Genomic DNA, 144,179 nt, shown 5'->3' on the forward strand with positions numbered 1-144,179 from the left:
ACTCCCTAGGAATTTAGTATCTATCGACTAAATTTTTAACTTAGGGGCGTCTAGGTGGACGCTACTTCAAGGGCACAGCTATATATTACGTTTTCCTCTTCCTCCTCCTTGTCCTGAGAAGGGCTAGGTGGCGCTTTGGACGAGCTAGTCCCAGCTCCAAAGGCCGTCCTACGTTGCATTTCTTGAAATTCTTCTATGGAAATGCCAGGAACCCAGACGAATAACGCTCGTCTGAGGAACTACTCTACTATAACTTGTGCTACCCTCACCACTCTCATAACTCCTAGACGGACGTCCTGATACTCGTCTATTTCTCTCTCTGTACTACTAGACAAAGACATAGCTAAAATAAAGATCAAGATGAAACCCTAAAAAGGAAGAGGAAATACCTAATAGAACTAGGATGAGTGCTAGACGAGATCTTGGATGAGATGGCAGAAGGGAGTTTATGAGAAAGGTAAGGGGCAAGAAAGAGAATGTGCCTATTGATAGGGCCTAGAAGTAGGGTCAGCGAAGCGACACCATCCATTAAGAAGATGACACGTGGCACTCACTTGGGAAAATGTAATCAACGTAACTACTCAATGAATTAAATCGTGACACGTGGCTACATAAAGGGAATTAAATCCCCACAATATCCTTGGACGACACCCTGGACAAAGGGGTAACTGATGGGATAGCAAAAATTACTATCAATGGTTCGTCCAGAGGAGTCGTCCATGATCACCAGTTAGCCAAATGGCCAGACCATCTCTGATTCATCCAGATATGTCGTCCCTGAGTATTGATCAATTGAATAAACCTTAGGCAATCAGGTCGGAAGAGTCGTCCATGTGCAAAGCTCATGGACGACCACACAACATCAATCTATACACAAAGAGTCGTCCATGGGCAAAGCACATGGACAACCATGTAACACTCAGCAAAATTCTGGAGTTCTGGAGCGGTTAATCAACCCGTGTTCATCACCAGCAATTTCTCCTAAGTATGTAACTTCCATCAGCGGTTACTACTTCTATTGGGGAAGTTATTTCCGTAATTTCGGACTTCCACGAATCTTGGGGAAGTTACTAAACCAAATAACTGCCCCAAGGTTCCTTATATAAGGGCTGGTTTGAATCAGGCAAAGATATGAGACCATTCTGACATTACTCCAATACAGTTAGAATTCCACTTGTGGGGAAGATACTAACTTAGCCATCGGAGGGTCTTAGGCCGGTCCACCCCGGTCTCCTTTGATATTGTTTCTTTTTCAGGCCTTCGCTACCACCTTCAGCCTATCGAAATTGAATTGTCCAGCCTACTGATTCTGTTTAGCATCACTACTTATGAAAATAATAATCTATAGTTATCGGTGTCAAGGGCGTTTTTTGTGCGTAGCCACGTGTCTTTCACTGAAGGTGTGACTTTGCTAGGCCCGAATTTGTTTTGGGGAGTTCAACCCAGAACTCGACATTGGGCCACATAGACCAATGGCTTCCAGTGTATTTTTAAGCCTACAAAATAAATAAAGCCCAAAGTCTTAGAATCATGATAATGGTTGAAATAAATAAATAATATGCTTAGCATGATAGCTTTGATTAGATGGTGAGTTGAAACGTTATTATTATGTATATTAAGTGATGTCCAATGTTAGAAAATAATTACTTAGGTGTCAAATGTCCAATAATAAGATGAGTCCAATAGTCCATATCTAGTTGCAGTTAAGGTATGTCTGGCAATGGTCCACGTCCTAATAAGGTATACATCCAACAATGGTTTATGTCCAAGTAATATACATCCAATAATGGTTTATGTCCAAGTAATATATGTCCATTGGTGGTATATGTTCGAATAATATGTTCAACTGTGGTAGATCAATTTATTAATATATATGTTCATTAATGAAGTATTAATGTGATCATGTTTCATTAAATAATGAGATAATATTAAAGTAACTTGCATCCAACAATACAATAATAATGAATTAACATGTACTTAATAATGTAATCTTGAAAATAGAGAAATATTGACTTATCTTGTGTGTTTCTGACTCCAGCCGTATAGTATCACTTTGTTCTTTATATGATTTGTGGCTTTAGCCATATAACAATAATGAACTGATGACATTCTAGCAGTATAATAATATTAGTTGAGTGGTATAATGATAATGAATAAAATATGCTTAATAATATAAGTTTGAAGGTAAAATGTAATGACATATCTTCATAGTTTGGGGCTCCAGTCGTAGAACAATAGTGGACTTAGAAATTTCAGTAGCCTTCATAGTTTGTGGCTCCAGTCGTAGAACAGCAGTGGACTTATGACATTTCAGCAGCATGATAAAATGTGTCCAGCTGTACAATATGATATTATGAGTCCTCTCATGGTGATTTCATGATTGAAGGGGAAAAATGGGTGCAACTAGAGGAAGAGAGGTATGTCTAGCCGTGTGCATAGGTTGGTTAAGTTTATCCCCTTTCATCATGCGCTTAAATGACTTTCCTCATGTAATACTCTCTTAGTTTTTACTCAAATATGAGTGATGTTGCCTTCCATGAGAATGACTTTTAGTATTATATGTTTTTGCCTTTCATAAGAAGGGCTTTTAGCATTATGAATATATGTCTCCCATGAGAAATGACTGTTACTAATAAGTTCTTGGAAGAGTGTTTGATATATTTTAAGATGAGTGGAGATGGTAAGAAATATATATATATTTTGAGAAATATATATATTTTGTGATATATGATGTTTGTAATATGTATAGGAATTATCTGTAGATACTTTGTTAGACATGGATCTTGTATATGTATACTTTGTGAGACGTGGAGTTTAAAGATATATGAGAAGTATGTATGAGTATTTTGTAAGGAATGTGTTTGTAAAATATATGGAAGTGTGAGATAGATAATATGAAAGTTAAATGTAGTAAGTACATGAGATTATAGCTGCTGTTGGAGTGATTTTTGTGTTATGTCATAGGTTATGTTGCTTTCTAAGAATGGGTATTTTGTATGAGAAATAAAAAATGAAATGGAGATGTGGTTTTGGGTAGCAAAATGATGAAGTTTTAGAATATTTAAGTATAGGAGAGATGGATAGTAATGGATAATGGTGTGTTGTAATATGTGTTGTGTTGTTATCTATGAAGAGAGATTTTGTGAGAGATGAAGAAAGATATAGAGATCTTTTAGAGATATGATAGCAAAATGAATAGAGTTTCAGAAAATTGAAGATGAGAGAGGGATGGATCCTCCCCTTAGTGTGTAACTTGGTCCTCTTTATATAGAGCCAAGTATGTAACTAGATTAGAATTAGTTGAAGGGAAATTTAGCAAATAAGGAAAAGTCTTTGACTAAGTAAGTGGTTTCATTAGTGAGATTTTGATTTTTAGCCAGAAGAAGCAGAGTTAGAGACTTAATGGTGCTGTCACAGTTGTTAGTTGTCAAATGATGCCATATGAATAACATCTTTTGCTTGAAGGGAAAATATTTGACATTAAATTCATGGTTTGGCTAAAAATGGTAAGATAATCTTTATGAGATCTTTCTATTTCTTGTACCATAGCTGGAGCCACTGCAGAATGTGCTAGAGCTGTTTTAGCTTCTACAGAAGCTGTTTCAGCTTCTGTTGCAGCTGTTTGCAGCTTCTGCTGAAGCTGTTTGCAGATTCTGCTGGAGCTGCTGTTGGTATTTTCAGCTAAGTTTTTTCTTTTGGAAAATTATATGCTTAGTCCACGTATAATTTTGGTAAGTAATAGACTAGTTGGTTGATATTTGATGAAGTTTTAGAGATGTAATTATGGAGAGTAAGGAGAGCATTGAATGCTAGATATGAGATATTAATATATATTTAGCCATGTGCTTGGAATTGATTTAGATGATAATAATATAATTTATATGAAATACTATAATCACATTTTTAAACTTATATTATATGATGAACATTAATTTGTATGCATAGAGGATGAAGAGTTTTATCATTTTAAGTGTTATATGATATGAGAGGCTTATCAAATGTTACCTATTGCACACTGACCTATCAAAGTTCAGGGAATTGGGGAAGACATGCCAAGCAACATGCTTTCCTTTATCAACTTTGAACCACTAGAACTTTATTGAACATACTTCTTGGCCTTCCAAATCACGACTCCCAAAATTCCCCTGATGAGACTCATGAGCTTGGATCATAAGCCAAAAAATGAGATGATGTGCTATGAGCTTAAACCATGGGCTTTGACGCCTTTTTGTGTAAATATGGGCTCTTTTAGGCTTTAGAAGAGATTTTCCCAAAATCCATAATAGTGTTGACGTGGTGTGGGTTGCCAATGAAATGAAGCCATGTGTGTGAAAAATTTGTTCTCAACAATTGGTTACTAATAACTCATAAAAGTCCAACGGCTATATTATTAATTATTGACTAATGACTACTTTTCTCATAATTGTCCAATAGCTATTTTACTCATAAATTCCCAACGGTTATAAAATAAATAAGAATAAAAGTGTTTAAAACACACACTAACACTAATAAAGCTCACCATTAACACCACTTTTTCATTTACTAATAACCACTCACCATATCAACAATTTGTAAAATTTTTTATAAAAAAAGTTTGTATCTCTGATATTACTCATTTAAACAGTCCTAAATTTTAGATAGTTATCCATATCTCTTAAAATTAGTCACTTCCATCTCTACTTATTCTTCTAAACGTCAAGTTAGTTACTAAAATCAAACATAAATAAATGCCTCTCTTCCTTTATTTAATCTTTAAAAAAAGCCCATTCTTTTTTCTCTTAGACGGAGGAGTAGTTCTTTTCTACAAGGATAGTTCTTTTAGTGCTTTTTTTTAATCGTTTTATTGCTTATATGATTTTTAGTTCCTTCTTTCTCTTTTATTTTTTCTGGAAAAATTTGACACTATAACCAAAAAAAAAAAAATCCTCATCACCTGCATTAAGCGCATGTGGTGAGGATAGTATATGTAAAGTGTGTTACGTGGCACAAATAATAGAATTTTTTTTTTTTTTTAATTTTATAAAAGAAACTAAAATGATTTTGGGCAAAGTTAATAAACTAAAATGATGCACTTCAAACTTAGAGGATTAAAATAATTTTTGGGTAAAATTAGCGGTTGTAAATTGTATTTTTGCATACTTTTTTTTGTCCTTCATTTTTCTCAACCTTACCTAGTCAAATCTCTCTCTCTTTCCAACACCAAAGCACTCAATGTCTCAGCCAACCCTTTCAATCAGTCCCTAAATCTCTCAAACCCTTACTCTCTCACGCTACCTCCTTAAGACACTCTCTCACTTGTTGATGATGTCACCGTGTAGCTCAAAAATTGTTCTTTATTCATTTTTCTTTCCAATTTTTTTATTTAAATTAGAACCATGTTATTCATATATTTGTTGAATTACTTGAGGATTTGTTGAATTTTTTGTAGTTGTATAATTTATTTCCATGTAGTTAGGGTTTTAGAATAATTTGATTGAAAGCTCGAAAATGTGTTAAAAACACAAGAGCTTGTTTAGACCCCAAATTAAAAATTATAGCTAGATTGCTTTTACTCTAACTTATCTAAGTGCGGAAATAAGAGTAAATGAAGCGCAGTCAACCAATACTACTTTAGTGCATAAACATGAACAACAAATAATAAAAGTAAAGCACAAGAGTAAGAGAAGAGAGATGTAAATACAAGATAACACAATGATGTGTTATCGAAGAGGAAACCGAAGAACTCGGTGAAAAACCTCTCCGCCGCCCTCCAAGTGGTAAATCAATTTACAAGATAATAAGTTGGGATACACGAATAGCAAGAGACCCTCCAAGCATAATCTACCCAATGTACCAAGCCCACTAAGCTCCTACTCCAACAAGGCTTCTCGAAACCGTGTTTTGTCTAGCTTTCTGGATCCCGCAATACGCCCGATTGCATCTGCCAAGCCTCATCGGCTTCTTTTGGCAAATCCCCAAAGCTTCGCAAGCTTCAAAACACTCTCTACACTCTAAAAAAGTATAGGTTGTGTTTGGGTACAAATCTCCTCTCAAGGTATGACAATGGGAGAGGGAAGGAGAAGAGGCTAGAATGATTTCTCACTAAGAATGAGTAGCTCTCTCTCTCTAAGAGATGAGTGTATGTTTTAGAAAACCTATCTAGGGTTTTTCTCTCTGAATTTCCTTCTTACAATTTGTGGGTAATGAGGGTATATATAGTATGGATGAAGGGTAAAAAAGTCACACTTAAAAATCCTCTAAGTAGAATGTTTCGTGACTGTCTCGCGGGAAGGCCTTACCCATGAGATACTCATGAAAACAACAGCCTGGTATGACTCTTTAGCTTCTAGTCATGTACTTCTCACGTGACTCTTTCACGGATTAACTTCCAGCAAGACACTCGCGAAATCCACTAATTCTTCATTTTATGCTTGATTCTTCACCAACTTAATACTAAACCCAATACAATAAAATCCCACAAAATACAATGAAAAAAATTAAAGCAAATACAACACTTTTTGTCATGGAATAAAGTCAACATAAAACATAATTGTAAATCACAACTTTACATTGATGATTTCTTTTCCTTTGTCTATCTTAATGGTTTATGGGGCATTAAGATTTGGAAATTCAATCTTCCCATGTTTTGTGCAAACAATTTTTAAAGTTTATGAAAAACAATTCTTATTTGTTAATTTCTCAAACTATATAAATTGAAATTACACCCCAATGGTGTAAATTGTGGTTTATTCTTCTTTCTAGTTTTACAGATTCACTAACGATAAAATTCTACAAATCAACTAAGAATTTAAAACTTCTTTTTTCCTATGGGTTTTGGAAACTCACCCCACTTTATTAATATCAATGTTCACATATTCAAAAAATAAAAGCCTTTAAGCACACACATTTCATGTGTAACTTTTTTTTTTCTTTTCTTTTTTAAATTTACCTTACCTTTCAAGTCTTTGAGTTTCAAACAATATCAATGTCTAAAGATGATTTGATTTTATCTTGATGTGCACTTCCTTTCTCTGTTACTTTCATTAATCTTGTTTTGGATTTTATTGTAGCTATATGATTATTGGTTTTGTTATTTTAAGCAATATAGAATTGCAGTTTTCATATAACTCTTAGGTGAATCAAAAAATTAATTAAGTTTTAACATACATTGAATAAGAGATTATTAAAAAAATAGAGACTAGCAATTAATATATTACATATTTTACCAGTTGTTACGTTTCTAGGAAAATTGTTTGGTTTTTGAAAACTTGAGGAAATATTTGAACAAGTTTTAGAGTGCAAATATGTTGAGAAATTGATGTAACACTATAGTTCATGCGGTTATCTTCTATCACAATCAACAAAAATATTGAAAGAAAAGTGTATAGACTTTAAAGTTTAAATCATGATTTTAAAAACCAAAATGGTCAAATTAAGAACCGAAAAAGGTTCTGGTTTAAACTATGAGTTTGTTAAGTTATTATAGTTTTTAGATGCCTTTGTAATAAATTTTCCCATTGACTGTATTACATTTTTTGTGTTTGAATTCCTTTGCCATTTTGAGAAACAAGGGGCCAATAATATTATTTCTCAAACGGATAACTCAATTGCTAATATCATATTGATACCCCATATATTGAAGATTTTATATTTTTTGTAGGAAAATTTTATATTAATGTATATGTATATGCATATGTTTATGTTCCATAGGATCTCTTAAGTGGTAAATGAAAGTAAGCATGATAAGTTGGAGTAGATTAAGAATCTTCTTAAAATATAACAACAACAAATTTAGATATGAATAAAATAAAAGGATAACTCAATTTAATATCATATCATATTATTTCGCAAAAGGATAACTCAATTTCCTTATCAAGTTGTTCTTTTCATTTAGTCTATTATTAGGAAATGAAATATCCCTGCAATTTTCTATTTTAACTCTCTGCTACTATGGATAGATCCTTATAATACCCCCAGTATTGAGGGTTTTATATTTTTGGTTTTTCATTTATTTATATTTATGTCCATGTATATGTACATATTTATGTTAGTGGTAAATGAAAGTAAGCGTGATATGTTAGAATAGAATAAGAATCTTCTTAGGGAAAAATGCTCATACACCCCCTAAACTTTGGATTAGTGGCCAAAACACCCCCTCAACTTTTTGGGTATGGAGGATGATGGAATCAAGAGAGAGATTGGAGGCAAGCAACTTGAGGGGAAACAAGGAGACATGTATAAAGAAAAAGAATGGGCAATCAAGACAATCATCTACTTCTGGAGCTAAAGGGCAATCAACACATCCTTTAAAGATATTGACGGGGCCATTATACTTTTTTTCTTCAATATTGTTGGAAAAGTATAATTATTGATTCATTAGGTGTTATTTTTTATAAACAATATATAATTTATAAACACTCAATATTTCAATTCATTGCAGATTTGGACAATTCATTTTTTGGTGGTTATGCCATGAAATTAGTACATTACAAATTTGAATTATTCTAATGCCAGGAATTTGTTTCCTCTTTTTTTTTCTATGGGGATGTAAAAAATTACAAGTTAATTTATTTTTTTGTTATATAAAGAAATTGAAGAGCTTACTATTTCTTTACTCTATTATTCAAATATTACAAATCAAACACCATTGAAATACTCAATTATTCAGATATTACAAATCAAACACCATTGAAGAGTTTGGGTGTTTTATGACAGGAAAAGAGGTTAGATGGCATATAGGTTCATGGGTAATCAAAGCTCAATGTCTTTAATATAGATTAATACTAGTTGAGACTACTAGTCAAATGCATGGTTCAAGAAACCCAACCAATGGTTTTCATTTTTTATTTATTTATTATATTTATGTCCATGTATATGTATATATTTATGTTTATGTTTATGTTCCTTACATTCATAACTTTTTATAATTTCTTAAGTGGTCAATGAAAGTAAGCGTGATATGTTGGAATAGATTTAAGAATCTTTTTGGGAAAAAAATGCTCATACACCCCCTAAACTTTGGATTAGTGGAAAAACACCCTCTCAACTTTTTTGGTATGGAGGATGATGGAATCAATAGAGAGATTGGGGGCGAGCAATTCAAGGGGAAACAAGGAGACATGTATAAAGAAAAAATAATGGGCAATCAAGACAATCATCTACTTCTAGAGCTAAAGGGCAATCAACACATCCTTTAAAAATATTGATGGGGCCCTTTTACTTTTTGTTTTTCAATATTGCCGGAAAAGTGTAATTATTGATTCATTGAGTATTTTTTTTTTAATAAACAATATATAATTTATAGACACTCAATATTTCAATTCATTGCAGATTTGGACAATTCATTTTTTGGTAGCTATGCTATGATATTAGTACATTAAAAATTTGAATTACTCTAATGCCAGGAATTTGTTTCTTTTTATTTTTTTTTTTTCTATGGGGATGTAAAAAATTGCAATTTATTTTATTTTATTTTTATATAAAGAAATTGAAGAGCTTACGTATTTCTTTACCCTATTATTCGAATATTACAAATTAAACACCATTAAAATACTCGCTTATTCAGACATTACAAATCAAACACCATTGAAGAGTTTGGGTGTTTTATGACAGGAAAGGAGGTTAGATGGCATATAGGTTCATGGGTGATCAAAGCTCAATGTCTGTAATGTAGATCTATACTGGTTGAGACTACTAGCCAAATGTGTGGTTCAAGAAACCCTACCAATGGTTTTCTTTTTTAATATTTATGTCCATGTCCATGTATATGTATATATTTATGTTTATATTTATGTTCCTTACATTCATAACTTTTTAGGATTTCTGAAGTGGTAAATGAAAGTAAGTGAAAGTTCAAATAGCGTATAAAACTCCAATGAACGTTTAGACCCTCAAACACAAAATTACCAACACAAGATTATAATTAAACAATATATGTGCGAAATATGAAATATAAGCTATATCCAAAGAAAAAAAAATGCTCTTAAAGACCTCTTACGAAAATCTAAACTCCACAAATTAGAAATAATCTCCACTATATAAAACATGAATTATAAAATAAAGGTAACTAAAATTCTATAAGTCTTCAAGTAATACTGAAGTCGCCTACAACTTCTACGCTCTACCTTGCACCTTACAAAGCAATCCAAAGGTTTTATATTCCCAACTACACTTTTATCTGAAAACAGTAATTGATGGGGTGAGCCACACATCCTGTAAGTAATTATATAGAATATACAATGGAATAGAGTCAAGCAAAGCACGTGTATTTTGATTTTTCAAAAGCTCATTCAATGATATCAAAAATAATGATTCCAAAACATATAATGAATCACTTAATACATATGTAATCACATCTTAAAATCATTAGAAAAAACATACATATAATTGATCAAAGCACAGTCACATATACACATCACATATTCTCACATACAATCCTGTGAGTGGATATCAACATCTAACCCTTGTTGGTGAGGGATCAACGCATATTCTCACATACAATCCTGTGAGTGGATTTACACATTTATCTGATCAATTCTAAAATCATTCATTTTGAGTCACATATCACAAAACAAAATATATACAAAATAGAATAATTTTCTTAATATTAACAATTATTCCAAATATAAAGGCATATCGAATATCACAATATCGAATTGAACATAAATCAAAAGATGCATGACTCTCTTCGGGAATGAATAAGAACTGAAGAGTTTATATAAATATTTTTACAATTCTTGAGTAAGTTTGAAACCCCAATTTGCTAAAAGAAACATCTTAAATACCATTTGAAAAATAAGAATATGACTTTCAAATCACTTGGTTTTAAACAAACTTAAAAAACAAGAACCTTTTTAGAAAACTTACTTTGAAACTCAATTATTTTCGGAAAATAGTTTAGTTTAGAAATCATCTTTTAAATGAGATTTGGACATTCAAAACGTTATTTAAAATTCGAAGTTTCTCTTTAAAACATTTTCTAAAAGTCGAAGTTTCTCTTTCAATGATGTAAAAATAATACTTTCGATAAACTTTAGAAAACGTAAGGTTTAAAAACATAACTTTTGAAAACCTTTAACTTCTAAGAACCTAAAGAATAAAACTTGTGCATATTATGCATAATTACTTATAGCACTTGAATCACTCTGAAAGTCCAGCCGAAACAACCTCCAAAAAGCCTCAAAACACTCTTAAATAAGACTTATATTCAATCATAGAAATTACTTAATATCCTCCACAAAATATAAAACTTGTTGAATTATACAAATTGACTCACTAGGAAAAATACGTTGCTGAACTGATAACACTTTAACACTAAATTTAAGTTTCTCTAACCAATAATATTCTAAACAATAATGTTTCCTTGCATTTATCAAAACTCAGAAGCAGCAGCTAATACTTTAGGATTTAATATATGTCCTAAACGAAAAGTAAACCTCAACATGAATTTGGCTCTATAGCCGTGACTTTGTTCTAGAATATACACATAGTGGGCAACTAGGATCTAATATCTATAACCCCAAAGAAAAATGTCAAAGCCATCCTAATATATGTAACCAATGAAAAACATTAAAGCCATCCTAATATATATATATAATAACCCCAATCATTAAAGCCATATTCATGATTAAGATTTGATATTCCATGATTTTGTTCTAAAAACTAACCATAGGCAACCTAGTGAAATCGTGTCCTGACTACTAGCAATTTAATCTAATATATATCATCTCTTGTTAGACCCAAAGCCCTCAAATTCAACGGGTAACCAATATAATTTACAACACTACCATAAACATAAGAGTATAACCAGCAGATCTTTATTTCAATAACGCTAATATACAAACATCTTTCCACCGTAATCGAATTGGCATGACTTAATCTTACCATGTTGCCAAAACCATAAATATATCTCAAGATTTATAAACAGTATAGTAATATTGAGATGGAGTTCTCACCTTGATTTCGTAGCCAAACCTTATGCCCTTAAACAATTTTACCTCCTTCTTCTGTCATGCTACCTCTCTCTCTCTCTCCCTCTCAAATTTTCTTTGGCATCCACTTTTACTAAGAAACCCTTCTAATGAAAACCCTAATTTATCTTTTCCTCACCTTATATGTTAACGCATCAGAGATGTGGGCTTGGTGGGGTAGTGGGCTGAAGTTCAAAACCCACTTGAACTTATCTCTTTAGTCTCCAAGAAGCCCATAAAACATCTTCCTCTTTTATTTATTTATTATTTTAATTGCCTCACTAAATTGTATGCACTAAAACTTTAATTTCCTCACCTATTTGTAGCACCACAAAATTTTCTACTGCCATCTTACTGTGCACACACATATAGTACCTCAACTCTATATTAAAAAGATGACAAGGTACGGTGATAGTCATAAAAACAAAATTGGGGTATTACACTTAAGCCCTCCAACAGGGTTATACCAAACATTGTCTTCTCTAGCTTACCGGATCTCACAATACACCCATTGCATCAACCAAATGAATTGGTCCTCTCTGAATTGCTTCCCAAGCACCAAAACACATCCTCACTGATATGGGTATGGTGAAATAAGGATTTGGCAAATGTACCTCTCAAGGATATGTCAATGGAGATGGTGAGAGTAGAGGAATTTGGAGAATCAAATGATAAAGATTGTGGATGAGTCAATCTTGTTTTTCTTTAGGGTTTCTCTCTTAAAATTCTCTCTAGAAGCTCTCTACATTTTGTGGGTATAAGGGTATTTATAATAGTGTGTATGAGGAATGCGAAAACTCAGTTTTCATCAAACAAGGCATTCTGGCGACTTAACCTCGCGACTGGAATGAGTCGCGAGTCTGAGTTGCAAGCTAACTGCTTGGCCAAACTGAAAGTTTTGTCCTGTAATGCTCCAGCTGTCGTGACCTTTCAGCTCCCCTGCATGCTTCACTCGTGTGCCATTATGGTGACTTGCCAGTCGTGAGATCCAGTCACGAGACTCTTTTGAATTGCACACATCTTGAGTTTTCTTCACACTCTCTCACACACTACCCTTACATAAATCCCACCTAAATACAAGGTATCTATTTGCTAAATTATAACCAAATTTGGCACGAATAAAGCCAACACATGATCGAATAAATTCTACCTTACAGTAAGCGTGATATGTTGGAATAGATTAAGAATCTTCTTAGGGAAAAATGCTCATATACCTCCTAAACTTTGGATTAGTGGCCAAAACACCCCTTCAACTTTTTTGGTATGGAGGATGGTGGAATCAATAGAGAGATTGGGGGTAAGAAACTTGAGGGGAAACAAGGAGACATGTATAAAGAAAAAGAATAGACAATCAAGACAACCATCTACTTCTAGAGCTAAAAGGCAATCAACGCATCCTTTAAAGATATTGATGGGGCCATTATACTTTTTGTTTTTCAATATTGTTGGAAAAGTGTAATTAGTGATTCATTGGGTGTTATTTTTTTATAAACAATATATAACTTATAAACACTCAATATTTCAATTCATTGCAGATTTAGACAATTCATTTTTTGGTGGTTATGCTATGATATTAGTACATTACAAATTTGAATTACTCTAATGTCAGGAATTTGTTTCCTCTTTTTTCTATGGGGATGTAAAAAATTACAAGTTAATTTATTTAATTTTTATATAAATAAATTGAAGAGCTTACATATTTCTTTACTCTATTATTCAGATATTACAAATCAAACACCATTAAAATATTCCATTATTCAGATATTACAAATCAAACACCATTGAAGAGTTTGGGTGTTTTATGACAGGAAAGGAGGCTAGATGACATATAGGTTCATGGATGATCAAAGCTCAATGTCATTAATGTAGATCTATATTGGTTGAGACTACTAGTCAAATGCGTGGTTCAAGAAACCCAACCAATGGTATTGACGAAATCATTTGTTAATTGAGAAAATAATATGTTCATTAACTGAAGAGAGTGGTGAGAAGGAGCAAATTCGGAGACAGTTCCTCACAACAATGAAATCACCTACTGTGGGGATCAGGTAGTCCTAAAATTCACTAAGTATGTCTCTTGCGTGGAAAGTTACGATCACAATCTTTCTAGGATTAAAATAGGCGATTAAGTAAAAGGAATACACTCTTTTTTTTCTTAGTAAAGGGGGGATATCTTATTATGGTGTGATCACCATTTTATATATATACCATCAAAATGAATATCCCGATTACAAATTATGACCCTATTTACCGACTGATAACTCTGAACGGTTTTAGACCCCTTAAAACAGCCAGATTAACCTAGTTAATTAGCCAAGTGATTAACTTAGTCAATTTAAGCAATTTTAGGTTATCACAAACATACAATCATATCAAAAGTATAAAGCAGCAGAAATATAAAAGACACAATGATATGATGACCCAGGAAACCACAGGGTAAAAACTTGGGGAGGATTTGACCTAGCTATCCTCAAGGTAAACCTGAATCCACTATGTGAAAGAATCTAAGTTCATACAAAAGGACTTACAAGCTCCCCGCTTGACTTCCTAATGCTACCTACCAGTAGAACTTACTGACACAACCACATGCAAGTTCCGAATCCACGGACTCCTTCTTTCTTGGATTCTCCAATTAGCTACAAGCACCCATGCTTGATAATCTCTAAGCTTCTATGGTAGCAACCGAGTTGATCATCAAGATGTTAAAGTAATCTCTACCTTGAAAACCCTAAGTTTTGTGTAAAGGAAAGCTCCTCTAGATCTCACAAGAGATTTACACTAAACAGTAAAGTATGAGCAACAACTCAACTAGAGCAACTCTAAAAATGTGGCTAGGGTTTTTCTTTATATACCTAGGGTAAAAACAAAAAACCCAAAACGTTTAATGAGTTAGGGCTGAGCTAGAATATTCTACAGAAAAACATTCTGCCCGAGATTCGATTGATCGAGTCTTTCCTTCAATCGATTGAGCCAGACCGAAATGCACCAATGCATCTGCAGCCACTCGATTCCAACTTTACATGAAAGATCCAACTTTGAGCAAGCCTAAACAAGACTAAACAACCTGTTTTGATCCTGGTTTGCCAACAATACAAATTAGAGTTCTAAATACATAAAATCCTAAATCTTTAGAACCTAAGAAACTCTTTTTACAAACTCAACTTGAGCCTTGTTGTCTCTTAAATCATAATCCTTTTCTGACTTGACATGGCAACAGTAAACACGAGCAATTCTTTACAACCGAATTAATACACTACACCACAATAGACCAAGCTATAAGCTTGCAAATTGAGCGTTTAACATACATTGACACTTCAAGTAAAGATGACTTCCAACATTAACACTTAAACCTAAACAAAATTCTTTGATGCTTTTTAGCATCGTTCTTCAACCTTCAGTTGGGGTCGAATAGTCCATTAATAAAACTTTTGCTTCTAGGCATGAATTCAATATCTGCATATTTAAGAAAGAAGTAAGGATATATCAGTTATAGTCATTATAAAATCTGCATATTTATGTCATGAAAATCTGTATGTAATAGAAGATTAAGCAAATCATAAACCAATAACGGAACATTTATACTCCATAGTATAATTTCTGACAGACCAGCAAACTCAAGGAATGTTGAAATTAGTAGAAATGCATCAAATTAAACTTGAATTGTTGTCAAGAAATTGCAAACCCATCTAAAATCCTATCAAACCCATTTAGAACACTAGCCATATCCCTCTCACGCAAGTCATCAAACAGTTGTACATAGCATAATCAAAAGCATTGCATTTCGAGTACATGTTCACTAGAGCAATGGCCACATAAACATCAATTGCAAAACTAGTTTTGAAATGGGCATTTCACAACAAGCTTCAACAATCATACAAATAACAGAAGAAGTAATTGATGAGGCCTTTGCAAACAAGCTCACATTAATCCCAAACCCCCAAAAATTAAACCAAAACAAGAAATTTCACATAAACCCCAACCCCAAAAATTAAACTAAACCAAGAAATTTTGACAGAAACTTGCACATATTACCTTTGGAAAACAGAGAGTACTTGCATTAGAAAGAAAAAAATTAGTGTGGGTCCCTTCTAAAACTCATGTTTTTCATGTGAAAAGCTATTACAAGGATTTGAGAGGCAGAGGAAGTTAAAAAGTTATTTTCCCTAGGCAGAGCATTTGGAATGCTTGTGTACCGCCAAGAATGTCTTCTTCTCGTGGTGTGTAACAATAGGGAAGAACTTGATTCCGGATAATTTAGGGAAATGATGGATAATTACAATGGACTGGTGCTTTATGTGTAAAGGACATGAAGAATGTGGCTCATCTCTTCCTTCACTACATGGTGGCTAAAGAACTGTCGTCATTGGTTTTTTGCTTGTCTGTGTTTCTTGTGTTATCCCTTGTGCTGCGATGGAGCTTCTATCATGTTGGAAAGGGATGATTTGGAAACGTTTGTGCTTAATAACGTTTCTTTGGAGGAAAGAAATGCTCATTGTTTTGAATGGAAAGAAAAAAACTTGATTAAATGAAAGTTCTTATTTTATAACCCTTAATGACTGAACTTCAACCTCCACCACCTTCTCTCTCTCTCTCTCTTAGTAGTAGTCCAACACAGAAGCACTCAATGTCTCAACCAACCCTTTCAATCAGTCCCTAAATATCTAAAAGCCTCTCTCTCATACTGCCCCTTTAAGATCTTCTCTCACTTGTTGACGATGTCACCATGTAGTCTATAGGTTGTTCCTTATTCATTTTTCTTTCCATTTTTTTTCCCCTTAAATTAGATCACATTATCTTTTGAACCATGTTATTCATTTATTTGTTGAATTACTGGAGGATTTTTTTAAATTTTTTTTGTAGTTGTATAATTTATTTCTATGTACCACCGCAAACTCTTGGTGCGATGATCACTCTATAAGTATAAGTGCTTATGGAGTGTAGGGGGCAAGGGTCGGGGTTCAGGTCTCCAAGAGGGAACTTCACATACATATATACTTAGATTAGGCTAAAGTAGAATTTCTATCTTGTAAAAAAAAAAAAAATTATTTCCATGTAAACATATTACCTTTGGAAAACAGAGAGTACTTGCATTAGAAAGAAAAAAATTAGTGTGGGTCCCTTCTAAAACTCATGTTTTTCATGTGAAAAGCTATTACAAGGATTTGAGAGGCAGAGGAAGTTAAAAAGTTATTTTCCCTAGGCAGAGCATTTGGAATGCTTGTGTACCGCCAAGAATGTCTTCTTCTCGTGGTGTGTAACAATAGGGAAGAACTTGATTCCGGATAATTTAGGGAAATGATGGATAATTACAATGGACTGGTGCTTTATGTGTAAAGGACATGAAGAATGTGGCTCATCTCTTCCTTCACTACATGGTGGCTAAAGAACTGTCGTCATTGGTTTTTTGCTTGTCTGGTGTTTCTTGTGTTATCCCTTGTGCTGCGATGGAGCTTCTATCATGTTGGAAAGGGATGATTTGGAAACGTTTGTGCTTAATAACGTTTCTTTGGAGGAAAGAAATGCTCATTGTTTTGAATGGAAAGAAAAAAACTTGATTAAATGAAAGTTCTTATTTTATAACCCTTAATGACTGAACTTCAACCTCCACCACCTTCTCTCTCTCTCTCTCTTAGTAGTAGTCCAACACAGAAGCACTCAATGTCTCAACCAACCCTTTCAATCAGTCCCTAAATATCTAAAAGCCTCTCTCTCATACTGCCCCTTTAAGATCTTCTCTCACTTGTTGACGATGTCACCATGTAGTCTATAGGTTGTTCCTTATTCATTTTTCTTTCCATTTTTTTTCCCCTTAAATTAGATCACATTATCTTTTGAACCATGTTATTCATTTATTTGTTGAATTACTGGAGGATTTTTTTAAATTTTTTTTGTAGTTGTATAATTTATTTCTATGTACCACCGCAAACTCTTGGTGCGATGATCACTCTATAAGTATAAGTGCTTATGGAGTGTAGGGGGCAAGGGTCGGGGTTCAGGTCTCCAAGAGGGAACTTCACATACATATATACTTAGATTAGGCTAAAGTAGAATTTCTATCTTGTAAAAAAAAAAAAAATTATTTCCATGTAATTAGGGTTTTAGAATAATTTGAAGATTTCTTTTCCTTTGTCTATCTTAGTGGTTTATGGGGCATTATGATTTGGATATTCAATCTTGCCATGCTTTGTGCAAACAATTTTTAAAGTTCAATTATTTATGAAAAAAAAAATTTATTTGTTAATTTCTCAAAATATACAAGTTGAAATTACATCCCAATGGTGTAAATTGTGGTTTATTTTTCTTTTTAGTTTTGTAGATTCACTAACCATATATTCTTCAAATAAAAAAATAAAAAAAAAATTAAAATCTTCTTTTTCCTCTAGGTGTTGGAAACTCAGCCCACTTTATTAATATCAATATTCAGCTAAGTATAATATGTGTCTTATGTTTTTAAAGGTGAAGCATTAGGGCCTTGGATTAAAACCATGCACCTGTATCTCGTTCTCCTCTAAGTTTGTTAAGTTATTATAGTTGTTCGATGCCTTTTTAATAAAATTTCCCATTGACCGTATTGCATTTTTTGTGTTTCAAATCGATTCCTTTGTCATTTTGAGAAACGAGAGGTGAAGAATATATTTTCTCAATCTCTTTTATTATTGACAGAGTTATTTTGTTGCAAATAATGTATTACTGACGTGGTGAATAGGTTTCAATAATGGTCAAAATTCATTGAAAAAGGTAAATGGTCACATTGATGATGTATTGTTGACGAAAAACCAATTATTTTACGATGGCTTTTAGTTGTTGAAAAACTACATTAACGACGACTATAGTTCATCACAAAAGTTATTTTCGACGACAAACCAAGTACTTATGACAGCTTTTATTCGTCAAAACAAGGGCATTAACAATGGCCTTAGTTCGTTGTAGAAAGTATTTGGTCGTTTGACTTCCTCGTATGAAGTTACATTGTCGACTACAAACCAAGTAATTATGACGGCTTTTATTTGTCAAAAAAAGGTATTAATAACGGCCTTAGTTCGTCGTAGAAAGTATTTGGTCGTTTGACTTCCTCGTATGAAGTTACATTGTCGACGACAAACCAAGTAATTACGACGGCTTTTATTCGTCAAAAAATGGTATTAATAACAACCTTAGTTCGTCACAGAAAGAATTTGGTCATATGACTTCCTTATATAAAGTTGTATTGTCGATGACAAATGAAATTACTACGACGGCATTTTGTCTTCGAAACTATGCATTAACGACGGCCGAAGGTCGTCACAAAAGGTATCTGGTCGTCCAACTTCCTCGTATGAAGTTGAATCTACGACGGCAATTATCAAGTACTTGCGATGGAGTTGTGCTATCGAAAATGAGTGTTAGCAACGGTCTCGTCGGTAATATAGTATTACCGACAAGGCTTTTTCCGACGACTGTCGACGGCCTTTTACCGTCGGCAATACTAATTTGCGACGGCTTTTTGTGTTGTTGCGTCGAACTCTGGCCATCGCTAATAGCAATCTTTTTTGTAGTGACAATTAATGATTTATCAAATCAAGCATTCATATGTAATTTGTTGGTGGAATTGAGTGTAAACACTTTATAGATTTCATATATTGGCTTTTGAAATTTTAGTAAATTTTTATTTTTATGTTTTGAGTAAAAAGTTACATATGTTTATAAGTTGAAAAATATAAATATTTATGTATATGTTTATGAAACTTTAGATTAAAATTTGGATTAAAAAATAGTTTTTAGTTTTTGCATTTGTACCATTTTAAGATTTTTGAAAATGTATATGAAAATAAATAGTTTTTTTAAGAATTCATTAGGAGAGAGAGAGAGACTAAACTAACAACCTAGCAAATATATAGAACTCCATAATAAAATTAGCGGCTTCTTTTAAACCTAAACTATCAATGTGTCCAATCTAAGTGATTAAACAAGTTTCACACTGCAAACATACAGAAGTATAAGACAAAACAAATAACTAGCAATAGAAAAAAGTGGAAAAATGAACCAAACTGAAGCTAAACACCAAGAAGTGTTTAGGAAGAGGATAAGTTGAGCACTCATGCAAAAAAAAACCTCTCCTTGACCATATAATTGGGAAATCTCCACTCGATGAATAGTTGTAGTACAAGTTAGACTGTGAACACTCCAAACTCATATCTCCCTATGTACTTGTGCCCTTTAAACTCTAGCTAACAACTGACTTCATCGAACTCTTTCTCCACCTAAATTTCAAGAGACACCATTGTTGAGCCACCGACAAAAAGCCACCAATATGATTGGATTTGAAATGACCCCTTAATTTTCCAAACTTTCAACACATATCTCACAACAATTAGCTATAGATGATGGAGGTGAAGGTAAGAAAATTCGTCTCAAGGTATAACAATGGTGCTAGAAATGGAGATAATAGGATTAGAGTATTTTAAGCTCTTAGGCAAAAACTCTCTCTTTCTCTACAAGATGGTTAGAATGAAATGAAGTTTCTCATAGGAGATTAAATTCGGTAAGGATGTGGGGTAAAACTTCATCTTGTTACATATTTAAGAATAAGCACAACCATACCCAATCAATTCCAATACCCATATATAAATCCAACCAAATTGGGAGTTTATTGAGTTGTTATTATGTGTGGTAAGATGTATTGAATTTTAAATAAAATGTTAATGTGACAATCACTTATTGGATGTTGTAAAATATCGGTTTTACACCCCATTCTTAAGAAATTCAGACTCTTCTCATAGTGTATATATTTAGATCCAAATCTTTAGCCACATCCAACATGCACAAGACGTGTGTTAGAGTATTGGAAAAGGCTGAAAAAGCAAATCGGGATAAAACAGGACATTCTGTCTGCATGTTGTTTGCGACCAAAAAGGTCACAAAGAGGTAATGGCAACCCTATCCAAACAACCTCCTGGTTGGCATGTGTCACTCGTGGGCTGGGTAGGTCACAAAATGATGCTAGACACATTGCTTAATCAAACTCAAGTACTTTCTAATTTCTACCCCAATTTCAATAAAGCACATAAAAAAACATATTAAAATGAGATAAGAAGCATATAAAATTTTGTCACTGAATAAAGCCAACAAATATGAACTTGACAATATTTGAACAAGCTCTTACGTGAGGATATGTTGTAAAATTGATGGACTACTTTATTTCAGGTGATTAGCTTCAAATCACAATCAATGAAAATATTGAATGAAATTGGTATAGGCTTCAAACACTTGAGAACATACCTTTGTGTACCAATACATTTGAAAAAATGATTTAATAATTTAATTTTTTTGGTTAGCTTCAAATTTGAGTTACAAGAATACATAAAGAAAAGGATGTGAACTTTGACCATGTAAGCAAATAGTTGAAGGGACCATTGTTATTGGATACGCTGAAAGAATTGATAAAACGTTTGATATTTTTTTTGTTAGCTCCAAATCACGGTTAAGGAAACTAGTCATAAGAATTAGGGAAAAACAAAATGAGATCAAATACCTTCAATTTGTTTATTATATTTTGAGTTGTAAAACTTCAGTGGTTTGTTGTATCTTGTATATTCAATCTGGAATTGATTTATGAGATTAAATTCAATAAAGATGTGGTGTAAAACCTAAGTTTTACCCCTCCAATCTCAACTTGTCACATCATAATATTATGTATTAAAGAATAGACACAACCACATCAATCAATTCTAATACCCATTTAAAAGTCCAACTTAATAGTGAGTTTATTGAGATATTATTATGTGTGATATGATATATTGAGTTTTAAGTAAAAGTTGATGGGACAATTTCTTATTAGATGGTGTAACACGTGGATTTTACACCTCATCCTTACCAAATGCAGACTCTTTATTTATAAATCTAGACAAAGGAGAAGTTGCGTGTAAACAAGGTAATGAAGTCAAATGTTGGTGTAAGAATTTCAATATATTCTTATGTTTATATTTGAAGAATAAAAGTGCATACTTGGGGCCTAGGGAGGAATGGATTCGAGTTACGGATTAATAGCATATTGTAATTATCTCTTAGAAAAAAAAATATTTGAAGAATAAATTACATATGTTTACAGAAGGGTGGCTGAGCAGATATGTGGTGCCATTGGGAGAGTGAACAAAGTAACAAATGAGGTAGAGGTTGAAGGGGAGGGTTTTATAAGAATAAGAGTCACCATTGATATTTCTAAGCCTTTGTGCCTTGGACGTGTGATATCCCTCAATAATGGTAAGGAACTATGGGTGTCATTCAAATACGAATGACTCCCAAATATATGTTATTGGTGTGGTTGTCTTACACATGATGACCGGGATTGTGAATAGTGGATTGAAAGTAAGGGAAGCTTGCCAAGCGAATCCCAATAGTATGGACCCTAGATATATGTAGTACCCTTTATTCCGTCAAGAAAGAATGTGATTAAGGTCCCTAGATTTTACACCTGAAAGAGCAAAGAGCCTTCAACTACAGCACTAGCACCGGCAAAGAAGCCACCAGTGGTGGTGGTTCGCACAGGAAAGCCCTCACCGGAGATTATTAGGCCGGAAAAGGAAAGTACAGCCAATTTGTAGCAAGAACAAAATTTGCCGGATTTTTAGTAGGATATTCTGCAGCATTCAATCCCAATCTCCACGAATTACTCTTGAGAATTGGAATTTAAATACAACGGGTCTTGGGGAGAGAAAATCATCAAATGAGATATTTGAGGAGAGAGTTGAGGAGATAGATAAGCAATTGAGCAAATTTGACCCAAATACAGATATTGCATACAAAAATATAGCAAGTACGTGTAAGGAAAATCTGTTGGGAGTCCTTGTCAATTACTAATACACCACCTCTAGTCACTTAACACTCACGTGCACACCCGCCTCACTCTTCACTTCCTACATCACGTGTGCCACTATCAGTTTTACCCGATAGAAACAATAGAGCAATAGCAAAGGAAGCCAGGGGGGGAATGTGCAGAATAACGGTGAAAATGATTTGTATATAGTTAGTTAGGCATAGCTTGAAACTATAAGGGAAAGTAGACATCTCGAGTTTTAGAAAATTGAGATCCATTTCATAAATCTCGAGTTTCTAAAACTCAAGTTCTATGCAAAAAAAAAAAATTTAGTTTTATCGCCCCTATAGTGGCGTTTTTAAGTCTTATAGTGACGTTTTAAAACCCTATAGCGGCGTTTTCCTGCAAAATTTTTTCATTAGTGTTCAATACCAGGTTTAGGGAGTCCTATAGTGGCGTTATTATGCCCTATACTGACGTTTTAAAGCCCTATAGTGGCGTTTTTCTGCTAAATTTTTTTATAACTCCATTTTTAAGCTCTATAGTGACGTTTTTAAGCCCTATAGCGGCGTTTTCCGAACTCAAGTTTTTAAAACTCGATTTTCACTTGGATTTTTTTTACAAATCAGGCCTCAAAAACTTGATTTTTATCTTGGAACTCGAGTTTTAGACACTCAAGATGCTAGTTTTCAAAATTCTTTTGCAATGTGACAACTAACTAAATTTTTTAATATTTATTGTTATTTAGAAAAAAAATTCAGGAAGCCACATGGAAAAGAATTTGCAAAACATACATTGGGGCAGATACCATTATGGAGGATTCTGTGGGAGAGAAGCAAAGTGTTGAAAGCATTGAAAGTCAATTTGAATTACTGAAAAAAAAAAAAAAAGAAAGGTTTCCCAGGTGGGCAAAAAAAAAAAAAAAAGAAAGGTTTCCCAGGTGGGCAAAAAAAAAAAAAAAAAAATGATATTGGCGGAGGCTGGTTTCCTGCCCTGCTAGAAGTAATGAGTATTATATGTTGCAATTGTCAGGGGCTTAGGAACCAACGAACAAAAAATCAACTTGTAGAGATGGTGTGGGCAAAAGATCCCTCAGTTGTGTTTATAGCCGAAACATGGATGGATGAAGCATGGCTAGTGTTAGTGTAGGAAGATTTGAAGTTTAAAAATAAATTTGTGGCTCCCAAAAGAAATAAAGTAGGGGGGTTGGTGATCTTTTGGAAGAGGGATTTCGATTTAACAATTGAGACTTTTCCAAGAATCACATAGATAGTACAATTAACAAAAGCAAAGATGAGGAATTATGGCGAAATATTGGACACACAAAAAAGGCATGAAGCATGGTGAAGGTTGAGGAGTTTGAAATCAAGAGGAAAGGCTCTATGAATTGGTGCTAGAGACTTCAATGAAATCACAAAGCAATTAGAAAAAATAAGGAGTAGGACACGACCACATGGACAAATGCAGGCTTTTTGTGATGCGTTCCGTGAGTGTGGATTTACAGATTTGGGTTTTGTTGGACCTATGTTCACTTGGCACAAACATTTTGAGGACTATACAATGTGGGAACGTTTGGACCAAGCAATAGCAACAAATTATTGGTTCTCTATGTTTTTGGATATGAAGGTGTACCATTTGGATGATACTTCCTCTAATCACAAAGCATTGTGGATTCTGCTCGAGGGAATGGAATGCAAATAGTAGAAACCTTTCAGGTTTGAGCAAATGTGGATGGCAGAATAGGGGTGTGGTGACACTATAGAAGTGGTTTGGAAGAAAATATTGAGGACTTAGGTAGCAATAGATTGCTCAAGAAGATTGAAAATTGTGGGGAAGCACTTACAAAGTGGAGTAAGACCAGTTTTGGGAGTGTGAGACGTGACTTGAAGAAGAAATGAAAGCTTCTATTCAAAGTCGAATTGTCAGCTAGCAGAGGAGGAGATGCGCACCGAGTGAAATTGCTAGAAAAGGATATAAATACTCTCTTAGATCGGGAAGTAAAGATGTGGTCTCAACACTCAAAAATTCGATGGCTCAAGGATGGAGACAAAAATACCTGGTATTTCCATAGCAAAGCCTCCCAAAGAAGACGCGGAAACTACATCAAGGGATTATTTGATAATGAAGGCAGATGGTGTACATAGTCGAGTAGAGTGGTTGATACGGTGGTGGGATTTAATCAAAATCTATTTACCTTTTCAAATTCAACCAGCTTTGAAGAAATTTTGGAGCGGATTCCTCGTGTGGTAACTGAAGACATGAATTTGGAGTTGATGGGGGGAATTTACAACACAAGAGGTTAAGATTGTTCTGAAACAAATGACACCTTTAAAATCACCCGAACCTGATGGTATGCCCTCAATCTTTTATCAAAATTATTGGTCTTTGGTTGGGAGTGATGTTACTGAGGCTATTTTGTTGTACTTAAATACAGGCACCATACCACCTGCACTTTGTCATTTTTTTATCACCTTGATTCCCAAAGTTAAAAATCTAGAATATATCTCACAATGTTGAGCTATTTCTCTTAGCAATGTTCTATACAAGGTTTTCTCTAAGGTTTTGGCAAACAGGTTGAAAAAGGTGTTACCCAATATTATGTCAAAACATTAGAGTGCTTTTATGACTGATCGCTTGATTTGAGATAATATAATGGTGGCTTTTGAAATCTTACACTATATGAGAAACCATAGTGCAAGGAATACAGGTTATATGGCGCTTAAGTTGGATATGAGCAAAGCTTATGATAGGGTTAAATGGTTGTACATGGAGAAACTGATGAAAAAAATGGGTTTTGATGATGCTTGGGTGAAATTAATAATGGGATGTATATCCATGGCCACATATTTTGTGATGATCAATGGGAGCCACATGGTAATATCACACCAACTAGAGGTCTTTGCCAAGGTGACCCACTTTTCCCATATTTATTTCTCCTATGCACCGAGGGCTTTCATGGTTTGTTAAAAATGGCCGAAGATGTGGGAGATATATGAGGAGTTTCTATTTGTCCTAATGGCCCCAAACTAACCCATCTCCTTTTTACAGATGATAGTCTTGTTTTTTACAAGGCACAAGAAAATGAATGTCAGAAACTATTGGAAATACTGGCTACTTATGAGAGAGCATCTGGTCAACAAATCAACAAGGATAAGACCACTTCTTTTTCTTTTTCTTTTTTTAATAAATCAACATCCCAAGCTATGCAAGAATCAATCAAAGAAGCTCTATGCGTACTAGTGGTTCAACAGTATGAGAAATATTTGGGGTTGCCATCTTTCATCAGTGGAAAGAAGAAGGAGAGTTTTGACAATATAAAGCAAAGGATGTGGAAAAAACTATAGGGTTGGGAAGGACAATTGCTATCACAAGTAGGCAGAGAAATGTTGATAAAAGCCGTGGCTCAAGCACTCCCTACCTATACTATGTCATGCTTCAAATTGCCTTTTGGTTTGTGTCACGAAATTGAGGCTTTCATCAAGAACTTTTTTTGGGGGACAAAGGGGAGAGGGCCGAAAGGTCCATTAGATCAAATGGGACGAACTTCGTAAACCAAAGGCACATGGCAAAATGAGGTTTAAGGATCTATCAAGGTTCAATGATGCACTATTAGCAAAGCAAGCATGATGTCTCTTACATGATACAACATCGCTTTTTTATCGGGTTTTTAAAGCAAAGTTTTTTCCAAATGGTACAATAATGGAGGTTGCAAATCCAAGTTCGGCTTCACATGCATGGTGAAGCATCCTTAGAGGAAGAGAAGTCATTAAAAGAAGGGCGATATGGCGGATAGGAGATGGGAAATTAGTTGCAATCTGGGGGGATAGGTGGCTGCCAGTGAAGCATTCTCCATTGATTGTCTCTCCACGGATTGAATCATTGGCTGGAGCAAAGGTGTGCACCTTCACTGATCCGAACCACGAGTACTGGAATAATGAGGTGATCGATTCTACAATGCTAAACTTTGAAGCGGAGATCATTAAAAAAATACCTCTGTGCGACATAGACCAACTTGATACACTCACATGGCCTTACAATCCAAAAGGTGAGTACACGGTGAAGTCTGGATATCAGTTTTTGCAGATGGTATATCGGAACTTACAACTCGGCCAATCGGACAGTTCATGGCTAAAACCACTGTGGCAAGCAATCTGGGGTCTCCCCATTCCTAGTAAGGTCAGGAATTTAGTTTGGAGAGCAGCAAAAAATTCCTTACCTACAAAGAAGAACCTGGTTAGAAGACAGATTATCAAGGAAGACTATTGTGACCTCTGCCGAGAGCACCAAGAAGATGTGAAGCATGATCTATACAGTTTCCCGAAGCTGGATGAACCCTGGAACAAAACACCCCTTTGGAACCATACCAATCTAAAACAAGTTATATCATTTATCGAATTGTTGAAAACTGTTTTTGCAGAAAACCGTGAGCTAGCATTGTTCTCAATAGTGATGTGGGCATTGTGGACTCATTGAAATAATCTCAACTGTTAAACCAAGCTTGGGTCAACCTGCTTGAGTTCCTCTACCACAACTCCTTAACGATTAAGCCTATGAGATGACCACCAACATGCCGGCAACCACCAGGTAACTCTCAGTACAAGAAAAATGTTGAAGGAGCCCTCTTTCAATCAGACAACAGCGCTGGTCATGGGGTGATAATTTGGGACGAGCTTGGACAGGTAATGGTTTCCCTCTTAGAATGCATTCCCTTGCCATATACAGCAATAGAGGTTGAAGAGTTGGCAGCATGAATAGGGCTTGAACTTTGGCCCTCTTCCAATATAAAAAAGTTATATTGGAAAGCGACTCCCAGGTACTCATCACAACACTCGGAGACAACTCGCACTCGTTAGCTAACTTTGGCCACATTGTAAAAGATATTCAGATTCTTTCCTCCCATTTTTTATTGATCAAATACACTCATGTGCATAGGCACTATAATACTGTAGCTCACTCACTTACGAGACGAGTAAAGTCTTTATCTCAATTTCAAGTCTAGATGGAAGATGTATCACCAGACATCACTATTGTTTTACAGGTTGATTATATTGGCCTTCATTAATGGAAATCACTGTCTTGTTTCTTAAAAAATAAAAATTAAAAAAAATTGACCAAGTGTTTGAGCAACAAAAAATCCTTTTTTCAGCTAAATGACCTGACAGATCTAATTAAATTATAAATTTATAACACATCAAACTTTGAAATGAATTGAAGATCAAAATTCAAGATGATCAAGCCACTCAGATTCAAGGACAAAGTATTGCCCAGTCAAATTTATTTTGGCACTGTTGCAGCTTTCTAGTTTCTACTCATACAAACTCATAGCACATTCTTGCTCATAGAATGAAATTGGGAAAATTAGACTAAACCCACATGTGGGTAGGTTTTAATAGTGTTTGTCCGTGTTATAGACTTTATCACTTTACCTACCTGAGATATCTTTCATCACATCTCCAACTCTATGAAACGTACCTTAGCTATTCACCATTAAAAAATTGGAGTAAATATGTCATTTTGTTGTCTTTTTATGTTTCTCTCTTAAAAAAACGTAAAAAATATAGAAAAACAATATCAAAAAATTGGGGTTCAGCAAAAATCAAGACTCAGCCATTTCCTATTCCTTTTCCTTCTCCACCCATCAAACCCTCCTCCTCCATGCACTTTCCAAAACCAGAAACCACCTCCATTTCTATCTCCATTGCGGATTTTGGCCTTTTTTTATATATATATTAAAAAAAAAAATCTTATTACCACTTTCTCTCACTCTGTTTGATTGTATTTGTGGAGAGGACGAAGAGAAACACACGAATACATAGAGGATAAAAAGCATAGCTATATTAGAAATATTTAAAGAAAGAGAAGGGAAAGATTAGAAGTTTTTGTATAGTGTTCCACTAGTTAATGCTCTTAATCTTAAACCAACTAAATGTCTACCCGCATATTAGTGCTAGTGGGCTCAACTTGGAAATCTTTTAATCATAGTCCAAATCTCCAATTGATAATCAAATCTAAGGGCTGTGGTAGAATCTTGAGTTTGGAAGCCATGAGTTTTATTGAAAGTTCACTTGGTGTGTAAAACACTAGTGAATGTTTAGACCCCAAATTTCAAAAATACCAATACAAGCTTATATTCAAATAATATATGTGCAGAATGATAAATTGAAGCTATACCCAAATAAACAAACTACTATAAGCCATAATTTAATCACAACACAGCAGTGATTAAAAGCAAAGAGTAAGGATTAGAGAGATGCAAATACAAGATAACACCGGCACGTGTTATCAAAGAGGAAACTGAAGAACTCAACAAAAAAAACTCTCCACCGCACTCCAAGCGGTAAAATGGTCCACTAGAAAATTAGTTGGGATACATGAATAGTAATAGACCCTCCAAGTCTAATCTACCCAATGCACCCAAGCCCCCTAAGCTTCTTGCTCCAATACAGTTAAGCCTAACCTTATCTTCTCTAACTTACCGAATCCCGCAATAAGCTCATTGCATCAACCAAATGAATTGGTCCTCTCTTAACTACTTCCCAAGCACCAAATTACATTCTCACTGATGTGAATATGGTGAGGTAAGGATTTGGCTAATGAACCTATCAAGGGTATGACAATGGAGAGGGTGAGAGTAGAGGAATTTGAGAATCAAAGGTATGAGATTGCGAATGAATCAATCTTATTGTTTTCTAGGGTTTATCTTTCAAAATTCTCTTTAGAAACTCTCTACATTTTGTGAGTATAAGAGTATTTATAATAGGGTATGAGAAGGAATGTGAAAAGTCATTTTTTGCATAACAGGGTGTTCTGGCGAGTTACTTGCGACTGGGATGAGTTAAAAGTTCCAGTCATTAGAAAATAGAATGGCCAAACTGTACTTTTGTCCTATATTGGTCCAGCTGTCTTGACCCTTCAACTTCTTGCATGCTCCACACGTGTGCCTGATTCTGGTGGGTGGTCAGTCATGAGTCAGTCGCGAGCTCCAGTCGCGAGTTGCCTCTTTGATGCACACTTTTGATCAATTCTTCACATTCTCTTACACATAACCCTTACATAATTCCCACCTAAATATAGGGTTTTTAAATGCTGAACTACAATAAAATTTGGCATGAAATAAAGCCAACACGTGGTTGAATAAATTCAACCTTACAATTATAAATTGGAGTATGAACCTTGTTAACCTTTGAGACCTATTTCTCCGTTTTTTTCTTCTAGTTCTTGCACATATAATTGGTGTTTGGACCTTTCTTGTGTAGATAATTGAGTTTTGCATCTGGGTTTGATGAGAAAGCAAAAGCAAAGAGCTAATGAAAGAATAATTTGGGGTGAATTTGGTGGTGTTGTAAAGAGATAATTCATTTTACAAACTGGCTATGAAAGAAGAAGTTTATGTAGGAGATGGGGATGGGAAGTACACAAATGATGCACCAACAATTATTGTGTAAAATAACAAATTGGAGGATGAACCTTGTTGATCTTTGAGACCTATTTCTCCATTTTTTTTCTTCTAGTTCTTGCACATATTACTGGTGTTTAGACCTTTCTTGTGTAGATAATTGAGTTTTGCATTTGGGTTTGATGAGAAAGCAAAAGCAAAGAGCTAATGAAAGAATAATTTGGGGCAAATTTGGTGGTGTTGTAAAGAGATAATTCATTTTACAAACTGGCTATGAAAGAAGAAGTTTATGTAGGAGATGGGGATGGGAAGTACACAAATGATGCACCAACAATTATTGTATAAAATAATAAAGACCTAGCAACACAAATATACTAGAAAAGGAAAACTGTCTAGAAGCTAAAAATTACTCATATAAATACTGAGCATTCTTTTGCTTCCAAATACACCACATAAGTCCATGAGAAATTACATTCCAAATGCCATGTTGCAATGTTTGCTAAAAAGCTAATAAATCAGTAACACCACTTCACATTGCCCATTAAATTCTGAAGAGACCGAAAACCAACTAAAGTGCACTTGCGAACTCACAATGATAATTGTAGTGGACAAAAATATGGTACTATTGACTTTCTTACAATAAACTTGTTATATGAAGGAGCTCCGCTGAAAACAAGTACATCATGAGATATTAGGAGGGTGTCCTCAATAGAAGGCACCTGAAAGGGTTAGAGTGTATAGCTACTAGGATCAAAGAGTGAGTACTTAATAGGATCAAATAATGTGTACTAGGAATGTCAAAGGAAGTCCTTGGTCTAATGCACCTCGGCTAAGTCAGGGAGAGTACCTAGGAAGGTTTGAGAGAGTGCTCCAAAATGTCTCATCAACCAAAGGGAGTTCTTGGCCAAATACATCTTACCTAAGTCAAAAGTGCTTTGGAAAGTCTCCTCAACCAAAGAGAGTCCTCAGTTGGTCCTAACCAATCCTTTAGGCTTGGGTTCTTGGAGGGATAAAGATAGAATCACTCTAGCTTTAGAGCCTGTTCCTTTACTTTTTTCTTTTTCTTTTATAGTGAAGATCTTTGCATGGCTGGCCATGTGGCCAATTTAGGTTTACTATACAACACATGTGTCACAATGTATGGCTTTTTAGTATTACATGTGCCCAATTTTAATTAGTTAAAATATGGTTAAAGGAAGATTGTAGTTGCATTCACTTTTTTCAAAAATGGGAACCTCCACAATATAACTGTAGTGGGTAAAAATATGGCACTGTTGACTTTCCTATAGTTAATTTGTTATATGAAGAAGGCTCTACTGAAACTAAGTACATCATGAGACATTAGGAGGGGTGTCCTCAATAGAAGGTACTTGAAAGGGTTAGAGTGTATACCTACTAGGATTAAAGAGTGTGTACTTAATAGGATCAAAGAATGTGTACCTAGGAATGTCAAAAGAAGTCCTTGGTCTAATGCACCTCGGCCAAGTCATAGGGAGTACTTGGGATGGTCTGAGAGAGTGCACCAGCGAAATACACCTTAGCCAAGTCAGAGGGAGTACCTAGGAAGGTCTAAGAAAGGGCTCCAAAAAGTCTCTTCGACTAAAAGTCCTTGGCCAAATGCATCGCAGCCAAGTTAGAGAGAGTATCTAGAAGGATCTGAGAAAATGCTCCAGAAAGTCTCCTCAACCAAAGTGAGTCCTGGGTTGGTCTTGACATGTCTCCTATGCTTGAGTTCTTGGAGGGATGGAACAAGAATCACTTTAGCTTCAGAGCCATTTCCTTTACTTTTTTTTTTCTTCTCCTTTCTTGCATATATTTGCCTCCATTTCTGTGTGTTTTGAAAAATTACCTTTTATGGCTTTATATAGTAGTAAAATGGAGGTGTGGGGCAACTCCTAGACGATGTAAGATTCATTTCACACCATTTTTAATGCAAAAAGCTTTCCTTACATAGTTTATAGAACCCTAGTTGCATGCACATGCTTGGGGTATGCGTCCACATACCCTAAGCATGCATATGCACGTCTTGAGTGTGTGTGTGTGTGCATAAACGTGTATGCATGCACACACTCAGGGTTTTCAGCAAACTTTCTTTTCCAAAAATAGTTTTATTCTTCCAAAAATGATTTTATATTTTTCATAACTATTTCCTCAAGTCAATTTTCACGAGATTAAGCCCTAAACCAACCTTGGGCCTTAAAGTATTGCCGTTATTGGGGAACGGGGGCCCGAGTTACAAGGGGTACAAAATGAGGTGTCTACACCAACTTGCAATTATATTTTCCATCCTAAGAAAAAGGTCAGCAAAGAACATCCTCTAATATCACCCGAGTCAAAGGGACTTTTTTAATTAATTCAGCCTCATGTGGGACAAAAATTTCATCAATCATGGATCATCCCACTGTCATGTATGGGGATCAATTAAAACATCCACTATAGCCTCCTCCATTGTATCAACAATTGGGGAAGTTAGTGTAGTGGGATGTTTAATTGGCAACCATTGACGCTGCTTGATTTTAATTTTCCTCTCATCTCCAACCTGCCACCTTAAGCCCCTCTGAATCACATCTTTACATTTAAGTATACTTCTCCACGCATAGGAACCGGATCTCAAGTCTTTGGCCTCCATAATTGTGTAGTCAGGAAAGAACTTGGCCTTAAAAACTCTATAGAAAAAGGATGCTTTGTTTTGCAACAGCCTCCATGCCTGTTTGGTCAGTAGAGAGTTATTAATCATGGCCCAATCACGAAAGCTCTTACCCTTAAATGCCTTAGACTTAGTCAACTCATCCCACTTAAGCCAATGTATTTTTCTTCAGTCACCATGTTGCCCCCACCAAAATCTATTGATTAGGCCTACAATTTCATGACATAAGCCAATAGGGAGTTTAAAGCACCCCATAACGTATGTTGAAATTGCTTGGATTACAAATTTAAGTAATACTTCTCTACCAGCTTGTGATAATATACGCAATTAATGCCACTGAGAATATTAATTAAGCTTTTTGCGCTAACCTAAGAAATAACTATTATTGATACCAGTTATCAAAAAACAATTTGTTGAAACTGTATTTCAAATGCCCTTGATGTTTTGTGAGAAAATAAATTTTCAAAAAATTCTAAAGATCAAATCTTTTTTTCCTAACCTTGACACCATAAAATCCCAAAAATATGCCCAAAAACTGCACAAATCTCTCATGAAGAATTCCAAAAAATTAATCCCTCATTAGTTCCAATTTCTCTTAGATATTCCTCAACAATATTCTTTGTTTACTAATTATTATACTCTAGTTGTTTCAATAATTATCATGCTTTGTAGTTATTTTGTTAACATTTATTATTTACATTTTTTTTTTTTTTGAGAAGAAAGATAGTGCATTTTATTTAAGGTAAGTTGTCAATGTTAGCCTGTAATACAGAGGTAACGTCTTGTGGTATATCTTCCATCCAGACATGAAATTGAGAGTTGTAAATTGCTCTCCTCGCAAGCAAGTGAGTTACAATATTACAATTAGGAGTGTTCATGATGTGGTGCAGTGCAATTTTAGGCCATTTTTAGCACCACACTTTGCAATGCAGTTTAGCTAAACTATAACTACACTGCATTTTATTTTTGCGGTCACATTTGCGATGTAGTTTAAAGTTTAGCCAAAATCATAACCAAACCGCACCTCATTTTTACGGTCACATGTACGGTGTGGTATATAAGATACGATTTGAACAGCGTAAAGTTGGTATATTTTTCAAATTTTGGGCTTTTCCTACCTAACCCAAAACTAATTTTTCTCTTTGTTTTGGGCCAAGTTTTAAACTATTGAACTAATTTTTTCTTATTTTGGGCTCGCTTTCCTAGTCAACCTTGCTAGGGTTATTAAGCTTTTTTTTTTTTTTTGAAAACTAGGTTATTGAACTATTAATAATATATTTAATATTAAAAAATAAATAAATATATTAATATATAAAGAGGGTGCAGTGTAGAACCTTGCTAGGGTTATTAAGCTTTTTTTTTTTTTTGAAAACTAGGTTATTGAACTATTAATAATATATTTAATACTAAAAAATAAATAAATATATTAATATATAAAGAGGGTGCAGTGTAGTACAATTTGTGCGGTTTTCTTATTATAAAACCACAATACGCGTGCGGTAAGGCTTTTTGTTTTTTTTAGTATCATAATTTTTCATTCATTCCAATTTGAGGTTTACACATTTTTTTCATTAATAATACGCATTTTGACTAATACAATCAGGAGTGTAATGAGGCTAACTTCAAAAAATAAACACGGAAAAATCATATTTGTTCATTGTTTGAAGTTAGGCTAGTCTATACTACTATTTAAAGTGTTTTCCCTGTTTGGGATCCTCAATTTTGATACCTAAAATAACCTCAAATATACTAGTTTACAAAGCTTAAATAATAGTGTTATATGTAAAATTGCTAATTTAAATAGCTAAATTTTAAAAAAGCAGTTTACAAACTACTTGGTCCTAAATTTTATTTCCAACTTTCTAATACTCCTATATCTTATTGTTAAGCAATTTACCAACTACTAGCCTAAATCCACTCACAAATCACAGCCACTGGCGACCCAAATTGTCAACCCTCAACTTTTCCTTACACCAATGACCTGCAAATTATGCCTCTATGAACTGCCCACCTAACATCTAACCCGAATCTATGCCAGTATGACCCACGAATTCGCCGAGTCTACAACCCAAACCTAGACCCACAACACCACCGTGCCGCTCAACCCAAAAACCATTGTTGGTAATTGTTCCTCTGACATCAATTAGCTATCGATCTCCTTCTTACAATCTCAAGTAATGGTGATGACGTTGCATGTTAAAAAGGAGGAAGATAGATAAGAAAATTTTAAAAATTAAGTTAGATTTTTTCAATCCGTTGGATCATTTTTTTTTTTTTACTCGTGTCATTCATATATTTTAAAATTGGAGGAAACAAGAGAATTATAAATGGAAAGGGGAGCTTCTCCCAAATTAATTAAACTAGTCACTAACCCGTGCGATGCACGGGATAGCTATTGAGTGTGACTTATTATTTCATATGAATGTTTTACAAATATAACTTTTGTAACCTCTTTGGTCACATATTAAGATTCCAATCTTAAAAATTTGATATGAAACATCAAACTACTAACTTTATTTTTGTTTTAGCATTAATGTTTTCTTGGAAAATATCAATCAACAAGAAATTAAAAATAAAAATTAGTATTCAATAATCCAATAAATGTTGCGATGTAAATTTTTTTATTTTTATGAAAATACCAAGCATTTTAACACACACACGGGAAGAGAGGAAGGGACCTTAAAGTAACTTACAGTAGTGTATATTCAAAATGACTTAACTCTTGGATACACAGCATTATAGTCATATATCCAATAGTCATATATATTACTTATATATAACTATTATTAAGCCAAATGAAATAGTTTAATGAATTTTATTTATTACAATATTTCAAAAAAGAAAATCATAATAAAGTGATCAGAATGGTTATTGAGGAAAAAATAATTCACATTTTGGGTTTTCTTGTAAATAAACAAATATATTAGTATATTTATAATTTTATAAATCATGAAACTTCTCCACTCCATAGTCCAGCAACCTACCCACATGATACCACATTCCAATGCTTTTGCCTTTTTATATTCCAAAGTCTCATTTAGTCATCTCACTATACCAGTTTGAAAACTCTACAGATTTACAAAGTACGGATGCAAGCCTTCAAGAACCAAGAGGAATGCTTCTTCATCCATCCCAACCCATGGCTGAATTCTTTCTTCTACTTTTTTTTTCCCCCTCACAAATCATTTAGTAGCAAATCTGAAGTTTTATGTTTGATCATTGATGTGAGGAAAAATAAACACAAAACATGTAACCTCTTTGGTCACATATTAAGATTCCAATCTTAAAAATTTGATATGAAACATCAAACTACTAACTTTATTTTTGTTTTAGCATTAATGTTTTCTTGGAAAATATCAATCAACAAGAAATTAAAAATTAAAATTAGTATTCAATAATCCAATAAATGTTGCGATGTAAATTTTTTTATTTTTATGAAAATACCAAGCATTTTAACACACACACGGGAAGAGAGGAAGGGACCTTAAAGTAACTTACAGTAGTGTATATTCAAAATGACTTAACTCTTGGATACACAGCATTATAGTCATATATCCAATAGTCATATATATTACTTATATATAACTATTATTAAGCCAAATGAAATAGTTTAATGAATTTTATTTATTACAATATTTCAAAAAAGAAAATCATAATAAAGTGATCAAAATGGTTATTGAGGAAAAAATAATTCACATTTTGGGTTTTCTTGTAAATAAACAAATATATTAGTATATTTATAATTTTATAAATCATGAAACTTCTCCACTCCATAGTCCAGCAACCTACCCACATGATACCACATTCCAATGCTTTTGCCTTTTTATATTCCAAAGTCTCATTTAGTCATCTCACTATACCAGTTTGAAAACTCTACAGATTTACAAAGTACGGATGCAAGCCTTCAAGAAACAAGAGGAATGCTTCTTCATCCATCCCAACCCATGGCTGAATTCTTTCTTCTACTTTTTTTTTCCCCCTCACAAATCATTTAGTAGCAAATCTGAAGTTTTATGTTTGATCATTGATGTGAGGAAAAATAAACACAAAACAAAATTAAGAACATTGATTTGAAAACACGAAGTGTCTCGCTACTGCCACTATGGCATCAAGGTAGAGTTGAGTAAGAAGGAGACGATAGAGTTTGTGGAGCAAAGGAGTTGGACTTTCTTTTTAAAAAAAATTGGAGGAAGCTGATGTAGAGAATCTCATTTGAAGGAAGAGAAGGGTAGAGAAGAGAGAGTAGAGAAGATTTTCAAAACTGAGGAAAAAATTTCAGGTTTTAGCTCTTTTTTTTTTTTTTTTTGGGTATGGTAGGTTTTGATTCCTAGAGATCTCTGTTGGTTTGTGAGTCTGGTGGGTATGGTGTCTTTGCTGTGGGTCTGAAGAAGGAGATCTGCCTTGGGTCTGAACGTTGGGGGAGCTGGTAGAGGAGGAGCATTGGGTTGGGGGAGCTGGTAAAAGGAGCTTAAGGACTGCATTTTGGAGAAAGAGAAGGCAGAGCGTATATTGGGGTCGGGTTTTTTTTTATTATTATTATTTTTTTTTAATATTGTGTTGATGTGGAAAATTGTGAGAGTTTCAGAAAAACTCCAACTAACTCAACTAGTAAAATCTCTTATAGTTGAAATAAGAGATCTAGGCTTTTAAGTGGAGTTGTGGTGTGCCTTTGTATTAGAATATCTTTCCCTCTCCCTTGTGTGTGTGTGTTTGTTTCTCAAAAAGTAAAAATAAAAAAAAAATAAAAAAATAAGAGATCTTAAATTCAATCCACGCCTACACCAAAAACCGATTGGCGTCTTAATCTGATAATAAAGAACTATCATCAGGAGCAGATATCATAGGTTGAAATTCTCTAAAAAAATATCTTATTATTTTCCTAAACACCCATGGAAATTTTCTTGAAAATTTTTTCCCAAAGATAACGGAATTTTTCACTTTGAAATTGTTTTCCTAAAGTCCCATGGAATTTTCCCCGATATCTGTTGTCCAAAAATCATGGGATTTTTAACTTAGAAGATTTCCATAAAAATTGTTTTTCCAAATACCACGGGGTCTTCCACCTAGAAATTGTTTTACTAAAAACCTACGGACTTTTCCTCAAAAACTGTTTTCCTAAACCCTGGGATTTTCAAATCTAAACATCTCTTTCCAATTACCCATGGAGATTGTATTGGAAAAATCATTTTCCAATACTCAAGGGATTTCCAATTCTTGAAAGATTTTTTTTTTTTTCCAAAATCCATTAATTTTCCTTTTGAAAAACATATTCCATAAACTCCATGGAATTTTAACTCTTGAGAAATGGTTTTATTGCATTTTCCTACCCTTTAGAAAGTATTTTTCCAAAAACCATGGAGATTTCACTCTTTGAAAATAAAGTCCCTTTTTTCAAAGAAAAATATCCATAAAAATTTCATTTCTTTCCCCCAAAAAAGAAATCCAGAATCTTTTTCTTTTTTTTTTTGACAAATCCAAAAACTACAATGATATATATATTCTTTGAATGAACTTTTGTTCTGAAAAATTCCAAAAACATGTTTTCAAACTTGAAATTCAATGTTCAAAAAAGAAAAGAAAAAAAAGAAGTAATTTGTCCATGGTCTAAATCATCAAATAAGACCATGAACTCCAAATCAAGCCAAACCAGTCCCCCTCTCCCAAATTTAGCATTGTGTTTTATGTTGTTTTGCATGAGGAAATACATAGAAGATTAATTTGCCTTTATTAAGTTTGCTATACGCCTATACCAAACGCACAAGGTTAAAAGTATTTAATTCAAGTTTTCTCTTTCCTAAGTAGTCTTGAATAAAGCATGTATACATCACTTGATATTGCAATTTTTTCCCCTCTCAAAATCCAAATTCCCAAATTTCTAATAAGTTACTCTTCAAATAGACATGGTGAAATATATGAATAATTCAAATGAGGCATCATTGTGAAATGAACGTTGTAGAGTGCATGACATCTTCCCTACATAAGCTTCTAAATTCATGTCGTCTAATTCGGGGATTTTTTTTTTTTTTTTTTTTTTTAAAATCATCAAATAAGACCATGAACTCCAAATCAAGCCAAACCAGTCCCCCTCTCCCAAATTTAGCATTGTGTTTTATGTTGTTTTGCATGAGGAAATACATAGAAGATTAATTTGCCTTTATTAAGTTTGCTATACGCCTATACCAAACGCACAAGGTTAAAAGTATTTAATTCAAGTTTTCTCTTTCCTAAGTAGTCTTGAATAAAGCATGTATACATCACTTGATATTGCAATTTTTTCCCCTCTCAAAATCCAAATTCCCAAATTTCTAATAAGTTACTCTTCAAATAGACATGGTGAAATATATGAATAATTCAAATGAGGCATCATTGTGAAATGAACGTTGTAGAGTGCATGACATCTTCCCTACATAAGCTTCTAAATTCATGTCGTCTAATTCGGGGATTTTTTTTTTTTTTTTTTTTTTTTCAGTTTAAGCTTTGTGGAGTAACTCTTAAGACTATTTTAGCTAAATTACGAGATAAAATCAACTCGACAGAGGTGACCAATCACACTGTTAAAAGTCAATGATCGGTGGCAATTCCCTTAAATGAGTAAAAGATAAAAAGACATACATGCACACAAATCCGCCCAAGTGTCGTACACGAGTCATGCACACAGTCACCAAGGCTCCAAAAGTAGGGGTTGGCCCCGAAATCTGGTGTCGACACTGTCAAGAAAAAATGTAAAAGGCCAAGATTTCCAAGGTCATGCCTGACATGGAAATAAGGGCAGCTAATGCCTAAGGACAGAGAAATGGGATAGCATGATTTCGCTGGACCCTGCTCCTTAGCTTGACCTTAGGTGCTGCCAAAGCCAAGCTGAGGAGGCTATAGTCCAAGCTAATCTGAGCACTATTTCGAGAGGAGTCCTAAGAATTAAGGAGTTGGACTTTTGGGATCCTAACTCTGAGAATTTCACAATAGTTAGTACCCCAATCACCTCAAATGAAAAATACTGCGAAATCTGATTGATCACCAGGAACAAATCACTACCACACGATGAAAGCCTCGAATTGATAGTATTTTAAGCTATGTACAACCAAAAATGTGCCAATGAATTATCAATTTGCTATTATCTGACAACATAAATTCCTTCTGCATGTGAATTGGCGTCTGCATATTCACAGCCTTAAAACATAGGTAACAAGGATCCTGGTTTAAATATGTAAAATGTACAGATAGGTCGCAAAATCTTTGTTATTGTAATATCTTCATTTTTCTTTATACGAGTAGATCAGAATGTTTAACGATGCCCAAATTATCTTCCTTTCATTGCAATTTGCAATTAACAAGAGGAAATAAGAAAAGGTTTTAAACTGAATTAAAAATCTCCCTCAACTTGCTAAAAGTGAAGCAACCCCTACAAAAAATAATAATAATAATAAAACAAAACAGAAAGGTAAATATCATAATGGACTCTTTCATCGGATTGAAAATTTCTTTTTAAAATGATGTCATGAATTATAAATTGAAAAATGTTAAGTATTACTCTCTCCATCCCAAATTGAAAAATGTTAAGTACTACCTCTCCATCCCAACAAGCGGCTAAAGACCTGTCGGACCTATAGTTACAGCTTTTAGCCCACATCTAAAAATGCAGCTATAGGGTAAATTGACCTATAGCCATGTTTTTAAGAGCTACAACCACATTTTTTGTAGTGTAAATTATAGTTCTCTTTGAAAAATCAATAAATAAATGTTCTTAACTGTCCTATGCATTATTTAAAAATTTATTACCCCACTTTTACTAGAGTTTAAATTTAAAAAGACAATAGTTTTGAAATTTTGTAATCTTTTTTATTTAGAATGCAATGCATTATCCTTATCACACACACACACACACACACACACAAAAGAAGAAGAAGAAGAAGAAGAAGAAGAAGAAGAAGAAGTTAAATTTTTTAAACATAACTAACAATATGGGACAAAGGGAGTATATATTTTATGAGTTCGGTTAAATGATGTTCTCTTAAAAAGTTAAATTTTTTAAACATAAGTAACAATATGGGACAAAGGGAGTATATATTTTATGAGTTCGGTTAATGAGTGTATCAAGAGATTAGTTGAGGTTGATTTTTTTTTATTGCAATTAAAGTCAATTAAAGAAGTATTTTAATTATTTATTTTTGTTACTTCCCAATGCGGTGGGCCATTGTAATACTGCTTAACAAATGCATGAATGTATTTGTCAATAAAAGTCATATTTTATTAGAGCACTAACATCAGGTGTGCTAAATACCAATTGTTTTACATTTAGCACACCAAACAACAAACTCCATGCTTCATGAGATGTGCCAAATCCCAAATTTTTTTACAACATGCTACGTACAGTACCTAAGAGCATCCGTAGCAGATGTTCTAAAAATTATGTCATTTTACCACATCAAAGGCTTACTTTATTATTTTACCACATCATTTTACAACATCCCATTTATCAGATGTTTTATAATTCAATTCTATACATTAAAATAATATTTACTACACATTAAAATAATATTTATTACAACTCATCAACACAATCTACACATTAAAAGAAAAAAAAATTTGCCACATGCATTCCGTACCGTGGCAAATTTGCCACGGTACTGTTCAATGTTGCAAAAAAAATAACATATGCCACATCTACTAAATAGGCTAAAATTGGGTTTGGTGTGGGATATGTGCCAAATATTTAGCATTTGGCACATATCCCACATCTAGTGTGGATGCTCTATAGCACTATAGCATGTTGTAAAAAATTTATTCTTTTTTTATTCTCTCTTCTCTCTATCCTCACTCTCTTTCCCACTCAAATATTCTCCCATAACATTCTCTCTCTTCCCCTCCCAAAGCATTCTGTCTATCTCAGTCGAACCTCCATGGCCATAGCCTATTTGCTCCATAGCAAATTTCTCAAATCTAAACCTTTCTACCTCCCTCAACTCCCTTGTCTCAGCAGTGGCTGGCATGATGGTATGATTTGGTCTCCCTCTCTCTCGCTCTCTCTTTCTGACGTTTATGGGTGTTTTGTGGTTGTGAGTGTGGGTGTTTGGGTTGATTTTGATTTTGATTATGTGGATTTAGTTGTTGCTAGTGGGCATGGATTTGGTTGTCGGCTTTGATTATACACACTTGATTTTGTGAAAACCAAAGCTTCCCTTCAATATTTCAATGGGTTAGTGCCTTAGTGGTGGTGGGTATGGTAGCTAGCTGGTGAGATTTTTTTTTTTTTTTTTTTTCGGGATAAATGATAGAAGTTATTTTACGTTATTTTAATGAGTTATGTCTTAAAATAAGAGATGAGATATAAGGTGTATTGTCAAATGCTATGCTAAACTAATAAATTCGTTTTTTAATATGTGAAAATAATATATTTTTAAAATAACTGATACTAATGCTCTTATGAAAAATTTAAAACTAATGTGATAATTGTTTTTTGATGTGACAATGAATGTTAATGACGGGCTTTAATAATATACTAGCCTCTGAGCGTGTGCTCAGAGACTCTTCTATTTTTTGAGTAAAGGTTAATTTAGAGCATTTATTATAATTTGGGATTACTACATTTTTCAATGACAAAAAAAAAAACTTAGGGGTGTGATTGAAAAATGTAGTAATCCCAAATTATAATAAATACTCTAAATTAACCCTTACTCAAAAAATAGAAGAGCCTCTGAGCACACGCGTGAGTGCGTGCTCAGAGGCTAGTTTTTATATAAAGAATTTGAATTTCAAAACATATACATGTGTTGCATTTTTTTTTTTTAATAAAATTTTGGACGTGGTATTTAAAATTTTATGAATTTGTTTTTAACTTTAGTTTTTTTAGCTATAGTTATCCAAAAGTTTTGTTAAATATTTGAAAGTAGGGCTTTTTTTGGGATAAATTTGAATGTGGTTTTTTTTTTTTGATAGAAGTTGAACGTGGGTTTGATTCGTTTGAATGTGGTATTTGAAATTTTTTGGATTTCTTTTGGATATGATTGACTTCTACTTTTTAGTATATTTTTTTTTTCAAAAAAAAAAAAAAACATGAGATGAGATTAAGGGAAACCGGGTATTGAAAAAAAAATTTAAGTTTTTTTTTTTATGCAAAGAAAAAAAAAGTTAAGTCTTGATAAAGGAAGGAAAAAAAAAACTGAAGAAAGAAAAGTGTAAACGTGCTTGGAGTAAACATAGGAGTTAAATATTGTCTATTTGTAGGCAATATTTTAGTGCAAGTTAGACATATATTTTACCAAATTATTCTTTAATTTTATCTCTACTTAAACCTAGAGAAATAGGAGTATTTTGAAACCAAAAAAAAAAAAAAATCCGATCCAAACAGGTGCAACCCCTTAAATAGTAGTATAAAAAAATCAATATTTTTTTTTTCTTTTTGGTTATTAGTCACACATTAGCTTGTAAAACTCTTGTAATAAAATTTGTTATATCTTTAACATTATTCTTATGAATTATAATGTGTGTTTTGTGACCTAGTTAGGCGCATATCCAAAGAATATAATTGACAAGAGCTTCGTGAAAGGTGACAACATACTTTTTATAGCTTCGAAAGGATTCTTTAAAAAGATAATATGTGTATGCGCGTAAGTGAAAATGAAGAGCAAGTGCAGGCAGTTAAGATCCTTCGTTTGCACGTTGGAATGTGGGAAAAAAAAATTTATTGCAGATGAATGAAACATCTTTTTGGTTATAAATATATATATATATATATATATAAATAAAAGTAAAAAGTGTACCGTAAAGTACATGTCATGTGTTGTTAATTATATATATGTATATATATATAAATAAAAGTAAAAAGTGTACCGTAAAGTACATGTCATGTGTTGTTAATTATATATATGTATATATATATATATAAAAGTAAAAAGTGTACCGTAAAGTACATGTCATGGGTTGTTAATTATATATATATATATATATAAAAGTAAAAAGTGTACCGTAAAGTACATGTCATGGGTTGTTAATCTATATTATTTTTTTGAGATTATATTATTTGAAAGTGGTTTAAAATAATAATCGAGACATCAATCAATTTTTGTTAAAAAAGTTTCAATTTATAACATTTGTTCCTGATGATAATACTTTATCATCAAATCAAGACACCAATTAGTTTTTTGTGTAGATGGCGATTGAACCTCAGATATTTTATACAATTTACAACCATCGAAAACTTTATCAATTAAATTAACTGGAATCCACAATAAAATTCTTCTTATTAAAAAAAATTTACAAACAAATACAAATGATATATATTATTCGTCTAGAAAGAGCAAAACCATGTGACTCTAACAATAGGACATGCCCCCATTTTGCGGATTTTGTGTAATCTCCACCACATTGACAGGTTCCAATATATGTTGCAGATGATCTGTTCGAAACTTCAAATGGGGGACCGCAATTACCAAGTTAACACCAGCAATTAATACAGTTTTTTTTTTTCTTTTCATTTCTTTTTTTTCTTTTTTTCTTTTTTTCTTTTTTTGGAAATTAAAGATTTGAAGGGAAGTTTGGTTTATCGGAAGGGGTAGGAATGCCGCTGTCTACTCTAAATCTTTTGGTTATTATTATTATTACTACTATTATTATTTTGCACTGCATGGTTATAGTTTGTCTAGCATCATTTTCATCCAAAAGTTTACAAATTCTTATTGATTAATCAGTGTTATTGATAGGTAAGATTGCTTCATGGAGGTTGCTTCAGACTGTCTTTAAAATGGTAAGGGTGTACGTATCTTTTTTTTATTTATTGACAAAACTTATTGTAATTATTTTTGTAAAAAGAAGTTTTTCAAAGTTAAAATTGATAAAATATTACCTAAAATCAATTATGTCACAAGAACATTAAATGGATTACTCATATTATCATTTAAAAACTAGATGTTAATAAAAACTAAATATAATAAAATAAATAAAAAGTATTGATTTTAAATATAAAAAATTAAATAGATAAAAAAAATCCCACTTAAAATTGTTAATTTGCTATTGGCTCTGGTCATAATAACAGTTACAAAATACCAAAATGTCATCAAACTTGTAGTTGAGAGTTACGGATTAATTGAACAACTGGTTTTTAAAGAGATTCTTTGTAGATTTTCCTCTCATTTGTGAATTCAAGACCATGAATTTTCTTCTTTTTAGATTTTTTTTTTTTAATCTTTTTGCTTATTTTGAGTATCTTTGCAATCATCTCTAATTGATTTACAGCCTTAAGATAAGGTTTTCAAACTCGGACCAGACCAAATAATCTAACAAAGTTTCGGGTTAACTATGAACCGGTCATGAGAACGGTCAAATTAAACTATCCTAGTCTTAATCATTTAAACTTTGGAACTCAGTTTTATATGCGCTTATTTTGGGATCCGCTTATTTTGGGTTCATTTGGGATCCGCTTATTTTGCTGAAACTGAAAACTTTTTGTTGAAAGTATTGTAGATAAAAGTAAAAGTTAACTGAAATAGTATAGTGAGGCCCATGAATAATACTAAAAAGTGTAATGAGACCTATGAATAGTAGCAAAAATAAGCTGAATAGTAAAATAAGTTGGCAAAAATAATTTTTGCCAAACGGACACTAAAAGTGTTTTTAGATACTACATATTTTGCTTAAATTAAAAAATTATTGTTAAAAGCACTGGAAAAAAATATAAAAGTTGAAATAATATAGTGGGGCTCATATATAGTGCCAAAAAGTGCAATGGGATCCATGAATAATAGCAAAAATAAGCTGAATAGTAAAATAATTTTAATTTTTAATCTCCACCCAAACGCACACCAAAACCACTACAATATAAGTTCTTTTAGGGCCATAATTTTTGGGTCACAATTTTAATGTGATTTACATGAATCTATTATTTTTTCCTATCATTCATGCTCAACTTCATAAGGATTAATATTGTAGTAAAAATTATGGCAAAAGAATTGTGTCCATAAATTTTCTTCTACAAGATGGGCTCTGGAGACCGCTAGCACATGAAGTTTAAGTTTTTTTTTGTTTTTTTTGGTATCACATGGAATATACTTTGTTCAAGTAATTAAATTTAAAACTTAAAAAGGAATATATAAATATCCAAACCTTAATTACACGTAATTTGCAGGTGGCCTCCACCATCTATGACACAATTGTACTTGGGTGTATTTTTGAGTCACAATATTCCATGAATTTGTCCTTTATACATATATATAACAAAAACATATGCGATCCTCTTCGCTCAGAATGTTCTTGAAAGCCTATAAAATAAAAAGCATGCGATCTCCCATTTTTCTGTAGGTATCAATGCATGTGCACACACGTATATATACACTCATATCTAAGATTTTTTTTTTTTTTTTTTTTTTGGGAAAGGCATACTCAGATCATTAATCCTCTTCTTTCTCATCCATGCATGATACAACAACTGTTACTGCTTAATTTATCATATCACAAACCCTAATTCTTCAGATTGTAAATTAATCAGATCAGTGCAAATTCTTTCTATAAATACTTAGTACTAACAAACACTACTCATCTCAACATACCTAAACACAAAGCAAAGGCCATAATGGCAGCACATTTGATCACAATCGCCACCTTTCTCCTCTTCATTCTACTAACAGCTTCCATGTTTAATTTCAACCAAACTCTAGCAAAAGAGAGAAACCATAACTCAATGGTCCTTGGTATGGCTCAGTATTCTAGGAGTTCCCTTCCTCCAATACCACGAGCCTCTAGGATTAGGAATTCATCAAAGAAACCTTCTAAAATTTTAGACATGATGGAACCATTGAGGGAGATTACAAATGGGTATTTACTCCCTCTTAATTTGGGGTCACCTCCACAAGTCATTCAAGTATACATGGATACTGGGAGTGACCTCACTTGGGTTCCTTGTGGGAATATATCTTTTGATTGTATGGAGTGTGATGAATATAGGAACAATAAGTTGACTACTGCAGCTTTCTCTCCCTCTTTTTCTTCTTCATCTTCTAGGGACCTTTGTGGTAGCTCCTTCTGCAATGACATCCATAGCTCTGATAGTGACTATGACACATGTACTATGGCTGGATGCTCATTGGCTACACTTCTCAAATCCACATGTCCTAGACCATGCCCTTTATTTGCTTATACCTATGGGGATGGTGGGGTTGTCACTGGGGCACTAACTAGGGATACACTTATGGTTCATGGAAATAGCCCTAGTGCCACTAGGGAAATTCCAAAGTTTTGTTTTGGGTGCGTTGGGTCCTCATATAAAGAACCCATTGGGATTGCAGGGTTTGGTAGAGGTACACTTTCTTTGCCTTCACAACTAGGGTTCCTAAAAATAGGCTTCTCTCATTGTTTTTTGTCCTTCAAGTTTGCAAATAACCCAAATATATCCAGCCCATTGGTTGTAGGAGATGCTGCTATATCTTCTAAAGACTATTTGCAATTCACACCAATGTTGAGGAGTCCCATTTATCCCAATTTCTACTATATTGGTCTAGAGGCCATAACCATAGGCAATGTTGTCAGTGCAATCAAAGTGCCCTTAAACTTAAGAGAATTTGATTCACGAGGTAATGGGGCTATGTTGATAGATTCGGGAACCACTTATACTCAACTTCCTGAGCCATTGTATTCACAAATTCTTTCATTTCTCCAGTCAGCCATAACCTATCCTAGAGCCAAGGATGTAGAGATGAGATCAGGATTTGATCTTTGTTATAAAGTCCCATGCAAAAATAATAATACCTTTATCGATGATCTTCCTCTAATAACTTTCCATTTCCTAAACAATGTGAGCCTTGCTTTGCCTCAAGGAAATCATTTCTATGCCATGGGAGCCCCAAGCGAGTCCACGGTGGTGAAATGCTTATTGTTCCAAAGCATGGATAATGAGGATGATAATATTTACGGCCCAGCTGGAGTATTTGGGAGCTTCCAACAGCAAAATGTGGAGGTTGTGTATGACTTGGAGCAAGAGAGAGTTGGCTTTCAACCTAGGGACTGTGCTGTAGCTGCGGCTGCTCAAGGACAGCACAAAATGTAGTTAATGGTGGTTCTCTTTTGTTGAAGTTGATGGTGGTTCTTCTTCATATGTATTCGTGATTTTCAACGGGCACAATGAGGCATGGCAGTTTTCCTAGGCATTATTGATTTGATTGTCTTTTCACTACTTTTCTTTCCTTGTTTGATCTTTCCTTGTTTGATGATGATTGGAGTACTTTGATTCGTTGTGTGGCTTTTATTGATCAAGAAATGAGATTAATATATTCTTGTTGATTGGCAACAAAGAACAAAATTGAACTGGCCCAACATTAATTAAAAGCTATATTTTTATTTTCTGTCATTAATCGGTGAAATGGGAAGCCCGGCCATATGGGCATGCACTGACGCACATTGCTCCGAATCACTGATGGATATACCTTATTATCATGTTGCAGTCATGGAAATGCATGTGGTGATCACATCATAATATAAAAATCCTCATGTATTTTATTCCACATTTCCACGTTGAAAGAAATTGTTTGCTTCAAGATACAATTAAGTTGTTTGGGTTGCAGCTCTTGCAAAATGTACATCTATTCCAAGAGTTGCAAAAGCATTGCCATCAAGTATGTCAAATGCTAAATTTTTAGTATTTGGCATAACAAATTAACTTGGACAACATGCATCTAAAGCACCTCATCAAAATCCTTGCTTCATGAGATGTGTTAAAATCCTTGTTGCATGCTACAGTGATGTTCTATCTTTGAGACGGTACAGTAAAATGTTCTAAAAAATTTATTCATTTTTTATTCCTCTCTCTCTCTCTCTCTTTTGTCTTCTCTTCTCTCTCTCTCACCTTTTTCTTCTCTCTCTCTTCTCTATCTTCATCTCTCTCACCTATCTTCTTTGTCTTCTCTCTCTTGCAACCCACTGCCATAGCAACAATATCATAGACCCACCACCACAATAACAAATCAAAGACCCACCTTCAACAACACCTCCGCCAATCACCACCAATCATGCAAACAAAATCACCAATGAAACCCACCAAGCACCGCCAAAGTCAAAGCTATCACCAGCTAAACCCACCTTCAAGCCCACACAATCAAGCACCACCGTCAACCATCAAATCCACCAAGCCCAATCACCAGCCAAACCCACCAATCATTGGCCACCATTAAAACCCATCCACCATTATCAATTAGGGGCTGTTTGGATTTCATGTTTCCATCACCCATCAATCTGTTTTCATCATCCATAACTCAAAATTGGTAGGTCCCACGGCAGAAGGGTGTGTTTAGATTTATTTTCAATTTTTGTTTCTATCACTCAATTCTCTAATTTTTTAGTAATGAGTTATGGAAACTGAATTTCAAGTTATGGAAACTGAGTTTTCATGGTAGTTTGGTAAATACACACACATTTGAGGGACCCACAATCAAACCTTTTGCTCTCTCCAACACATTGTCTTCTTTTTTTCTTTTTGTTTTTCTTTTTTTTCTTTCACGCTAGGTTTGAGCTTGTATATTCTAAATTTGTGTCGCTGGTTAAGAGTGATTCTGTGATTCATACATTGCTTCCTTTGTCACCGAAAGGAGTAGTTTATGATGTGAATGGGAATTGTGTTGATGCCATGGAGGATGAGTTCTAGGTTTGGTTTCTTTTTTCTTTTTCTTTTTCTTTTTTTTTCTTTTTTCCATTCTTTTTCACTGGGTTTCTAGGCTTGGGTTCTCTTCTTTTTTCTTTTCTCTTTTTTCTTTTTTACTTCTTTTTCTTTCTTTCTTTCTTCACTACTATGGTGGCCATTCTTTTGCTTTGAATTCTGAATTTATATCAAACCTAACTGGTGGCCTAATCACCCAGATAAGTGGAGGCTTCAATGAGGTGGATGAAGAGATGGTAGGGAAAGATGTTGGTGTTCTCAATGTCCGGAGGCAGGCCGTGGATGGAGCTGGAGAAAGGGATTTCAAGGACGAATGGAGGAGTTTGCAAGGAGTGTGGACCTAAGGTTCTTGATGTTGAGAAGGGTGTTGAAAAAGGTTATTATGTAGTTCTTTCTTTGGGTTTACATGGGTTGTATGGTTTGAGGAGGGGGGGGGGGGGGGTAGGATGGAAAATGGTAGGAGTAGGGTGGGTCAGACGATGAGGCCCACGTTTTGGGTTTTGTAATTGAAAACCATGAACAGGTTAAGGTGCCAAACAAGGTAGGTGATTTTTGGGATATTTTGAGTGATAGGGTAATAAGTAAGGACAAATATCACTGATAAGTGAGGAGTTATAAATTTTTTTTGATCCAAACAGCCCCTTAGCCATTCACCACCATAACAAATCCAAAAAACCCAACCGATCAATCACCATCATCATTCAATCATGAACCCACAGCTAGATTTCAACCCAAGGAGAAAGACGAGAGAGTGAGAGAGGGTGGGTTTAGCTCTTGGATGTAGAAGGTTTTTTGTGGGTGTATGGTTGTTGCTGAGAGAGAGAGAAGAGAGAGAGAAGAGAGAAGAGAGAGAGAGAGAGAGAGAAGAGAGAGAGAGAGAGATGAGTAAAAATAGAAGTGAAAAATAAGAGATGTGATGTATATATAATAAGTTGTAAAATGATGTTTATAATAAATAAAGTAACTTTTTAACGTGTCAAATGCTAAATTTTGTAAAAGAACAAATGCTAGTAGTCTAAGAGTTACAACATTTATTTGGCAATGTTTATGACGAAGAGGAGCGGCACAACTCCTAACTAGTAGGGTTGCGAGTCTTGTGACATTTCATGAAGAAGTTGATTTGCATTTATAAATAAGACACGGCATTTATAAATAAGACACTACATATTATTCTTGGGTCATTCTAAACCTCTATCTTTTCAAACAATATTATCATATGTGATCACTACCCACATAGGATGACCACTGGCCCTTATCTGGGACCAATAGGGCACAACTCTATCACATAATATTGTAAGCATTAAAAACATGACATCATTAATAAGAACATACGAGTAGAAGGTTAAGACTTCTAACAAGTCATTAAACCAAAGGAAAGCTAAAAAATGAAAAATAACTCTTAAACCATCTTAATTTCATTCCTAAGCTGTTACCCTTGAAGTTGGTTTGTTGACCATTAAATAAATCTAGAAATCCCAATACAAATAGAATTCTCATATGAAAAAAAAAAAAATATATATATATATATATATTTAAAAGACTAATTTAATGGCTATAATTGACCACCTCTTTTGACCCCTTAAACCTCAACATTAAATACAAATTTGTAGCCCTGTGAATCACCTTTCTAACTTTGTTTTCTCCCACCCATCATTTAAGCTAAACATCATGTGTTAAAACAAGAAGATTTGCACAAGCTTAATCCAAAATTGATGTGGATTTGATGCGACAATCCTTTGATTGCTTGCTTCCTTTGTGGGCTTAAATTGAATTGAGTTGACCTTCTTCAATCTCACGAAAGATCATGTCAAAATTCAATCTATTATACGAGAAATTATTAGGTCTACTAAGAGGACTGCTGAAGTGGTCTTCTCAGTCCTTCTAACCAATAAAATGCTACTATTTATGCAAATGTGACATCACCTAATGGGTTTTAATTTTTAATTCTTGTGCTGATTAAAAATCTGACTCACATATTTGCATAAGTGGTATTATTTCATTGGTTAAGAGGACCACTTCAGCATTCCTCCTAGTAGACTTAATAATTTCTCCCATTATACCCCCCTCTTAAATTAATCTGCTTATGCTATTCTTGTGCAATTTACGTGCTAACTCATGTAGTTTTGATAAAGCTTGTTAGAATTGCATTCAAACTCCTTAAAAAGACATATCCATACATTAAAACTCATTTTAAGTATTCTTTCAACAACAAAAAAAATAAAAAAATAAAAAATATCATTTTAGGTACAAAATTAATTATTGAACATTATTCAAACCCATATATAAAATGTATGAATTAACATAAAATATGTATAATGATACTCATTATCAAGAAAAAGTATACTGATACTCTATAATAATAATAATAATAATATAAATATATGTAAAATTAAGCTATCACTCTTACATGAGCTTTGCATGCATGAGGACAACGTTTGGGATTTGAAACATGTTATCTTGGATGGGTATGTTACATGTATGCGCCTAAATATGTTGAATTAGATTGTTTGAGTATGTGTTATACATATGTGTATTAAGTTCCATATCAAATGTTTACTAATGTATATATTGAATTTATAAATAACTAGTATGTAATCCCGTGCTACCGCACGGGATTGGTTAATTGTAATAATGCTATTGGCTAATTTTTTTGTTTTTGTTTTGTTAGGTTTATCACACAAATGATAGAATTAAATCAAACAATGAAAAATATATATTGCATTTTATTATTTAAGTAATGCTATTGGTCTTCTTTTTTTTTTTTTCTTTTTTTTTGGTTTATTATACATAGGATAGCATTAGATAAAACAATGAATAAAAAAAAGAGAATATTGCATTTTATTATTTAAAATATATAAAGGGACATTAATGGAACTTTCTTCAAAAGTTTCTAATAAAATTGGACATGAATAGCGTATTAGAATTAGAAGTGTGTTGCAATTCACAATTTTTGGTGGAGATGCCATCAAATAGCACTTTTTCCCTATAGACATGTCTAACACATTGTCCTTGAATTTATTTTGAGTACGTTTCAAGCCGAAGTCAATATTGTTATCTCTTTTAACACTTCAAATTGCCATTGATCAGTTTCACAAAATTAAAATTTACATAACATTTTACCTTCTTGTTTTTTCAACGTCCGAAGGTTAAATGTTTCTATTAAAATACAAAAGTTCACCTAACTAAAAATCATATACACATATCTTTCATCAATTGTTAATAGCTCTACAATCTATTTATGCACCAAAAGCAATGACTAACTTGAAAGAAGAGAAAGATTACATGTTAGCATAAACTATCACTTCCAAAAGCATCATTAATCAAAGATTAAAATGAAACTATAATTCAAAATAATTCCAGCAGTTGCCTCTGTCCCAAATTGTAAGCTTCAATCTTCTCCCACCAATTGTGAGCAACTTAATCTCAAAATCTACACCTGAAAATGATTAAAACAATAATCTTGCAAAATTGTAATGATAAGATGTTTATCTTGGTAGATTCAGTTTCCACATTGAGCATTATGAATGAAGGTAACTTAACACCAACATTTAAAAATCAAATTGGACACATTACACAAAATTAAACTACAATTAGAAATTAATTTGATTTGATTTGAATTCTAAAATTGAAATTCAACTTAATATAATATATATGATTATATTTTTGTCTACTTTTAACAAATTAACAAAATCTTAATCTAGGCACACTAAAAACTATTAAAAAATAAGAACTGATCATTGAGCTTGGAATCTTCTTGGAGGCGCCAATAAAGTGCTAATGTATGAGAGTGTGAAGCAAGGAAGAGTGGGATTAAATATTGTGTTTGAACCCGGCCTTGCTCTGAGAAATCCGTAAGGAGAATGAGAGGGTAGTGTGTGGATCTAATTGGTAGAGGTTGAGAGAGGAGGAGATATGGGATGACGATATGAAATTTGGAGGAGATGATGTTTTACTTTTATAGTCTTTCTTATTGGACTCCTTGGTTCTGGTTGTGGGATTAGAAGAGCTCCATACTCTATTGAAATTACCCATAAAAGTGTGCAGGTGAGATGTTTTCACTTAGGCCAATGAGTATTGTAGGGTTAGGATTTGTGGCCCAAGCCCAAAACAATGAATTTGTAGAGAGTGGGTGAAAGAGCTAGGTTGATTATGGAATCGACAACAATTAATCACAACCTTCAAGCACAAACCAACATGAATTTACACCTAAAGAATAGGTGTCCGAAGAGGTATATTATTGATTATGTGGTGAATACAGATCTTAGAGTTACAATTAAGTTCTTTCGGTTTTCTTCTCTCCTGTTCTCCCCCATTTCCTCAAGGGCTTCTTTCTTTTATATAACCTCCCTTCTCCTCATCTCCATCGTCCACTTGTACCTCATTCGTGAGTCTATTTGAGTATATGTCATGTCAAGCATCTCCTTTAGCTCTGTGTGAGTGGCGGTAGGTGAGGATACACTGTTCAAGGGTCTTCTCCACATAAATGCGGCCAGAAAAATTGCTGCAGAGCATTAAATACTGTGGTAGAAGTTTTCTCTTTTGATATTTCTTCATCCTTATCGTCTCCAAGTATACTCAGAGCTTATCTTGATCAGGAGGAGTCCTCGGAAGATCATTTTGACCTTTTATACGTTCAATTGATCCATACTATTCACGTCCGAGGAATAAAATCTCCTTGGACGGAAGGCGGTCTCCTCGGATGGCCACCATCCTTCTTTCTGGGGATCCTTCTTCCAGGTGGGCCTTGTCCTTACCATCTCCTTCTCTTCGGACGCACAGTAATCCTCGCATGGGCTCTCGGCCCACTATGTTAGATTGGGCCTTTTTCCCCCCACAAGTATTATCATTGTGGTTTTTTTGGCTTCCGTGTTAAACGTTAATGCATCATTTATTTGGGCACAAAAATTAGAAAATTTAGATAAGATACATGACACAAAATTGGAGTCAAATTTATAATCTAATTAGATTTTTTTTTTTTTTTTTTTTTAGTTTTGGTTAGGATAAGTGGCGCAAAATTGAGAATCCAATTGAAATCTAATTGGATTTTCTCTCTGCTTCACTTATATAAATTATTTTTTTTTTTTAGGATAAGTGACGCAAAATTAAAAATCCAATTAAAATCTAATTGAATTTTCTCTCTGCTTCACTTATTATTATATATTATATATATAGATACATAGATATATAGATTATTTATAGAACGAAATTGGAAATTAACCATAAAAACCCAACTATGTAGTTAATAGTCACTAATTTCAAACTATATTTTTTACTAACATTTCGAGTCTAAGAGACTCGATTTAGGAACTATAAATCGAGTCTTAAAGGGTCGATTTTCATGTCTTGATCGGGTCTGAGTTGGCACTTTTTCCACGTGGCGTCCACATGAAATCGAGTTTCAAATACTCGATTTATAAGCCCATATATAATATCACCCCAACACAGCAAAGAAACAAATCAGAAATCAAGCAAAAAAAAAAAAAAGCTGAAGAAGAAAGCCCCAGGCAGGCGACCCAGGGCAGGCAGCGGGACCAGGCCTCGCGCAAGCCCCAGCGGCGCGACCCAGGCGGCGCGCGAGCCTGGGTCGCGAGGCCTGGCCGAGCGAGCCCCAGGCTCGCGCGCCGCCTGGGTCGCGCGAGGCAGGCGGCGCGCAAGCCTGAGTCGCGCGGCCTGGGCTCGCGTGAGGCCTGGCCGCGCGAGCCTGCCGCCTGGGTCGCGCGAGGCCTGGCCGCGCGAGCCAGGCCGCGCGGCCTCTTTCTCTCTCTCTCTGATCTGATCTTTCTCTTTCTCTCTGATCTGATCTCTCTCTGATCTGGTCTTTCTCTCCCTCTCTGATCTGATCTGGTGAGGTGTCTTTCTCTTTCTCTCTGATCTGATCTCTCCCTGATCTGGTCTTTCTCTCCCTCTCTGATCTGATCTGGTGAGGTGAGGCGCGTCTGAGACTTGAAATTTTTTGAAATTTTTTTGGTTTAGAAATCGAGTCTTTTGAGACTCGATTTCCACGTGGTTGCCACGTAAAAAAAAATGCCACATCAACCCATGAAAATCGGGTCTCAAAAACTCGATTTATAGGCCGAAAATCGACTCTCTTATGCTCGAGATGCTATTATGTTATATACTTTCCGAACCGGGCCAACTAACTATAAAGTTTGATTTTTATGCTTAGTTACCCAGATTCCCCATAGATACATAGATATATAGATTATAAGTAACCTCAATTGCCATATGACTAGTCAAAAAAGTATTTTCAATTAGTTAGATAGTTTTTTTTTAAAAAAATTAAATAACAGAAAATCAATATGATTTTGGAACAATTAATAGAAATCTTGTAACAAAGTAAATTTTTTAATAAAATTACAAAACTGAATTACATTTTAGGTAAAATTTTAAGGTACAATCTTATAATAAAGTTTTCATTTTTTTTTTTTTTTGTCATTTTGAGTCTCAGACATACGATTGCCACGTGCAAGAATACACAGAGAAATTAATTTAATACACGTCGGAATTAATTAATTTAATTTAATACACACAAAAAAAAAAAAAAAAAAAATCAATCGCTGTCGTGTACTTAACTTTTGCGTTGCGTTGAGTCTTTCGTAGAAACAGAGAGATAGAGAAAGAGGGAGGGTTTATATCTTTTGTCTTGATAATTCTGTCAAGCCCCTCCTTCATTTTCTTCTTTTTCTTTTGTCGAATTACGATTTTTCTTCTCTTATAAATTGTTGATCTTGATCCATCAATCGATCACTGTGATGGCTACCACCGGCAACAAGAATATCAATGCTAAGTTGGTGAGATTTTTTTTCTTCTTTAATTTAAGATCAGTTTGACTGTGCAAATTCTGATGTGGGTTTGATTTGATTTTGAAGAATTTTCGCTTCCGGATGATTTTTTATGCAAATTCTGATGTGGGTTTAAAAAAAAAAAAAAAAAAAAAAAAAATCAATCGCTGTCGTGTACTTAACTTTTGCGTTGCGTTGAGTCTTTCGTAGAAACAGAGAGATAGAGAAAGAGAGAGGGTTTATATCTTTTGTCTTGATAATTCTGTCAAGCCCCTCCTTCATTTTCTTCTTTTTCTTTTGTCGAATTACGATTTTTCTTCTCTTATAAATTGTTGATCTTGATCCATCAATCGATCACTGTGATGGCTACCACCGGCAACAAGAATATCAATGCTAAGTTGGTGAGATTTTTTTTCTTCTTTAATTTAAGATCAGTTTGACTGTGCAAATTCTGATGTGGGTTTGATTTGATTTTGAAGAATTTTCGCTTCCGGATGATTTTTTATGCAAATTCTGATGTGGGTTTTGCTTATTTTTCAAGAATTTTCATTTTTTGCTTGGTTGTTTGATAATTTTGATGCAATTTCTAATACGGGTCAATGATTTTATTTTGGGCTGTTCGCAATTTTGATGCAATTTTTTTGATGTTGGTTTGCTTTGATTCTCAAGGATTTTGATTGGGTTGTGCTGTGCATATGCAAATTCTGATGTGAGTCTTAGCTCTGAAGGATTTTGTCTGTGTTGAGCTTAATTTTTGGTGCAATCTTGTTATTTTTTCAGTTCTTGGATTTGCTTATGCTTTTCATTCAAACCTCCAGATGAGGGGTATGAAGCTTTTTTTCTTTATTTGGTATATTCTTTGAACAAATTGTGATTAGTTCTGTAGAATCTTATGATGCTTGTCTCTTTTACATGCAAATGCTGATGTTTGGTTTGATTTTGTTATCAATTATAACTTCAAACTTCGTACCGAAAAGTTTCCTTCTTTTTGTTTGAATTGTTAATAACTCTTTTGTTTTGGTGTGATATTGTCAAGCATGAGTTGTATGGCACGAGTTGCACGATCGGTCCACTTTGTTTCTATGAACAGCAAGGTCATTTTTCAATATGTATGGAATTTTTTGATTAGGGCAATTAGCATTGGGTGTAATGTATATTAGGACACTTTTTTCTTTGATTGGTAAGCTATACACACCTTGCGGATCTTGAGCCATGATCTTATCCTCCATCCTATTATTGTGAGACGTGGAAGTGACATTTAAAGTAGTGCTCATTGGCTTGTCTGTTTGTTAGTGCACTAGAATATATGAAATTTAGAATCTTTAAGTCAAGAAGTTTGTTGAAATGCAAAGGTTTTTTTTTTTTTTTTTCTTTGTTGTATAGGTATGTTCTCATATGAAGATGGGGTTATAGTTATGAATAAAATTGTTAAGATTTTTCATTTCTTTCTTTTGCAATTTCTTTGAGATGATACTGAGTTGCATATGGGTAATTTTGGTGTTTGCTTCAGGTGCTTCTTGGTGATGTTGGAGCTGGAAAGTCTAGTTTAGTGTTGCGCTTTGTTAAAGGGCAATTTATTGAATTTCAGGTTGGATGCTATCTAAATATTGGGGTTTATAACATTTTCTATTGAAAATTTTCTTTTTTGATCCTGGTGGTTGACTCTTTTTCATTTACCGTTTTTAGGAATCAACCATAGGTGCTGCCTTTTTCTCACAAACATTGGCTGTAAATGATGCAACTGTAAAATTTGAGATTTGGGATACAGCAGGTCAAGAGAGATATCATAGTTTAGCTCCTATGTACTACCGAGGAGCTGCTGCTGCAATAATTGTGTATGATATTACAAACCAAGTAAGTTAATTATGACAATATGGATGGCATCTTTCCTTTGGTTGTAAAACATTGTTCTGCCGCTGCAGTTGTCTTTTGTTGTGATAATTATTCTGTAATTGTACTGGCCAATGCATTCTAGTTCAACCCTTCATAAGTGTAAGGCAGAGGTTGAGGTTGTGAGTTCAAGACCCACTAGTGCATGTGTACCATACCAATAAAAAAAAAGAGTTATGTAATTGTAATGAGTTATAATGAGAAGACTGATGTGTTATGTGTTCAAGGTTATGTAAAAATGTGAAAAAAATTCTCAACTATATCTATATGTAAGTAAGGCATATATAGAAGAAGAAATTTGATCGATTGTTGACCAAGCATTGTTATATATATTAAGGATAAATTATAAGTGAACCCCTTGTGGTTTGATCATTTCACAATTTAGTCCATAAAGTTTCAATTACTACGTTTGAACCCTTAAGCAGAAACAGCAATAACTAAGTCTTTGTTCCAAAAACTTTGGGGTTGGCTATATATTCTCAAACAAACTAATCAAGGTCAGTCACATTTACTCTTTCTGCCTTTCAATCCTATCCTAAATTATACTCTTTTTTCACTCTTCCTCTACCTCCTTTTTTGATCCATTGACTTGATTCTACTCATTCATTGGTGCATTAATTTCTCTTCTCTGCACATGACTAAACCATCTCAGGTGAGTCTCTCATCTTTTCATCTTTAGGCAAATTTCTTCATTTCAAACCCTATCTTTCGTAATATTTCCATTTATCCATTTTAACATTCTCACTTCAAGTATACTCATTTTATAAACATGTTACTTCTTAATAGCCCAATATTCAGTATCATTAAAGCATAGCTGTTTTTCTAACAGTTTTATAAAAGTTTTCATTTAACTTAATAGGCGTCTACAATTACACAATACTCCTCACGTGCTTATCCACCTCACCACCCTGCTCTGATGCTATGATTCACATCATTTTCATTCTATTCATCCTTAAGAATTATTAATCCATGAAAGCACTCACTCATCTACTTTTTCTTAATATACCTTCTATGTTCTTTGTTGTAGTCCTACATATTTGAAAACCTGTAGATTCTAAAGCTTCTCTCCAAATTCTAACATTCAATATGAACTAAATTAGCCTATGAAAGGTGCTGAGAACTGAGAAGGCCTCACTTTGAAACTGGATCACAATTTTTGAATATCATGGTCTTCAACCTTGTTTCTACTCAAACTCTTTGCTAGTCACACAAGGATTTTCTCTGTTTATTATTGTGTGCTTTCATATTTTTATATTATTTTTTCTCCTTGTATGACACTATCTATTGCTCATATTTACACCTGAAATTTGTGAGCTTTTTGGATGGTTATAGAAGTTGGAGAATTATGTGTGCTTAATTATGTTAATGATGCATACTGTAGCCTCTTGTATCACCAAAAAAAAAAAAAAAAGATGTTGACTGTAGCCTTGTTTATTGTAATTCAATCTAAGCGAAGTTCCAACATTGGTTTCTTCTTTTGTAGGCTTCATTTGAGCGAGCGAAAAAATGGGTCCAAGAACTTCAAGCACAGGGTAGTGTTTTACATCCTATGTTGTCTGTAGACAAACATGCTTTTATGTGTATATGCTTCTTTCTCTATTGGCTATTGTAAATAGTCTTCTTCATATCATTTAATGATCCTACTTATGCTATGCCATTCATTGATTGAACACAAACTTGTATTGACTGCAATGGAAGAAATTAACTTGTATTACTAAATGGTTTTTGTGACTATTTCTTTCAGAATTATTAAATAATTTTATTTTACTTTTTGTGGGCACAAGGAAATCCAAATATGGTCATGGCACTGGCTGGCAACAAAGCAGATTTGCTAGATGCAAAAAAGGTGGAAGCAGAGGCAAGTACATTAGTTTTGCTTCTAGTAATGTGCTTCTTAGTTTTTAATTTCCCCTGTTGTAAATCATTGAATCTGGGATGACTACAACAGCTCACGAGATAATGAAATTCCAAAAATTTAAAGACTTTTAGATTTTGCAGAGTTTAAAATATATGTCTAGATCTCAGAATATTTTGTGATTTTGAGAGTTGTCTTTGTAGAGAATATGACAAATGATTTGCTTCATTATTCCACAAGACGACAGTTGACATGCATGTTGGAAAATTTTTGCTTTAAGTAATTTTTTTTGCGCAAGTCTCACTCCAATTCTCTGCTCAGAATGAAAAGTTAACAGAAACAAGAGGAGAAAGGTGGATCAGACTAACAGTATTAAGATTACTGTCAGACTTCGATTTCTAGCATGGCAGAAAAAGATGGAGTGAGAAACCAAAGAACATTTCTTGTGAACTAAAGTCATGACCATCCACCCTCTTTTAATATTACAACATGGATGTTACTTATGGGTTTCATTTTTCTCTTTTCTCTTTTTGTCTTGCCATCTTTGTGTGACTCTGTATTTTCCCATCTTTTTTTTTTTTTCGGGGGTGGTGGTTTGGGTTGGGTTGGTTTGGATCATTTAGGTTGCTTTCAACTTATCTCACATGCATGTTGGACAATTTTTTAATTTGTATTAATTTATGCTACTTTTTGCAATTTTCAGTCCCCTCAGAAAAATGGAGATGTGGGTTTCAGCTTCCTTTCTTTTTGTGGGTGTCTGTTGCATCCTTTTGTTTGGCATCCAAAATTTAATGTTGAACCAGCCTCTCAAAACAGTGCATATGCCAAAACTTTGTTTTAATCTATTTTCTTTGTCCCATCCCCCAAACCCCCAAATTATTAATGAAAAATATTGGATATGCCTTTAAACTCAATTAAGACTGTCTTCCTTTTGTTTCATTATATTTCTATCATCCCATCCCTGAAACCCCCAAATTATTTATGAAAAATATCAGATATGCCTTTAAACTCAATTAAGACTGCATTTAATGCAATCGAGAATGTCAATTTTTTTGGATGTTACAAATAGCTGATATTCCCATGTTCTGATCAAACCTGTTAAGTGGCTACACATGCTCCATGTGGGAAAGAAAAAAGAGAAAAAAAAAAATTAAAGGTAAACATATAATGAAATGGATATGTTATATCTATACCATACATCTTCTGAGGGCTGATTTGTAATGTAGTCACCTCCTTGGAGTTTTATATTATACATTATTGAAGTGAGTTACATTCAGTAATTCTACTCTAGATCTCAGTCTGGAACCTGGCTCTTGTTTACAAATTATTTTAGTTTGTCCAAACTTCAGTCTGCATGTTTTATGTTAAGGGTTTGTGTGTTGCTTATGTGATTGTCACTTTTGTTACAGGAAGCTCAAGCATATGCTCAGGAGCATGGCCTTTTCTTCATGGAAACCTCTGCAAAAACTGCGGCCAATGTTAATGAAGTCTTCTATGAGATAGGTATGCTTCTAGGGGATAATACTTAAAGGCGCCTTGCCAGTTGAAACACAAGTTTGAAACTGAAATATAATATAAAAGTATTAAGTTGGTCATTTAGATTGGGAAATCAGAAGAATATTTAAAGGCCTTGAGTTAAAAACTAGTTTAAATTGTACTCACGCAACAATAAATCTTGTATTTTGCCTCTAATTTTGTGAGACCTGTTTCTGCATTTAGGCTTTGCTGGATGCATTTGCTAAAGTTATTCTGAAGAAAGTTTCTTCAAGTTGTTGACCTGTTAATGTGAGAATAATGCTGAAAACTTATGAATGACCAACATAATCATTTAGGGTGTTTTCCAAAGCCAACTACATCTTTCACACCTACCGAAACAAAATTGCTAGCGCTGAGTGTTTGTACTGTAATTTCTGTCTGAAACTATAGTTGATTATTTCATTTTTCTGTACAGCTAAAAGACTACCTCGAGTGCAGCCGGCGCAGAACTCATCAGGAATGGTTCTTATGGATAGACCTGCAGAAAGGATTGCAAGTACATCTTGTTGCTCTTAAAAGACCCGGGGCACTTTTGCGCATTGCCTGCGCAGCCTTTGTGATGCACAGTTGAAATCAATGTTCTTTGGCTGTGGGGGCAACTCATTCTGAACTGTACATGCATGTTTGTTGATGCTGTATTTACTGGCAGTAAATGATTGTGGATATTGTGTTATGTAACTAAATGGTGTGTTATGCTTTAGTTTCAGTTGCAAATTAACAGGGTTCAGTTGCCAGTAATACTTTTTTTATTTTTTTGTTTTAAAAAAAAAAATGATTCAGTAAAACATTTCCATTGAGAAGCAAACATGATTATAAGCTTCCAATACATGTGACAGGTCTACATGTAAAGGTAATAAATGCTGTTACCGGGAAAAATAACCTTGAGGTATATAACAATGTTAAGCAGCCAATGAAAGAGTGCCTGTTACCTTGAGAAGCAAGCATTGTTGTTCAATTTAAATATTTGGGATAGTTTCACTAGTAAATATAATTGATGAGTTTGACCTACCTTAAAATGTATAATAACGTTCATGTATTAGTGAACATAGCTTTTATGGGGGTAACATCTACGTGCATACTTGGGTCTTGAACACAGAATCTCATCCTTCAGGTGTTAGTTCACATAGCTCTATGATTCTTCATTTTTACAAATTTTTGCTTTCTGTTTGAGGGCTCATAAATTTTGCGAAACTCATTTGAGAGTTGCATACTAATTTAAAATCAGTATTCTCATCCCTCTCTTTGCCTCCATTTTATTTTCTCCCCCTTTTTCTTTACCATTGTAAACCAGGTGGCCTATGGTTTGTGAGGGTGAAGTTTGATTTTAAACCAGTGTGAAGCACGGATTATTTAAAAAAACAAAAAAAACAAAAAAAAAAACAAAAAAACAAAAAACAAAACAAAACAAAATAAGAGCAAAATTAAATAAATATTTTAATAAGATAATTAAGGTTTGGATGTTTCTAAGGCAAAAATTCAAATAGTATTTATTTTATACTGAAATTGTGTCTTAAAGAAAGACAATTTCAGTTCACATATGAATTTGGATATCAAACATCCATAGGCAAAAATTCAGTCTTATTCATGTTATTTAAAAATTGTGTCTTCCAAACACAATTTCAATTATAGTTGTTAGTTTGGATATCAGATATTTAAACATTTAAAACACAATTACTTTATAACATGAATTATATTGAATTTTTGCATTAGAAATATCCAAACCTTCAAATTTTAGATATCTAATATCTAAACTAATATGCAGAACAAAAATAGTGCTTTTAAGACACAATTTCTTTATAACATGAATTTTATTGAATTTTTACCTTAAAGATTTAGGATTTGGATGTTTGATATCCAAGCCGATATATAGAACTGAAAGTGTTTATAAGACATGTCTTCTATATAACATGAATTCTAATGAATTTTTGTCTTAAAATTATCAAAACCTTAAAGGCTTGGATGTCTTATATCCAAACCCGATAAGTAGAACCAAAATTGTGTTTTTAAGACAGAATTTCTAAATAAAATGAAACAGTAAATCATATGAATAAGATTAAACTTTTACGTTAGAAATATCCAAAATTCCCAACCTTAATAGATATCCGTTCATCTTTATTCTTAAAATTCAAGTCACAAGTAACTTCAAATCTTCATATTAGTTTTGAATTTGGTCAAACCTCACATACAAAATTCCTCCATTGCCTCTGTTAAAGGCATATTTCATTTTTGTAGATCTACAAAAGAAATAGTCATTACTGTGTAAAAAACATTTCCCAAAGAAAACCATTTTGTAAATTTGTGATTTCACGTATTAAAATTCTTTGTTCTTGCATGATATGAATTGCACACTAACTATCACAATGCAACACCATGTTGTCTTGCTTCAAACAAACTCATCAACCAGTCCTCTAAGTCAGTTGCTTCCTTTATTGCCTCTATTTTTATCATATGCTCAGTGCAACCGTGTAAACCCCGCATTTCATTAACTTAAAATTTTTGGAACTTTTGAATTTTTTGATAACTGGTCAGAAAGGAACTTTTGAATTGAATGCTCTAATATTTGAATATTTGATTAGTTTATAATATTTAATTTTTTATTGTTTTTGTTTAATGAGAGAATCAATTTGACTTCAAAAGGTTTGGTCGTAAAAAATTATAATCAATGATTGTTATTTTGTATTTTAGAGAGTGGAGAGTCGGAGACTCATCTTGGAGGCTTGGTATTAAGAGATTAAAACCTGTTTGGTTTCATAAAAAGTTACCAAAATTGAATTTTAGCTCTGATAAGTTTCCTGTTTCATCTAGTCATCTCCATTGGTTATAAATATTAGGCCATCTATTAATTACCTACATCATATACATCTGGCTTGCAATCAGGCATTTAAAATATATGTTGATAATATCCACACTCATGGGACTATATATGTGATTTGCATGCTACATGTCTAACCATGATCAATTTGGTTATTTGTACAGGGGGCAGTTTGGGTCCAGTGCATTGAACCCGTTGGTATGGTGTCATATGTCCAAAAATGGACACATGTCATAATCCCAACAAGTCCAATTTCACAGTTTCACTGGACACTGGACCCAATTTAGACCCATTTGTATATGGTATGGTTATGTCAATTTGATATCTCATATGACTTTCAATTTTTACCCAAAATAAGAAAATCAATTGTTGTTGGAAAGCTTATGAGATGTAAATCGCAGCTATGCAATTTTTTGTTTCTACAATTAACCAATTTATTTCATGAAAATGCGGCACAAAGTTTCAAGTTGAAAAACTAGAGTTTGATTTATCTCTCAACCCATACCACCAATGGCCATCAAATTTTAAAGGCATGTTTCCGAGGCTAATTTAATCAAATGGGTACGTGCCACAAAATCGGTGCCAATTCAAGCATGATTCCTTGTCATTTTTTTAACTTAAAAAAAAAATGAAAAACCATTAAGAGACATACATAGAAGAAAAGGGAAATGAAGAACGTAGAAAGCAATAATTCTTTATTTTATGTGTACAATCTCAATTGGCCAAACTATTTTACTTCCTACTCATGTGAGACATTTCAGAAATCACATAAACTAATAGTGTGGTGAATTGAACCTAAAACTTCTAGATTTATGTCATGCTCCAAACTAATAAGTCCACCACCCAGGTACACGCATAAAGATTCTTTATTCACATGCCTTCGTTAATCAAGCTCACAAATAAATAGGATATATGTAAGTGTTCAACGTTGTATTTTACTACCTCTCATGAACAAAATATTAATGTGAGAATCACACGGTGGTATTTTATTCAAGAACACACAATATCCACAACTTAATGCACTCACAGAGAGAGAGAGAGAGAGAGAGAGAGAGAGAGAGAGAGAGAGAGAGAGAGAGAGAGAGAGAGAGAGAGAGAGAGAGATTTACTTGTGTGTTGTTCTGAAGGCCACTCAAAATGATTGTCTAACAACAAAGTGTAGTATCCTATATTCCTATTTGTAGACACATAGAACCTCGTCATGAAATTTTGGGGTCGTCCAGCAGTTGGCTTTTGCTAAAGGTTATAATCATTTACCAAGAGTCACACCAATTCATCGAGAATTAAACCAATGCATGAAGAGTCACAACTCCTCATTATGAATTGGATTGAGCTCACTGTGGGCATGCTCATATTGGATTCAACTTAGCACAATATTTTTAACAGCTATATTCTCCCAATTTCAAAGTTTTCAAACTGTCATTGGATGGTTCTATTCTCCAAGATTCATTGTCTTTCATTCTTATAGCCTAAGGAAAATTTTAAAAAAATTTAAAACTTTTGTTTTCAATATTTTTTCTTTCTCATCATTTTTTCATTGAATTTAAAGTTTTAAGATAGTAGGTTATTGAGTTTTGAGGTGGGGATTCCAAGTTTCATTGTCTTTCATTTTTTTTTTTTTTTTTTGGTGGGTGGACCATGGTTGTCAAAATCACAATTTAGATCTATGATCCTACAATCTCACATGCTCAAAACGATTTAGATCGTTCAAGGATTGTTCACATTTAAGGATCGGTGGTAGGATCATTCAAGATCATTAGGATTGTATGATCCTATGGTCCCACACAATCTTGGTTTCTGGCAATTTTCTTAAGCCTAAAAGAAACTCAAATGAAAAAACAACATCTCAATAAGGTTTACGAGAAGAAAGAGAGAGAGTTTTTACAAAATCTACCCAAAAAATACTCACACATTTGCGAGATAGAGGGATGAAAATCAAAAAGTGAAAGAGGTAGCATAAATCTTTATTCTACATAGCCATTAATGCTTCATAGTTCATAGAATTGTAGTGAAGACTTTGAGTTGAAATGAAGGAGAAGAAACCACCGGGCCTGCTGGCCTAGTGGTACCCGGTCTCCTAATGGCCTATCAACTCAGGGGTTCAATCCCCTGCATCAATACTTACCTAGCAAAAAAAAAAAAAAAAAAGAAGAAATGAAGGAGGAGAAAAGGAATTACGAGAGAGAGAGAGAGAGAGAGAGAGAGAGAGAGAGAGAGAGAGAGAGAGAGAGAGAGAGAGAGAGAGAGATAAAAGAAGAAATTAGAAAGTAGAGAGAGAACGATAAGAGAGATAAAAGAAGAAATTAGAAAGTGGAGAAAGGGAAAAATTATTAAGTACTCCCAAAGTACAGAGAAATTGGGCTCATTCCTCTCACATTTGTGGTAAACTCTATTATGAATTTAATAAATAGACCACATTATGAATGTGAGAGGAAAAAATAGCATTCTCTGTACTCCAAGAGTACCTAAGAATTACTTAGGAAATATGGGGAATTGGGGTTTAAGATGGAGCTTGGAGTGCCACATTTTGGGTTTTAAATTTTAATGGTTTTTTCTTTTTTCTTTTTTTTTTTACCCCTTGAAATGATGATGCTAGGGCATTAGTAAATTTGACTATTCAACCTTTCCTAATATTTTGAATTTCAAATAAAACCCTTTTTTTTCTTCTAATGCCATTGATGGTCCGATTAGTATTTTTTTTAATTGAAGTTTTCTGGTTTTTTATTTTTTAAGCAAATTGAAATTGATGGTCCGGTTTGATAATAACTTCTTGTACTTGGTTCCTAATAAATATTTATTGAATATTTAGGATAAATTATGCTTAAATTTAAATATATTTGTTTCGTTAGCATAAATGTAATGATATATGGTCTACAAATTATCTCATATTGACACAAATCTTCTTCTTTTTATGAATGTATGATTTATATGATTATTTGACATACAAAGTCACTACAATGTGAGTGAGTTCCAGTTAGCTCAACTGGTAAAGTCTAGTTTCTTAAAAAAAAAAAAAACTGGTAAAGTCTCTAATGGTTGAATAAGAGATCTAGAGTTCAATCCTCACCTACACCAAAAATCGATTGGTGTTTTAGTTTGATGATAAAGAGCTATCATTAGGAGCGGATGCCATAGATTGAAACTCTAAAAAAAAAAATGGTCACTACAATGTTTTTTGCATTTTTTCCTTAAAAAATGCAAGATCTTACGATCCATGATCTTACCTACTTCCCACAATCCCACATAGAATCCCAATTTTGACAACCTTGGGAGGACCGACCTTTGTTTTCAAGATTTCTTCTATTTCTCAAAATTTAAAAGATGGAGTAAGGGATGACCTTTCCTATCATGCTCTTATCACTTATCTGTAATAGTCGTAGCCGTTATTAGCTGTGGTAGGCAATCTCTTATTTATCCACTCAATTATTGAGGAGATAAACACCATGGGAGTATCCTTAGAAGTATCTTTAATTAGTTAATATAATATATAGTGACAAATTTTAACCCAAAAAGCATAAGGACAATGAGTGTGTGCTCAATTATATTATATTACCTACTTATTCTTCTTAATGTTATTTAAAGGACAATGAGTGTGTGCTCAATTATATTATATTACCTACTTATTCTTCTCAATGTTATTTAATGTGGGCTTTACTCATGTTTATACCCAACATCAATTTTGGTCTAAAGTCACTTGAAAGCTAAGAATTTTTTGCAAAAGAGATGTGATAGAGGCAAATGGGTACTAATTTCATCATCCAATTATCTATACAAAGGTCAATGCAGTAGGTGGTCTAATGGCTAAACAGTAGGCCAACAAGGCAAAGGACCGACGCCAGGTGCATTGGTGCCCATCTTTCTTTGTGTTGTTCTGGTCATGTAGGGTTGCCACCTTCCCCTTCTTATGCTTTTTTTTTTTTCACCCAAAAATAAATAAATAATCTACACAAAGAAACGTATGAGAAAAAATATGGAGGGAAATTATACTTTATCCCTTTAAACTATTACTTTTTTATATTTATCGCCTTAAATTATAAGAATGCACATTTACCCCATAAATTATTATCTACGTAAGTTGTAACACTTTACACCTTATTTTATAAGTAATAGTTTAGGAAAATAAATGTGCATTTTTATAGTTTGGAAGAGTAAAATGTAAAAGATCACTTTTATACTTCCACTAAACTATGGAAATACTCACTTACTTTCCTAAAATATTAAATGATAAATATAAAAGGAGCATAATTTAAAAGATAAATATATAGTGTGAGTTTGGATACCACGGCTGCGTTTGAAAACGCACATTTTCTCTTTTTTTTTTTTTAAGCCGCAGATATTAACTTCTAGAGACAAAATTCACTGTTTATGAACAGTGCGTGCACTGTTTACGTACTGTGCACGAACTGTTCATGTATTTAAAAATATTAAAAATGAGTCTCATAACACTATTTATACATTTAAAAATTATTTTGCTACAGTATTTTCAGTTTTTAATTTTAGTAAAAATAAGTTGTATCCAAATAGACTCGTAATTTCATTTTTTTTTTAGATTAAACGTGCATTCTTATAATTGCGTGGGAAAGTATAAAAGGAGTACTGTTTAATGGGATAATATCTTCTTCTTCTTCTTTTTCTTCCTTTTAAATTTATATGATTTTTTTTTTTTTTTTTAAAGCTGAAATGCCCATTATATCCAGGCTCTCTCTCTCTCAATCTCAAAAGGGAAAAGGCAAACTTCAGCAAAGCTCTTTTGTCAGAAAATACAACTGAGGCTACGGCCTACAAACAAATTGCCAATAATAACCCCTTCATACAGTCAGAATTCTTAGTGGGAAAGTAAAGGATCCAGACAATTACAAATAAAAGTTAAAAAAAAAAAATACAACTTTATTTTTTGTCACTACAGATTACAGAATGCAATTACCAAATAATAATAATAATAAAAACTGATGGGAGTTTGGTAAAACAGTAGGGCAAAGCATCTATCTCTCTCCCTCTCTCTCTCTCTCACACACACACACACTCACAGGGTCAGAGAGATCATTGACCGGTCGCCTTTGACCAGTCTTTTGGGATGTCATTACCTGCACTTTTTTCAGATGTACTGCTCCCTCCCTGTGCTACTCTTACTCACTGCCTACATTTCTCCCTCTCATTTCTTTCTACCCTCATTAATGATACTTTAGCTATCTCTACCCCCGCCCCAACCCTTTCTAGGAGCGTTCACTACACTCTCTTGCCCATTTCACTCCTTTCTTCCTCTTCCTCAAAATAAATATAAATAAAATAATCTAGTAAGCTAAAATTTGAAAGAATTTTTTTTTCTTTCACAATTTACATTTTTTTTTTATGATTACTTCAATTACTTATTGAAAAATGTTAACAAGCACCAGTACTTATTAAGGTTTTCTTAATATAGGTTCCACTTAATAAAATAATTAGATAAATGAGAGAAAAATACATAAAAGTAGTCACATAGTTTATTTTAATATTTTTTTCTCTTTATAAGTTATTATCGAGCAACTTACGTTGCCGTTAACACAACCCTTGTTTGCAAATTGGAATCGATCTTTAATGGTTCGTTTTGATTAAGGGAAAGGAAAAGAGAGTAAAGTAAATTTGACCAAAATCAATCTATTTGAGCTAACTCTACTCCCCTCCACTCTCGCTCCTTCCCCCCTCAATTCAAACGGGCAAGTTTGAACTAAAATGAAATTATAAGGATTTTGTCTAAAGTATCCCTAATAATTTCATTTTAAACAAAACTTTAAAAAGGTAAAGATGCAGTAATTGAAAAAACTTGCAAAATTAAATTGTGATTGATCCAAACCATAAGGAGTTAACTTGTATATACACAAATTACAATTTTTTTTTTTAATTTGAACAAAATCTAATTATTTCATTTTAGGGTTTTGTTAATTAGTGTGCTTTTAAGGTATTTTATAATGAATTATTTTTAAAAAGTTTTAATACCAAAAACCAGTTGCATTTTTATCTTTTCATAAAATATTTCTAAAAACATTTCTTAAACTTATACCCTTAGGATCTCTATTAGCTGTTTCCTTCATTTTAATCCAAAATTTAAAGATTCTAATAGAGCAATAGAAATTTTTAGAATTATGTTATGAACAAATCATAAGAAAGGTAAATTGTAATTTATTCAAATAAAAATTCACAATAGTAGATAATAAACATGGATATCATTTAAAGATGATTACCAATTACAAATTGCTATCTTACAATCCCCCCCCCCCCCCCCAAGGGGACGCTATTGATATGGTTTTCATTTGTTTTCTAAAGAGGATTTTTCATGTTAGAGCATCCACATCAGTATGTGGAAAAAATTTTACATTTTGCACCTTTAAAACCTACTTTTTCTATTTTATACTCTCATTTTTACAAAACATCCACATCAGTTCATCTATTATACACATTTATTCAAATAAAATATTCATTTCTTTAACAGTTTCATCTCTCTCACAGACCCAACACAACCCACACAATCACCTTCATTAGCCACCATCTCTCTCAAGATCGACGCCTTCAGCTTCTGATCACACCGGAATCCCAAAGAAAACCAGTAAAAAGAAAAAAAAGAAACAAACCTAGTAAATAAAAAATAAAAAAACTCCAAAGATTGATGAGATGAGAGAAAGATAGAGCTGCTCCTTGGCGTCTAAGTCTTCGTCTTCGTCAACGTGGTGGCCTAATTTCTACTCCTCGATGCTCAGAACAAAGCCTCAGGTTTCTCCGTCAGAGAACTCCGTTCGTGTTGTAGGCGATAAACTCGTTCAGCGACTCGGCTTGCTCGATCTTGTAGGCGACGGACTCGATTTGCTCCTCGGCAATCGGTGGAAGCTAGAGCAGCCCAAATTGATGAGATGAGAGAAAGAGAGAGCTGTGCGCCTGAGTCTCTAATGAAATGAGAAAGAGAGGGAGGTGAGAGTTAGTACAGAGAGGAGAGAGGAAAAACTATTAAAATAATAAATACACATGCTACAGTGCCCGTGTAAATTTACACGGGTATTGTAACAACGTGCATTTATACATGAGTTTACACCCACTGATGTGGGTGTTTTTTACTCAAAATGTGTAAAATTAATAACTTTTTTCCATTTTGCACATTTATACACATTTATGCATTCACTGATGTGGATACTCTTAGACCCATATTTGCATGAGTTACTACTATCTCTATGCATATTCAAAGCTTTTCTGATTGTGTGACTTGTAGACAAAAGCGACAAATTCAAATGCACCGTATTGTATGTAATTGCAAAGTATAAGGTGTTCTGGACTTCATTGCACATGTTCGATGTCACACAAATCAATCATGGTTTGGTCTTGATGAAGTGGTCCTAGAAAAGATTATACAAAGTCATTAAATTGTGATGTCCCCTTTTCTTTTTCTTTTTCTTTTTCTTTTTTTTGAGAATAGATGAGGTATGTTGTGCCAAATCAATTTCACGTGTGTGTGTATATATATAAGTTTTGTGAGTGAAAGTTCTATGTAAATACGTAAGAGTGTTACATACATTACAATACTTTTTTTGATCAAGTCACACATATAAAACAATATAATAGAATTAGAGCCTAACTCTCTACGTAAATACGTGAGTGTTACATACATTACAATACTTTTTTTGATCAAGTCACACTTATAAAACATTATAATAGAATTAAAGCCTAAGCCTTTAGGTTATAGGGTCAAAATGTGAGAGAGAGAGAGAGAGAGAGAGAGAGAATTAGAAATAAAAGTGAATAAAATATTCAAACATAAAATAGAGCATGCACAAATGGGACCTTTTTTTTAATGAAAAGTGCACAAATAGGATTAGAATTATTAACAAAAGTCAATCAAAAATGAAATAGAGCATGCACAAATGGGATTAGAATTATTGATAGAAGGGAATCAAACATGGAATAGAGATTTAATTAGAATTGTTAAGAAAAGTCAATCAATTAAACATGAAATAGAGCATGCATAAATGGGATTAGAAATTGGTAAACAAAAGTGAATCAAACATGAAACAGATGCACAAATGGGATTAGAATTATTGATAAAAGTAAATCAAACATGAAATAGAGCATGCACAAATGAGATTAGAATTTATGTACACCCAACAAAATAGGATTAAAATCGCTCTTTTGCTCTTTCTCTCTCTCTCTCTCTCTCTTTTAATTCTTAGCTATAATTAAATGCATATTAATAATGTTTATTTACTAGTAAAGTAAGATCATTTTGGAGCTGATTGGGTCTTGTGGGAAGCCAAGGCATGGATGGAATCTGCAAGTTTGTTGATAGCATCAACAAGGCCATTAATGCCTTGCCTACTGATTTCTGTCTTAGATTCCTCAATCTTCAGCCTTCTCTCATGCAAACTCAAAAGTTCTCTGTGCCTCCTTTCTTCTCTCGCCTCGCTTGCTTGAAGGGCTTCTGCTATGATAGAAGCGCTTTTGGAAATGGCAGTGCCCACTTCATGTGATGAGCTGCTTGCATTTGCAGTGCCACTGGTCCCCTCTCCACTTTCACCTCCTTTTCTCCTTCTCTTTGCTGGTGAGTCTGAATGCTCACTCGTATCAGAATCTGAGCTATCACACATCTCCAAATCATATACATATGGAATTAAATCAAACCAAAAATAAAAAAAAATTAAAATACTGACTGAAAAATATTAATTATCATTCATCTATAACCATCAACAGTGATGATGAAATCACTCAAAATGTTACCTTCAATTTTCTTCTGAGAATAAATTAATAATAAAACAGATATACATGGTTGCGCGTGGTATGATATTAAATTTTGTGCATCTCAGTTTTACAATTCTGCTGAAAGTACATTGCATAGAAGAGAAATTAAATTCCATAATAAATGTACGTCATACGGTGAAGTTTAGGCATCAATTTTTTTTTTTCCTTGGGTGGAAAAATGAATGGCCAAAATTTTCCAAACGTAAAAATAAAGTAGAGCTTTTGCTCCAGAGAGATTAATGATACCTACATTGCTGATGCTCATATGAGTTTGCTTAATATATTATCTCCTGATATGCTAATCTTAGAACTTGAAAAATGCATAAAAGAGATGGAGAGGTTTTTGATTCATTTAGAGAGAGTACCTACTGTGGGCGTATGCTGAGAACATGTTAGAGCAGGAATTGGTGCTGTTAGTGATGGCAGTGGAGGAAGATTAGGTGCTGGTGGTGCTGGTAGTGCTAATGTTGGAGGTGGAGTAGTAGTAGTAGTAGTAGGAGTAGGGATGTGATGCTGTACTGGAGGCAAAGAAGCAGGTCTGTCCATCACAAAGCCAATATTGGGATTGGAAGCTACAGACATAGGCACACCACTAGTACCAACCACAACCCTTTGACTTACAATTGCTCCTAGTTTCTTCTCCACAACCTCCACCAAAGCCTGATATATCTGAGGGGACATATTGGTGGGCAAGTTCCTCTCTTTTCTCTCATTCCTCTCAATCTTCCAATATGACCCTTCAACATTGTTTCCTTCCCCTCTCTCAGCTCTCCTCCTCTCATAGTCCCTCACTTTCTTGTAATCCCTCATAAGGTTATCCCACTTGTCATTGCACTGGTTTTGGCTCCTCAAACACCCTTTTCTCCAACAATAATCTTCAACCCATTTCCATCTTGGCTCTATAGATTTGTTCCTCCCTTCACTACTAGTGTCCCCACTACTAGTCCTCTTCGTTCTTCTCTCATCATCCATCTTCTTTGCATCAATCAAAATCATTGTCTCATCTGGCGTCCAGTTCCCTTTCCTATAGTCCCTCATTATACTTTTACCCCCTTGTTCAGCCATCAACCAAATGCATGCAAGCAACACACTAACGAGTGAGAGAGAGGGTGTGTGTGCTTGTGTTTGAGAGAGAGAGAGAGAGAGAGAGAGAGCTAGTCTCTAGAAAAGATGGAAGAAGAGTGGCTTATATATCTCCAATGGGCCCTTATATATCTCTCTTTTGATTTGATGTGTTTGTGTGTGTTCAAAGTTCAAACTAGTCAAATCCCACAAAAGATTTCTAGTTCAGGTAAAACATAATTAAGGTATACCTAAACATATGGATCAATGGCTCCATAACCATAACACAGTCTGAGACAAAATGGGGTCTTGCTGTTTCCATGATTTTTGTGGTTTATGTGAGCATCTGAAAATGATTACATTACAAGTAGTGATACACCAAAGGTGTGTTGATGCATGTTTTCACCATCTTTTTCTACTACTCCTTTTTCTTAAAATGTTCAACCTTTTTGGAGCTTTATCTTTGATTTGCACTCTCTCCCCTTAAAATCTTCAAAAATCTTCAAAGTTTAAAGGTGAAATCTAAATCTACTTATTCAAACCAGTGCTCCCCACAGAGTAAGGGGAACCCTGTGAGAGAGAGAGAGAGAGTCATGAAGCGTACCATTATAAGAAAAGGCCAAGCAAACCCATTCAAACTGACAGATCAACAAACCCCAAAAAATTTCAGAGAGAGAAAGAGAGAGATTTGAAAAGAAAAGATATGGTGTTTGTGTTAATGTGTATGAGCATGACTACCACTACCCCTACTACACGTGGTCAAGCCCCCAATCATCACACCCGTTTGAATTACAAGTATTCATTATTTCATTGTGTGTTAAAAGACTTAAAGTTACTGCAATGGAAGCCAGTCCCAAAAGTGTAGGGCTTGTGGGACTCTATGACACTATGACTCTATTTGCCTCTCTTTTTGAGAATGAACTCAGTTGCACTTCCACCTATACCACAAAGAATTTTGTCTGTTTTATTTCTCATCGGCTCATAGCTCATCAATAACAAAAAAAAATTAAATGATAGAATATGACATGCAGTCACATACACAAATTATAATAAAGGAATTAATATTTCAAAATTAAAAAAAAAAGAATTAAAAATTCATCTCCATCACTCTCATCAGGTGCATGGGAAATATGGTAAAAAAAATTACTTTAGTTGAAGACCTTTTCTTTTATTAGAGCATTCTCATTGGCATTTGCAAATAAGAAATGTAGAGAAAAAGTACAATCAAGGCACAAAAAGGTGTTGACAATCGGACTTGTAAAACGCCAGAATTGCAAAAAAAATTTGCAATTGTGCTACAGTGCCATCCTAAATGTAGGATGACACTGTAGCACAATTGTAAAAATTATAATATATTTTAATTGATAAAGTGGAAGAGAAATGAAGGAGAAGAGAGAAAGAGAGTTGTATTGGAATATATTATATTATTTTAGTAAGTAATATATATTATTTTAATAGGTAAAATAGGAAAATAAAATTTGGGGTGTTGGGTGTGCCGTAAAATGGTATGGTATAATTGATAAAGTAACTTTTTAAAATGACAAAAATAGGATAGGATATAATTTTCCATTGCGAATGCTCTTACAATCTAACGACTACATGTTACACCTATAAGAAAGTCTATTCCTCACCTAAATTCATTTTAAGGCCTTTTGTACTTTTTATAATTTTTTTGATGAAAAAATAATAATTAGCTTGTCTTCTACATAAAAATAAAAAGTTGTTAGACCCAGAACATTGATCAGATAGGTATGATATTTTGTGTCATTCCTCTGTGCAGACTTACTTTTGTTTGTATAGAATACTTGTGATGAACCAAATATTGCAACACTACCATCCTAAAAGGCACAACTTCATTTGATACTTCCTTTAAGCTTCAAAATTACTTATGTGTTTTAAAAATTTATATTAAGCTATATTTTGTTTCCATTAAATGCAAGGCAAACTGTCTGAATCCTATAGATGAAAAAAAATTCCATATTTCAAAATTTTATGGTTTAGGGTTTAGTTCATAGTGAAATTATTTTTTAAAAGCTACTATTTAACAAATCATTCACAAACATTAATATAACATTCAGCACAAATTTAAGACTATACTTATTCAGCAAAAAGAACTTAACTATAATTTGACAAAAAATAGTGAAGATGAAAGTTTGTACTCACTAGCTAAATGATTTGTTACCAAAATTAAGTTTATAATTAGAATGGTATCAATATAATTGATATGAACAATGCTACATGCACACTATTTTTCACAATAAACTTAACAATTATTGAGTTATCAAGTTATTATTAATTCTCATATGAGTTTATCATTTATACTAATATATATATATATATAAAGAGAGAGAGAGAGAATTTCAACTTATAATGAATGTTTCATGATAATTTGTCTTTATCTCAAATTTAAACATTAATTTACTTTAATGTGTAGACCGTGTTTAAATCATATATATCATGAACTCACTATTGATACCGTTTTATTGTCTATTATTTACAACTTATCACCATCGGTTATAATAAAATTTGTGGGAAAAAAGGAAAAAAAAAAAAAAAAAAGTTGACCTCAGACCACTGACTAATTAATGGGGGGGCCAATGTGTGCATGGTGGATGGGTTGTAGACTTGTAGTTGTAGTGTCAATGATAGAGTGCGAAGCACCATAGTACAAATACTTTAATTTGTTGAAGAAAATCAAGCAGAAGAAATCTACATCAAAAGGCTAAACAGCCCCTAAATCCTAATCATTTGGTTAACCTCACAAATCATCATTCATATAAATCCCATGCAATCGCAAAGAATATATATAATAATTGCAAGTTAAAATTTAACCCCTATCCTTCATCTAATTTACATGACCACCCCCAAAATTTGGATTTTGTGAGTTCTGACGAAGAGGACAGTTTTGTCCTCTTAAGAAAATACAGATGTCAATTTCGTCTTTTGAGGCAAGGACATTTAAAGCCTGGATGCCACGTAGGAAACTTTTTTGTTTTTTTTGTTTTTTTTTTTGTTTTGTTTTTTATTATGCCAGCTTGGACATGAGAGTTGTAAGAGTTTGAGAGGGGCTACTGGTTTGACTAGGGTTTGACCAGAGAGGACAGCTCTATGTTATGGGGGTCATGACTCGTGAGAACCCTGACCAGTCTCTTTCGTTCTTAGTTTTTGGAGTCTAGCCTGCAGTTTTTAGGGTACACCAAAATTAAGGGTAGTTTCGTCATTGGCAAATGCAAAATAAAATAAGATAAAAATAATAAAATTTTTAATAATTTCAATATTTTTCTAAGGTAAGATTTAAAAATTGTTCTTAAAAAATATCCAATTTGCCCCATAAACAAAATCCACGCTTAAACTATTTGAAAGTTCTTTACTCCTTTAAGTCTTTCGCTCTCTTCCAAGGCTTGACCGCTTGATTTGACTACAAAAGAGCACTTGCATCAATTATGGTAAAATCGCATCAACTGTGGTTAGGTAAAACATAAAAAGTACATTCTGATTCTAAAATGTAGAGAAATTTTTGCCCAAGCAACGATTATGAGTATGTTTGGATAGCATTTATTGTTGCTAAAAGTTACTAAAAACTGATTGTTGCTAAAAACACTGTAACAAAATAATTTTTAAATATATGAATAGTACCGTGAGACCCACTTTTAATATTTTTAATATGTGAACAGTGCATGAACAGTACACGCACAGTACATGCACAGTGTTTTTTCTCACAAAAGTCAATAAATCCGGCTGCTAAAATTAAAAAAAAAAAAAAAAAACAGAAAATGCAACGCGACTTTGAGTGGTTTAAAGTGCTATTCAAACCGGGTCTATATATGCAAGTGTTTGGGTAGTCAATATAAATAATGGAGGAGAGGAATAGTGGCATTTACCTAAATTCAAGGGATGATTTTTGTATCTTACCCAATAAAATAAATCAAACAAATTAGGGATTTGGATCTTGTGCAATAGTTAGCACTATTTCACCATGTAATTACCAACCACGTGATATGTAAAAGTTTATTCGATAAAAATTCTATTGATCTTTCTAAATTTTTTTTACCTTTTCAACTTTAATATCCCTCATTGGATTGTAAGAAAAAATTTAGGACCATGCCCTTTTATGCCAAAACTTTGCCTCAATTTTGATATAGTGGGCTATAAGTAATGAAGAAAAAATAATGGGTTAATATAAAAGTGACAAACAACTAACTATAATTTACTATATACACCCCCCCCCCCCCCCCACCCCACATATGTGTGTGTGTGTGTATGTATATATATACACACACTTTTTATTTGATAAGTTATATATATACACACACCCAACAAAAAAAGAGCTTAGTATTTTCAATCAAAATTATGTTTGATGGTGATCTTTCATAAAATAAAAATCATTTTTTACCATTTTCATAATAAAATTCTTAAAAAGTTTCATTTTAAATACAAATGATCAAATTTTATACTAAAGTAAGTAAAAAATATTTCAATTGAACTAATGAAATTTTCAAAAACATGAATGATCCAAAACTTGGAGGAATAAGTTAGGATCTAAAGTCCAAACATATATGAAACTATCTTGTTCTAACCTATTATATAACAACTAAAGAGACATTTTATGTGTAGTTTTAGTCACAAGATTTTTTTTTTAAATGAATCAATGATTTGTTAATCGTCACATAGTAGGTTGAAAAGGATAGATCTAAATATTTTTTGTGCCAAACTTTATCAAATATTTAACAAATATAAAAGCTCATTTTACAAAAAAATATATATAAATTGAGAAAAATAAAGTTATGTCTTTATAACTATTAAACCAATTATTTTTTTAAGTGAATCATTGGACTAACTCAAATATTTGGAGGGTGGAGGGCAACTCCTATTTTTGTAGGCTAAATTTTGAAAATATTAAAATAAGGGTTGTGTTAATTGGCATCGTAAGGTGCCTGTTAACTACAATCTAGAGTACTTTTTTTGCAGCTTTATGTCATATTTTTGCAACTTTTAAGTTGTGGAGTTAGTTTTATAGAGAAAAAAAAATATTAAAATAAATTGTGGGGTCAATTTTATATTTTTTTCTTTTATTTATTCATTTTTTTTATTAAATGTGACCTACATTAGTGCAACCTTAACAAACACAACACAATATTTGTTAACATTTTCCTTTAATAATTATATAAATTCTAAGGAAATTTTCAAAATGGGGGGCCCTCCCATATATGTAGCTCCACCTTTGCCGTGAATTACTGAAGGGTAATTGTATGATGCAGTAGTATCTCAATCCGCCGACTCTCTCTCTCTCTTCGCTATTAACTACTATATTTCCTTATTTTATAGTGGGCCACTGTGTCAGAACTTCAATTTGGAGTTTGATAGAGATGCGAGACCACGTGTATGTAAGATCAGATGTCCACACCAACTATGGTGCTACCCCCACCCCACATATCCAAACCACTTCCATAAATTCTATAATTAATTACATCTCATATATTTACCCAAAATAATAATAATAATAATAATAATAATAATAATAAGAAATGACAAAATTTAGGTATAATATTTTTGGTGTTATTCTTTAGGTTTTTCACTTAAGTTTGAGCCATGTGATTACTTAATTAAAAAAAAATATACTTTCATCACATGAGGAAAAATTCACATAATAAAATTTTAAAAGAGAGACCAAAGGAACAATACTTAAATATTGTACCTAAGTCTTGCACGGTAAGAAATATTTCATAATAAGATTCTTTACAATATTTCATAATAAGAAATAAAATAAATATCAGATATTTATTATTTCATGGGTTTCATTTAAGATTTTTGTCCCCTTAATAGTTTACAGCCCAAATTTATGTACAACATAGAGACGTCATATTCATGTCATCCCACAAATGAGAGGGAGACTCAACTTTTTTTTTTTTCAATTTAATTTTTTTAAGAGTATGTTTGGATACCGCTTATTACTGAAAACTAAATATATTGTAACAAAATAATTTTTAAATATGTGAATAGTGCTGTGAAATCCAGTTTTAATGAAAATTCTACTAAATTAGACAACTTTTGGGTCCTATAAACAGTGCACAGGACCCACTAACAGAGATGCAAACGCACTAAAATTTCATTTCAGTGCAATCCAAACCCACTATGTGCCAGTTTTGGAAGCACGTTTTGCATGTTTCCTAGCTGTGAGTTTTTGGATGGTGGGTCTCGTGCACTGTTCATGAGACTCGCAAGTACTTTTTTAGCAAAATTTTCATTAAAATTGGGTCTCATGACATTATTCACACATTTAAAAATTATTTTATTACAGTATTTTTAGTTTTCAATAATAAACGGTATCTAAACAAACCCTCTAAATCTGATATTTGCATGGCAAAACCAAAACTCAGGCATTTCAGGCCTACCCCTAATTGCCATACCAATTTTCCTCCTTTTCTAAATCTAATCTTCATGGGCTTTCGCCATGGCTGCAATTGGGATTTTTTTTTTTTTTTTTTTATATTAACTACTATATTTCCTTATTTTATAGTGGGCCACTGTGTCAGAACTTCAATTTGGAGTTTGATAGAGATGCGAGACCACGTGTATGTAAGATCAGATGTCCACACCAACTATGGTGCTACCCCCACCCCACATATCCAAACCACTTCCATAAATTCTATAATTAATTACATCTCATATATTTACCCAAAATAATAATAATAATAATAATAATAATAATAATAATAATAAGAAATGACAAAATTTAGGTATAATATTTTTGGTGTTATTCTTTAGGTTTTTCACTTAAGTTTGAGCCATGTGATTACTTAATTAAAAAAAAATATACTTTTATCACATGAAGAAAAATTCACATGATAAAATTTTGAAAGAGAGACCAAAGGAACAATACTTAAATATTGTACCTAAGTCTTGCATGGTAAGAAATATTTCATAATAAGATTCTTTACAATATTTCATAATAAGAAATAAAATAAATATCAGATATTTATTATTTCATGGGTTTCATTTAAGATTTTTGTCCCCTTAATAGTTTACAACCCAAATTTATGTACAACATAGAGACGTCATATTCATGTCATCCCACAAATGAGAGGGAGACTCAACTTTTTTTTTTTTCAATTTAATTTTTTTAAGAGTATGTTTGGATACTGCTTATTACTGAAAACTAAATATATTGTAACAAAATAATTTTTAAATATGTGAATAGTGCTGTGAAATCCAGTTTTAATGAAAATTCTACTAAATTAGACAACTTTTGGATCCTATAAACAGTGCACAGGACCCACTAACAGAGATGCAAACGCACTAAAATTTCATTTCAGTGCAATCCAAACCCACTATGTGCCAGTTTTGGAAGCACGTTTTGCATGTTTCCTAGCGGTGAGTTTTTGGATGGTGGGTCTCGTGCACTGTTCATGAGACTCGCAGGTACTTTTTTAGCAAAATTTTCATTAAAATTGGGTCTCATGACATTATTCACACATTTAAAAATTATTTTATTACAGTATTTTTAGTTTTCAATAATAAACGGTATCTAAACAAACCCTCTAAATCTGATATTTGCATGGCAAAACCAAAACTCAGGCATTTCAGGCCTACCCCTAATTGCCATACCAATTTTCCTCCTTTTCTAAATCTAATCTTCATGGGCTTTTGCCATGGCTGCAATTGGGATTTTTTTTTTTTTTTTTTGCGCTTATTTATGGGCTTGATTCCTTTTGGACATAGTGGCCTTTTGAATGAAGAATGAAGATTGTAGGCCAGTGTCACTCGTGGGTTGGATCAGGCTTTTGGGCCTTTGGCATAGGGAAAAAAAAAAACAAAAGTATCCTCTACACTATCTTAGTTGTCTCTTCTCCTAATTAACTCAATCCTATTTCCAAACCACCTAACCTCAACAATCCCTTTTTAAGAAATTTTTTTAATATTATCCGTACCATCTTTCTATTTTTATATTTTCTTCTTCTTCTCTCTCTCTCTCTCTCTCAACTACCAAACTAAAGTTTTCAAAAAAAAAATGGACAACATTATATTATATAAAAGTGAAAATTATTTTTTAATGAAAATACAAAGACATAAAAAAAATAAATATAAAAAAACCAAAATTATGCTTAAAATTTAAAACACAAAGAATCAATGTTTAATTTTATTTTTTTTTTAAATTAATGTTATGAAAATTCATAATGAGTTTTTATTCAAACACAACAAAATCTCACAACATTTTTACAATGTGATGAGATGTCAACTCGCCATAGTTATGAACAAAATTATTAATTTTTTCAATTAAGGGTATACCTAGTATTTTACATGATATTTTTTTATAGATATAATATAATCTTTTTTTTTTTTAAAGAATATATCCTTTAAATTTGTGAAGCTAGTAGAAATTGGTAATAACAATTGGGTATTTTGCATATTACCAATACATTAGGGGGATATTGCCCGATTTAAAAGTTTATGGGGAGATTGAATTGTACCCCATAGTTAAAGGGGGGAGTGCAATTAATCCAAGATTAAATAATATATTAAGTTTTAAATTTATGGTCTAAAGTTCAATAGTCTAAAAAGTTTACAAGAGAATAAAAGAAAAACTAAATGCCCCGGACCAAATATCAACCTTAGGTGCATTTGTTATAATATATCAAATATGAAATAAAGTTATAAAAACCAACATTTAAATTTTACTTAGATTTATCTTGGTAGGTGTATGGGGTAAAAACTGAATAACTCTCTTGAGTTGGGCCCTTAATCGAAACAACTAATTTGTAAAGATGGGCTTAAAAACTACTTTTAAAATAGTGAAAAGAAATTTAAAGTAAAAAGATTTAAATATTGTAAAATATGATAAATGAAGAAAGTTCTTCTTTTATAAACTCACCTCAGTTTGTCCAAGGAAGGCTAATACATAGTGATAATCACAATATAATATTCAAGTTTTTTACAATAATCTCTCTCTCCAGACTTAATCTTATTTTTTTAGATCCCTTAACACAATGGATCTTTTTCTATTTATAGGTTAGTTGCTTCCATCTCAACTGTCCACTTGTAGGGTGGATGATTCTTCAAGTGAGATACTTGTCTCATCTTTCCTCTCACCTCCTTTTGAGGCTGAGATGTGAATGTAACAGGCTTTTTGAGCACTATTTAAGAGGGTCATTCGGCCATAAATACGGCATGGCTGGTTGGTGTAATGTATTTAATGTGGAGGAGATAGTTGCTTTATCATGAAGTTTCCTCCAACCTTCACTTGAGTAAATTATTATTCTTTTGCCAAATTACATGTATTCTAGGTGTAGCTGATAATCTTCAATTGCCTGCCTATGCTTCTGAGCTTGCCCTTCTCCTCGGCCTAGGGTTTTTTGATTCAAACCATCTTTAGGTTGGTCTTCTTGAAACACCAGGTGGTGGTCGGTTTTCGAACAAGTCTTCTGTGGGCCAAATCTTTTTAACTTTGGATTTGAAATGCTTGGTTTGATCCTAATTCTCTTTCATTAGCGCACAATTGAGCCTTCTTTAAGCTCAAACCAGGCCCAATCCTCTCTGATTGAACCTTCGCCCCCACAGTAGGATAATGCATGGACGGTGTATTAGGTTGATTTGGCCCAACTGATTCAGATAAGTTTAATAATATTTTTAAAAATGTCAATGATGTCTTATAGAAGGTATCTAACATTAAAAATATATTGCACAAATTTTATTAAAAACATCTGCCATATTTAATAATTTTTTTTTATAAATATTAAATCTATATAATAAATCTTTATGATTTTTATGTACTGAAGATGACTAAAGAAATTTTGATATAAATTATAAAATACGGAAAAGGCTTATGGGAATTTTTTTTAATACTAATAAATTCAATAATGGATATTGACCAATACATATTATCCAAAAATTACCTCCAAATATACCTCAAAAAAATTACATCAAATTTTTTTGTTTTATCATATATATATATATATATATATATACACATTATTAACTTTCAATCTTAACTAATAAATAAAGAAATTAAATTTAATAAAAACGGGTGTAAATCTTTTAATTCACACTAGCCAATAAAAACATGTCACATTAAATTTTTACTTAAATTTATTGTAAAATCAATACATCTTAACGCGCCTAATATCATCTCAACAAACAAACAAAAAACCTATTTCACGTTTTCCTCAAAATTTCACTCCCTCCTCCTCAGCTCCTGTGGCTTCAACTGCAATTCTCACTGAACCTCTGTTTGATGCCGCACTGCCTCGCCATACCTAGGTGATTTGTTCTTGTCCTCAATATTGATGGGTTTTGCTATATTTTGATTGATTTGGCCATTGCTATATTTTGATATCTTCACGGTTTGGGTATTGGTATTTTGAAATAAGGGCATATATGGGTTTTGCGGGGTAAGGACGAATTAATAATGGCCAATGCTGCATCTACAAATTTTGACTTGAAAAATGTCTAGATATTTATAAGAGTTCTATGTTCGTAGCTATGCAGACTTGCCCATTATTAATGAAAGAAGGAATTAAGTGGGAATTCACAATAATAACGAAAGCATCAGAAGCCAAGTCGAAGTTAAAATTGTTATAGGAAATAATGAAAACTTATGTGACATGAAGACTTTGAAAGTGCTTACAAGGTGTTTGTCAAAATGCCTGACTGGAAGATTTTTGTGATATGAAGACTTTGAAAGTGTATTTCTGGTATTAAACTTGCAATATATTTTCTGGTTTACATGGAGGTCCGGTGAGGTAGTGCAGCGGCAAATGGAGGTCCGGTGAGGATTGTGACTGGAGACGCAGGAGCTGAGGGAATACGTGAAATTGGGTTTTTGTTTGTTTGTTTATTTGTTTGTTGAGATGGTATTAGGTGTATTAAGATGTATTGATACAGGGTTAGACCTACAAACCAACCTTAACAAATTTCTGGGTCGATTGGTTCCATTTGTTCAAAAATTTCACAACTGCATCTGCCATAGAGAGTATTTCCTTACTTTTTGAGTTCATATGATACTATCTACTCTATTCTATTTTCTGTTCAAGTAAAATTATATATCTAGTTGTGTTCCTTCATAGATTCTTGTGAAATTTGTACTGGGTTTGGTGTCTTCATTTTTCTTGCTACTGCTTTTGCTCTTTTTGCTGCTCAAGTGGGGTCTAATTCTAATGTTTTTCTCAAAACTGTGCCTTGCCTTTCGCTTTTGTGTTTAATTTCTGTTTTTATCTAATGTAGTGTTTAAGTCTCTCTCTCCTTTTTACAGGCACCAGCGAAGTGAGGAAACGCAGTGAACACACTCCACAACACAATCACAGCCAAGCCACTCTCTGCAGTCTCACTCCCAAATGGTTCTTATACTTTTTTAGCTAAGGTTTTGTAACTATCATTTCCACAATTACATTTTTATTTTATTTTGCATCTATAGCTATTATCTATATATCTCTGTCTGTCACAAGAATTTCAATTTTTTTTTTTTATTATTATCGAATTTTAAATAAAAATAATTTCCATGATCGATTATGCTCCTGATTATTTGCTGGGATTTTATGCCATATGTGTATTTGTTGTTTTAAAATTTGAAGGAGTACTAGATGGTGTACTGTGTTTGTGTGTGAGAGAGAGAGAGAGAGCTTGCTTTTCTGAAACCATGTTAAGAAAGGTCAGACCAAGTTGTGATTTTCCAATGCAGCATCTCTGAAATAGTCTTTCATTGGATTTGAAACCCAACGTTTCTTAGATTCGAAACTAAAAAATCATTGCTTTCCTTTTCTTCAAACACTATACATACTCTGCCAAGTGCTTTCAAGATAACGCCTATAACAAGGCTTTTATGTTGCGGTCGGACGGTGATAGTTAGTACCCATTGGAGAAGTATATGGAAATTGCATGTGTGAATTGTATTGGGAGATAATTATGGATACAGGGCACCTATATCTTCATAATGATATAGGTGAAGAAATGTGGGGTCTTGTATTTTGCTTGTTTTGGGTTTGCTGGGTCATGCAAAAGGCGATAATTGAACTATTTGAAGAATTTTTGGGAGGAAGCAAATGTTGGAGGGCACACTTTGGTGAACATTATAGCGATGAAATTTGGAAGGCAATTCCTTTGTGTATGATGTGGTTTCTGTGGAGAGAGGATTGCACATACTTTTGAGGTTTGTGAATTACTAGTAATTTGGATCTCTTGTTTGGGTCGAGGAATTGGTTTGGGAATCATTCATTAGAAATTTGAAATTTCGTCCCGTTATGTTTGATGTGGCTATTGTGGTTTGAGTGAATTAGTCAGATTTTTGAAGATGAAGAAAGATCAAGGGCCCAGTTGGAGTTGTTGCTGAATAGAACTCTGTTTGATTGGGCTCTTGCATGGGGTCTTACAAATTGCCACTCCCTATTTTGCGTATAATTCTTTTGCCTCAGAGCAGCTTGACCTCCAATTCTACTCTCCCTGCAATTTTTTTATTCTTTGAAGCTATAAGATTGTTTTAAAAATGTTGTTGGCATTACATGTTTGATGATATTTTGTATGAAACATGGTTGTAGTAAATTATAACCGGTTCTGCACGACTCCTTTGCCACCATTTATTTGGCAATATGTCTAATTGTTTGATGAGATAATGGATAGAGGAAAATTGTGATTTAGTATATTAGACCAATTTGGGAATTGTATGACTATAGAGCTTGTTATGGTCCATGTAGGACCTGATATGTCATGCCTTAATAGTTAAATTGTATCTAACTAATGGTTCAAACAGTTATCATAATAGTGGAGTGATATTAAGAAGATTAACATGGCTGTAAAAATAAGGGAATTATTTTAAAAGGCCCTTGGAGATTTGGCTTTGCACTTTGGTGAAATCGTGTTCAAACTTTATAAGCATATTCAACCCCCCCTCTCCCAAACCTTTCACAACTACTTTAGGAAGGACAGATCATGGCATTTTACTGTGCTATTCTAATTGATGAGTCATGAGAGAATTGAGCTGGTTTGCACTAAGTGATGCACAAAAAGTAGGGTTCGTGCTTAGTTCTAGGAAAAACGCTAGAGTCATAAATTCTTTGAGTCCAATAATTTGATGATTTGTAGGCACCAAACAATTAGAAAATGGTTAGGGGCATAACTGGGTTTGTGCCAATCCAGCTAAATTCTTTTATCTTTTATTTGTTTATCATGCATAGTTTCATCAAACATTCATCTTTGAGGTATCTTTTACAAACCCTCCAGCTCAAATTGAGAGGTGCAACACTTTCACAGAAAGGTGAGCAAGGCATCAACCTTCAGGAGAGCTTTCAATAATGCATCCAAATCACTCATGCTTAGAAAAGGATGCAATCATATCTCCAATCAAACCATTACAATTTGCCTTTAAATTAGTAACATAATTTAATAAAAATCTCAATGGCTCAACACTTGTATCTGTTATACACTTATTTTCATCAATATTGTTTGATCATGGTATAAATATTGAAAATTTTATCGATACAATTTGATAAAATGGAAAATATAGAAAACTGTTTTGAAATGTTTTGTTTGATAAATTTGGAAAATCTATTTTAAACAAGAATTGAAAAATTGTAAGTCACTTTAACACCCAATGTGAATGCCCTGTTTTGCATCTAGTAACAGTGGGTGTTTTGGATGGCGTTGATATAACACTGGTTAGCAAGTCTTGGATAAATGATAAATTCTCCTAGTAGGTCATGCCTAGAGCATTTTAATGAAGCCTAAGTGGTTTTTTTTTTTTTTGGGAGATGCATTCCGGCGCATAAGAGATGAAGATATGAAAATTAAGTTTCCACTGAAAAAGTTTTTTGTTGTCAAAAAAAAGTGGACACCATAGGTTTGAAATACCATTGTATCCATAAAAATAATAATAGATACAAAAGAACTCAAGTTGCCTCTTATATAGAGTTGATGAGTTATACTAGGTTTTTTCATTGGGAGGCTTTTTTCCTTCACAAAAATAGCATTATTCTTGCATTGTAATTTCTTTCACTTTTTTATTTTTTAAATTGTTGGTATAATTTCAACTTAGGACTTATCACACCCCATCCAACTTCATCCTTTACTTCTTGAGACGAGCTTGAGGATTTTTTTTTTCCCTCAAACCTAAGATGGCTATATCTGATTGTTTTATTGTTTTGTTTGAGTGAAGCTAAGATTAAGACTGTGTCTATTCCATTATTAATGTTCTTCTATGTATGGGCTATACGTGCTGAAATTATTTGTAAACATTTTACAAAGCAAATTCCAAGATAATAAGAGAATCTCAGGATGTCTTCTTACCTTCATATAGTATAATGGGATTCCCCAAACCTGATACTGACTTATTACACTTCTTAACCTGATCCCTGTTGATTGGACCACTTATAGCTCACTGAATTTTTTATTTTATTGATAGTTTCTTCCATTTTGAAGATGAAGTTCATAATTATCTGTTTACTCTGTTCATGTCACATCCCATTTCTTATAATTTTGTTGGTAGATTCAGGTTTCACCCTCAATTGAGACAACTATTGCTTGGTCTCACTGCTGTTTGGCTACAGTGTTTTTAGAAGAGCCCATTCCACCCAATGATATTGGGTTCCATAATTTTTTGAGGTATTGTGACACAGATTACAGAATCTTTGTCACCTGTCTGGCTCTCTCTCTCTCTACCATACAAACGCCTGAAATCAGATTATCAACAGCTGGAGACCATGCAGACTGTTTCACATCTTCATTCATCCTTGTACTTCTCTAACAGGTTTCTCTCTCTCTCTCTCTCTCCCTCTCTTGCATGCATGCACATGCATTGTGCTTGATGTCTATCAACTTCTTATTTAAGTTTTAAAGAATTTGCAGAAGAAACACTATAAATCCAGATAGGCGGACAAAAATGCAATCCTCTTATCAACTTCACTTTGCAGTAAGACCTTCGACTTATAAATTTCTAATGCCTGTGCCACCAACTAGATTGTGTGCTATTCCAAACAAAGATGATGGTTACCCATCTGTCCATGTGTTAGAAGAAGATACAAATACCAACCACGCACCTAATTCAGAACCAGAGACTTTATTTAGCAAATGGTCACCACCTAGGTATCTGTGGAGGGGATTGACAGTTCCTATACTGGCAGGGCAGGTTATTATCAGGACAATAAAGGGAAAAGTCCACTGGAGGAATACTATCCAACAGCTGGAGAGAGTTGGGCCAAGATCATTGGGTGTCTGTCTTCTAACTTCAGCTTTTGTTGGGATGGCTTTCACCATCCAATTTGTTAGGGAATTCACCAGATTGGGATTAAACAGATCTATTGGTGGGGTATTAGCACTGGCCTTCTCAAGGGAGCTGAGCCCCGTGGTTACATCAATAGTTGTAGCGGGGCGAATTGGAAGTGCATTTGCAGCAGAGTTAGGAACAATGCAGGTTTCTGAGCAAACTGACACATTAAGAGTCCTTGGGGCAGACCCTGTTGATTATCTTGTGACTCCTAGGGTAATTGCCTCCTGTATTGCGCTGCCATTTTTGACTCTTATGTGTTTCACAATGGGGTTGGCATCTAGTGCGCTCTTGGCTGATAGTGTTTATGGGATTAGCATTAACATTATCTTGGATTCTGCTCAGAGAGCACTTAGAGCTTGGGACATAATTAGTGCGATGATAAAGTCGCAAGTGTTTGGTGCAATAATATCTGTTGTGAGCTGTGCATGGGGGGTTACTACTTTGGGAGGTGCTAAAGGTGTTGGGGAGTCTACTACTTCAGCTGTGGTTATCTCACTTGTTGGTATCTTTATGGCTGACTTTGCACTCTCTTACTTATTCTTCCAAGGCGCTGGAGATTCACTTAAGAGTTGCGTATAAACAGTTGGTGAGTCTGTTGTTTAATGGGAGTTTCTGCCATTCTTGTCAGTCAATGGATATTGCCTAGAATTTAGATGAGCAAAACACATATCATGTATAAATAGTTGCTACTTTATGATTTTTAGCCATTGTGCATTCCAGCTTGGTTTCCCCTTCCTATTACTTTATATTTTAGGGTGGGGAGTGTTGGGGATGTCGCTTCCCCCATTATATGTTGACTTCCATATTTGTTGTTTAAGGACTTCTATAGGCAATGTTGATTCCTCCTTTTTTAATATTCAAGACAAGATGAATAAGGGGATTTTAACTTATCAAAAAATGAATAAGGGGATTTTGGTTAATGGTACTTTTTTTTAATAATTAATTTTCAAAGTAGGATCACTTTGAATATTTTGGGAGCCTTTTCATAATTCCCTTTTGAACGGACAAATTCAGGTATACACAACACATAACATATCTGACAATGCTAGATAACAAGTCTATGTTAGAATTGTCTTTCCAAAAGGCGAGTATTCTGAAATCGTCTTTGCAAAGGTCAAGTTCAAAAATCGTTTTTCTAGACTTCTCTTTTGGAAAAATGAGTTCAAAATTAAAACTAAAATAATCTTTTAAAGATGTTTATAGAGTTTATATTTCAATGTATAAATCTATATGTCCAAATTGATATTGGATGGCAAAGGCGTCAACCATGAGTACCAAGAGTTTATAATCAAAGAGATGTGTCAAAGATGAGTTACAATCTCCTTTTACATGTGCATTGTATGCAACTCCAATTGAGTCGCACCTACATATATACATAGACTATTATAGGGTGACATGAAAAAAGCAGGAGTTTGCTAACATTTCAATTAACTCAGTGTCTTTGGAGTGTTGGACATGTTATGATAGGTAAGCCTAGTCAAGTAACTGCAAAGCAACATTACACAAACGTCACTTAAAAACCATTGTGGTCAAAATTATATGAGAGAGGATGTGAGTTTGAGGTGCTAAAGGGAAGGTCTATGAGCGAGCCATCAATTTCATTGGGCAACTATTAACTTGAAATATGATTAGGAGATATTTGACTTTTGAGATTCAAGCAATGATGATTTTTCGAATATCTACCTACACATCTAAGATGTTAAAAAGTTTATGTTTATGTCTAACAAGAGTTACACCTATAAGGTGATATCCAAGATTATAGTGAATAAACTAAGACTTCTTCTATATAAAATGGTGGATTCGGCTCAAGTGGCCTTTGTGCCTAATAGATGGATTAATGAAAATGTGGTCTTGGCCCATGAAATTGTTCAAAGCTTCAAATATACAGTGAAGAAGAAGGGTTTCCTTGGAATCAAGCTTAATTTCCAAAAGGCCTACGACAGAATGGAATGAAATTTTTTGTTAGTAGTCTTAAAAGCTTTCGGTTTCAGTAATAGCTTTATTAATCTCATCCATTAGTGCCTCTCCACGGTTGAGTCTATTACACACTTGCTAATACACTCTCTTGTTTACACAAAAAATGAATTGAAACCCAAATTAGCAATCATGTCATTTGTTGTAGACTTGTGGGTAAGAACGTGTATTAATGTATATAGTATATATAACCATGTTTTTCCTTTTCTAAAACAAAAATGCTAGGACCACACAACGGAGTTGTGTGTGGTGGTAAAGGAACCACAAATTTTATTTTCCCACTCACAATTCACTAAATTGCGGCAAACTTGTGTTAAAAGTTGTGATTTTAGCATTATTTTTTTAAAAAACATAATTAGTGCGATGATAAAGTCGCAAGTGTTTGGTGCAATAATATCTGTTGTGAGCTGTGCATGGGGGGTTACTACTTTGGGAGGTGCTAAAGGTGTTGGGGAGTCTACTACTTCAGCTGTGGTTATCTCACTTGTTGGTATCTTTATGGCTGACTTTGCACTCTCTTACTTATTCTTCCAAGGCGCTGGAGATTCACTTAAGAGTTGCGTATAAACAGTTGGTGAGTCTGTTGTTTAATGGGAGTTTCTGCCATTCTTGTCAGTCAATGGATATTGCCTAGAATTTAGATGAGCAAAACACACATCATGTATAAATAGTTGCTACTTTATGATTTTTAGCCATTGTGCATTCCAGCTTGATTTCCCCTTCCTATTACTTTATATTTTAGGGTGGGGAGTGTTGGGGATGTCGCTTCCCCCATTATATGTTGACTTCCATATTTGTTGTTTAAGGACTTCTATAGGCAATGTTGATTCCTCCTTTTTTAATATTCAAGACAAGATGAATAAGGGGATTTTAACTTATCAAAAAATGAATAAGGGGATTTTGGTTAATAGTACTTTTTTTTAATAATTAATTTTCAAAGTAGGATCACTTTGAATATTTTGGGAGCCTTTTCATAATTCCCTCTTGAACGGACAAATTCAGGTATACACAACACATAACATACCTGACAATGCTAGATAACAAGTCTATGTTAGAATTGTCTTTCCAAAAGGCGAGTATTCTGAAATCGTCTTTGCAAAGGTCAAGTTCAAAAATCGTTTTTCTAGACTTCTCTTTTGGAAAAATGAGTTCAAAATTAAAACTAAAATAATCTTTTAAAGATGTTTATAGAGTTTATATTTCAATGTATAAATCTATATGTCCAAATTGATATTGGATGGCAAAGGCGTCAACCATGAGTACCAAGAGTTTATAATCAAAGAGATGTGTCAAAGATGAGTTACAATCTCCTTTTACATGTGCATTGTATGCAACTCCAATTGAGTCGCACCGACATATACACATAGACTATTATAGGGTGACATGAAAAAAGCAGGAGTTTGCTAACATTTCAATTAACTCAGTTTTTGGAGTGTTGGACATGTTATGATAGGTAAGCCTAGTCAAGTAACTGCAAAGCAAAATTACACAAACGTCACTTAAAAACCATTGTGGTCAAAATTATATGAGAGAGGATGTGAGTTTGAGGTGCTAAAGGGAAGGTCTATGAGCGAGCCATCAATTTCATTAGGCAACTATTAACTTGAAATATGATTAGGAGATATTTGACTTTTGAGATTCAAGCAATGATGATTTTTCGAATATCTACCTACACATCTAAGATGTTAAAAAGTTTATGTTTATGTCTAACAAGAGTTACACCTATAAGGTGATATCCAAGATTATAGTGAATAAACTAAGACCTCTTCTAAATAAAATGGTGGATCCGGCTCAAGTGGCCTTTGTGCCTAATAGATGGATTAATGAAAATGTGGTCTTGGCCCATGAAATTGTTCAAAGCTTCAAATATACAGTGAAGAAGAAGGGTTTCCTTGGAATCAAGCTTAATTTCCAAAAGGCCTACAACAGAATGGAATGAAATTTTTTGTTAGTAGTCTTAAAAGCTTTCGGTTTCAGTAATAGCTTTATTAATCTCATCCATTAGTGCCTCTCCACGGTTGAGTCTATTACACACTTGCTAATACACTCTCTTGTTTACACAAAAAATGAATTGAAACCCAAATTAGCAATCATGTCATTTGTTGTAGACTTGTGGGTAAGAACGTGTATTAATGTATATAGTATATATAACCATGTTTTTCCTTTTCTAAAACAAAAATGCTAGGACCACACAACGGAGTTGTGTGTGGTGGTAAAGGAACCACAAATTTTATTTTCCCACTCACAATTCACTAAATTGCGGCAAACTTGTGTTAAAAGTTGTGATTTTAGCATTATTTTTTTAAAAATAGATTGGTTGTTTTTCACACTTTTACTCTCAAATTTGAGAAATTATACGATTTTTATGATAGATCACGTTATTTGTCTATTGTTTTATTAAAAGATTCTCATGATCTCATAAGTTTAAAATTTGAATTAATATTTTTTTTATCATAACTTAATAATTTGAAACAAATTAGAGTTTTTTAGTGTAATAGTGGGCAAATAAAATAGAAGTGTATAATTTCTTGTAAAATTGGGTATTTCTACGTTCATCCGTTTGATGGTTGAACTAAAATTCCCTTTGCGATAAGTGGATAAGTATGGAATACACAACAGACAGAAGCATGAATTGTTTGTTGTTAATGATGAGAGAGAGTCAAGAAGAAACAAAATTGGGTAGTAATAATTAAAAAACAAGTGAAGAAGTCAAACAAAATTGGGTAGTAATAATAAAAAAACAAGTGAAGAAGTCTGCGTGAACATCGTATCGTTTCAACTTGCTGTCGTGACATACATAGACAGTTATAGACATAGACACACACACACACGCATATACTCATCAACTTTGGAATTAAACCAAACTATAAATAAGGAAGCAACCTTAAGAGGAAAATACTCTAGAAGAGTGTAGACAGAGAAATCCGAAACCCAAGTTCCCAAGTTAGCTTTTTGAAACCCTGATACTTTTTTTTTTTTTGGTTTAGTGAAGAAAAGAATAAGAAAAAAAAGGCTTATAAGACTTAGTTTTTGGTGTGGATTATTATTATTTTTTTGAGTGGAGAGAAGAATGGAGGAAGATTGCTGTGTCACGCAATTGATTGACGGTAATGGGAATTTCAATGTGGAAGGTCTTGACAATTTCATGAAGAAAGTGAAACTCATCGACTGTGGCCTTTCCTATGCCATTGTAGCCATCATGGGTCCTCAAAGTAGCGGTATTCATATTAACCTTCTTCTTGTTGTTGCATTTCTTTCTTAATTTTTTCCAATACAATTATTATATTCTTAATGAGTTTTTTATTTAATTATTTCATCTGAGCAGGGAAGAGCACCTTATTGAATCATCTTTTCCATACAAATTTCAGGGAGATGGATGCTTACAAGGGAAGGTTGTTTCTTCTTCTCCTTCTTCTTCTTATTGTGCCCTCTTATTTATTTATTTGTTCACCTCCTAATCCAATATTATTATCAGGCTCTGATTAATGGGTGCCTAGAGCATTTAATTTGTTGGTTTTTTATTGGGATTTGAGTCAAGTCACTTTTAGTTTAAAGGGTATTTGTTTTCGTAGTTTTGCTATTTTCCAATATTGGTGGGGCCCACTTTAAACTTCCTTATGGAGTGCATAAAGGCACCCCTTGTTGTTATAACAAAATCCTTATTTTTGATATTGATTGTGTTATTATAGGATTCAAACAACTAAAGGAATTTGGATAGCTAAATGTGTTGGCATTCAACCTTTCACTATTGCCATGGATTTGGAGGGTACTGATGGCAGGGAAAGAGGCCAGGTATTCACTCTTTTATATATATTTTAATATAAAAAAGGGTTGCTGGTTATGCTTTTGTTGCTAATAGAGCAGTATTAGTAGATGTCAACACTCAAGGGTATATGGATTGTGGTGTAATGTATTTCTCTTCAAGCGTTTCTTTAGCATTGAAGTCTCTTTGCACTTCACTTTTAATAATGGTAGAGGTGTCTGAGCATTTTTTAAATTCTGAGGCCCATTCTCACTTCTTAGTTTTATAAATGGTGTTTGTGTGAACAACAGGATACATATGAATATATTTTTTTTGATGAGTAACTTTCACTTGAAACTTTTATCAAACTTAAAACCTCTGTTGGAATTTCGCTTATACTCACTGTGTCCCTATTTCTCACTTCAGGATGATACTACATTTGAGAAACAAAGTGCACTATTTGCTTTGGCAATTTCTGACATTGTACTGATAAACTTGTAAGTAGTTTTTCTTTTTTAGGATCCTTGTTATTATTACTGATTATATATATGTATATATTATGTTTAAAATATTTAAGTCTTTAGAAAGAACTGTGCTTTTTGGAGAGGCTGTTCAATTAATGAGCCTTTGGTCTGGTGTTTCTTAGATTTTGATGAAAATATGAAGTTAACAATATTTTGTACACATATACATGCAACATTTAGTATGCTAATTGATTAATGTATGCAAGTAACGAAGAATCATTTTAGATTCCAACCAGAGATTAGATATTATATGCAGGTGGTGCCATGATATTGGTCGAGAGCATGCTGCTAATAGACCACTTCTAAAAACAGTTTTTCAGGTATTGTGTAGCCATGTTGTTTCCAATCAACAGTTGTTGGTCAGTATGTGATCTTATGGGTACTGTGTGGTATGTAGGTCATGATGCGATTGTTCAGCCCCCGTAAAACAACACTGATGTTTGTTATACGTGATAAAACAAAGGTCTGCTCTAGATTGATTTATTTAGGCAATGTGTTTCTCAATACTTAGTCCTCTTTTCTTGAAATTTGCCATTTTTCCTTATTAAATCTTTGTCCTCTTTGTGGCTGTCCATGTAGACCCCACTTGAACTTCTGGAACCTGTTTTAAGGGAAGATATTCAGAAGGTTGTCTTTTATTCTTATATACAGATTTTTGTCTTTTACTCTCTTAATTTCTTTAGCATCTCAATGGTTATATGTTCTGCAGATATGGGTTGAAGTTCCTAAGCCCCAGGCTCATGAGAATACTCCTCTAAGTGATTTTTTTAATGTAACATACACCCTCTCTCTGATCAGTTGTTGTGCATTTTATGTTTTCTTGGTAATTAATCTTAACTTGTGTCTCTGATTTATTTTCTGACATGAAGGTTGAGATCACTGCTTTATCCAGTTATGAAGAGAAGGAGGAGAATTTCAAAGAGGAGGTACTCCATTTAAATTATTATTTTTTTATAAAATCTTCTCTTGAAGGCCCTTCTACTGTTGCTCCAATCGTTTCTGGAAATTTCGGATTCTTTATCATGTAAACTTTAATTTTTCTTTTTTGGATTAGCTACTTGTATGCTTCTCTTGTATTTCAATCATGCTTTGCTGGATTTTTATAACAAGTTATCTTATTTAAAAAAAAAAAAAATTTTTTTTTCTCAATAATTGGAACTTAAGATTCTAGACATCCAGGTGTCATATGATCAGGCCTTGGAAAATTTCCATTTTTCTTGAGTTTAGCGTGGTATTATAGGCTTACAGCTTTGTGTGCCATCTTATGCAGGTTGCTCAACTGAGGCAGCGATTTTTCCATTCTATTTCTCCCGGAGGGCTTGCTGGTGATAGAAGTGGTGTTGTTCCTGCTTCAGGATTTTCATTCAGTGCACAACAGATTTGGAAAGTTATAAAAGAGAACAAAGATCTGGATCTCCCTGCTCACAAGGTTATGTATTTTGTTCTTCTTCTTCTTCTTCTTCTTCTTCTTCTCTCTCTCTCTCTCTCTCTCTCTCTACGTGCATGTGTGCATGTGCGTGTGCGTGTGAGTGTAATTAATTCTAGTAATTTCATATGCATTTATCTTTTTGTTTATCAGATAATGGTTGCCACTGTCCGGTGTGAAGAGATTGCCAATGAGAAACTAAGTCGCTTGATCTCTGATGAGGTACTCATTTGTGCATTCTCTATTCCAAAGTTCCTTCTTGACAAACAAAGAAATAATATTCCTTATCAGTCAGTATTGAATTTAATTTAGGGTTGGTTGGAATTGGAGGATGCTGTTCAAGCAGGTCCAGTATTAGGTTTTGGGGAAAAGCTCAGCTCAGTTTTAGAAATGTATTTTTCAGAGTAAGTTCCATTCTTCTTATGTATTTGATGTTCAAATTCTAAATACACATATATACCCAAGCAGTAAATGACTTGCAATGCATAATATCACAAAAGTTTCATTTAACTCTTTTGATCAAGGGAAAATATTTCTTATATAGTCTCTGTTTGCACACTGTATTTTAGTTAACTTTGATCTTCTACATTCATTGCACAATCCTTACTTTTGGTAGATGGAAAGGTAACGTTACTATAATTCATGACTTCGCATATACATCCTATGTTGTCTGAACTCAGTCACTGTTAACACTTACCGTTGAGGGGTATGTCACTCTTTGTTGTGGTTGTTGTTGGTAAGTTACGCATGCACCCAATGAGTTTTTAACCCAAAACCTCACTCTCCACCCATTCATGTGAGAGAAAGAAGTGCCATTTGATTTAGAACTCATTGATTGAACTACATGCTTTGAATCTAGTGCTGCATTCACCTCTGTACTTTTTTTTTTTTTTTGAGAAGACATTCACCTCTTACTTTATTCTATTAATTGGAAGGCATCCCACTGTTGCCCAATTGACCATAATTGATTTACCCCAATTAGAATCAGCAAGCAGTGTTTCAATCCCAAGTGCTTCTACACACACACGCACATACAATTCTTGATGCAGGAAGCTAAGAAATATTTATTTTGATTTTCGATGTCAATTGTATTTTAATTTTAAGTCATATTTTAATTAGGTTACTTTATTAATTTCCTAGAGTAAAAGGTATTTCTGTAATTTAATAATTGGGTTTCCAATGTCAACTAGAATTATAGTTTAGTTTTAGCATTCTCTCTTGCTTGGTGTTGACTCTTAGGTTTCCTATCCTCTATTTTTTCTGTTCAATTTTATTGTTGCATAGTTTTTGTTTTTGTCTTGTGTCAATTTTTAGTATGTTATAAATAGTCTAGGACTATGTTCTTTTTCTAACATATCTAATCTTGCTTATGCGTTGTCAATTTCTTTTCCCACAGATATGACATGGAGACAATCTACTATGATGAAGGTGTAAGAAATGCCAAACGACAGCAACTGGTGTCAAAAGCATTGCAAGTAAGGCTTCATTTTTCTCAATTGTTTCAGTTATTAGCATAGTTGTGCTTACATTATTTGCTAATTCTATAGGCTATTTGATGCACCCTTGAAGATTAATTTGTTATTACATTTTTTTTTCATTTCTTCAAGATTTTTTTTTTTTTTTTTATAGGGCTCACGTGTTAAGTGTAATTGAAGTTAAATCATGTGGTTTTATAGGCCTAGTTATATGTGTACTAAAATTTTAAATTTGGATTTTTTTTTTCAATAAATTATGGTCAATTTTGTACTTAGGGGAAAACCGTCATTTCTGTAGCCCTTGCAACTATGGTAATTTACTTGATTCTAGAATTTTGTAGGAGATCCCAAGTATTTTATTTTTTTTATTTTCTTGGAGTACAAGTTAAGTCTTTTATTATTCATTACATTATTAGGTCTTTTGTTTATTAGTCAAATTGAGACGCCTAATATTACTAGTACTAGAAAGTTTTGATTGAGATTTGTGTGATGCAACCTTCTTTGGTATGTGATGTCGAGGAAATCCTTAGTGTGATGCTTAGGAAGTCTAGGTGTGATGCCTAGAAGTTTATTTTTTATTCTTCTTCATCCTTAATTCCCAGCAACTTGAAACCTAGCAACTAAACATTGAATTTTCATCTTTAAAATTCTAAAATACAAAATTTCAAAATCCTAAATCAGCCATCTTTTTCAATAGCCTGAATAACCCACGAAGTGCCGAAGTACTGTTCCCAGGTTGCTCTTCACTGCCCTGGAACAGCAACCCAAATCTTAGGTCTTCCCCTTTATTTCATCTCCAATACTCCTACTCCTTTTCACCATTAGAAATCCTATATTTATTATTTTTATTTTCCACCAATTTCCCCACCAAACCCTATCCTAATTCCTCAAAATCCTGGCTGTCCAAAACTTCCAAATCTGATTTGGTTTCATTCCATTTGTCCTACGTCCTATTCTGATATAAAATACACAGTTTATATTCTTAAAACTGTGTCTTAAAGAGAAGTTTGTCTTATTGTTAGTTTTCATTTCTATAATATGTTTTATCTTCAATTGATTATTGGTGTCTTATGAATTTTCCAGTTTGTGCACCCTGCTTACACGACCATGTTGGGACATCTGCATTATAATGCACTTGAGAGTTTTAAGACTAGACTGGAGCAGGCACTGCATAAAGGAGAAGGGTTTGCAGCATCTGTTTGTACCTGTACTCACTCTTGTATGCTTGAGTTTGACCATGAATGTGGAGGTAATAGCAGATGAAGTTTTAATCCATACAGCATACACAGACTTGTGCAGGGACATCATTCTGTTTGTGTCTGTGGCCATGTTGTATGTCAAGCATTAGATGGGTGTGCTTACTATTTTTGTTTATTCTACATTGAATTGGAGTTGTATTCTTCTTTTCCTGGTGAATTTTCTAGCTGCTTCTTAATATGCGTTTATCACATTACATTTGATGTGCAACATCTGAGAAGTTTGTGTAAGCATTGTGAAAAGTTGAATCGACTACTATTGCTGTTCATGTAGTTTGTGAAAACTGGGTCTTATTTTAAGTATTTTTAACCAAAAAAAAAGAAAAGAAAACTGGGTCTTATTTTGTGCTACGTTTACATGCAATGATTGGAATGCGCTCATGTCTTTGTTAATGAGATTATTGAACAATTGTTAGCAATTTTCACTAGTTCCTTATATGAGTGTCTTGCGTTTGGGGTTTTACAACTAGTCATTCTATTGCATCTTTTATAGAGTCATTGCCTTTTTGTACATAATTCTTTCTTGTTGTAATTCTTCATGCTACTTTGTGACCTTTATTCATTATGTAGTCTCTTTTAATAAAATTATTCTTTCTTACCTATCCAAAAAAAGAAAAAAGAAAAAAGAAAAAAGGATGATGATAGTAATGTAGGAGAATTTTAGCCCAAAGGGAAATGAAAAGGTTCATTAGTCCATTATTATATTTTAAGGGGGTGACAGAGTATTATTTTGGATAGGATAGAATGGTGACAAAGAATTTAGGTGAAGTATCATGATTGGTTTGTTGAGGATCCATAGCCGACCATAGTTTTGGGATGAAGGCTTTGTTGTTATTGTATGTATTTAATATTTAAAAGGTCACGTGACTAACATGCAACTTTTAATAAAGTAGGATGGTAATGATTTAATTTTTATATGTAAGAGGAAGATTAGGATTCTAAAAGGTTATCATAAATAGCCTCTTTTGAGTAATTTCCAGCAGACTTTTCTTATTTGATCTATAAAATTTCAGATTTGAATATTTCTTGAGCTCTTTGAGCCTAGAGATCAATGTTATACAGTTCCAAATTCCATCCTATTTTCTTCTCCCAGCTGTAATCTTGTTTTATTTCTGGAAATTTCTTCTTAAAATTCTTCTTCTACAGTTAAGTTCTCCTCACTGCATCAGATAGCCATTGGCAATGTCCCTTCACTTTCTTTTTTGAACTTTCTTGATCTTTTGAACTTTAGATTGTAATGGTTAGGGTACTCTTAGTCTTTGGTATGCTTCCTGTGTAATTAACTGTTCTCATTTTTTTCTTTTTGTGAAATTTTATATATCAAAGAAAGAGGAACTCAAGGCCATTTGTAATGTGGTTGTTTGATATAGATTTGATTTCTGATGCGTCTTCTTTTATGAATATTTAGCTGAAAGTTTGATATCTAGTTTGCTTATATGCATGGTCTTATTAACACTTTAGTCTCTTGTGAATTAGTTTGGGCCTTGTTAAATGTACTGCTTTTTACTTGTGTTGAAGGAAAATAATTTTCTCTGATGTAAGATCTTACTTTGGATATCTTATGTGTAGTCTACCAATTTCAGCTTTTAAATTACTGATTTGCATTATTGGTATTTAAAATTAAGTTCTCCTCACTGCATCAGATAGCCATTGGCAATGTCCCTTCACTTTCTTTTTTGAACTTTCTTGATCTTTTGAACTTTAGATTGTAATGGTTAGGGTACTCTTAGTCTTTGGTATGCTTCCTGTGTAATTAACTGTTCTCATTTTTTTCTTTTTGTGAAATTTTATATATCAAAGAAAGAGGAACTCAAGGCCATTTGTAATGTGGTTGTTTGATATAGATTTGATTTCTGATGCGTCTTCTTTTATGAATATTTAGCTGAAAGTTTGATATCTAGTTTGCTTATATGCATGGTCTTATTAACACTTTAGTCTCTTGTGAATTAGTTTGGGCCTTGTTAAATGTACTGCTTTTTACTTGTGTTGAAGGAAAATAATTTTCTCTGATGTAAGATCTTACTTTGGATATCTTATGTGTAGTCTACCAATTTCAGCTTTTAAATTACTGATTTGCATTATTGGTATTTAAATCTTGTATGGAATTTTAATAGTCAATCATAGAGTCAGTCCTGCCTCCATTTGATGACCTTTTATGTTCTCCTTTCAGAAGCTGCCATAAGACAGGCTAATTGGGATGCTTCAGAAGTCCGGGACAAACTTTGTCGTGATATTGATGCGCATGCATCATCTGTCTGTAGTGCTAAGTTGTCTGAAATTATTGCCATTTATGAGGTATTGTCCATGATTAATATATGCTCTTTTTGTTTTACTGTAAAATGTTTTACAAAAAATATTTTTAGCATTTTACCATGTTTGTTTCATTGTAATATTTGGTCAAACCTGAAAATGTTTTTCCATAAAATCTGTTGTAAAACGTTTTACCCTTAAAACCTTGGTAAAACATTTTACAAAAACAAACAGTGGCTCTCCCCCCATCTGTTGTCTGGGTCGCTGGAGCTGCAGGTGCCAGCAATAAGGTGGGCAGAACTGTTCACCGGACCTCCAGTACTGGAGGCTGAGCCACTGATTTTGGTCGTCTGTGTTTGAAGAATTTTACATGTCATACCAAACACCTAAAAATATTCTACTAAACATGTTTTACAAGTAAAATATTTTTCATTTGAAAACATTTTACAACGGAACAAATGGAGTGATAAAGAGTAATGACTGGCTTTTGGACCAGGATGTTCTTCAAATCTTGCCTGTTATATATTATTCACCGAATCACAAACACTCCATTTGGAACCAATTCAAGGTTGACTTGAATTTATACTTATTGTGATGAAATGAAATGCAATTCAAATTTACTATTCAATTTATATGTTTGGGATAGCAATATTTTCCGGAATTGATTGAAATTATTTAAGTAAATTGTAATTAATTGGAAATCGGGGAAAATTTGAGCAATTGGTCCTTTGTTGGCCAATTCACTTGAATTCTAAATCAATTGAATTCAATAAGTTTATTTGGCATTCCAAAAACATGAATTGAATATGAATTAATTTTGTTCTGATGACATGATTTGCATAGAATGAAGTCGTTTTTAATTCATTTTAGTCAATTCATTGGTTTCCAAAAATTCGCTAAATGCAAATACCGTTTTGTGTGCAGAAACAACTTACCCTAGCATTGAATGAACCTGTAGAATCCCTACTTGAAGCTGGTAGGAGGGACACCTGGGCTTCTATAAGAAAGCTTCTTAAACGTGAGACTGAGGTTGTTGTATCAGATTTTTCAAAAACGATTGCAGGTTTTGAGTTGAAACAAACAACAGTTGATTCGATGGTGCAAAATTTAAGGGATTATGCAATAAACTTGGTGAGGAAAAAGGCAAGAGAAGATGCTGGGAAAGTTTTGATCTGTATGAAGGATAGGTAACAAACTTAATTATTTGGAATTTTTCTTTTTATTCTTTTCGTTTTTGGCATTTTAGTTGCTTACTGCATTGGTTAATATATTTCAGGTTCTCAACAGTATTCAAGCAGGACAATGATTCGATGCCTAGGGTTTGGACTGGGAAGGAAGATATTAGAGCTATTACAAAGGATGCACGCTCTGCGGTAATCTTTAAAGGACTTTTATGAATGGAGTTTAATAAGATCTACCTGTGTATTCCTAAAATGAAATCATCTACAATCTTTCTGGCAGTCTCTAAGGCTTTTATCGGTTCTGGCTGCCATACGCTTGAGTGAAAATCCAGATAAGATTGAAAACGTACTTTTTTCCTCTCTCATGGATGGTGCTGTTGCTGTTCCATCTTCTCAAGATAGAAGCATTAAAGCTTCTGCAGACCCTCTTGCCTCAAGCACATGGGAGGAGGTACTAGTTGTGTCTTTTAGCATAGTGTTCTTATTACCAAACCAATTTCTCATTAAGGATCAGCTATAATATAGGTTTCCCCAACGGATACATTGATTACACCGGTGCAGTGTAAGTCTTTGTGGAGACAATTCATAGCGGAGACTGAGTATACTGTTACTCAAGCTGTTTCAGCACAGGTAAATTTCTATGCATTCTGTTTCTCTTTTATAAGTTATTCTGCATTTTTTCTTATGTTATTTAATAGTACCTGCAATATTTACTAATGGTTTTCAATAGAAATGAATAACCTTTTTCATTAATCTGAAGTTTCTATCATGGATTGACTATTAAGTTAATTGGAACTTGGAAGCTTTATATTTTAATGTGTGCTAGGTATGGTTCTGCTGAATAGAAATGAATAACCTTTTTAATTTGAAAAGTTTCTTTGTCTATCATTTTCTGTCCCTTAACTTATGTGCTGATTGGTAAGCTTTAGATTTTAACGAAGTATGGGTATGCACCATCCAAAACTGTTTCTTAACATGTATTTTGATTTGTGTATCTAATATCTGAGTTTCTGTTATGAGTTTTGAGTTGCGATTTCTGTGAAACAAGCCATGCTATTGTGATTATTTACACTACAGAGGAGTGATCCGAGGAGTTGCATCCCTGAAAAACTACTAATTGGTATTTACTAGAAATTATAGTATATACATGAATTTGAAGGGGCATGTTGGGGCTGAATTCTCATTTTTAAATAAACGTTTTCAAAATGTTATGAAATATTATGAATTTTGAAGTGTGGGGTTGTATGAAAATGCTTGTGGATATGATATATGACTTGGTCAAATCTTTTACAACCCAAAATAGAAAGGAAAACCCTCATACTATAATTTTTAGGACTATTGAAAATATTACGAGTAAGTTCATAGAAACAACTTGTAAAAAATTTACCTTTGTTTATCTAAAGCATGTAGAATTATTGAACCATTATGTGCCCCCCACCACCGCCACCGCCACCACCACCACCACCACCACACACACACACACACACACACACAAAGAGTAGAAACTATATTTATATTTTTTTTTATCATCTTTAGTGTTTGCATGCAAATAGACAAAGAAAGAATATATATATATATATATACAGATATATATATATATATAAATTAGATTCATGAAGACACACGTATAAAGGTGCTTTAGGAATGGACTAAGCCAAGAGAAGTGCTAGAACTTCTCTGAACTTTTTCTAGGAATTGAGCGAGAAATTACATTTAACACTATTTTTTTTTTTTATATGTAAGTAAAGTAATTATTTTTAAGATGAGGAGAAAGCTCTGGTATATAGGTAGTATTCTAGAGCTACTTTTAAACGTTACAATTGAAAGTTTAAAAGATCAATAAAATCTACAAAAAAAGTAGAATGAACCCATCTGAAGGTAGACATCCAATCATACAAAATTCTCAAGAATAAAGGTTTTATTGAGATTAATGCAAGTTCAACACCTTCAAAAGCTCAACTATTCCTGTCTCTACAAATTGTAAGGCAAGGTGACCACGAGTTACAATTGAAAGTTTAAAAGATCAATAAAATCTACAAAAAAAGTAGAATGAACCCATCTGAAGGTAGACATCCAATCATACAAAATTCTCAAGAATAAAGGTTTTATTGAGATTAATGCAAGTTCAACACCTTCAAAAGCTCAACTATTCCTGTCTCTACAAATTGTAAGGCAAGGTGACCACGACCATGTTTGCCTTGCCAACAAAGTGAACAAAGTGAGCAAATTAATAGGTGTCCTTGGCATCACTAATCTAACTCCGAAAATAGAAGACAAGCAAGCGCAGTTGGTTGTGTCTTCCTATGGATGCATGTCACAACATTTTAGGGAGACCATGATTATATGACAATGACATGATCCATCACACTACAGCTAATACATACTCCTTCTGAAGGGTAACACAAATATAGCTTGTCCTCTTACGGAAGATATCATAATTTTGTCTTGAGACAGCAGGTTAATGGCATCTTGACCGCTGAAAAGTTTGAAGTTGAAAATCAAGATATGGGACAAATTTGGGAAAGAAGTTCAGCTTTTGGAGTTTGATGATTATCCTGTAGAGATTTGGCAACTATTATAAAATTTGAAGGAGCTGTTTGTCCACCAATGAGAATTATTCAACAGGCTTTTGATTTAGTACCAAGGGCAGCAATAACAAATCTGCCAACTTACAGAATGCCACCTATGTAGTAGGCTGAAATGCGAAGCAAGTTTAGGAGTTGACTGCCAAAGGTTTGGTATTTGAGAGCAAAACCCCCATGTGCTGCCATTGCTCTTGATTATATCTAAAAAGGATCGTTCAAGTAATGGATTCCAGTCCCTTGTTTATCATATATGCTTGACACTAGTTGGATCAAGGTTTTCTCCAAAAATAGACTTGAGGAGTGATATTGTCATATTAGATTGAGTGGCGATAAACAGAAGACTACATTCAAGACACTAGATGGGATTAATGAGTAGCTAGTGATGACATTTTGACTCTTATGCATCAAGCACTTTCATACATGTTATGGTTGAGGTAGGTAAACCTTTCTTGGGCTATAAGATGTAGATTTGAAACTAGAGAAGATCATTTGAACCAAGTTTTAGAGGTATCAACAAAGCGAAATCCTCTATGAACTTGAAAAAGTGCTCTTTCTTGCATCACAATGCTGGGTTTCTTGGTTTCTTGTGTCAGTAAATGGGTTTTGATTGGATCTTAAGAAAGAGAGGGCTATCAAGGAGAGTGAACAGTACCACGATCTATGGGGGATGTTTGTAGCTTTCATGGATTAGCCTCATTTTACAGTAGATTTATCATAAATTCCAGCCCTATCATAAGTCCTATCATTGAGTGCTTAAAGGTTGCTAATTCTGGGTGGATCAAATCAACATAAAAGGCCTTTGAACGAATCCACATTAGTCACAAAATCTCTGATTCTTGTTCTATTGCTGGAGTTTCTTCTTAAAGCCTCTGTAAGTGTAAATTTGCTTGAAAGGTTGTATCTTGTTGGCTAGATTAGATAATACCTACGTTCTCTTTTTTTCCGAGTGTAAGATGGGGGATTGAAATTACCCCACTGGTGGCATGCCATTTGGCCATAAGGCCATTGACATTCAAATAAGGTCTACATAAGGTCTATGTTTTTCTTGCTTCATTAGAAGTGCTTAGCACTGCTTGAATAGCTTTCTTATTCTCTTTTATTAATATATAAATGGTGAGAAGTGTCGAGAACTTAAGGAAGCAAAACCGGATCATTATGAATATGAAATGTGCAATTTAAGAGACAACTGCTTAAATAGCTTCTCACACTCTTTTTTTAATATTTCAATCAAGAAAAGTGACCACAACTAAAGGGAGCAAAATTCTTATCATTATGAATATGGAATGTGCTACTTAAGGGACAAAGAACTGGGGGTCTACCCTTATTGGATATGAGGTGAAAATGCTGCTTGTGGAGCTTGTTAGCTTGTGTGATGGTAGCTATGGGTTCATGAAGTCCCATCTTTCAGTCCCAGCTTCACCAAACTTGGAATAGAAGAAGCCCTCAGTACAAACAGAGAAGCAATTTTTTTTTTGATAATTACATAGATAATCAATTTTAATCTAAAGATCAGGCAGTAATAAAGTAGTGGTGGTGGGAGTGGTCTTTTGCTTTAGAAATATTTCTACTTTAGTAAGCCATAATCCCAACTGAATTGGGGATAGAATCCTGAAATTTTTTCCATAATTTTTTTTTTTCTAATTTTAGTTTATGTTTTAGAGTTAGAAGTTTTTTCTCTATCTCTCTCTCACTCCAAACTAGAATCTGTCTACTCTTTTAAGTATATAGTTTGAGTTCTTGAGGAGTAAACCTCTATCAGAAACAGAACACTCTATGCGGAATTGAGTTTATTAAATTTTCTCTTCTAGTATATGTTATGAATCCTTCTATTAGATGTTATTATATATTATATTTGAAATATATGTGCTTTACTTTTTATTAGGCTTGAATGTCTAGGCTCCAAAAGGCTTGTGTGCTTAAACACACTCGACTCATTTACCACCATTGTTTGTCTTTGGTAGCAACTCTTCTTCCTCTTTAAGTTTTACACAGGTCACATGCGCCCTTGTGGACATGCATATGAGGTGTGTCCCTCTTCTTGAAATGCAAAACATAGCACCTTTGACCCTCAACCATCATTGGAATCAGCTAGATCGGAATTGCTTTGTACTTCATATCTTACTATGTCATTTCCCTTTTTACTCCTTTCAATATTAGCAACATTTTTCTCTTCTGTTTGGATTATTATGATAGTATGTCAACCAATCATTTTTGCTACATGGCAACATGGAACACTTTGAAGTTTACACAACTGTTGAACCCCTTCGTGGTGCATTGTATACTCTTACAAACAAAGGGTCTCCTCATATCATAATGCAACACCTGACTTTCTCCCATTAAGGAATATTGTTGAGCATCTTCAAGGTTAAACAAATCAACCACTCCTAATTCATCTCTAATGAATTGGTTTAAACCAGTAAGTTAACATGATGTTATTTTCTCGTTAGTCTGGAAGATGCCAACTCAAATAGACAGATTTTGTACTTCAAAGTGCATTATTCCACAAACATTCCACATTGTTTCAATGTATGGGATCTTTCACACAATTCCATTGCATAATTAGTTGACAAAAATTATTATTGCTACTTTGCTTTCATGTGCTCTTGTGTTTGATTTTTTTTTTCTTGCCTTTTCAAGCATGCTGCTCACCAACTCTCTTCCACCATTGAAGCACAATACCCTTCACTTTAAGCTTCACAAACAACACATTTTATCTTCACTCATGAACTTCTACTCAAGATAAGCCTCCAAACTAGCTTCCCAGTCTAAATAATCCTCTAAGTGCACCGACCGATCCTCCAATCTGCCTCCTGTGGCATTCTACGAGTTTGGCATCATGAAAGGGCTTTCATCTTCTATATCATGTTTCTCATCTTCAAGCCCACCTTCTTGTATGTTTAAGGTTTCTTGGTTGCCTTTCAAAGTCTTTAATTATACAACTCATCTCAGCCATCTTTGTCTACCAGCCTTGATTTCCTATATCCCCATGATGTCTAAACCACAGCCTAAAGTTACAACCTTCAACTCAGATTTGAATAGTGTGGCTTAGATCTTGGCTCTTTTGTTTTTGTCCCATTTTATGTGGAAAGGAGAACTTAAGATCCTGTGTAGATCTGATATGATCCAGTTGAAAGATGCCACCTTTCAAGCAAATTGATGTCTACAAAGGGTTTAAATAAGTGCTAGCTGTAAAATAAGATTATAGCTAGGAGAAGAAAATGAGATTGAAATTTGACATTAGAACACTAAAAAATCAATTTCTAGGCCCAAAGTATGGGAAATATGAAATTTGATATGTAAAGAAAAGACTGCTTACAATAACTCAAAAGAGAGTATTTATAATAGCTTTTAGTAACTTAGGATCCTAGCCCTTACTCTTCTTTATAACAAAAAAATCCTAACCCTCCATTTTATTTAAAGGCATATGCTAGCCACGTGACCACTAAAATACTAAAAGAGATGTTAAAGAAAACATAACATGGAGACATAACTATTCTTGTAATAGCTACGGGCTAGACGAAATGGTCTAATGGGCCTTCTTTACTGTGGACTTAGATGCTCCTGCACCAGACGTATTTGTGTTGAATTGATTTCTTATACTTTATTGAACTGAGGATAGTTTTGAGTCTAGGATACATTTTCTGGGAAACTGCTTAGCAGAAAGCTACTGCTATTGGTGGTGCTTCAGATGCCCCAACTACCTAACCTGGGAATATTGAGAATTGGGTGGAGCTTGATTAACAGAAGACGCTACTAGTGGCAGCGCATAGGATGCCCCAATTCCAACCTGGGAATATTGAGGATTGGGCTCCTTTTAAATCAGGGCATTTTTTTTCTGTTAAAATATCAAAAAGGGGTAGAGGAGATGATTTTGAGAAGCTTTTTAGGACCTTGAATACTACCTTAATGGTTGGAAAATTATCTTTACAAGACCCTTGAGTTAAAAGTAAGATACCAGCTTTTTTCCCCCCTCGTAAATCTAGGTGGTGTGAGGTTTAGAGGTTGTGAGCTAGTGTTATGTTAAAGAATAAAAAATAACTTGTAAATTGAGGGAAAAGTAGAGGAAGCGGGCAGATTGCCAAATTAATGTCAGCATTGTTTCTCTTGGAGAGGTTTCCTATTTGACTGTGCTGTATGTCACCTCGTGATTGTTCACTACTAGGGAACTTGATCTTTGAAGCTGCTTATGTTAACTTAATGCCAAGAGCTTTGTGGCTCAGTGGCATTACCCTTTTCAATCCCCGACTCCCACTTGTAAGCACAAAAAAAAAAAAAAGAAGGTCATTGTAGTTGTGCAGTTATTTTTAAACTATGCTTTTAATTATTCCTTCATCTATATTTGAGTCAATTTTATTTCCCAATTGGATGATTTTTCTTGTACAAATTGTTTGGTGCCCCTGTTCATGTGATTAACAATATTGAAAATGCCTGCTTCTAAGATCTACACTGTTAATGTGCTCATAGGCAGGGTTTTCCTGTGGTGGAATCTGAGTTTACTGACATTGTGTTTTCTGGGGACCCAATGCATATTGGGAAAAGCGCTTTAGTCATAAGAATTAAGTACACAACTAAAACAAGGAATTATTTGTTTAACTTGTTCAATATGTTGCCTTGTTTGTCAATATCTCACTTTATTTTAGATTTAGCTTCTCCTCTGCAACAGTTTGCTATTCACAAGTGATTTGTTGAATGCAGTTTGGTCTTTATGAAAAAATGAATTTGTATTGGGAATTGATAGTGTTTTAGTTTTTGGTCTTATAATGTGAAAATTCCCCCATTCATTTGTTTCTTATCTCTGCAGTTGCTCATGATCTTTTCACTTTATCTTGGCACCTATCCAGCACACTCATGTATGATCCTTTTTTTCTAGGAGGCTCATAGGAAAAGTAATAATTGGTTACCTCCTCCATGGGCGATATTGGCAATGATTGTCCTTGGTTTTAATGAATTTATGCTCCTTTTAAGGTAATTTTAGCTAATGCAGTCTCATAATCCCTGTATAATTAATTTTAAGTCTGATGTTCTTAGCATTTGGCTCTTTAGTCTTCTTGTGTTCATTGACACGTTTTCTCAAATGAAACAGGAATCCGCTCTATCTCATGGTTTTATTTGTCTTCCTTTTACTATCAAAAGCCTTGTGGGTGCAGATGGACATACCTAGAGAGTTTCAAAATAGCACTGTGAGTATACAAGGAAAATTAATCACTTTTCCCTTTATTTAAAATAAATGAATCTTTAGGTTTAACAAAATAAAACCTAACTTCTTAATGTTTATGAAATAAGACCTGTTACAGATGAATTTTTTTATAAGCAACTGCTATTTGGTCCATGAGTTTTTAAATGGTACCACTTCTAACATCCATACAGTTCCAATGTATCTGTATGAATTATTCTGGTAATATATCCCTTGTTATCAATTAAACATTAATGGCTAAATTATATGCTTAGTCTCTAAAATTTTAATTCAATTTTAATTTTGTCTATCAGAAATATTTCAAGTTACTCTTTATGTTTTCCCCCACTTTTTTATTAAATGAATCAATTTCGTCTCTTAACACAGTTGTGACCAGAAAAGCTGATGTGCACTATTTTAGTGTTTTTTTTTTACTTGATACATAACAAAATACACATCTTTCTTAGAAAGCCAACTCCCAAATATTTGTGGGGAAAAGTTTCCCCCCTCATTTTCCTTCCCATTTTGCTGCACATGCATGTAATGCACAGCACAATTCACCACTGATTGTTTTTGAGAGTTGGCTGAGTAGGCAACATTTTTATTTTGGTATGCACCATGTCATAATAAAAGGGTACCACTATAGTCTCATCAGACTAAATGGACCCATTTGAAAAATTATTAGGACTAGCTTGACACAAAATATTATCTAGGCATGAAATTGAAATTTGGCTAATTTTTTAGGAACCAAACATATACTTTAGCCAAATCCAACTTATATCATATCATACAAAATTTTGACATTGCATGGTTTGATATCTAGTTGGTTGTAACTTTAGTATCATTTTTAGATAAACAAAGTTTAGAAACATAACAAGCCCCTTGAGGAATGATGTTGTAGGAGAGGCTGCTTAAATCTGAGCGTGTCCTTTTCTGAACAGATGCTGAATATTGTATGTGTTTTCTTATCAGCTGGCTGGACTACTATCAATTTCATCAAGGTTTCTTCCCACTGTCATGAACCTTCTAAGACGACTTGCTGAAGAAGCTCAAGGGCATCCAACACCTGAAGCACCAAGACCACCATATTCTTCGGCTTCTCAGTGTTTCAGGAATCAAACCCCTCAGCCAAATCCTGTTTCAAACTTGATTCCTGAGTCATCTGTATCATCTGATATTTCATTTTCTGATAGTGGTGTTGATTACTCAAGCCCAAACTTGATACACAGGCGTACTACAAACATTCAAGAAGAACTTTCTTGATGCAAAATTGCTCTTACATGTATAACGTGTATCAGATTAGGATAGCTGCTCCCTCATGCAATGCTTTTCACTTTTACTCAAAAATTTTCCCTCCTTTTCTTTATTGAGATAAAAGAAAGGAGGAAGATGAAGAGGGAAAGAAGGTAGTGTTGGGGGGTGGGGGGTTAGTTTTACAAAATAAAGTGAAGATTGTTAATGCTGTATAACATACAAATATTTTGTATATATATATATATATATAATGTGGTTATTTTATGATGCTGAAATGGCATTTTACGAGTTGTGCATCTTGTCTTGAAGTGTTTGCAAATTTTTACAATACAGAAGCAAGTATGGAAAGGATGAACAGTGGTGATTGTTGGTCCTTTGTTTCCTTTCTCCAGTTAAGAGGGGAAGTATTACTAAATCAGTTCACAGCAATGGAAACGACTCTGTTTCTGAATCCTGGCTGCGCGAGTAACCTTAGCCCAATGTAATGACAAGCTCCAATGACTGCAGAAGGTTTGGGTACTTGCAAAGAGGAGCAAGCAATATTTTGGAGGGGATTTCAAGAATCTCAACTATTAGCTACAGGGTCAGTGAATAACATGTTATTATTATTATTATTTTTTTTTATAAAAAAAATTATTTCTATTTAAAGAGAGAACTTACAACTCATACAAAATCATTCTTGCCTGAACTGAACTAAATGCAAAGTCCTTTAGCTTGATTTGTCTTTTGACCTGCGAGAGAATCCATGCAAAGTCCAATGCGGTAGCTTTAAGTTTGATGTCACACTATTCAAGTTACAATCATTTTAACCACTTACAGTCTATGGTTCAAACAAATCTTGAGTGAGACTTAGTTAAATTTGGATGGAAAGAAAAGATGGAAAGATTTGGAGTGGACGGAAGAAAGAAACATGTTGTCTTGTCCTTTCACCTTCACGTCTTAAGTATGAAATGGTTCTTTCTTCCTTCCCCTAACCTTCCCTCCCTTCTCCTTCCAACCAACTAGAGTGTACAATATATGCACTAGGAATGCTAACATTTGTGGACAGAAAAATTTGAACCTTTAACCCAAACTGCAGACTGCAGTAGAAAGTAGGTCAACTGTCAAGCTGCAATGGGTGCTGTTTGGTTTATTTGTCAACTGTATACTTTGTCTAACAATTGTTAGCTTTAAAATTTACAAATTCTGCCTACTTAGTTCCTAAAGAGTACCCAAATCGAGCTGCTTTTAAGCAGAAAAATAACAGGTGGAACGGCATAAAAGAGGAGAAAAGAACCGATACTACGTTACAAATAGTACACGGTACACTGAACGTTAGGGAGTGTCCATGACATTGGTTGGACGCCATAAATTGTGGTCAGAGTTGTTAGTGGATACTATGTTACAAATTCCTATATGGATTTACCACTAACATCATTTTATTGTCTATCTTTTACAAGTTACAACTCGCTATCTCAAAAGTTAGGAAAATGTTATGAAAAAAATTATTGACTCTAGGCATATTGCTCGACCATGTCTAAGCTCAAGTCAATAAATGGACGGCAATACGCGGAAATAGGTTTACAAGGCCGGAGAGATCAAAATGCTACACCACACAACATATGGTTTTTTAAGCCCAATAAATCAACAAACAAAGCAGCTGTATAGGGCCACAAACACAATTGGGCACTAGGGTCCAACCCACCCCAACAAACAGCTCAAACTTCCTTCAATTATACTACCAACAATGCTATGGATATAACCATTCCAGCACCCAATTTTACAAATTGTTGAATTTTGCTATTATGACTAGTTGATGAAAAGCGATGGGTCCATATGTGCAAAAAATGTTCACTACTCACAGTCACACAAGTTAGTAAGTTGCGAAATTGGGATAGTCACACAAGTCAGTAAGTTGTGAAATTTGGGGTGCGATTGGGTGCGCCTCTAAAATTATCCTATTTTTCTTCCAAAAATTCACACTTTTATATGGCACTTCACTTGAGTCCACTACAACACAAAAGAAAAAGGTCTTGTAAATTTGTCAACAAAAAATTCAATGCACTTTGAGTTATTGAACTTCCGTAGCTCAAAATCAAAATAGTTAAACTAGGATTTGAGCTTTTCCAGTAAGGACAAAGTTTGCCTACAAACTCCTACTAAAAAACTAACATGTTTTCTTTGAAAATTTAATTGTTGGACTGTATGTTCTTTATGTTCTTATCATGTATGTTAAACTTCATTCAAATTAGATATTGTTTACTATTTGATTCATAAAATTTATTTTTTATGAATTATTTAAAACTACAAAAACTAGAAATTTAAACAGTTGATTAATGACATAGCTGTTGGCAAATTTTGTTCTTCCAACATTACCTAGCCCTCAGACAATCAACCAATGTCTACAGTCCAACCCATGGATTTTGAAATTGGGCAGAGCAGAAAGCAGTTTTGCAAGTAATTTTAAAGAATTGTGACATGGCAACCATATAGGTCAAGGCATGTTTGATTTGGAGAATAAGTCACACGATTCATTCAATTTTTTTTCTTCTTCATGTTTTTAACCTAAATCTTGGTCTTTAATGACTAGTTGTCAAAGAGTAATGTTATAAAGTTCTACTAAACTTTGTTCTTCCAACATTACCTAGCCCTCGGACAATCAACCAATGTCTACAGTCCAACCCATGGATTTTGAAATTGGGCAGAGCGGAAAGTAGTTTTGCAAGTAATTTTAAAGAATTGTGACATGGCAACCATATAGTCAAGGCATGTTTGATTTGGAGAATAAGTCACACGATTCATTCAATTTTTTTTTTCATGTTTTTAACCTAAATCTTGGTCTTTAATGACTAGTTGTCAAAGAGTAATGTTATAAAGTTCTACTATTAGAGGTGAGACTATTTCGATTATTTTAGAGTTTTCAAGGAGTATTTTAGTCATTTTTAAGATTTGATGAAGGATATGCCACTTTAGTGGTTTAGAGGCACTTTAGTAATTTTGGATCTTTTAAGGGTATTTCATTCACTTTTGATTTTTTTTTTTTTGTGTGGTAATTTTGAGTTTCGGGGAATTTCTCTATCATTTTGGAAGTTCAGATGTATTTCAATAATTTTGAATGTTTTCAATGGGTGTTTTGGTCATTTTAAAGGTTCAAAGGTGTTTTGGGGGCTATTTTGGTCAATAAGGGTGTCCACCAGACTCGACCACTTGACCCAGCCACCCGAAAATCGAGTAGAACACCCCAAATCGACACCTGTGGAGGTCGGCAGCGGGTGACCACCTCCAAAACCTGACAGTAGTGGATTGAGTGGCAAGTCATCTAATCTAAATTCATATTGTCATCCAAGATTCCACCTAGATTTGGTGAAAATACAACGATATCTCCTAGATACAGCTGAGATTTTGTTGGGGATCTGAAGGAAAACTAAAGTCTCTAACAAGATCCTCCTAACGCCACCGTTTTCTTGATTCCAACCAAAACCGACTCGACCCATGCCAAGCTCAACTTGAATAGATCCAATCATCGTTTCGGTCAATGGCAGGTCATCTGATTTGTCACCCAACTAAGTCGGGTCAGTTTCAGGTTGGACACAAACTTAACCTAGATTGACCCATGAACAACCCTATTGGTCAATATAGGGTTTTAGAGATATTTTGGTCATTTTGAAAATTTTGGGGGTCTTTAATCAATTGGAGCTTATAGGGGCGTTTTGGTCATTTTCTTAGGTTTTGAGGGTATATAAGTTATTTTAGAGATGGTTTGAGAGATTTTGGATTGTATATTTTCTTTTTTGAGAATTTGGAGGCCTATTGGTTTTTTTAGAAATTAAATTAGGTTACATAATTGCAACCTTGCATTATAAGTACAGAATGTATTAAAACATTCTATATTTTTTAGTTAAAAAATTATTAGGCATTTGGCATACATAGCATATGGTAGTCATTTTGGTGGTTAGTCATAAAGGTGAAAAAAGATTATAGAAATGTGCTTAGAATTGATGTTTGTACATATATTATAGAGAATAGGGATGGCAATTTAAACTCACTCTATGGGTTAGTCATGGGTTTAGAAATATTTTTAGAAGGGTCATTCAAATTCATGTTGAAAAGGTTGACAAGGACCTCTTTGTAAGTGATATTTTCTTTTTGAGCAAGGTTTAGGTACAGTACTTAAATGCTGTTCCTTAGGTTCCTCTTTTAAGATTCCGCCATGTAAATTTTTCCTCATGGGATGGAAGTGTATTTTTTAGTTAAGTAGCCACATTGCTAAATCTTAAGGAGAACCTAAGGAACAACACCTAAGTACTTTACCTAAGTCTTGTTCTTTCTTATTTCATCTTAATCATTAATTAGGATGATAAAATGATATATTTTCTTGTAACACATGATTCAAAGGAAAATTTTTCAAGTTAAGACGAGCTCTCTTAGAAGATGAATCTTAGGTAGGAGAAGAATCTCGTCATACACATGATTTCCTCATAAAAAATTTATCCATAGTAATAGTAAGAGAATAAAGGATAAAGTAAACTTTACATTTATCTTAGGTATAAGTTAATTGGACATATTGTTTCTTAGTATAATGAATATATTAATTATTGTTACTTGGATTAAATCTTGGAAGTCATTTATTGTGGTTAAGTGAAATTTAATTATTATTGTTTAGAATGCTTTAATTTATTGGTATTTGTAATTCATTAAGAAAAATTTTTGTTGTATCTTTTGCATTACTATATTAAGAATTAGCACAACAGTACAATCATTAAAAAAAAGTGTCTTCACTCCCTATTGTCCCACTACCTCACCCTTAATTGTCTCTTAGTGTTTACACTTTGCCCACTTAATTGTCGTTTCCTAAGGTATAAGACCAACAAATTACTAATTTTTTTGTTGGGCCTCTTCCCCCCACCCCCCCCCCCCCTCTTAAGATTTTAGATCAAATTGGTTTGCTGTTGGGCGTTTTTTAGGGAGTTCAAATTTTAATTTTAGGGTGATCAAAGCAAAAATTATAAAAATATTATACATAATTTTTTTCCCCTAACTTAGGGGGTTGATTTGAACCTCCTAGAGACAGTGTGGCATTGCCACTGCTGTGGGTATCCGCCTCACCCACCCTACATAGAAAATGGGGTGGGGATAGGGGTTAACTTTTTCCCCCATACTGGCCCAATACATATTTAAACAATTGAAAAAATTAGAGGTTTTTTTTTTTTTTTTTTTTTACTTAAATTTTTTAATAAGGCATACATATGTTCTATTAGCTTTCAAACTTTAAATATATGATGTCTTTTGATGTTGTATTGCTTAATTTATATTTTTATATTTTAAGATTTAAATTGTTTATATTTTTTAATTGATGTATCGTTATGTTTGCATTGTTTTTATGCATTGTAATACTTGAATTGTTGTATTGTTATGCTTTAAGAAGGTTTTGTAATGTTAGGACTTCTTTTTAAAAATAATATTTTATGAGTTTTATCAATGATATAGTTCAAATAAACTTGTAATAAGTTTTATATATATATATATATATAAACTCAAGTGTAATAGGAAGGGCAATTACCCATTGGTACCCATTAGGACGGGCCGAGAAAAAAAAAAAAAGCCTTGAAGCAAGAGTGAGTTGGGGGGCAAATTAAGAATAGAAAACCAGCCCCATTGTCATCCCCAAAGAATATCAATTTTATGCAAATAATTGGAGCATTGTAATGTATTATGTACAGTAAGATATTCATTATGTTATAAGAAAATTTTACTTGGTTTTTTTTTTCTTTAAATGTTAATTAATTAAAGAATTCTAATATTTTATGTAAACATCCCTCATTTATTATAAACATAACAATTTATATACATGAATATAAACATTTATGTAACAATAATTTTATTAGCAAAACATTTTTATTTCCATAATATATTTTGTTTCTTGAACATCAACCTTCATGATATGTTAAATCCAAAATTATAAGGAGTGGAATTGTAAGAATATTAATTTGGAGTTAAAATTAGTTTTTTTTTTTTCCACTTTAAGTTTTACCTTAAAAACATAATTCTACACATGTATACAATGATAACGAATAGTAACATAACAAATTTTATCTTTAATCTCTAATGGGTCTCCAAAATTGTAGGGCTTGTTTTCAAATAAGAAGTTGATTCATTCAAATTATTATATTAAGCTTACATTTAAAGATAAATCCAATAATCTTCTTAAAAAAAAAGATAAATACAATAATAACATTTTAAACATAACCACCTTAAAAATCTTTTGACCTTTTTTTTATAAGAATTGTTCTTTCAATTCAAACTCAGTTCTTGATATAATTAACCACTTCTTTTGGGGTTATAAAATTAACATAAAAAAAGTCGTATAGGATATTATACAATAATCAAGAGTAATATTCTATATCTAAGGCTCCTTTGAAGTTCAAACTTATAGCGGATTGCTTGTCATCGTCAGCAAAGCTAGTCTAACTGTATATACACTATGTCAAAGTTGATATAAAGAAATTGGTTAAACGTCCTACAAAATTTATTTTACATAATCGTAATATTTTCATACAATTCTTATATCATCATTTTTTTTTTTTTGGTGCATAATTTGGTTTACAGGTAGATGAACTCCCTCAGAATCAGAATCATAATATGTAGTGGCTGAACCTTCCGAACCCACAAAATCCTCTTCCCCATCTTTCGTTGCCACCTGAGAAGTCAAAGACACTTGTGCCGACAACATCGGGTCACTATAGGCTATTACCGATTCACTGGATGCCTGGACCACCCCTACTGGCTTGACTGGCATTGTGTAAGATTGAGTATGAAGTCTCGGACCACCAAAACTATCGGCACCCATCACTACCGGAGCAATAATAGAGGACATCATGGCCGAGGACACCACCGGCACCGACATCGACCTACTCAGGTCATTGGTCGCCGATACCGGGTCATGGGATGCATGGGCCACTTCCTCTGATCCTATCGGCACAGTGGATGATGGAGCGAAATGGGTCGGTCTGTGCTGAGCTCCCTCGCCTGCCACTTCTGTCGCTGCTACGAAAGAGCTCATGTCCGAGATCACCATCGGCGACACCGCAAGCCTCACCGCTGTAGTGGGCGAGTCATTGGAGCTCTCAACTTTCTTCGAGTCAGTGGTTTCACTTCTACTTAGGCTCGAAATAGCTAAACAGTTATGATGAGAAGTCTCCAGAATGTTAAGGCCACTAACAGAACTTTCTCCAGCCTCAAAGTTACATGGGCTTGACAGACCCAGGCCCAAAATAGACTCATTATTTCCCAGATGACCCACTGCCTTACTCAAAGTTACGTGGGCTTTGTGAGTGCATGGGCCCAGCCCCACGGTTTTATTTTGAACCTTATTACTCACTTTTTCTACCCAGCTGCCAGCTAATTTACCACTTTTAACTCTATCCCAGGAAACCCGCCTCTTTCCAAACTCATTAACATCCACAATCAGCCCTCTCCCTAACCAACGTGACTTCCTATTATCATGCAACTTTCCAAACTCAACAAATTTTGAATTCGAATTAAACTTCAAAGGAATATTGAGCTGATTTACTTCCGGGATTTTCTCCTCAAAAATCTCCTTACCATTAATACCACCTTCCCCACCCTTACCACCACCCACGGCTGCCAGGGGAAAACTACTGGCCTGAGTTTCATACACTACTACCTGTGTGCGAGAATTATCTCTTGGAGGCTCCAAAATATTCTCCACGACACCATCCTTGACCTTCTTTTTGATACAAGGCTGCTGAACAGGCTTCAACCTTGCCTGCACTGGAGCTTTGACAGCTTCCACAGAGGACCTGGCAGTACGATTTTTTGGAACCTGCTTATACTTGTATGGTACAAAATTCAGTCCACCCAAAGCATATTGGGAAGGTTCCAATATTCTTCTTAATTCAATCCCAAAAGTTCTCCATCCTCCTTGTGACTTACCGGCAGGAATAATGATAGTTCTTTGCAGCCCCCCTACCTTAAGCTCTGTCACAGATAAGAACTGTCCAAACGAGTTGGACCCCCGTTGCAAAGTGTAAGCGGTATCGCCATCCCTGAACGTGAAAAATTGCTTCGGATTAACCCCTATCACGGTGTGTTCCAAACTCCTCATCACCCAAAGCGCTGCACTCTTACCCATGAAAACCGATTGCATGTGTAATATTTTCCTCGTTCAAAAATCTTAAGGGAATAAAAGTTCCTTCCTTCCTCCACCACCAACTGAAATAACTTAGATTCAATAAAAAAACTTCTAAATCCACCCATACTAAACCAAGAAAACAACACAACACAGGATTTATGACTAATTCAAGGTAGCCGGGCCTTCATAGCATTACTAGCAGGTCTATAATATTACAAGCCACCTTCTCTTCGCATCAAAATTATAAAGCAATACCACAATTTTTGGTCCACTGGGTCATGATTTCAAAATCCACTGGGTGTTTGTATAACTTTGCACTAGGAATGCTAACATTTGTGGACAGAAAAATTTGAACCTTTAACCCAAACTGCAGATTGCAGTAGAAAGTAGGTCAACTGTCAAGCTGCAATGGGTGCTGTTTGGTTTATTTGTCAACTGTATACTTTGTCTAACAATTGTTAGCTTTAAAATTTACAAATTCTGCCTATTTGGTTTGGCTCTACTTAGTTCCTAAAGAGTACCCAAATCGAGCTGCTTTTAAGCAGAAAAATAACAGGTGGAAAGGCATAAAAGAGGAGAAAAGAACCGATACTACGTTACAAATAGTACACAGTACACTGAACGTTAGGGAGTGTCCATGACATTGGTTGGACGCCATAAATTGTGGTCAGAGTTGTTAGTGGATACTATGTTACAAATTCCTATATGGATTTACCACTAACATCATTTTATTGTCTATCTTTTACAAGTTACAACTCGCTATCTCAAAAGTTAGGAAAATGTCATGAAAAAAATTATTGACTCTAGACATATTGCTCGACCATGTCTAAGCTCAAGTCAATAAATGGACGGCAATACGCGGAAATAGGTTTACAAGGCCGGAGAGATCAAAATGCTACACCACACAACATATGGTTTTTTAAGCCAAATAAATCAACAAACAAAGCAGCTGTATAGGGCCACAAACACAATTGGGCACTAGGGTCCAACCCACCCCAACAAACAGCTCAAACTTCCTTCAATTATACTACCAACAATGCTATGGATATAACCATTCCGCCACCCAATTTCACAAATTGTTGAATTGTGCTATTATGACTAGTTAACGAAAAGCGATGGGTCCATATGCGCAAAAAATGTTCACTACTCACAGTCACACAAGTTAGTAAGTTGTGAAATTGGGATAGTCACACAAGTCAGTAAGTTGTGAAATTTGGGGTGCGATTGGGTGTGCCTCAAAAATTATCGTATTTTTCTTCCAAAAATTCACACTTTTATATGGCACTTCACTTGAGTCCACTACAACACAAAAGAAAAAGGTCTTGTAAATTTGTCAACAAAAAATTCAATGCACTTTGAGTTATTGAACTTCCGTAGCTCAAAATCAAAATAGTTAAACTAGGATTTGAGCTTTTCCAGTAAGGACAAAGTTTGCCTACAAACTCCTACTAAAAAACTAACATGTTTTCTTTGAAAATTTAATTGTTGGACTGTATGTTTTTTATGTTCTTATCATGTATGTTAAATTTCATTCAAATTAGATATTGTTTACTATTTGATTCATAAAACTTATTTTTTATGAATTATTTAAAACTACAAAAACTAGAAATTTAAACAGTTGATTAATGACATGGCTGTTGGCAAACTTTGTTCTTCCAACATTACCTAGCCCCCAGACAATCAACCAATGTCTACAGTCCAACCTATGGATTTTGAAATTGGGCAGAGCGGAAGCAGTTTTGCAAGTAATTTTAAAGAATTGTGACATGGCAACCATATAGGTCAAGGCATGTTTGATTTGGAGAATAAGTCACATGATTCATTCAATTTTTTTTTTCCATGTTTTTAACCTAAATCTTGGTCTTTAATGACTAGTTGTCAAAGAGTAATGTTATAAAGTTCTACTAAACTTTGTTCTTCCAACATTACCTAGCCCTCGGACAATCAACCAATGTCTACAGTCCAACCCATGGATTTTGAAATTGGGCAGAGCGGAAAGCAGTTTTGCAAGTAATTTTAAAGAATTGTGACATGGCAACCATATAGGTCAAGGCATGTTTGATTTGGAGAATAAGTCACACGATTCATTCAAATTTTTTTTTTCATGTTTTTAACCTAAATCTTGGTCTTTAATGACTAGTTGTCAAAGAGTAATATTATAAAGTTCTACTATTAGAGGTGGGACTATTTCGATTATTTTAGAGTTTTCAAGGAGTATTTTAGTCATTTTTAAGATTTGATGAAGGATATGCCACTTTAGTGGTTTAGAGGCACTTTAGTAATTTTGGATCTTTTAAGGGTATTTCATTCACTTTTGATTTTTTTTTTTTTGTGTGGTAATTTTGAGTTTTGGGGAATTCCTCTATCATTTTGGAAGTTCAGATGTATTTCAATAATTTTGGATGTTTTCAATGGGTGTTTTGGTAATTTTAAAGGTTCAAAGGTGTTTTGGGGGCTATTTTGGTCAATAAGGGTGTCCACCAGACTCAACCACTTGACCTAGCCACCCAAAAATCGAGTAGAACTCCCCGAATCGACACCTGTGGAGGTCAACAGCGGGTGACCCCTCCAAAACCCGACAGTAGTGGATTGAGTGGCAAGTCATCTAATCTAAATTCATATTGTCATCCAAGATTCCACCTAGATTTGGTGAAAATACAACAATATCTCCTAGATACAACTAAGATTTTGTTGGGGATCTGAAGGAAAACTAAAGTCTCTAAAAAGATCCTCCTAACGCCACCCTTTTCTTGATTCCAACCAAAACCGACTCGACCCATGCCAAGCTCAACTTGAATAGATCCAATCATCGTTTCGGTCAATGGCAGGTCATCTGATCTATCACCCAATTGAGTAGGGTCAGTTTCAGGTTGGACACAAACTTAACCTAGATTGACCCATGAACAACCCTATTGGTCAATATAGGGTTTTAGAGATATTTTGGTCATTTTGAAAATTTTGGGGGTCTTTACATCAATTGGAGCTTATAGGGGTGTTTTGGTCACTTTCTTAGGTTTTGAGGGTATATAAATTATTTTAGAGGTGGTTTGAAAAATTTTGGATTGTATATTTTCTTTTTTGAGAATTTGGAGGCCTATTGGTTTTTTTTAGAAATTAAATTAGGTTACATAATTGCAACCTTGCATTATAAGTATAGAATGTATTAAAACATTCTATATTTTTTAGTTAAAAAATTATTAGGCATGTGGCATACATAGCAAATGGTAGTCATTTTTGTGGTTAGTCATAAAGGTTAAAAAAGATTATAGAAATGTGCTTAGAATTGATGTTTGTACATATGTTATAGAGAATAGGGATGGCAATTTAAACTCATTCTATGGGTTAGTCACGAGTTTAGAAATATTTTTAGGAGGGTCATTCAAATTCATGTTGAAAAGGTTGACAAGGACCTCTTTTTAAGTGATATTTTCTTTTTGAGCAAGGTTTAGGTACAGTACTTAGGTGCTGTTTCTTAAGTTCCTCTTTTAAGATTCTGCCATGTAATTTTTTTCTCATGGGATGGAAGTGTATTTTTTAGTTAAGTAGCCACATTGCTGAATTTTAAGGGGAACCTAAGGAATAGCACCTAAGTACTTTACCTAAGTCTTGTTCTTTCTTATTTCATCTTAATCATTAATTAGGATGATAGAATGATATATTTTCTTGTAAAACATGATTCAAGGGAAAAATTTTCAAGTTAAGACGAGCTCTCTTAGAATATGAATCTTAGGTAGGAGAAGAATCTCGTGATACACATGATTTCCTCATAAAAAATTTATCCATAGTAATAGTAAGAGAATAAAGGATAAAGTGAACTTTACATTTATCTTAGGTATAAGTTAATTGGACATATTGTTTCTTAGTATAATGAATATATTAATTATTGTTACTTGGATTAAATCTTGGAAGTCATTTATTGTGGTTAAGTGAAATTTAATTATTATTGTTTAGAATACTTTAATAAGGCATACATATGTTCTATTAGCTCTCAAACTTTAAATATATGATGTCTTTTGATGTTGTATTGCTTAATTTATATTTTATGATTTAAATTGTTTATATTTTTTAATTGATGTATCGTTATGTTTGAGTTGTTTTTATGCATTGTAATACTTGAATTGTTGTATTGTTATGCTTTAAGAAGGTTTTGTAATGTGAGGACTTCTTTTTAAAAATAATATTTTATGAGTTTAATCAATGATATAGTTCAAATAAACTTGTAATAAGTTATATATATATATATATATATAAACTCGAGTGTAATAGGAAGGGCAATTACCCATTGGTACCCATTAGGACGGGCCGAGAAAAAAAAAGCCTTGAAGCAGGAGTGAGTTGGGGGGCAAAGAATAGAAAACCAGCCCCATTGTCATCCCCAAAGAATATCAATTTTATGCAAATAATTGGAGTATTGTAATGTATTATGTACAGTAAGATATTCATTATGTTATAAGAAAAAATTTACTTGGTTTTTTTTTTTTTTTCTTTAAATGTTAATTAATTAAAGAATTCTAATATTTTATGTAAACATCCCTCATTTATTATAAACATAACAATTTATATACATGAATATAAACATTTATGTAACAATAATTTTATTAGCAAAAAATTTTTATTTCCATAATATATTTTGTTTCTTGAACATCAACCTTCATGATATGTCAAATCCAAAATTATAAGGAGTGGAATAGTAAGAATATTAATTTGGAGTTAAAATTAGATTTTTTTTTTCCACTTTAAGTTTTACCTTAAAAACATAATTCTACACATGTATACAATGATAACGAATAGTAACATAACAAATTTTATCTTTAATCTCTAATGGGTCTCCAAAATTGTAGGGCTTGTTTTCAAATAAGAAGTTGATTCATTCAAATTATTATATTAAGCTTACATTTAAAGATAAATCCAATAATCTTCTAAAAAAAAAAAAAGATAAATACAATAATAACATTTTAAACATAACCACCTTAAAAATCTTTTGACCTTTTTTTTTATAAGAATTGTTGTTTCAATTCAAACTCAGTTCTTGATATAATTAACCACTTCTTTTGGGGTTATAAAATTAACATAAAAATGTCGTATAGGATATTATACAATAATCAAGAGTAATATCTAAGGCTCCTTTGAAGTTCAAAACTTATAGCGGATTGCTTATCATTGTCAGCAAAGCTAGTCTAACTGTATATACACTATGTCAAAGTTGATATAAAGAAACTGGTTAAATGTCCTACAAAATTTATTTTACATAATCGTAATATTTTCATACAATTCTTATATCATCATTTTTTTTTTTTTGGTGCATAATTTGGTTTGTGAATTAAACCATTATTTATCTTTGAATATAAAAAGTTGTTGGGCAAGTGGCACGTATAGTTTATGCTTGAAAATTGTATTCTTTGGGCCATATTCTAATGTCATTTTATTTGGTTAACAAGAATGGACAAAAAATTTAGAAATGAATGTTGAAATAATGATTGGACATAGGTTATGAAATATATCAGTCTTGTGCTGGTGTTAAAATTTTATAATGTAGTGTGAAATTTATTTCTTTTATAAGAAAATGTGAATTAACAAGATAATTACAATATTTTATACAAAATCCCTTAAATATATCTATAAACATATAGAATCCTAAACATTTTCATAAACATATAAATAATAGTAATTATTTTAGGCAAACATTATTTCCATACTGAATTTTGTTTCTTAAACTTCACCCTTTTTATATGGTAGATCTGAAAGTATAAGAAGTGGAGTTGAGAAAAAAAAATATGGAGTTAAAATAGGAATTTATTTTTCCACTTCAAATACTATATTAAACATATTTGCACACATATACACAACATTAATGAGTATAAACAAGCCAACATTTATCTTTAATCTCTAACACTATAAAAGTTATTTTTGAGTAAAAATATGTTTCATTCAAATATTATGTTCAACATATGTGTAAACATAATAAGAAAATTTTAACATTCTCTTTTAATATGGACCTTTATTCATTTAATTGTAACTAAGGCTGTGTTTGGCAATATGTATAATGTTTTCTGAGTGTAATATATTTTTAGTTGAAAATATTTTACTGAAAGGAAAATAATTTCATTTTTTTATTTGTGTCTTGTAAAAATTACCAAAAAAGTATTTTCAGTGTTTGGTATTGCATGTAAAAACATATTTTCAGAAAACTCAGTCACCATCATAATCCCAGCAACCACTGGCTACAATAAACTCGTCACCATCAACAACCACATAACCAATTAACCTAAAAAATCATAATCAAAATCAAAACTCATTAATCTCAAAATCAATATCAAAACCCATCTACCAAAACCCACAACCCACCACCATTGAAACCCACAAACCACCACAACCACTGATTCGCCACCCCTAATCGGCCACTATCAAAACCCATAAACCCATGAATCAACCCACCACCAATCCTCCAAAACCCAAGAACAAATGTTATTTTACAATAAATAAATAAATAAATCAAAGAGGGCAGCGACAGTATGGGTGGGGGATGGGTTGAGGCAGTGAGATCGATATGTGTGGAGGATCTGGGCTTGGATTTGAGAGAGATGGAAGAGCAAAGGTTGAAAATGGAAGAGAAGAAGTGATAAGGAAGAAAAGGAGAACTCATTGGTGCAATCTGGGCGGTGAAGCTGCATGATCAGGGCAATGGTCTGAAGCTTGGCTGGGTTCCTAACTCACTCTCTCTTCTTGCTCTCTCTCTTTGGGTTTGTGAGTCTGGAAAACCAATTGAAGGTAAATTGGATGTGTAAAATCATTTATGATAGATGAGGGTAGGGCGGATGAATATATTTAATATTTTCTGGTATATGGGATAATAAAAATACTCAATAAATAAAGTGATAGATAAGTTCACCGCCAAAGTAAACCCAAAGGGATACAGATAACACAACCCAAAGGAATTTAGCTAAAGATACAAAACTAGATTGGCTCACCACTCTATGAGATACAGATTAACATCACCTAAGAGATATAGAAACCGATACTGGCCACCTAAAGGAATCCACTCAAGGGATAAGAGATAATTTAGAAGAAATCCATCTTCTGAAAAACACAAGGGTTTTAATTTTGAAAATACACTCAAATTTTTATTAGATTCAACCAAAAGGCTTAAATAGAGCTTGGCACAGCCCCACAAGCATAGGAAAATGAAAATAATAATTAAAACATTTACTTAACTTGACCAAAGTCAGATATGACTTTTAGGAACTAGAAATACAATAAAATACTTGTCTTCCTAGGAGAAATAAAATATAAAGTCTGATACATCCTAAGAGACACTAATTACAGACTGTTTTGAATTCTTTATTAAGAGATAAGATTTGAAGCAAAATTTTTCTAAAAATTATCAATCAAGATCAACAAAAATAAATAGACAATTATATATTAATTCAATCTCATACAAATCGCAATATATATGTAAGCTATAATTTATTTTTCATTATTTATGCTCATATTTTTTTTTCTTCACAATCTCAATTAATTATAAGTTTGTATATTTTTTTTTATTATCAAAAGATAAAAACAAAAAACAAAATAAATTAAACAAACAATCAATTCATTAATAATAACATCAAATTAAAGATTAGCTTCAATACATAAAATTTAATCATGTAATTTGATTACTCAAAATAAATTGAAAAAAATAATGCAATGTAAAAGTGTTTAAAATATAGCAATACTTGAAAAGTTGTATATTGCCCACTGCCTTGATTGCATTTAAAAAACATGAAAATTTTAACTTTCTTTTCCCTATTCTTCAAATTATTTAAAATTTGAGTTTGTAGTAAAAATCCAAAATTTGAAAGTGTGAAAAAGATAAGAGATTGAAGGGAAAAAGATTAGTGGAGAGAAAATGGCAATGAGGATTTATTGCCATAAATTTTTTATATTTTAATTTTTAAAATATGGGACCCATTATTTTGATTTGAACTTTAAAAAAAAAAAAAAAAAAAAAAAAAGAGATATAGAAACCGATACTGGCCACCTAAAGGAATCCACTCAAGGGATAAGAGATAATTTAGAAGAAATCCATCTTCTGAAAAACACAAGGGTTTTAATTCTGAAAATACACTCAAATTTTTATTAGATTCAACCAAAAGGCTAAAATAGAGCTTGGCACAGCCCCACAAGCATAGGAAAATGAAAATAATAATTAAAACATTTACTTAACTTGACCAAAGTCAGATATGACTTTTAGGAACTAGAAACACAATAAAATACTTGTCTTCCTAGGAGAAATAAAATATAAAGTCTGATACATCCTAAGAGACACTAATTAAAGGCTGTTTTGAATTCTTTATTAATAATAAAAAAAAAATTCAAAATAACGGGTTGTTCTTCTGATTTTCAAGGAAAGCTTTTGAGCCGGACTGATATCAGATTGAGTTTGCTAGATCTTGGGACACTTTGGTGTCAAATGGATAGGGGGAGATTAATAGATAAGATTTGAAGCAAAATTTTTCTAAAAATTATCAATCAAGATCAACAAAAATAAATAGACAATTATATATTAATTCAATCTCATACAAATCGCAATATATATGTAAGCTATAATTTATTTTTCATTATTTATGTTCATATTTTTTTCTTCACAATCTCAATTAATTATAAGTTTGTATATTTTTTTTATTATCAAAAGATAAAAACAAAAAACAAAATAAATTAAACAAACAATCAATTCATTAATAATAACATCAAATTAAAGATTAGCTTCAATACATAAAATTTAAACATGTAATTTGATTACTCAAAATAAATTGAAAAAAATAATGCAATGTAAAAGTGTTTAAAATATAGCAATACTTGAAAAGTTGTATATTGCCCACTGCCTTGATTGCATTTAAAAAAAATGAAAAATTTAACTTTCTTTTCCCTATTCTTCAAATTATTTAAAATTTGAGTTTGTAGTAAAAACCCAAAATTTGAAAGTGTGAAAAAGTTAAGAGATTGAAGGGAAAAAGATTAGTGGAGAGAAAATGGCAATGAGGATTTATTGCCATAAATTTTTTTTTTATTTTAATTTTTAAAATATGGGACCCATTATTTTGATTTGAACTTAAAAAAAAAAAAAAACCATAATACAGGAAATTGAATTTTAGTTGTTGTGAAGGAATTATGTCGTGAGTCCATTGTATGTTATTTAAACTTATATGTCGTGAGTCCATTGTATGTTTTTTGTTTTTAAATAATTTGTTGTACTTATTACTTGGAGGGGTGCTAGAAACTAATCTATAAAACCTGTCAAGGGAGAAAACTAATCATGATTCCTGCATAAAAGGAGGTTTTGGGGAGGTCATGGGGGCAATTGCCCCCTCCTCGTCTTGGCTTCAACTTTGATGCAAACAGAAGCTCATAATTCGTGCTACTTCCCCATCAGTGGCGGAGCCACACACAAGGGTGGTCCCCCCAAAATTTAAAAAAATTAATTTATAATATGTATATTATTTACATTTTAAAAAATGTAGTATGTAAAAATTGAAGTTAGCCCCCAAATTTTGAGTCATTTCAATGGTGCTCTTAAAAGAAAGAGAAAGTATACTAAAATCATATAATTTAAGAGGTTTAACAAATTAAGCCATGTAGAAAATGATAAATTTTTGTACATGTATAATAGAAAAAATACATGACTTTTATATACTCATTAAAATTTAGAAGATGATAAATTCCCTTAGTAAATTAATTTATATATGTGTGTGTAAATGTTTGTCTTAACTAACATATTTGAATAACAACTTGGCTCCCTTAAACCAAAATTTCTGGCTCCGCCCCTGGTCCCAATAGTCTCTAAGCAAAGTGAGTTTCAATGGTTATTACTTGGTCCAAGATTCTTTAACCACACACATTCATTCATGATCATTTATGCATATTCAATGTGCTCCCATACTATTCATCTGTTCAACTATCAATCATAGCAAGTCATTCTTTTCTAACCAAATCAGTTTCATACAAAATTTTGTATTGAAACGCCTCATATTTTATACAAAATGAAATGATAAGTTGACAAATGAAATGGTAATCATCGACCAACATCTCAATTTTGTTGTTGTTATCTTTTAAAAATCATTCTTTATATTTTTTAGGGTTTCTAGTGAATTCATGGGGAAAAAAGAAAAAAGAAAAAAGAAAAAAAAAAAGCATCTTTACAGGCAATTGCCCCTCACACACATTCCTACTTCAACTATTGGCATTTAATGGCCACCTCATAGTAGGACAAGAACAGATTGACTTAAATCCGAATGCTATGTGATGTGAATAATGCATATTAAATTTAAAACTTTTAGGAGACAACATCAAAATTATTCTAAGCTTTAAAAAGTATAAATTGTAATTTAGTTATATAAAAAATGGAGAGAAAATGGCAATGAGGATTTATTGCCATAAATTTTTTATATTTTAATTTTTAAAATATGGGACCCATTATTTTGATTTGAACTTTAAAAAAAAAAAAAAAAAAAAAACCATGATACAGGAAATTGAATTTTAGTTTTTGTGAAAGAATTATGTCGTGAGTCCATTGTATGTTATTTAAACTTATATGTCGTGAGTCCATTGTATGTTTTTTGTTTTTAAATAATTTGTTGTACTTATTACTTGGAGGGGTGCTAGAAACTAATCTATAAATCCTGTCAAGGGAGAAAACTAATCATGATTCCTGCATAAAAGGAGGTTTTGGGGAGGTCATGGGGGCAATTGCTCCCTCCTCGTCTTGGCTTCAACTTTGATGCAAACAGAAGCTCATAATTCGTGCTACGTCCCAATAGTCTCTAAGCAAAGTGAGTTTCAATGGTTATTACTTGGTCCAAGATTCTTTAACCACACACATTCATTCATGATCATTTATGCATATTCAATGTGCTTCCCATACTATTCATCTATTCAACTATCAATCATAGCAAGTCATTCTTTTCTAACCAAATCAGTTTCATACAAAACTTTGTATTGAAACGCCTCATATTTTATACAAAATGAAATGGTAATCATCGACCAACATCTCAATTTTGTTGTTGTTATCTTTTAAAAATCATTCTTTATAATTTTTAGGGTTTCTAGTGAATTCATGGGGAAAAAGGAAAAAAGAAAAAAGAAAAAAAAAAAAGCATCTTTACAGGCAATTGCTCCTCACACACATTCCTACTTCAACTATTGGCATTTAATGGCCACCTCATAGTAGGACAAGAACAGATTGACTTAAATCCAAATGCTATGTGATGTGAATAATGCATATTAAATTTAAAACTTTTAGGAGACAAAATCAAAATTATTCTAAGCTTTAAAAAGTATAAATTGTAATTTAGTTTTAAAAAAAAAAAAAAAAAAAGAGTCTAACACGGGAAGAAAATAAATAATAAGAAAGTAAGGACCAATCCTATTAGCGGAAGAAAATATACTTCTTTTGTCCTTATATATATATATTTTTTTGGTTTAAATTTGGTTTTTGAGTTATTGAATTGACTGTCATTTTTTATTCCTACCACTCAATGCCTGAAAAAAACTTACTGAATTGCACATATGTGGCAAAAAAATATAACATGGAAATTTAATCGGTATTAAGAAAAGCCATGGCAACATTTAAATATAAAAAAAAAAATATTTTTTTAATTTGAATAAAGAAAGCATAAATTTAGTTCCTCAACTTTAAAGAAAATTTTTTTTTATTTTATTTAAAAAAAAAGGAGCTTAAATTGACAATTTATATTTTTCTCTCATTTCAACCAAACACACAACATATGTAAAACAAATCAAATAATCAATCCTTAATTTCATGAAATCCTTAAATTTCCACCACAAACTTCAACAATACATTTCATTCTCATACCAGCTCATTTAAATGAGGGATTGATGAGTTGAATATTTCATTGGGGAAAACGTTGGAATCGGCCGGTGTCCTCGAAGTAATTGAGTTGAAGAAACATGTCCGGCCTCCGTTTGTAGTTGAGTTCTCTAGCCTCCCTCAAATTATAAAAGCGTCTTTGTCACATAGACAAGCATTCATAAACAATGTTGGCTCCCTGAGTACTTAAGGATGACACCAGCTCATATATAAATAGTATCAAAAATAAAAATAAAACTCACAAATAGCAACCTGCATTAATGGGGAAGACGTACATGCTCATCTACACTATTGGAGTAAGGAAAAAAAATTATTATTGCTTCAATTTATTAGATGGCTTTCAATAACAAAAATGAGAAGAAATTTTGTTCAAACCAAAACAAATTGAAGGTGTAAGAGTTTCTCTATGACTTTCTTAAAACATATGATATTGATAGGGTTCATAGAAATAGATCTCATAAACGAAATGCACTTTTCACTTTTGTAGTGGAAACTTATGTGATTTTGTAGTTGAAGTTTTTATAAAATTAGAGATTGATGGATTGATTTTTTTTGGTGCGTTGCGTGCTTTGTTGCGAATAAAGTGAGGGGGAAAAATCAGATTAAGCCTTTTGTAGGGGCGTTAGGTCCAGCAATATATATCTATGTACATATTAGGCCGGGGGCCTAATCCGAGGACATGAAGTAATCCAAGGAGGGGTGAACATTATCATGGGAGTCTGTGTTAATAAGTGAAGAGGTTAGTTTTGATCATAAGGGTCCACGAGGGTAGTCCAAGGATGAATGCCTCCTCGGCTGAGTAAAGCTGAGGTCCGAAGGGGTGGTCTGTCATCCAGGGCAATGTTCCAGGAAATTCTATTGATACGAATAAGCATCATAGAAGCGCAAGATAGAGGAAGGTCCTAAAATATCTAAAGAGAAAGCTGCTGCCATCGTATTGAATGCTTTGTAACTAACTTTTTGACCGCATTAATAAGGAAGTGATACCTAAACAGTAATTTTCAGCCTTACAGCTACTACTAGAGACTTCAGGAAGGTACTGATAAGACAAGGATCAATACTAACAATCTACTCTACACGTGGAGAGTAGAGATGAAGGAAGGAAGAGAGTATAAAATAGAAAGAAGACCCTGAAGGATAGAGATCGAGAAATTAAGAGAAAAATATTGTAGCAATCAAGAATTGAACTTCTAATCAAACTTGAGAAGAAATATATAAGAACTGATCTCCTCATATTGTGCCGAAGAAGATTTTCTTTAGATTAAACCAGTCTATCTTCATTTTCTTGTCATCTGGATTCACTTTACTTGTTGTCTAACTCATTAAAGCCCAGTTTTCCAACTCACTCTTTACAAATTCATTGTATTGGGCTTTTTGGACCTAAATCCATCCATCCCTTGGGCTAGGGACTCAAATTGTGTTATTACAATTGACGCCTTCTGTGGGGAATTCAAGTGTTGTATTGAGTTTAACGTTCAGCTATGGTAGGTTCAGGTCCAAACTAGGCAGAATCTATGGAGTCTCAGCATCAAGATCATTTCCATAACCTTGAACGAAGAAGGGATCGAGAGGGAAGTATGCACACCACCCATACTAGTTAGAGCCAATCTTGGGGTGGGAGCCATGTTTCTCATGAAGGGAACGCCAAAAACATGCAACAGGAGATTGATCATTTGCGGAGGAAGTTGCACCGCGAATGATGGAGGAGAAATCCCTCAGTTTTTGCTTCTTCTAGCGGAGAAGAAGACGGCAGTTACAGGCCCAGGTTAAGGACTCCCCCTAGTGAGCTTTTCTCATATGATGAGGACAGCCATCGTGAGGGCAGAAATAAGAGCTCATCCTGTAAAGGTCTGGGAAACGACGCTATGAGTAGGGCATTAAACCAAATTTCTAGATCACCTTTCACACGTAGGATTGAAGGAGGGAAACTTCCTTGGTGCTTCACACAGCTAACTTTTACCATGTCCAATAGTCATATAGACTCTGTGGAACATGTGAGCCATTTCAACCAGAAGATGGTATTGCACTCCAAGTGTGAGGCCTTGATGTGCAAGGTATTCCTATCCAGTTTAGGGCCTGTGGCAATGAGATAGTTTGATGGTCTAGGAGTAGGTTCTATTAATTCCTTTAAGGAACTCACCCGGGCATTTGGGTCTCACTTTATTACTTGTAGTAGGGTTCCTAAGCCCTTAAATTCTCTATTGTTTATGACCATGCGAGAAGGGGAAACCTTGAAAATATACTCGGACAGATACTGGGAGATGTTCAATGAGATCGATAAGGACTTTGATGACGTGCCTATAAGGACTTTCAAGGTTGGCCTGCCTGCCGAGCATGATTTAAGAAAGTTCTTGACCAAGAAGTCGATAATGAGTGTGCGTCGGCTTATGAATCGTATTGACAAATACAAGCGGGTTGAGAAAGATTAGCAACAAGGGAAAGGAAAGACTAAGGTTATCCTTCAGGACATGAGGGATTTCAAATCAGACAGATACAATAATAACAGATCCCGAAGGGATTTTGCTGGGCAATCTGGATCTACGGCTCCTCAAGTGGTTAACACGGTGTTTTGAGAGCCAGTACATTAAGTCTTGGAGAAGATCAAGAATAAGCCATACTTTAAATGGCCAAACAAGATGGGAGGAAACCCCATGAGGCGCAACCAAAGTCTTCATTGCTAGTACCACTAGGAACGAGGACATACCACCGAGGACTATAGAACTTTATGGAATCATCTAGAGCAGCTAGTTAGAGATGGAAGGTTAAAACAGTTTTTATATTGGCCCAACAGGTAGGGGAACCAAGTAGGGTTAGGGGCTCAGGGAGAAGCCTCTTCAAGACCTCCTTTGAGCACCATTAATGTCATCTTCGCTGCTCTAGGGGGAACTAGTTCTCACCCCTTAAGGGTGATGTCTATAGCCCAACCACCTACCAAGGACTCTAATCCTAAGCCTAAGAGGGTTAAAATGGAGATTTGACCAACATTGAGTTTTTTAAATGAAGAAAAGGTTGGAACCATACAGCCACATGGTGATACTTTAGTGGTCACCCTCAAGATAGGAGGGTATGATGTGAAGAGGGTGTTGGTAGATCAAGGCAGCGGGGCAGAGAATATGTACCCTGATTTGTACAAAGGGCTAAACTTGAAGATTTGACAGCTTATGATTCACCTTTGGTAAACTTTGATGGGAAAGTTGTCATTCTAAAGGGCCAGATTAGGTTACTAGTAGAGGCGGGGTCTGAAGTGGTTGAAGTGGATTTCATTGTAGTGTATGCATACTCTCCCCACAATGCCATCGTAGCTAGGCCTTGGCTCCATGCCCTGTGAGCCATTTCTTCCACTTTGCATTTCAAAGTGAAGCATCCATTCAGGGACTAGATCTATAAGCTGTTTGGAAGGCAGTCGGTGGCTAGGCAGTGCTTAGTGGCTGTAATAATTTATCAGCCAGGAATTCAATCATCGGCCTCTGCTGAGAGGGGCTTATAGCAATCAAGGACCCCGGTGTTATCTACAGACACAATTTTAGAAGGGGTGAAGTGTGAGAAATTGGAAGAAATTGTTGTAAATGACGATCCATTGAAATTATTTCAGGTTGGGGCTTAACTGCCTCCTTAGGAGAAGGAGGAGCTAATCATGTTTCTAAGAATGAATATTGATGTGTTTGCATGGAATGCTTATGAGGCTCCTGGGATGGATCCAGACTTTATTTGCCATCATCTAAATGTCAACCCAGCTGTCCTCCCTAAGAAGCAACCACCTCGGCACTCATCTAAAGAGCATTTGATGCTGTCAAGGAGGAAGTGAACAAGCTTAAGCAGGCTGGGGCTATTAAGGAGGTGTTTTACCCTGAGTGATTGGCCAATATGATGGTAGTGAAAAAGAAGAATGAAAAGTTGTGGGTATGTATAGACTTCACAAATCTGAATAAAGCTTGCCCCAAGGACCCTTTCCCTATGCCTTAAATAGATTAGTTGGTGGATGTTACTGTAGGCCATCCTTAGATGAGTTTTCTGGATGCCTTTCAAGGGTACCACAAAATATCTTTGGCTTTGGATGATCAAGAGAGGACAGCTTTCGTTACTCCTATTGGGAACTACCACTACAAGGTGATGCCTTTTGGTTTGAAGAATGCGGGATCTACCTATCAAAGGATGATGACCAGGCTGTTCGAGCCACAGCTAGGAAAAAACATTGAGGTTTAATAAATGATATGGTGGTAAAGAGTAAGTTAGAGTCCGAGCATGTTAACGACCTTAGCAATATTTTTGAGATATTAAGGAAACACCAGTTACGCCTTAATGCTTCTAAGTGTTCTTTTGGTGTTGATTCAGGAAAGTTCTTAGGGTATATGGTCACTCACCATGGAATTAAAGTCAGCCCTGACCAAATTAAAGCAATTAATAGTTTATAGCTACCTCGGAATCCCAAAGAGGTCTAGAAGTTGACAGGAATGACTATTGCCTTGAACCGATTCATTTCTTGGTCAGCAGACAGGTGCAGGCCTTTCTTCTAATTGTTGAACAAATGGAAGGGATTTGAATGAACTGAAGAGTGTGTCTTGGCCTTCCAACAGTTGAAGGAATATCTTTCTCGGCCACCTATTATGTCTAGGCCCGAGGTGGATGAGGTTTTGTTTGCTTACATTGTTGTTGGCTTCCCATACGGTGAGCCTAGTGCTTGTACGGGTTGATAATGGTATGTAGAGGCCAGTTTATTATGTGAGTAAGTCACTTTATGAGGCCGATGTTCGTTACCTACCACTAGAGAATGCCATTTTGGTAGTGGTACATGCTATGCATAAGCTCTCCCACTACTTCCAATCACACACAATTGTCCTAACCTAACTTCCGCTTAGATCTCTACTTCGGAGTGCTTATTACACCGGAAGGATCCAAGTGGGTTACAATCCTATGGGCTTTTGATATCAAGTACATGCCTCGCACCTCTGTCAAAGGTCAGGTCCTCGTAGATTTGGTGGCCGAGTTCGCTGAATCCCCATTAGAAGAAAAATCTGGAAACCATAACATGGATGAAAAATTAGTTGGCATGGTCTACATGCAAAAGCCTTTATCCTGGAGGGTATATGTTGATGGTGCAGCGAACCAAAGAGGATCTAGGGTGGGACTAGTTATAATTTCTCCTAAGAAGATCGTTATTAAAAAATCCTTAAGGTTAGGCTTCTTGGCCACCAATAATGAAGTCAAGTATAAGGCTTTATTGGGAGGGATGACTATAGTTCAAAGAATGGGAGGAAAGGCAGTATAGATGTTTTCAAATTCGAGATTGGTTATATGCCAAGTAGGGGGAGAGTTGAAAGCCAGAGATCTCAGAATGCAAGAATATTTGAATCAGGTTAAACACTTGTAGTCAGGATTTAAGTCTTTCATTTTATCACAAATTCCTAGAAGTAGAAATACATATGCTGACTCTCTTGCCACACTCACAACCTTTTCGGCACAAAGTTTACCTTGTGTGATCCTTGTGGAAGATTTGTGTAAAACTACTGAAATGGGGAGAAATATGGTTCATGTTCATCAAATTAGGGTGAGTCCTAGCTGGATGGACTCTATTGTGCTATTCCTTAAAGAAGACATCTTGCCCAAGGGTAAGTCCGAGGCTGACAAAGTACGGAGAAAGGCTCCTCAGTTTTGGCTATCCGATGACCAAAAATTGTACAAGCGTTCTTTTTCTGGACCATATTTGCTATGCATACACCCTGAAGCAGTTGAACTACTCCTAGAAGAGTTACATGAAGGGATTTGCAGAAGCCACACAGGAGGCAGGTCTTTGTCTCACAAGGCCCTCACTCAGGGATATTAGTGGCCAAATATGTAGAGGGAAGCATAAGAGTATGTGAAGAAATTCGATCAATGCTAAATATTTTTCCCAAACGTTTATCAACCAGGAGGTGTCCTTAATCTTCTGTCCAACCTTTAACCTTTTGCTTAATAGGGCTTAAATATTGTAGGGTCCTTCCCTAAGGTAGTAGGGAATAAGAGATGGTTGTTGGTTGGCACAGATTACTTTACCAAATGGGTTGAAGCTGAACCACTAGCAAATATCAAGGATATGGATGCCAAGAGATTTATCTGGAAAAATATTGTCATTCGGTTTGGAATCCCTCGCACACTCATCTCGAACAATGGTTTTCAGTTTGATAGCAAAGCTTTCAGGAGGTATTGTTGTGACCTGGGCATAACAAACAAATATTCCACCTCGGCATATCCACAGGAGAATGGACATGCCGAGTTATCAATAAGGTCATAGTGAATGGGCTCAAAAAGAGGGTGGATGATGCAAAGGAAAAATGGATTAAAGAGTTGTCACACGTTCTTTGGACGTATCGTACTACACCTCGAAGGTCCGCTAAGGAAACCCCATTTTCAATGACTTATGGGGCCGAGGATGTAATTCCTCTCAAGACTGGATTTCCAATACTGAGAACGAGTTCTTGCACTTAGAGCAACAATGATGGCTTATTAGAAAAGAGCTTAGACTTGATTGAATAACAGAGAGAAAATGCGACGGTTTAGCTAGCATACTATCAACACAAGCTCAAGCAAGGCTATGATTCAAATGTAAGGTTAAGGCCGCTAGCACCTGGGGACTTGGTTTTAAGAAAGGTTTTAGCTACTACCAAGAACCCAGGATGGGGAAAGTTAAAGCCCAACTAGGAAGGGCCATATCACATCACCTCGGTGGCTGGAATAAGTACGTATTATCTTGAAGATCTAGATGAAAATGTTGTACCTTGCCCCTGGAATGTAAACACCTTGAGAATGTATTATTATTAATGAAAATTTTCTCTGCCATAATTTGGTTTATTACACTATGCGTTATGCGTCCTACTATTTATTTGAATATCAAATAGAACCTTGGTTATGCCTAATTCCTCGAACCACATACCTTGGACAAATTGATATTTTAAATCATTTTTCTAAGTGTTAAACAGAACCTTAATTATGCCTAATTCCTCAGACCCCCTATTTTAGGTAAATTAATACTTCATGGTATTTTCCTAAGTATCAAATAGAACCTTAGTTATGCTTAGCTCCTTGGACCACATACCTTGAGTAAATTAATATTTTAAATCATTTTTCTAAGTGTTAAACAGAATCTTAGTTATGCCTAGTTCCTCGGACCACATACTTTGGGTAAATTAACACTTCATATCATTTTTCTAATGTTAAACAGAACCTTAGTTATGCCTAGTTCCTTGGACCACCTACTTTGGGTAAATTAATATTTCACGACATTTTTCTAAGTATCAAACAGAATCTTGGTCATGCGTGGCTCCTCGGACCACATACTTTGGGTAAATTGATATTTTAAATCATTTTTCTAAGTGTTAAACAGAACCTTAGTTATGTCTGGTTCCCCGAACCACATACTTTGGGTAAATTTACACTTCATATCATTTTTCTAAGTGTTAAACAGAACCTTTGTTATGTCTGGTTCCTCGAACCACTTACTTTGGGTAAATTAATACTTCATGACATTTTCTTAAGTATCAAATAGAACCTTGGTCATGCCTGGCTTCTCAGACCACATACTTTCGGTAAATTGATATTTTAAATCATTTTTCTAAGTGTTAAACAGAACCTTAATTATGCCTGGTTCCTCGGACCACTTACTTTGGGTAAATTAATACTTCATGACATTTTCCTAAGTATCAAACAGAACATTGGTTATGTCTAGCTTCTTGGATCATATACTTTGAGTAAATTGTTATTTTAAATCATTTTTTTAAGTGTTAAACAGAACCTTAGTTATATTTGGTTCCTCGGTCTACATGTCTTGAGTAAGTTAATGCTTTCTATTATTTATTTAAGTATCAAACAGAGCCAGCCATGTTGAATGGCAAAGATCTCTGTTGTAATGGCATGATTAAATGGGTACTCATGAGCACCACTTAAAGCATTTGAAAGTATATCTATGATCTGTTTAAGGGTTGATTATCATCCCCAGTTCCTTAGACTTATTGATAAGTGGAGAACTAGGGGGAGTCTGATATGAATATATTCTTTACCATTATGTATGTTTTTGAGGTTAAGGTTACACTTTGTTGAGATCATGGATTTAGTAGGTTTAAACTTGTTCTGTTGTCAATCACGTGGGGTGCAGTAACTATGTTGCCACTTATGCAGATAACTAAATGGAGCTATATCTCATTTCCATGTTAGTTAAGTATTAAATAAAACAGAAACTATGTTTGGATCAATATCAATATCACAACTATGAAGGAAAAACTTATAATTATCATTGATCTAAGCCTTAGAAAAAGGCAAATTGCTTACAAAAGATCAAATTGAATTACAAGTTCTAGAAATAAGAACAAAAGTTATTAAAAAAAAAAAAAACTAAAAACTATTACCCTAAACTACTTTTTTATTACAATCTTCTCTTTTTGTGGGGCCTTGGCAGATTGGAAAAGGGCTGCCTCTGAAGATCCCGAATCTTTGCTTTTGAGATCAACCTTGGCAGGCACTAGGAGAGTTGCTAGAACTATCTCCATTATAGAGATCACCTCTTTCTTTTTAAGTGGATCTTGAGGAACAGTAGGGGGCTTGGTGGCATCAGAGACCACTCCATTGTTAGCATCAGCTTCTTTTTCAGCAACCCCATGTTGCTGAGCCTCCTCGGAAGTGCTGACAGAGGAAAGAGGGACCTTGTCTGGGCTACCCTTCCCAGGTTCTGCCACCTCGAAGGAGGTCTCAACCAAGGAACTGGCAAAGCTTGGTGCGCGGATAGTGGAGGATAGTATACACTTTATGCCCTCCTAAGTGCAGAAGAGGCCTTAACCTTAATTTGGTTAAGGGTCTCATTCCACACCTGGAGGTAATAGTTTCTACATACCCCCGAGACCTCAACCCTGAGGGCCTCCTCAGTCTTGCCACCCCTATATCATAGCCATCTTGCTCGGCTTGGTCCCTTGCCTTCTCGGCCTCCTCCAGTCTATTCTTTAGGTCAGTGATTTGCTCTTTGGAGGTGGCCAGTTGGTCCTCGGCTTGACGAAGCAGCACTCGCTGACCTTCAGCCTGCCTCTCAGCACTGTCCAAGGCAGTTTCGACACTCTTTTTGTCCCTTTCTACCTCGATCAATTTATTCTTCAGCTCGTTTATTCTTCTATCGGCCACATTGAAGGCCTCCACGGCCGTAATGCGCCTTCCTTCTTCTTCTTTCATTTGTCGTTGGCAAAAATTTGTTATCTCCTCTACCCATAATGTGGCTTGAACGGCCTGCCAATGAAAGAAACATAGATTAAAAAAAGAAAAAAGAAAAAAGAAATAAAAGAGAGAGGGAAACAGTAAAGGGAAGAAAGGGGAGGAAAGTTGTAGCATTTTAAAGGGAAGAAAGGGAAACAGTGAAGGACTTACCATCGCGAGGTCCCTCTTTAGACTGAGGAAGACCTCGTGATCAGCCATGTCTTCAGGGAGCAACAGTGCTTACTCCACTGCGTCGGCTATATAGCCGGCCTTCCCTTGTTGGAAGTCCCTGATAAAGGCATTAGCAAGCAGAGAAGCTCCATCCAGCATTGGAGTGGGGGTCTAGGACGGAGGTCTAACTTGAGAATCACTCCTCTTGTCAGCCCTCGTTTGCCCTACTCTGGCTTGTTTGGCCCCTCTTTGGGGCTCAGCCTCTTAGAAGGGGTGGGTTTTTCCTCCTTCCACCACCTCCTTACCTTTCTGCTCCCTTTTCCTTTTATGGTCGGCGGGATCAGATTGGAGGGGCTGGGTGGGTGGAGAGGTAGGAAGCCTGGTCTGAGGTCACTAATAGGGATCTCTAGAGACTAAGGCTGGTTGAAAACCTCATAGTTGTCCTCTGAGTCTGAGACGTCTACTATCTCTTCTTCTTTTTCTTTTTCTTCCTCTTTAATGGCAAGATGAGAAGAAGTGGCCTCTCTGGTTGTGTACTGAGGTGGTAAGGGTACTTTAGGTATACCCTCTAGGATAGCATCGGTGATAAGAAAACCTGGAACAACAACAATTATTTAGTGCAAGCATGGGTCCTTGGCTTTTATAACACACTTCGGCGCCTGGAATCTTTTAGACATGGGGGTGTAGTCGAGGATTAGGTGAGCCGCTCTTAGCTGACCGTCACTATGGATGAACACCTCAACTTTCAGTATCTTGTCTAAGCTTGGCTAATTGCCAAGACCGAAATTAGGAACAGTAGCGTTCTTATTTGCAAAACTATTAGGGAAAAGCAAAAAACATCGTTAACAAAAAATAGCGCAAATTAAAGGAAAACTCATATACAAACACAAACAAAAGAAAGGGGGAAGGGGGTGACTTTGAAATTATTAACCTAGACCTAAAGTCCCACCTGGTGTTCCCTCTCTTGTCGGGCAGGGGAGGCCATTGTGCCATTCCCCTAAAATGATCAAGAAGTCCTTGTTCAAGCCATTGTTGGAATCAGGGAGGCATTGGATGAGCCTAACCTCAGGGTGCCTAGATTTTAGGTAATACCCCTGCCCCTTTAGGTGGTGGAGGTTGTAAATCCAATTAACATCGTGATGGGTGAGACTTGAGCCCATTTTTTCATTAAGGGCGTCTACACTTCCTAAAATCCTAAACATGTTTGGGGCGCACTGAGTGGGAGCTAATCTATGAGCCCTAAGGTAATCTCTAGTGACGGTGCCCATGAGAATTCTCATCCCACCATCTATAGAGGTAATCATTAGGATTACCACTTCTCCCTCTTGCCTTTTCTCGTGCCATTCCCCTTCCTTACAATACCTATTGGAGACTCCTAGCAAAATTCTATATAGAGCTTTAAAGCTCTCTATACCCTTCGCAGAGTCTACCAGGGAAGCAAACCTACCCATTACTAAGAGAGGATAAAGGGTACTAAGAAGATAAAGAGGAAATAGAAGGGCCGATGAGGAGAAAAGACCATAGAGAAAAGAAAAGTAGATGAAAAAAAAAATAAATGGAAAGACTTATAAAGACTTACACGAAGAAGAAAACTCTCCTCGGATTGGCTCTTGGTATGTGTGAGGGTACGAGTAAATTAAGTAAGTGCGCAAGTTCAGTGTATGAGTGCTAAAGTGAGGTGAACGAAGTGTTTGGATGATATTTATATCAAAAGAAAGAGTGACAAGCGGGAAAATTCCCGATCGAGTTCCCACAAAATCCTCAGCCGTTAGATCCGCATCGCGCCGCAGAACGTGAGGAACATGGAGCCGCAGAAATTTAATGAAGGCACATCCCAGATGAAAAAGCGTCAGGAGCGTGTGTTGGGTAGTTAAAAGGATACCTGCGCAGCCAGAGAGGAGAATTTTTAGGGGCTATTGTAGGGGTGTTAAGCTCATCAATATATATATATATATATATGTACATATTGGGCCGAGAGCCCAATCCGAGGACATGAAGTAGTCTGAGGAGGGGTGAACATTATCATGGGAGTCTATGTTAATAAGTGAAGAGGTTAGTTTTGATCATAAGGGTCCATGAGGGTAGTTCGAAGATGAATGCCTCCTCGGCTGAGCAAAGTTGAGGTCCGAAGGGGTGGTCTTCCATCCAGGGTAACGTTCTAGGAAATTCTATTAATACGGATAAGCATCATAGAAGCGCAAGATAGAGGGAAGTCCTAAAATATCTAAAGAGAAAGCTGTTGCCACTGCATTGAATGCTCTGTAGCTAACTCTCTAACCGCATTAATGAGGAAGTGATACCTAAACAATAATTTTCAGCCTTATAGCTACAGTAGAGACTTCAGGAAGGTGCTGATGGGACAATGATCAATACCAGTAATTTACTCTACACATGGAGAGTAGAGATGAAGGAAGGAAGAGCGTATAAAATAGAAAAAAGACCCTGAAGGATAGGGATCAAGAAATTAAGAGAAAAATATTGTAGCAATCAAGAGTTGAACTTGTAATCAAACTTGAGAAGAAGTATATAAGAATTGATCTCCTCAGATTGTGTCGAGAACGATTTTCTTTAGATTAAACCAGTCTATCTTCATTTTCTTATCATCTGGAT

General features: G+C 34.0%; 6 protein-coding genes across 12 annotated transcripts; 5 read left to right on the plus strand and 1 right to left on the minus strand.

The window, feature by feature from the left end:
• The first annotated feature begins 26,439 nt into the window (after positions 1-26,439).
• On the plus strand, positions 26,440-27,213 carry LOC111997138 (uncharacterized). Its single transcript, XM_024029201.2, has 2 exons — positions 26,440-26,477; positions 26,568-27,213. Exons 1-2 carry the CDS (start codon positions 26,440-26,442, stop codon positions 27,211-27,213), a joined length of 684 nt encoding a protein of 227 aa, XP_023884969.2.
• A 19,102-nt stretch (positions 27,214-46,315) lies between these two features.
• On the plus strand, positions 46,316-48,040 carry LOC111997143 (probable aspartyl protease At4g16563). Its single transcript, XM_024029209.2, has one exon. The coding sequence runs from the start codon at positions 46,345-46,347 to the stop codon at positions 47,812-47,814; it is 1,470 nt and encodes a 489-aa protein (XP_023884977.1). The 5' UTR covers positions 46,316-46,344; the 3' UTR covers positions 47,815-48,040.
• Positions 48,041-56,391: 8,351 nt separating this feature from the next.
• Positions 56,392-62,213, plus strand: LOC111997150 (ras-related protein RABF2b). Its single transcript, XM_065775125.1, has 7 exons — positions 56,392-56,599; positions 57,709-57,786; positions 57,885-58,052; positions 59,572-59,620; positions 59,873-59,950; positions 61,357-61,446; positions 61,895-62,213. Exons 1-7 carry the CDS (start codon positions 56,561-56,563, stop codon positions 61,993-61,995), a joined length of 603 nt encoding a protein of 200 aa, XP_065631197.1. The 5' UTR covers positions 56,392-56,560; the 3' UTR covers positions 61,996-62,213.
• A 10,120-nt stretch (positions 62,214-72,333) lies between these two features.
• LOC111997125 (trihelix transcription factor ASR3) lies at positions 72,334-74,688 on the minus strand. Of its 2 annotated transcripts, none has more exons than XM_024029178.2 (2): positions 73,411-74,688; positions 72,334-72,878 (listed from the first exon to the last, which is right to left on the minus strand). In XM_024029178.2, exons 1-2 carry the CDS (start codon positions 74,108-74,110, stop codon positions 72,529-72,531), a joined length of 1,050 nt encoding a protein of 349 aa, XP_023884946.2. In that variant the 5' UTR covers positions 74,111-74,688; the 3' UTR covers positions 72,334-72,528. The 2 variants fall into 2 exon arrangements, with proteins under 2 accessions (XP_023884946.2, XP_023884947.2); XM_024029179.2 differs by having other exon boundaries at positions 72,640-72,883.
• Positions 74,689-84,227: 9,539 nt separating this feature from the next.
• On the plus strand, positions 84,228-90,208 carry LOC111997128 (protein TRIGALACTOSYLDIACYLGLYCEROL 1, chloroplastic). Of its 5 annotated transcripts, none has more exons than XM_065775128.1 (4): positions 84,228-84,361; positions 85,353-85,460; positions 88,575-88,835; positions 88,925-90,208. In XM_065775128.1, exons 3-4 carry the CDS (start codon positions 88,789-88,791, stop codon positions 89,931-89,933), a joined length of 1,056 nt encoding a protein of 351 aa, XP_065631200.1. In that variant the 5' UTR covers positions 84,228-84,361; positions 85,353-85,460; positions 88,575-88,788; the 3' UTR covers positions 89,934-90,208. The 5 variants fall into 5 exon arrangements, with proteins under 5 accessions (XP_065631200.1, XP_065631202.1, XP_065631199.1 ...); XM_065775130.1 differs by having other exon boundaries at positions 88,581-88,835; positions 88,917-90,208; XM_065775127.1 differs by having other exon boundaries at positions 88,581-88,835.
• Positions 90,209-94,186: 3,978 nt separating this feature from the next.
• LOC111997126 (protein ROOT HAIR DEFECTIVE 3 homolog 2) lies at positions 94,187-112,479 on the plus strand. Of its 2 annotated transcripts, XM_024029182.2 has the most exons (22): positions 94,195-94,546; positions 94,654-94,720; positions 95,018-95,120; positions 95,497-95,567; positions 95,851-95,914; positions 95,992-96,057; positions 96,174-96,221; positions 96,304-96,366; positions 96,464-96,520; positions 96,865-97,023; positions 97,174-97,242; positions 97,333-97,424; positions 98,417-98,495; positions 99,579-99,744; positions 101,922-102,046; positions 102,926-103,188; positions 103,278-103,374; positions 103,463-103,633; positions 103,708-103,812; positions 110,638-110,732; positions 110,851-110,947; positions 111,913-112,479. In XM_024029182.2, the coding sequence occupies exons 1-22, from the start codon at positions 94,399-94,401 to the stop codon at positions 112,201-112,203; spliced, it is 2,496 nt and encodes an 831-aa protein (XP_023884950.2). In that variant the 5' UTR covers positions 94,195-94,398; the 3' UTR covers positions 112,204-112,479. The 2 variants fall into 2 exon arrangements, with proteins under 2 accessions (XP_065631198.1, XP_023884950.2); XM_065775126.1 differs by lacking the exons at positions 110,851-110,947; positions 111,913-112,479 and having other exon boundaries at positions 94,187-94,546; positions 110,569-110,668.
• The last annotated feature ends 31,700 nt before the right edge of the window (positions 112,480-144,179 follow it).

This window comes from Quercus suber, unplaced genomic scaffold, assembly GCF_002906115.3.
Source record: "Quercus suber isolate HL8 unplaced genomic scaffold, Cork oak 2.0 scaffold_105, whole genome shotgun sequence".
Taxonomy (NCBI): Eukaryota; Viridiplantae; Streptophyta; class Magnoliopsida; order Fagales; family Fagaceae; genus Quercus; species Quercus suber.

Coding starts and splice junctions, on each gene's coding strand:
- LOC111997143 (XM_024029209.2), top strand. CDS start 46,345: ATGGCAGCACATTTGATCACAATCGCCACCTTTCTCCTCTTCATTCTA.
- LOC111997126 (XM_024029182.2), top strand. CDS start 94,399: ATGGAGGAAGATTGCTGTGTCACGCAATTGATTGACGGTAATGGGAAT. Junction 96,521..96,864: donor AGGAGAATTTCAAAGAGGAG/GTACTCCATTTA, acceptor CATCTTATGCAG/GTTGCTCAACTGAGGCAGCG. Junction 102,047..102,925: donor AAATTATTGCCATTTATGAG/GTATTGTCCATG, acceptor TTTTGTGTGCAG/AAACAACTTACCCTAGCATT.
- LOC111997125 (XM_024029178.2), bottom strand. CDS start 74,110: ATGGCTGAACAAGGGGGTAAAAGTATAATGAGGGACTATAGGAAAGGG. Junction 72,879..73,410: donor TCAGCATACGCCCACAGTAG/GTACTCTCTCTA, acceptor GTGATAGCTCAG/ATTCTGATACGAGTGAGCAT.
- LOC111997138 (XM_024029201.2), top strand. CDS start 26,440: ATGGAGGTTGCAAATCCAAGTTCGGCTTCACATGCATG. Junction 26,478..26,567: donor AGTTCGGCTTCACATGCATG/GTGAAGCATCCT, acceptor CTGGGGGGATAG/GTGGCTGCCAGTGAAGCATT.
- LOC111997150 (XM_065775125.1), top strand. CDS start 56,561: ATGGCTACCACCGGCAACAAGAATATCAATGCTAAGTTG. Junction 56,600..57,708: donor AGAATATCAATGCTAAGTTG/GTGAGATTTTTT, acceptor TGTTTGCTTCAG/GTGCTTCTTGGTGATGTTGG. Junction 61,447..61,894: donor TGAAGTCTTCTATGAGATAG/GTATGCTTCTAG, acceptor TTTTCTGTACAG/CTAAAAGACTACCTCGAGTG.
- LOC111997128 (XM_065775128.1), top strand. CDS start 88,789: ATGCAGACTGTTTCACATCTTCATTCATCCTTGTACTTCTCTAACAG. Junction 88,836..88,924: donor TCCTTGTACTTCTCTAACAG/GTTTCTCTCTCT, acceptor TAAGTTTTAAAG/AATTTGCAGAAGAAACACTA.